Here is a 121,896-nt window from a genome sequence, read left to right as displayed (position 1 = left end):
ACTCAGGAGCATATAAGGCTTACCTGAGAAACAGTTGAGTCTTCGTCCGTTATATTAATGTGAAACTGCACGCATGTGGCCATTTGGACTTAAAAAGGGGAAATTTCTGTAACTCAGCGATGGGATCTTTAGGTATACATTCATCCCCAGTGAGTGCCTTAGACTGTGATGCCTAGATGTGTGTGGGAGGGGGTGGCCCTTCCCCAGGACAAGCCCATTGCCACGAGCATCCAGGGGGCTGGCTCCTGCCGGCTGGGGTTTACCAGGCTTCCTGGGGTCTGTAGCCCTTCCAGCTGGGGTTTACCAGGCTTCCTGGGGTCTGTAGCCCTTGGGCAGGGCCTTGGGGGTGGGAAGGAGCCCCGTGGCCCTGGTGAGAAGGGCTGTTCCTGGCACAGCCTCTAGCACAGGGCCGGGAGCTGTGGTTTCTATCTATCTGATGGTCAGGAGCAGGCAAGCTGAAATGTGTCCCCCTTCAGAGCACAGACTGGGAAAGGCACGCAGGGTCAGTGGGGGTCGATAGTCTATAATACTTTCTTTCCCACGACTGAAGAATCCTTCTAATGACTTTCCAGAGTCACTCAGGACATCTTGGTCACATGGTAAAGGAGGACAAGAGGACATAAGATAGGTGTCTTGGGGGGTGACCATCCTGATGAGTTTGAGCAGGTGATACAGACCAAGACCAGAGACCGTTGACTTCACCTGGGGAGAAGCAGCCTGCCTCCAGGAGAGTGTTATTTGAGGGTCTTAGGGTAGAGATGGAATGACAAGGACAGGATTTGTGTTCCTAGTCCGGTCCCATCAGAAAGGGCTCCTGGAGAGAGCAGCAGAGCCGTCTGCCTCTGAGAGGTCAGGGCACCAGCCTGGCTCAGGGGACAACGTGGGACCAGAAGAGGACCTGGTCCTCTCCCTCTGCTGCTGGAGGGGTGGCAGCCCAGGGTCCCCCTTGTGAACTGGAGGGAGCTGCCGGGAGCACTAGGGAGGCACCTGGTGGTGGGCGCCAGCAGCCCTGCCGGGGGAGGGGCTCTCACGGGTCCGGGGCTGGGGGCTTGGCAGGAGGACCTGGTGGGCTCTTGGTGGAAGCAGGGGCCACGGGGCTGGACTTTGAGCTGGGCGATTCCCCCTCAGCAAATCCCACACCAGGCTGGACACCTGGGGCTTCTCTGTGGTGCCCGGGGAGGAGGTGGTATGACGCCTCTTCGGGCAACACCTCCTCCTGGTCGGGCACAGCCCCTGGACGGTGCGAGTGTCTCCTAAGTGTTACCATGGCGGGCGCGTGCAAGGTCCCAGTGGCCGGGGCCCCACACCCGGCCTGGGGAGACTCCGGGACAAGAGGATGAGAGATGGGCACGCCACATCGAGCTTCGGCCAGGACAGTCGTTCTTTATTGTCACCGAGGGAGGGGAGGTGCCCTGGGAAGGGGGGGCTCGCCAGTGAGGCGGTTATTTTTGGGTGGGATTCACCACCTTTCCCACAAAGAGGAGGGCCTGGGTGTCTTTATCGTACATGACTAAGACGAAGGGCCTGTCAAACTTGACAGTTGGGGGGATGGACATCGGAATGGCTTCCAGGAAGGTGGCCCCCGAGGCTTCTGTCCCTTTCTCGTCCATCGTCAGCACGGCCTTGTGCACGGCCTGGCGGGGAGAGAGCGCAGAGAGCGGTTCTGAGCGGGCACAGGCTGCCTGTCCCACGCAGGCCTGGGAGCAAGGCCCGATGGTGACAGAGCCCCCCAAGGAGGGGCTCTCTGGGGCCTGTCTCCATCAGCTGTCCTTCCCCATCCAGGTCCCCCTCCCTGCCCGCCGGGGGACACACAGGCCTCCATCCACCTTCTCAAGGCCTTTGCCTGACTGCGTCTGTGCACCCTCACTTCTTCCTGACCAACCTGCTCGGCCTCCCTGGGAACAGCCCACAACCTCAGGACGGAGAAAATGTACTCGGACTTTCTGTCTCCCTCGGCAGGTCTCTTGTTTCTCGTATCTGAATGTAGCTCCTTGGGGACCGGGACTTTGCTGGGGGCCTTCAGAGCGGCTAGTTCAAGGCTGTAGCCAGTATTGAAAATGCTGTTGATTCTTCTGAGTAAATGGTATCTTTTGCCAGAATCACTCATTAGCTCAGACTCGGTGATTCACCAACTATATCACACAGGCTGCGGGGGCCCAAAGTCCTTGAAATCCCTGACCCTCAGCCTCTGTAAATATGGGTCTACTGATTCTCAAAGAAGGTAAGGCCCTGACCAAAGACGAGACAGAGGGTCAGTGACACCACCTCAGAGGACGTCCCTAAAGTGCCAGAAATGCCTCCTTCACTCATCGCCTGACCACGTCCCAGTCTTGGTGCGACCAATGGCATTCCTCAGAGACCTCGGTCGGTGTGTGTGTTTGTGTCCCTTTGTCCCCTCACACATTCTGACCCGTGGAGACCAGGGACAAGCTCACCTGGGACAGCTTCAGGGGTGTTTCCTCACTGATGCCCGAGAGGTCAGCCCCGTGGCTGAAGACCTTGGTGATGCCCATTTTGCCCAGGACCTTTACCAGATCGTAGGTGCCAGAGATGGACAGTTTGGGCAAATGTAAACTGGCAGACCTGTTAAGATGGTTAGAAAACAAAGGAATTTCACAGCATTGAAAGTGTTTCCTTACCTGGTCATTTCCCCCACTTAGCGCCCTGTCTCTCTGCCCACAGGAGGATGGAGGTCGGCGTTGGACTACTGCATTTTTGGATCCTCTACGCCTGTGCCAGAGAATGTTAGCATGCAGCGGGTCCTCTTGTCCTGCAAAGCGTCTCAAATGCCACTTCCTCTGAGAAGCCCTCCGGGCAGATCCAGGGTGTCCTCTGGAAACACTTTGCACACTGCCCTGCAGGGTTTGGTCACCCCCAGACTGGAACTTAGGGGCTGGAATCCCAGGGGAATGTGGGACGGGGTGTCAGGTGCTGAGTGACATTTGCTCAGTGAATGATGAGCCACGTGAGAGGACGAAGTGTGGCCCCGAGAGGCGTCTGCTGGAGCTTAGGCTCTCTTCGGCCCCTGCTGTCACCCCTCCTTGTCCCCTTTTCTCACCCTGCGGTGTGAGGAGCACAGAACAGGGGTTGGGCGGGTAGAGGTATTAACATGTCTCTTTTCCTTTGAATCTCATTCTGTTTTGTATTTTCATATTAATGTATATACGCTCATAACCTATTCTTTTAAGTATTATTTATTTTATCCATTTCTTTTACATTTTGATTTGATTATCTATCTATGTGTATATTGCACATCTATAGGTATTTATATTTTTATAATGTGCATGGTAAGATATTCATGAGGACAAGAGTTTGTGAGTACAGAGATACCTGTACTGGCTTGGTGTGCGGCCTCAAGCATTACTTCACTCGGAGGGACCCTACGGAACCACACCACCGCAATGGTTAGTGACAGAGGACTAGGGACCCTCCCGCTCATCCCTGCGCCTGTGCTGTTCCAGCCCCTCCTAGCCGCTTCTGCCCTGTGCCGTGTGCCGCCATGGCCATGGACCTCCTGTCTCTTCACTCCACACGCAGCTGCCGCCTCTGCCCCCAAAGCCCTGCTTCCTTCCTGTGCCCCAGGCCTCTGTTGGTGCTGCTCCCGTGCAGCTCCTGCCGGCACCAGGAGGGGGCAGTGTCCGCGCCGGGAGAAGTCCACAAGGACAGGAATTTGTCTCCTCAGCGGTAGGCACTGCCCCTCTCAAGGCGGCGCTCCTGCACTGACGCTGGCCTCTGTCTGGAAGCACATGGCCGCGCATGGTCGCTTGGCCGGTGGGATGTGGGCCCACTTGCACCCCCACCCCCCTGCCCCCCGGCCAGGCCTGAGGAGGCAAGCCAGCCTCCGGTTCGGGGGTGTCACCTTCGGTGTCTCTTATTCAGGAACTTGGTGAGGACTTCCTTGGTGAGCATGGTCTCCACGTGCGGCAGTTTCCCGTCATCGGGCAGGATGAAGAAGGCGGTGGCGTTGCCCACGTAGTCCATGAGCAGCACCCAGCCGGACAGCTTGTCACAGTAGTACAGGTCAAACATGCCCAGGCGATGCATCATGGGCACCCTGACCGTGGTGTCCTGGTCCACGTGGAAGTCCTCCTCAGTGGTCTGGTCAGCCTCAAAGGGCTTCTCCCATTTGCCTGTGGAGAGAAGATGCCTGTTAGCCAGAGGTGGAAAAGATTTAGGTGCCGGCGGTGGAATGAAGGAGGCCGGAGCCTCCTCGACAAGCTGGCTCTCTCTGAACCTCAGTTTCGCCATCTGTAAAATGGAGCTGAAACGCACACCAGTCCCCTGAAAGGACTTTTGTGAGGATGATGCCAGACTGCAGTAGGGTCCAGCCTTTCTACATCGCGGAGGCTGAGGGATGCCCATCTGGTGGGGCGCAGGGAGCACTTTAACTTGTGTTTCATGCTTATCTGGTGAGGGTCTCTGGGAAGATTCTAAGTGAAAGTTATTGGTATCAGCCACACTTGGTACCTCCTTGTCTGAGTATCCTGGCCGGTCTCTTGTTAATCGGTGGTTCTCATCATTCAGGGAAATCACCCTTGTTCTTACTCATGGCCTTCTCCTGGAGCAGTGGTTCTCAACCTTTCTAATGCCGTGACCCCGCAATACAGTTCCTCATGTTGCGGTGACCCCAAACCAAAAAATAATTTTGGTGGCTACTTCATAACTGTAATTTTGCTACAGTTATGATTCAGAATGTAAATACCTGATATGCATTATGTATTTTCCAATGGCTTTAGGTGACCCCACTGGGGTCGCGACCCACAGGTTGAGAACCGCTGTCCTGGAGCAACATGTAAAATGTGGGTGTCTGGGCATCTCCCTTCTGCTGTACCAAGAGACTGTCACCTTCCTGGCAAGTCAGAGGTGCATAGTCGTATTGCCTGCACTGCCAAAGAAAGTTAAGAACTGAGTGTTTGAGAATATTTTTGGATGTTTCCATGGGAACAAGGTCAGGCTGGTTGTGCAATCTTACCTTTAAAGAAGATGTAATTCACCAGAGCAAAGACTGTGTCTGGGTTAACTTCTTTGACCAGATCCACAATTTTCCCTTGGGTTCCCTTCTCTACATAGTCGTTGATTAGCTTCTTGGCTTCTTCAGAGTCTTGGAAGTTGATGGAGAAGGCGTCTGAGTGATACAGTTTCTTGGCATCTTCCAAAAACTTAGCCGCTAACTTCGCACTCTCATTGATGAACAGGCCGTTGCCGGTGGTCAGCTGCAGCTGGTTGTCTGGCTGGTTGAGGGTGTGGAGAAGAGTCTGGAAGCCTTTGTGGATATCAGCTTCTGCTCTCTCAGTGAGGTTGAAATCTAGACCCTCCAGGATCTGGGTGTGAGTGTCCCCCTTGGCCCCCAGGGAGAGCAACGCAAAGGCGGTAGCCACGCTCACTGGGGAGAAGAAGATGTTGGTGGTGTTGGACTCCTGGGCCACCTGGCGGTACAGACTGAAAGCAAAGTCAGCCAGGTTTGGGGCGATCTTGTGGCTGGCTGAGTCATGATCATGCTCAGATGCGTCCTGGGCAGCGTCTCCCTGGAGTCCCCCAGCCAAGGAGGCAGGGACCAGGCAGCACAGGCCGGCCAGCAGGAGGAGGCCCCACGTGATGGAGGATGGCATTGTCCTGCAAGAGAGAGAAGGGGCATCATGCCCAAGTCAGGCCACACCATGAGTCCCCCTGGCACCGATTAACACAAGGGGAAGCACCCAGAGTTTATTAAACGTCTGCTTTGAGCAGCCCTGTGCCGAGCACTGTCTACCTCATCCTCACGGAGAGACTCACTAGAATCACACCCCCAGATAGTCTGGGTACAGAGGCCATGTTCTTTTTTTATATTTTAATTTTATTTTTTGTATTTTTCTGAAGTTGGAAACGGGGAGGCAGTCAGACAGACTCTCGCATGCTCCCGACTGGGATCCACCCGGCACGCCCACCAGGGGGCGATGCTCTGCCCATCTGGGACGTCGCTCTGTTGCAACCAGAGCCACTCTAGCACCTGAGGCAGTGGCCACAGAACCATCCTCAGCACCTGGGCCAACTTTGCTCCAGTGGAGCCTCGGCTGCGGGAGGGGAAGAGAGAGACAGAGAGGAAGGAGAGGGGGAGGGGTGGAGAAGCAGATGGGCACTTCTCCTGTGTGCCCTGGCCGGGAATCGAACCCGGGACTCCTGCACGCCAGGCCGACGCTCTAACACTGAACCAACCGGCCAGGGCAACCAGAGACCATGTTCCTGATGGCTCCACTAATATCTGCAATGACCCTGACATGCTATTGCCAAAGCCCCTATTTTATAATTGGGGAAACTGAGGCATGGAATGCATAGTGTACACGCTGACAATTACCCAGAATGCAGGCCAGATCAGGCCCAGGGATGACTGGGTCCAGAATAGGCTGCCATGAACCTTCTTGCTTAATGCGCAGAGAAGCTGCTTCCCGGAGGGAAGGGTCTTGCCCAGGGACGTAGAGCCGGAACACAGCAGAGCTGTGCGGACACCCAGGGACACTCACAGGGACTCAGCCCCTAGTAGGTTTTCCTGAGTTGGAGGTCTGCCGTCCTATTGAGTGTGTGGTCTCAGCTCCACGAATGGGCTGCAGTCCCTGCAGTCTGTCAGTCTGTTCATGCTTGTGACCACCTGTGTCCCCGGATCTGGGCTCCACAGTGATGTGGGATCTCTCTGGTACAGGGGTGTGTGTGTGTGTGTGTGTGTGTGTGTGTGTATGTGTGTGTGTGTATGTGTGTGTATGTGTGTGTGTGTGTATGTGTGTGTGTATGTGTGTGTGTATGTGTGTGTGTGTATGTGTGTGTATGTGTGTGTGTATGTGTGTGTGTGTGTATGTGTGTGTGTGTGTGTGTGTGTGTGTGTGTGTGTAGGGGAGACATTAAGAAAGCATCTCTCTTCTCTTCAGACAGACCTGGGTTGTAGGTACAAGTCACTAAGTGTCTGTGGACCTCATTTTGCCTCATATAGGAAGTGAGGTTGCTGGAAGAATTCAGTGAAGTACATCTAGACACCAAATCTCAGACTGAGGGCATCTAAAAGAGCAGCTCTATGAGGGAGAGGCCAGTGGAGCTGCCAACTAGAAGCCTTCAGAGGACAGGCGGGGAGGGACATGTGCTCCGTGGTTGGGGGACAGAGGGAGTGGGGGAGACAGGAGGGAGGAGCGGACCCTACGGCTGAACCAGCAAGAGCAGATTCTCTCTCGTGATAGTCAGTGCCACTCACAGCAGCACGGAGCCCACCCTGCCCCCAGAGTCAGTGCCACTCACAGCAGCACGGAGCCCACCCTGCCCCCAGAGTCAGTGCCACTCACAGCAGCACGGAGCCCACCCTGCCCCCAGAGTCAGTGCCACTCACAGCAGCACGGAGCCCACCCTGCCCCCAGAGTCAGTGCCACTCACAGCAGCACAGAGCCCACCCTGCCCCCAGAGTCAGTGCCACTCGCAGCAGCACGGAGCCCACCCTGCCCCCAGAGTCAGTGCCACTCACAGCAGCACGGAGCCCACCCTGCCCCCACAGCCCCTCCATTCCTGCCCCCAGAGCCCCTCCATTCCGGATACACCCAGAGTCAGTGCCACTCACAGCAGCACGGAGCCCACCCTGCCCCCACAGCCCCTCCATTCTGGATACACCCAGAGTCAGTGCCACTCACAGCAGCACGGAGCCCACCCTGCCCCCACAGCCCCTCCATTCTGGATACACCCAGAGTCAGTGCCACTCACAGCAGCACGGAGCCCACCCTGCCCCCAGAGCCCCTCCATTCTGGATACACCCAGAGTCAGTGCCACTCACAGCAGCACGGAGCCCACCCTGCCCCCAGAGACCCTCCATTCCGGATACACCCAGCCTCGGGCTACCCGTTGGCAACCCCCCGAGGACGACCTGCTCTCTCACAGCTAGGGAAACTGAGGTCTGAGCTGACAGTGTGCCTGCAGCCACAAAGCTAGCTGTACCCCCATAGCTAAAAACATCTTTTTATTTAAGTACAACGACAAAGGAGTCCTTAAATTTGTAATGTGAAAATCCGAAAGAAAAGAGTCAGAAATATGAAATGCCAGGTTTCATCTACCTTTCCGGACTTTTAAGAGTTTCTTTGTAATCAGACAACAAAATGAAACACAAAAAGAGGCCTCTCCACCACTCTTCTTGGCCTTGAGGCTTGTGAAGGAACCAGAGAGCCCACACATTACGTAAGGCGTGTTTGTGTTTTTCTTGAACTAGCCTGTGGTTTCAGAGCTGGAGGTGCAGCTCAGGTTAGTTCTGTGTTTTCAGCCCCTCTGCTGCCTCTGGACTCCCCACTGGGTTTGGGCGCAGGCCTTCAGGGTTGATGGAAATTCCCCATCTTTGTGGGACTCACAAATCATGGGGGCTTTGGGCCTCGGCAGGGTGGGAACACTACTCTGCGGAAAGGCCTCAGGGCCAGAGGTGGTGGCTTCCAGCCCTGACAGGGCCCCTCTGGTTCCCTTGGCCTCAGGGCCAGAGGTGGTGGCTTCCAGCCCCGACAGGGCCCCTCAGGTTCCCTTGGCCTCAGGGCCAGAGGTGGTGGCTTCCAGCCCCGACAGGGCCCCTCTGGTTCCCTTGGCCTCGGGCAAGCATCCTGGGGCTTTGTGCTCCCCTCTTGGACAATAGAGGTGGGGGGTGGCCACAGTGAGGTCCCTGGGTATGCATTCTTTTTTTTTTTTGTATTTTTCTGAAGCTGGAAACGGGGAGAGACAGTCAGACAGACTCCCGCATGCGCCCGACCAGGATCCACCCGGCATGCCCACCAGGGGCCACGCTCTGCCCACCAGGGGCGATGCTCTGCCTCTCCGGGGTGTCGCTCTGACGCGACCAGAGCCACTCCAGCACCTGGGGCAGAGGCCAAGGAGCCATCCCCAGCGCCCGGGCCATCTTTGCTCCAATGGAGCCTCGGCTGCAGGAGGGGAAGAGAGAGACAGAGAGGAAGGAGAGGGAGGTGGTGGAGAAGCAGATGGGGGCTTCTCCTGTGTGCCCTGGCCGGGAATCAAACCCGGGACTTCTGCATGCCAGGTCGACACTCTACCACTGACAACTGGCCAGGGCCGTGGGTATGCATTCTTAATTGCAGGGCTGTCTGTGTTTGGGACAACAAAATGTACTCCCCATGGGGAGGGTGGGGCGAGGCGCCCTCCCACTCAGAGGGCTGCTGGCCTCTGAGAAGGTGGCAAGGCTGGCGTGGGCCTGAGGGGGGCGGGGCTACAGCTGGGGTGAACGCTTGTTGCTTGTCGTCCCCAGTCCCTGAGGCCCAGAGAGTGCTGGGGCTTTGTCACGGCCACACAGCGGGTCAATGACAAAACCGTCGACAGGCCTTGGTTTTCCCACGGCTGGAATGTCAGACTGAGACGGCTGTGTCCTCAGGTCTCAGACTCCGTGAATGTTAGAATTAGGCCTGGGGGGGCCCTGACATTGGCTTTGAGCCTCCTGTTGGCTTCATTTTGCCTTCTGATCTGTTCCTTCCAACTTCGGGGGTCCTAGACTTCTGCCCTTTCCCCCTCTTCTATCCAAGGCAGCTGTGTGCAGCCCCCAAAGCCTAGTGCTGGGGAAGCCTCCCGCAGTGAGAAGGTCGATGGTGAAGTACCCAGGGGTGTATGGGGCAAGCCTTAAAGTGAAAATAAGGAGATGGCATGGTGACATTTCCAGAGCCCAGGGCGTGTGGGAGCAGTCTTGTCCAGGTAGGGGACGGAGAAGGGAGCTGGCCCTTTGGCCTAATTGCATACCATGTCTACCCAGGAGCATAACATGAGACTGACTGAGAGTCACCCAGAGGGGCCCAGGGAAGCAACTACACCGTAGGTCACAACCTGCTAAAATTTGGTACTGAGTAAATAAGCCCAGGCGTGACCCCGTGTGGCCTCTCTGGGCAAGTGGCCTGGGGCAAGCGACTTCACTCCTTGGAACCTGGCTTTCTGTCTGTAAAGTGGAGTTCAGAAGCTCTGGCAGGCAGAGGGGAGGAACAGATCAGGTGGTGGGACAGTGGGCCCCGGAGGACTCCCACACCTGCACACAGCTGGGGGGTCACGTAAAGACGGGGCACACTGCCCCCTGGCAGGTTGTCACATTGCCCAGGACCAGAGAAGGGGCCCCTGCTCAGCACTGAATCACCTCCGAGTTTGGAAAATTTTAAATTCAACTCTCCAAATATTTATTTATTGCCCAGGAGCTGCCCAACCCTGTTCCCAGTCAACGCCAGTGTTCCTGTAGTCCTCATCACACTTAGTGAGCGCTGGCTGTTTCACACGCTTGGTCTCAGCTAATCTTTCCTCACAGCTGGCCCTTTGAGGTGGGCATTGTTATAGCTCCATTTTATAGATGGGGAAGTTGAGGCCTACGGAGGGTAAGTAACTTACTAAAAACCACAGAGCTCAGCTAATTGCTTACGGAGTTGGGATTGAACCCTAGGCATTCTGATTCCAAAAGCTGGCTGTTGGTCAAATAAATTTGTAAATATGATGTATATGTTTGCTCGCTTATAGTTTGCATTGGATGTGGGGAGACAGGCTGTAAGCTGGCAAAGTCCTTATAGCCTAAGGCTTAGTTTTAAGACTAAGCCTTTCCCACCTTTTTAATACTAAGATCTTTTCAACATCCTTCTAATACTAAGATCTCAAAACTAAGCTTTTCCCCACATCCTTGACTGTTGCATGATGGGGGTTGGTGCTCTCTTATGAGGAATCCCATTTATGCCTCAGATAAGTGACTTTGTATCAGAGACTTCCTTATTTGTATATTGGCTGAAAGGCTGTAATTTTTTACACTATAAAATAAATCAGACCAGGGGCTCTCACTCTCTCGGTTCCTGCCATCAGCATTGCAGAGGAGAGGCAGCCAAGACGGTGGAGTGCTGAAGGAGAAGCCAGCGTTTGCAGAGTTAGTGTAGAGAGAAGATGGGGAACAGAGGTGAATAAGGCTGGTGAGGTAGAAACCTTTGATTCTAGGAAAAATTGGATAAGTCAGTAGGCTTTGGGAACCCTGAATAGAAAAGGAAGTGTTTTCCTGCTGTGTGTATTTACTCGCTTGCTGGTTGCGAGCTGGGATTAAAGGTAATGGCCCACCAGTTCTTGGCTTCATTGTTTCATTACCATCTGCCCCAATCCAATGCGAACCTGCATGGGACAGGCAGCTCTGATGGTGGCCACGGCTACTACTGGCCTTAGACTGGCATTTAGCCCTGCTCTGTGTATAAAGCTGAAGACAGAGGCCTTAAACAGAAAACAGCACAGGTGCCCTGCCAAGTGATAGGGCAGCATCGCTTCATGGCTAAGCTCAGAGGCTATGGGGCCAGAATGCCCGAGTCCCATTCACTATCAGCTGTGTGGCCTTGGACAGGTTACTTAACCTCTCTGAACATCAATTTTCTGGAAATGATGAGGGTGCACTTCCTCATAGAGCCATTGTGCAATTAACCACATGTCAAGTGCCAAGATGTGCCTGGTGCACAATCAGCTCTTGGGAAGTATCAGTTGTCACTGATTGTGTTGTGGGTCTTTCAGAGCACCGTGTGGGAGTCTGGTGGCCTTGGCCTTGGTTGTCTTTGTAGCCCCATTTCCAAAATTCAATAACAGAAAAATTATGTCCTTCTAACACTCCAGAGATTAAGGCTAGTGGAGGTGCGGTGAGAAGAAAGAGGGCAAAGTTTATCAACATTTTGCCCAAGAGAACAGAGAGGTTGAATAACTGTCCAGGGTCACCCAGCATCACTGAGGCCGGGAGGCCAGCCCAGACTTCCCATATCTGGTACCTGAAACCCGAGAGAATAATGTCGACAGTAAGAATGGGGTCAGGAACATGGGTTCTGGAACTAGGTAGGCAAGGTTTGAATCTTGGATGATGTGTAATTTGGAGCAGTTATGAACTCTGACCTCAATTTCCACATCTGTAAAATGGGAATAACCATGGCAACCACCTCAGAAGATTGCTGTGAGGCTTAAATGCAGGACTGCATGTAAGGAGCTTAGAAGCCGCCTGGCCGGAACAAGGGCTCAGGAACACAGCTTGAAGCGCTGTGTTCCCATCCTGCACTATGCGTGGCTCTCAGAGGCCCACCGCGCACAGCGAGGCCCATTTTGATACCTCTAGGCTCAGGGCTGGCACAATTCTCTCCTGGGCATTTTTTTCAAAGGATGGAGGCCCAGTGAGTGGTTGAAATTCTGGGCTCGTAGTCTGGCCCGGATGCCCCACCAGGACCCTGCATTAGCATGGGCTCCTCACTGGCCCTCTCTGGGCCCTCATTTTCTCATCTGGAGAAGGGGAAGAGGCTAAGCATCCCAGAAGCGGGTGTGTGTGTGTGTGTGTGTGTGTGTGTGTGTGTGTGAAGCCTTCAGGAGAAACAGATAGGAAAGAGACAGGGGCTGTGCCAACAGAACCATGCTCCCTCCCGAGTGCCCGGACACCAGAGCCAGACACCCCCTTCCACTGCTGTGTGGAGAGGGCCAGCTAATTCTCCAGTAAGTACTGGGGAGGCCCTGGGCAAGCTGAGGGAGCAGGAAAGGACCTCAAGGGATGTTGTTACTATGACGACAGGCGGCCCCACCCCTACCACGCTCCATCTTTCCTGCTTCCCTGGGGGGCTGCCTGGACAGCGCAGGGCCTCCCGAAGCCCCTCCAGAGCCTCCCCTCCCCCCAGAGGAAAGCATACTTACGAGTGACTGTCCCAGGCTGGGGCTGGTGACCAAGGCTGAGGAGAGAGAACCCTGTTCTCGTCCGTATTTAAGCAGTAGACTCAGAGGGCGATGCGGGAGGCTGCTGGTGAATATTAACCAAGGTCAACTCAGTTATCAGAGGAGCAAACAGGGACTAAGTCCATCTCCCGGTCCTGCACCGCCCACTCGCGCTGCCTGAATGTGTCCTGCCCGGGCAGTGCAAGCCCTGTGCTCCACAGACTCAAGGGAGTCAGTGTACCCGGCTCATAAACTGCAGCGTCCTGCGTCCCGGGCGGGGCGGCATGACTCAGGGACTTGGGGACAACACCACTTCCCCGGCCCCACACTCCTGCTGGGGCGCTCTCAGCGGCTGCCTTGTTGGTAGCGAGAGCTGCCATCTCCTGGGCCACCTCGGAATACCTGCTGCTGGACACACTGATGCCCTGGGGGTACGGGGGGCACAGTGGGTGCTGCACCCATTTGGTAGACAGGGAAACTGAAGCCCAGAGCCGAGAGGCTGCTCATTGAGAATCACTAAGCCAGCCTCAAACACAAAAGTCTCTCAATGTCTGGAGGAGAAAGTGGGGCCAGACTGATGGGGATGCAGCCACTTGAGGCTGATACGGGTGGCCCGGGCCACGTCCATGTCAGGGGGCAGAGAGTCATTGTTGCCGTCGGCACGCTGCTTCGCCCTGCTGGGCCGGGAGGTGCTCTCGGCTGCACTGCCGGGGTTTGGAAGTCCCACTTCCTAGCGAGGTTGTTGGGGACATGCAGAAGGACTTATGTCTAGCCCCTGGCCACAGCAGGCTCTTCACTTGGGTCTGCACGGCCCTCAGTCTGGCCCTGTCCTCCAGGGTCCTCTGCAGTCGAGGAGGCTCCGTTCCTGGGCCACCTCCGGCCTGTTGCTGTGTTTACTGGGTGCGGCTCCGGCAGCCCAGTGCGACCCCCACACTGGCTGGCGTTTTCCTGGGGGAGGTGGTCTGCTCTGGGGCTGTTGCCGGCCCTTAGGGGCCCTGGTGGAGGTGGGGTGCAGGGCTGACTTGACCGGGATCCCTTTCAGCACCTAAGGCGGACCACGTCACACTCTGCAACACCCGGGCCTGTTAGGCAACATCCTTCACAGATACTTGTTGGGTGAGTGAGTGCCTGAGTGCATTATTGTCCCTTCTGGCACTGGTCGGGTCACAGTGTGGCAACGATCTTCAGGTTCCGCTAGCACCCAGGTTCAGACCAGGGAACCCGGCCCCGCCCTTCGCTGGCTGTGAGGCCTCAGGCAAGCTTTCCCCGCCCTGTGGCTCAGTTTCCCCATTTGTAAAATGAGCTGCTGCTAGGATCCCATGCAGCAAGCAGCTCACTGTGACCTCAGAACCCAGTGCCGGTGCGTGAGGTCAGCCCTTATGATGCTGCCCGCCACCCCCTCCCCTCCCTGGTGTCATTCATGGTGGGCGAGGGGGCATTCTAGAAGCTTCTCTCCAGGCTTCTCTTATGAGGCGCTCTCAGTAACCCCGTGAGGGGAGCAGGCAGCATGCCCCATGCAGGAGCAGAACTGAGCTCAGAGAGGGAGGACTCCGCGCCTCCACACCCTCCTGACTCCCCAGGTCCCCAGTCTGGCTGCAGGGTCCGACTCATTCCCTGAGCTGGCTGAATGGGCAACCCGGGCTCTAGGTCCACTGGCCGCTTTGACAGCTAGGCTGTGGCTGAGACAAGCCCACCCTCCATACCTTCTGGGCATTTCTTCCCCTTCCCGTGCCTCAGTTTCTCTATCTGTATGGCAGAACTCCAGTCCCAGCTGCCCCTGCCAACTCTTGCACTGGATGGACTGTGGCGAACACCCTACCTTCCAGACAACGTCCTATCTCGGTCCCCTCAGTCCGGTAGTCTGGGGGTTGGTGGGAGGACGCTGCTCCCCTCTATGTCCAATTCCAGGTACTCTGTTGGTGGCCCCCTGTCCTGTGGCGGCCCAGCCTCCCACTCCTCCTACTCCTCGGGGGCTCCGGGGTGCTGAGGACCACAGCACACAGGCCACGTGCCCCCTGAGCACAGCGCCCAGCCTCTCCCGCCGGGGAGGAAGGAGGCTCTGGGAGGCTGGTGGAGGCAGCCCGTCCGGGAGGGGCCGGGAAGTGGGGCAGGAAGTCTCCTTGCACAAAGCTGCCATTAGCCAGGAGGACGTCAGATGACCCTTCCCAGACCGGGCGGTCCTGCATGGAACCTGCTCTTCCTGCTGTGCCTGTGAGGCCCAGGACGAGTCACCCAGCTCTGAGCCTCTGTAAGAGGGATGGTGGCACCCAGGCTGCGAGGATTAAGGGAGGTGACAGGTGTCACCCTCCAGCAGCTTGGCAGGTTTCTGGGCCAGCTGTAGAGGGACGAGGACTGAGCCACCTGTGAATTGCCCAGCGGGAACATTTCACGGTGGTTGGGAAGGGTCTGTGTGTGCCCCCGACCCTGGCTGGGTGCAGAGGGCAGCAGATCATCACAGGGGAAGAGAAAGCACAGGCAGGGGGAGCTGGAGGCAGTGAAGGGCCCCATGCTCAGCCCTTCCTCATCCCCATCCTCCCCCTCCCCCACTCCCCAGGCCCCTAGGATCTCATGCTGCCGATGGGTCCCCTGGACACACAACCTGGGAAGAAGAGGGATGGATGTTCTGGGAAAATGAGCAAGGACAGAATCCCAGCAGCCATACTTAAAGGCACCGTGTCCCACCACCACCAAGCCCTGGGGGCAGTCTTGTGTGCGTGGTTACTGGTGTAATTGTTGGCTGCAGTGTCCAGGCTGGTTCCCTGGGAGTGGATCCCTCACGGTGAGGGCCCGTGGGCTGGTTGTAAATAAGGGGCGTCTAGGGGGAGACCTTGCCCCTCCATGGGCTATGCCTAGAGTTGGGAGTGAGATGGAGAGGCATGGGGTCTGCAGCAGGAAGGAAGAGCGGGGGGCGGCATGCGAGGGGCCCTGGGCCACGTAGATCAAGGATGAAAGGCCCAGACTGATCAGAAGAGCAATGGTGGACTTGTGGGGTGCTGCACCCGTGGGCAGAGTTACCCCGGGAGCGTGAGAACCAGCCTATGCTGACTGGCCCATGTACACACACACACACACACACACACACACACACACACACACAGAGGAATCACCCCCCATTCTGTCCTCACTGTGGGATCCTCCGTCCAGGCACCGGCTTCCTTCAGAGAGACGTATGAGTCAGGCACAGGCCTGGGAGCTAAGCGTCTGAGTTTAACCCTTAACTCCACCACTGCCTTTTTGTGAGATCTTAGCCGCTTTCCCTCTCTGTGCCTCGGTTTCCTCATCTGTGAGATGGGGGGTAAGAATGGTCATTTCTACCAGGGTTGTGCAAAGGCAGTGAGAAAAAAAAAAATGAACTATTTGAGGCCATCTCAGGCACCTATGAACTCTAAGTTGATGCCAACCAGGCTATGATTTTTGGACATGTTCCTGGTCCAGCGAAACCTTTCAAATGGGTCCCAAGGGGCTGAGCAAGCGGAGGATTTGGGGAATAGCACTGTTTGCCCAGGGACAAAGAGCTCATTTTGCTTCTTGAAGGGTCAAGGCCAGGGACAATCAGCATCTTTCTGAGCACCGCTGAGAGGCAGAGGGCCCAGTTGGGCGTGGGGTCATTGGAGCCAGACCGACTTGGATTCAGTGGAGGACATTATTTCACCTCTCTGAGCCTCAGTTTCCTCACCTGTAAAATGGGGTTAATACAAGTCTCTTTCTTTTAATAGAGTTGTTTTGAGGCTTAAGTGAGGAGATGCTTGTGAAGTGTCTCACAGCAGGCCCGCCCCGTGAGCATAACTGACCTGTCTCCTTATGACCTGTCTCCTTATGTCCTGTCTCCATGGGTGGGCCAGCTTCCTGTCGGATGTTCTGCGCTTCCTGTCCCAGGTTGAGCTGACCTTGCACCATGGACCTGGCCCATCTTGGCACCTTGTGCCTCTACCCACTTGCAACACCGTGGTGGCTCGCTTCCTCTTTCCTCTGGGGCTCCCCGCGTGCCAACCCGCCCCTGCTTTTTCTGGAACTGTGTGGCTAACTCCCAACTTCTTGTCTTTGCTCCTCAACCTTCCTCAGGGAAGAAGGCAAAGCTATACATCTTAAGTGACCATACATCTAACAGAAGAAATGAAGCACCACCTCTAGCTTCATCCTCCTCCTTGTTAAAATGTAAAACAAAACAAAAACACCCTAATGTTTTTATTAAAAATAACCTTTTCTACATTTTAACTTTAGCTTTATGAACTGAGGGGCTCTTGTGGCCATTATGGACTTTGGGCTTGTATTAGGACACTCTGCTTATCCTATTTAACTGTTTCTGTGTGTGCGTTTGGATGGTCAGGTCGTCACCTTCCGGCCAGCGGGAGCCCCTGTGCGTTCGCCCCTCCCCCCCTTCGGTGGGCCTTGCTGACATGTCACAAGGAACAGGCTTGCTTCCCAGCGCTGGCTCCCTGTCCGGGGCCCACCCGCATGTTCTTCTTCCCCGAGCAGGTGTCAGGGACCTTCGGAGGGCCGTGGGAGAGGCCCCAGGACCTTCGGAGGGCCGTGGGAGAGCCCCCAGGACTTTGGGACTTGTTTGTCAGCAACACAAGCCCTGCGTGGGTGGCTGGACTAACAGCGAGCAATAGGGCTTGTCGGTCTTGCTTCACTCAGACCTTGGGCCGAAACAGTTCGATGCACCTTGCTGTCACCTTTCCTGTTGACCTGAAGCATTTCTGTTTGCTTGGTGTTAGCCAGCCTCTCACTGCCTTCATGTTGCAATACAAAGCCCCACACTGCCCTCACTGTGTGGCCTGCCACCACACATCCTGTTTGCCAGGGTCTGTTTTAATGCCATGCCATGGGTGCCATTAGCATCCTCTGAGGACAGGTGGGGGAACTGAGGCGCAGACAGTAACAGTGATGTCTGTTTTTGTATGGCCAGCAAGCTCAGAATGGTTTCTATGTTTTTTAAGTGGCTAAGGGGGGGGGGGGATCAAAAAGTGCATAGTATTTTGTGACACAGGAAATGACATGAAATTCAGTTTTCAGTGCCCACTTACGAGGTTTTGCGGGAGCACGGCCTCACGCGTGTGTTTATTGCCTGCCCTCTTTTATGCCAGGGTGACTGAGCTCAGTAGCTGTGACAGAAGCCCTGTGGCCTGCAGAATGGACAGTATTTGCTCTCTGGCCTTTTCAGAGAAAACACACTAGTTCCCGCCTGGGAGGACGGTCACGTGCGTCACTTCCATTGTCTGTCGCTTCCCAGATGGCCAGAGTCTGTGCAGACTTCTCTCTGCTCCCAAAGGAAAACAGCTTTCCCATCCTCTTCACGTGGCTGACTCAGGGACACCCCCCCACATCCCAGCCCGGGACTAATTCATCAATAAGCCTTCCTGACCGACCTCCCCATTCCCACAGCCTGGGTCAGGTCTCCATCCGGGGGCTTCGCAGCACGCCGTGTGCGTCCCTTCAGAGACACCGCAGCAGCGGACCAGAATGAAGCACCCAGCGGTGCCAGATGACATTGTGAGCACGTTAGAGACATTCATTCCTTTCATCCTCACGATATGCCTATGAGGTGGATGATTTCGTTACCACACTTGGCCAGATGAAGAGACGGAGGCCTGTGGAAGTCAAGCAGCTAGCCCTAGGTCAACGAGCTGGAGAGTGGCAGGGAGGAGATTTGAGCCAGGCTGTGCGACTGCAGGGCAAGGGGCGGCTCTAACCCGGGCCACAGGTACCTGAGGGCAAGGCTGGCTTTTTTCAACTCTCTGTGCTGAGCACGAAACAGCCGTTCAAAGGACGCTTGATGAACTGTTTTAAAACATGTGACATTGAGTAGAAATGGGGCATTTCTTTAATCGGGTGCTTAAGGTGTTCGCCATGGTGGAAAGTGTGAAAACCTCCGGAATGCTAAAACTCTGCACAGGGCGTGTAACTTCTTAGAGCAGCAAAGCAACAACCGTTTTGTCCATCTGAGCCGGAAGCCATCATGTGAGATTGCCCGGCACAGCCAGGACCGAGAGCCTGCTTTCCTGCGTGCCCGGCCTGGGCTCCCACCAGCACCCAAAGCTGCTCCTGCCACCTGCCTCCTCAGCCGGCCTTCGAGAATGGGGGGACGGTTCGCGGGAGAAGGACAGAGCGGGGGCTGAGCTGCAATGCTGGCATGCCTCCGAGAGGGAGGGGATCGGATCACGCCCACTGTCCCTGCCTTCCCTTTTCCCGGAGGCTCAGGGTGGTGGGCGCCCGGGTCTCTCTTCTTGGCCCCGCTGCCCAGGAGCTGCCCTGCCTTCTCCCCACCCCACACCATCATCCCAGCAAAGGTGACCCACTCTCTGCTGGCCTGCTGGGTGCCGGGCGGGCGCTCATCTTACCAACGGTTTCACCGAGAAGGTTCTACTCTCTCCACCCTGAGGGCGAGGTTCAGAGAGAACACACAGGGGGACCCTGGGCAGCCTGCCTGACCCCTCCCGTCACTCCGCCTGTCCACGCTGCCACCCCCGTGGGTGCCACCATCGCTCCCCAGTCTTGACTCTCTCATGACTCTGTTTTCACTGAGGTGTTAGTTACACGCAGTAAAACCCTCAGTCCAATGCACAGGAGTGTTTGCTTTCACATCTGTGCACGTCTGTGTTGCCATCCCTCTGATCGAGACCTAGAGAGCAGATCTGTCCAGCCCGTCTCCCGATCTCGCCTGAAGGTGACCTCTCTTCGGACTTCCATCTCCATGGATTAGTTTCGCTCCTTCTAGAAGGGCTACACACTGTGTGTGTGTGTGTCTGGCGTCTTTGGTTCAACATCATGTTTCTGAAATTCGCCGCAGCTGTTGCCCTACGCCCTTGGCTCATGTGTCTCACTGAGAGCAGGTCCGCTGTGTGGATGGACAGCAGTGTGTCTGCTGAGAGGTGTCTGGGTGGTCGCCAGTTCCGACCGTTGTGAATGTAGCTTCTGTGAACATTTGTGTGAACACACTCTGTTTCTCCGGGTGGGACGGCCGTTCTGGGGTAGCGTGTGCTGGGCTTCCTAAGGTGCTGCTCTCCCTTCTCCATCCCCTGACATGGATAAAGCCCCCCAGGACTGGAGTGGAGAAGCCCTTCAAATCCCAGACCTGGAGCCAGACTCCCTCAACTGTGTGGAAAGGCGACGGTTGTCTTGACACCAAGGGGCCCCATTGCGGATGACAGGGGACGTGGGCCACGAAAGCAAGGCTTATAACCATTATCCCCTTCTCCTTCATCCACAGGCTGTGTGACTGTTGTTTTCCCAGAAGGCAAATGGAAATTAAACGATTCAGTGAAACAGCTGGGAACAAAAACAAAATTCCTCTAGGAATTCAGTGAGAAATCAATGATTTCCATTCTGCATAAGCAGGGTGGGGGCTGGGGGCTAGCATTCAGCGTTCCCCTTGCAGAGCATTGGGCAAGCAAGGCAAACATAGCTCCGTCAACACTGCCTTCTGGGAAGGTCCGAGCCCAGCAAACAGCTGGCAGCCTCCCTCTGCACCCTGCCCTCCCGCCCCCGGCCTCCTGAGGCTGGAAGGGAAGCAGGCAGGAAGGGCTCTGCTAAGCTGCCTGCTCAGGCACTTGGGATGGTGGGATGGGGTCAGAGGAGAAGTGCCCTCCTTCCTCCTGGGGGGTGGAGCCCCAGGCTCACCAGGGAAGGCGGGGCCATTCAGGGGCTTGAAGGCAAAGGCTGGAAAACTCATACACAAACATGGTCTTGTGCACCTCCTGGGACCGTGTGGACTTTGAGAAGAACGTGGGATTTGGGGCCAGTCACAGCAGCCTCAGTTTACTGTGGACGAGTTCCTTACCCTTCAGGGGTTATCTGTAGATGGGGGTTAGAGTTCTAAAGGTCTTGGGGTGGCTATCAGGGTAAAATAAAGGAATACAGAGATGGAGCAGACACTCAAATGTTTCCCTCTTCTCTCTTGGTCTTTTGGTTTAGCCTAAACACGAAGAAGTAAAAGAACGAACCAGTTCACAATATACTATATAGCGCGAGAAACCAAAGCATGTGCATAGAAAGTTCTGGAAAGAGATAAATCAGTGCTACCAGCTGGAGTGACTTTTACTTTCTTCTGTATAGTCTATGTGTTTTATATTTTCACAAGAAAGGGTTGCTTCTATGAAAAAGCCCTTTTAAAAAAATACCTTTTAACTTTGTAACCAAACAGGAGGAAGCTGTATTTACATATGTGACACTTTCTGCTAGTGTCTTTCAAAAAGGTGGCTTCTCTAGAATTTCTCTGTTCCGCCTTTGGCTCTCCTCCAGCCACCCTCCCCCCCGGAACCCGGAACCCATGGCTGCCAGCCTGAAGGGGTGGGGAAGCTCTCCTGGGGAGGTCAGCGTAGCGGGAGCTTAAATCCCAGCCAGCTGCTTGCTCGCTGGGGGACTGCAGGAAAATCACCCAATCTCTCTGCAAGCCCAACAACAGAACAGAGGTTGCATCTACTTTAGAGAGTTTGGGGGAGGGCCGAATGAGACGACAGACAGTACATGGCTCAGACATATAGAAACTTCTGAGCAAATGGAAAGACAGTTCCTCCCTCCCATGTGTGAGATCACAGTCTCTGTGGACACGGCCTCTGGCAGCCTCCCAACAAGCCTGGGCAGTAGTTGCCACCAGTTATTAGCTCGCTCTGCGGTGAGCGGCCGGAACTCAGAATTGGTGTGACTTGTCCAGTTTTGCCCTGGGAAAGCAGGAGCGTTCCTTCCTCCCTGTCTGTGCAGCCCATACCATGAGCACCATGCACCCTATGGTTGTGTGACGGCTTGGCTTTGCCCCTGGTGCCTGGAGAGGTTGAAGGTCCCTGCTGGTCCTTGACCCCTCCTCTAGCGATTTGCATCACATACGGAGACTGTGGGCTCCCTGAGAATGGGAGTCCCCGTAGCTAGATTTCAAGATTATCCTGTTTGCCTCATTAACGAGGAAAATCCAAAGACTTGTTAAAAGACTTAGGGCAACCCAATATTTCTGCCCATATAGAACATCTTCTAGATACAAAATTGGCACCACCAAGGCCCTTGTTCAGACACTTTGCCTTAATACAATAGTTACTTGTGCTGGGCATCTGATCGACCAGAGCAGGCTGGAGCTGTTCTCCTGAACTAGGGCAGCCATGACTCACAACTACACGTGTGACCAAGGCTTCAATCAGCTTAATAGGCTGATGCATCTCGATTAATAAAATAAAATAAAATAAAATAAATAGTACCTTCAATATGTTTCTTCATTCATTTATAAATCATATACGTGTGCCACCTCCCTGATGCATCATTGGTTTTAATAAAACAAAAGTCAACCTTTTAGAAAGGAGGAGATAACAATGTTAATAGAATCTCACAATACTTTTTTCTGCACTCCGATAGACCCCCGGGCCCCGCTGGGCACCGCCGGGTTAGGCAGGGACAGCAGTGTAAGGCTGCAGCCGTCTGGAGTCGGGCGTCAACGAGCCGGTGACATTCCCAGAAACCCAGACGGATGTGAACATGAGCAGTGCAGAATGTGGGTGCTCACGTACTTGCGTGTGAGTTCAGCCCCTGACATTCTGAGTTTCTGGGGAACCACATCTACTCTGCCTGCTTCACAGTAGCAGGCTCACCAGCTCCCTTTCCCTGTGAGGGGCCTCCCGTTTCCCAGGAAACGGTAGCCAGGAAAGGCCAGAGACAGAAACTGCTCACAACCTTTCAGCTATGGATCCTGTGTTCCAATGGGTGGTGCTGTGTGGAGCTCGCCACCCCTCCCATCACCCCACAGAGGGAACAGAGAGTCCCCTTGTCTCACGGCACAAATGACAGGATCGGTATAGTTGGGAAAAGGGTGACATCTGGGACCTGTTTATTCATTTTTGCGTATCCCGGGGCACCTGCCACGGTGTTTGGCAGGGGTTCGCTCGTTAGCAGAGGGCGATGAGCACGCGGAGAGGAAACAGTTGGGAGTTCAGGGGCGAAGGAGAGGCCGCGGGGCACTGTGCCCGAGTCGTGAGGGAGGAGGGGCCATGCAGCACCGAGTCGGCATTGGCTGGGAGCGTGGGTGCGGCAGGAGAATTAAGGGCGTCTTTGCAGGAATGTGAAAGAATGTTGAGCTGGAATCTTGTAGATGTCTACTTGTGATTGTTTACTTCTGTTTTCTCCTTGCAGCACAAGATAAAGCCCTCAGCTGAGAAAAGGAACAGAGAGGAGGTTTTGGATGTGTTAGGAGAGGGGAGAAAGTCTGAACTAGGTATAGAAAAATGGGACCAAATTAACTGGGGAAACGTAGTATGACTTCTGAGTAGCAGTAAGGGTGACCTGTGATTGTAGTGATCATCAAGTTAAAGCAGAACGAGTCGCCATGGCCACGTGCTTTGGCCCCATCTTCTCCAGTTGGACAGCTGCCCAGTGGACAGATGCAGGGCAGGGTTTAGCTGGGGCGTGGCTTTGCCAGTGTGACACAGAGGGAATGGAGCGTACTAGCTGAGTGGTTAGAATGACAGGTCACACGGTCAATGGCAGTTATGTGATGAAGAGTGTCCCCACAGCAGTGAGTGTCTTAAGCAGAGTAGAGGGCACTTCCCTGGAGGGAAGGGGAAGGTCCAAAGCCTGGGAAGTTCTGTTTATGCAGACAATGAAACTGCCAAGAATTAAGAAAAGAGAAGAGTGGGAGAGACTGACAGTGACGACAGCTCAAAATCTTCAAGAAAGATAAATGCTATGTGATGAAGGAAACGAATAAAGGGCTGAGATGGACAATAAGGCTGTGTAGGGTGATCAGGAACATGATCTGTGAAGAAGTCAAGTCTCTACCTATGCGACACAGACTGAGGGTAGAAACATGCCAAGCAAAGGAAACAATAGCAAATGCAAAGGTCCTGAGGCAGGAAAGAGCTCAGTCAAGTACCTAGAGGGAAATTCATGTGGCTGGAGCATAAAAGCAAATGGGAAAATGAAGGGAGATATTTGTTAGGAAGAAGAAAAGCAGAGAAGAACAGTACGTATTGTAAACCACAAATCTCAATATGGATTTCTTTAAACTCACCAAAAATGCCTAACAAGCAATGGACAGCCTTTTTTTGTGGTAGGTGGTTCGGGATACTGTTACTTGTCTTTCACCTTGGAGAAGATACTGGCATGGCCCAGACCGCTGAGTCCCCAGAAACCCCAGTGAGGCGACAGGCCTCTGAATACCCTGTGTAAGCACATGTATCACTAAGGCAGCTAAACTATATACTGTGCCTGCCCTTTCCTGCTCCTCAGCCTCCGTGAACATAATGTCATCAATGTAGTGGACCAGTGTGACTACGTTTGCAATAGTTCGAGCGTCATTCTCCAGCATCCATTTGACTTTTGCTCAGGCCGAAGAGGTGAAGGTCTGGGCCTGGAGTCAGACGACAAGTGTCCCAGTTCTGCTGGGACACTAGTTTCATGAGTAAGTAACCTCAAGCAGGTGCGTCTTCACGTTGGACCTCCGGGTAGAATAGGGTGTGTCTTTAGGGATTACCTCCGATTTTGCCTACGTGGAAGAGCACCCCCTGCTGGACGGGTGTGGGAAACAGAAAGTAAATATCAGACGGGACGGGGGCAAAGACCAAGTCATCAGCATTCTAATAAGACAAAAAAAAAAAAAAAGAAAAGGTGGCTGGACTATGTCCTGCCTCCACCACTGGTCACCCTTTTCTGAATTCTATTTTTTACCAGGTGGGTTCCCTTTCCCAGTTCTGCCCCTTTATCCCAAGCCCCCTGTAGGCCTCCAGGATTCTCTGCCTTCTCATATCGTGAGCCTGTTCTCAGGAGGATGTCAGACCGTGTGACACATAGAGGGCCAGGCTGGGGATGAACCCCACTGTTCCCAGTCCTGCTCCCTGGGGGGGCTGGAATGTCGGGCATCACTAACAAGCCACGGGAGGCTTTGAGATTTCTTCTCAGAGACTTTAACTCCCACCAAACACTGCTGATTCCTCTTCGGCATTCGCCCCTCCCTCTGGTGTCTGCGGAGGCAGTCTGGGACCCCTGAGGAAATCTAATGGACAGTAGGCTCCTCTGCCCAGACCAGCACCTGTACAAAGTGTGCCTGAGGGACCCAGGTGCCCGCGGGGGCGTTTCTGCCCCTTGAGAGCTGGGAACAGCTGTTAAAATGAAGGTGCTAATTTTGTGAGATTAGCTCACACCTGCAGCAGTTTGTATGCCTGCTTAGTCCTCTGGGTTCTTGGCTTCTTATTCTTTTGTCCTAGTGCTTAATTATGCTCTGTCACCTCTTTGATATTTTAAAACTCAGATCCAGATTTTCTAGGTGCTGTCGGCAGCGGGGCTGATTCCAATAAACAAGCAGCCCATTACCTAGAAGCAGGCACTCATTACTATTGGTTGCCTTTTCATCGGGGGCTGCCTGGGTTTTCACTTAGATACCAGTGACGAGAGAGCAGAAACCTTGTATGTCTCAGTCCCAGCCAAGCAGCAATGAAAGGCCCTCCTACGAAAGCTCTCTCTCTCTGGTGGTCTTGAGACAGAACCTGCCCGTAAATGTGTATGTGTGTGAGTGTGAATGTGTGTGTGAGTGTGTGCATTGCTGCTTGCAGTTTTTTTCAAATAAACTGTTAATTTTTGAGGAAATTTAAATTTACAGAGAAGTTACCAAGATTGAGTGTCCAAACACCACTCAGTTTCTCCCACAGTACATTTGTCAAACTAAAAAAACAACAACATGGCTATATTGCTGTTAACTAAACTCCAGGCTTTATTCAAATTTTGACACATCTAAAAACATTAGTTGCCATTATTTAAATATCAAGAGAGGTCTCATTTTTTGCTTAGAGAATGAGAAGATCTGGCAACATTGGTGTATTCTCACCTGGCAACAACTCGCTGGAGCCAAATACCAACAATAATAATGTGATACGTAGAGTTAGTATTTATTGAGCGCTTATTATGTGCCATGCACTGTTCTGAGTTATTTACATGTGTCAGTGCATGTCATCCTCATTACAAGTCTTTACGTAGTTACTACTGTCATCCCTGCTTTACAGACAAGGAAACTGAGGCCGTGAGAGGGCAGGTGACATGCCCAAGGTCACCCGATGGGACATGGGTGAGCAGGGGGCCAGTACATGCAGCTGGTGCTCCCCGCCACCCAAGGTATTGCCTCCCCAACTCATTTAGCCCGTTGTCCTTTGTCTGACCCTGTTACTCATTTGCATTTCTTTCCAGGGCCCTGCAGACATTTGATTCTAAAACCCAAGCTTTTTGGCAATTTCCCCAGGCAGCCCTTCACAGTCTATAAACTCAGCCCTTCACAGTTTATAATGCATACTTACATCCCTGACATCGTCCACTCCCCAGCAGTGAGGCTAACTCTGTCCCTGAAGGGCTCCCCCATGGCCCAGGTGCAGGAGAGCAGGGCAGAGATGCTGGAACGATTGCAGTCATAATTCATGGGATGCTCCAAGCCTCCCACCCCCCTACCCTCTTGGAGACTTCTGATCACTTCTCTGCTGCAGATCAGCAAACCCCTGAGCCGGGAGAACAGCCAGCAGCACCCCGGCCTCTTCCCAGAGCCCCCTGAGTCCCAGGTAGTAGTCGCTCCCACTGGGAAGGACCAGGTCTGTGGGTGCGGGGAGCACAGCCTCGTTCCACATGAGCTCTGTTCTGCACGAATGAGTGACTGCATCAGACACAAGGACCTTGCCCCCTGGAGGGAGACAGGTCTGGCCCTCTTGCTCCTGTCTTGCTGGAGCCACACAAGTCACTGGGCAATGCTGACCCCAGCTCTGGGAGAGCCACACCAGCCCTGGTTCCCTGCTTGGGCTCCCCATGACTCCTGCACACTGGACGTGATTTCAGACCTTAGTGGCTCAAGACGGGGTAAGGAAAAAAGAGAATGTTCCAGTTGATCTATTTGGATTCTTATTAATCTCCCTTCAAGCAAGTGCAATGCAGAGGAAACAGACGTATCAGAGAGCAAAGTGGACACTTTGGGGTGAATTTAAAATGCGTCATGTGCTATGTATGGATTCCAGTTTTTCTGTTCTTGCTGAGTCCCTTTGTTATAAAGAGAACTGCAAACAGGCTCTTTATTTATGACCCTCTTGTGAAGCGGCCAGAAGGGGCCAGTAAATAACCTAATTTTCCCACAGAGGATGCAGAGGTCCCCTTGTGTGGTCAGTCAGTCAGTGGTCACTCAGTCAGTGGTTTGGCTGAAAGGGAGGCTTGGTATTGAGACCGGTAGGCACATCCTCCTGGCGAAGCTGTGGGCTTTATCTTACACCCTTGAGGCTTGTTTTTGGTCTTCTTCAAAGCAGCTCTGTAGGATTTCAAGTGCTTTCTGCAGTCAGTCTGTTCTGTGGAGAATGTGCTTGTTTACGAGTTCCGTGTGGGCTCTGTCCTATCTAGGTTATTGGGAAGAATAGGCATTAGAATTGGAAGTAGAGAATTGAACAGGTCTGAAGACAAGAAGAGAAACTGTGCCAAGGACCGGGAGGGACGGGCCAGCCCACTGGTCATACAGAGTTACCGGGTGTGGAGCGAGTCCAAGACTGTCACAGCCCAACGGTCAGCCAAGGGTCAGGGAGGAAACGCAACAGCGTGGGCATTAAATGGCAGACATGCTACTGCTTGGCTCCACTGGCTCGTGAAATGTAGAGTGAAGATAACCACTAAATAAGGAAGGTAACTGTGAACAAAGGCAGAGCAAGCCACTATCTCTGTCATGTTGATAAGCTTGGCTCCGGTGACAACGTCCCTTGAGTGGTAATGGTTCAGGGTTGAACTGTTTTTGTTTTGGTTTTGGTTTTGGGTTTTTTTTGTATTTTTCTGAAGCTAGAAACGGGGATAGACAGTCAGACAGACTCCCGTATGCGCCCGACTGGGATCCACCCGGCACGCCCACCAGGGGGCGACGCTCTGCCCACCAGGGGGCGATGCTCTGCACCTCCGGGGCGTCACTCTGCTGCAACCAGAGCCACTCTAGCGCCTGGGGCAGAGGCCAAGGAGCCATCCCCAGCGCCCGGGCCATCTTTGCTCCAATGGAGCCTCGGCTGCGGGAGGGGAAGAGAGAGACAGAGAGGAAGGAGAGGGGGAGGGGTGGAGAAGCAGATGGGTGCTTCTCCTGTGTGCCCTGCCCGGGAATTGAACCCGGGACTCCTGCACGCCAGGCCAACGCTCTACCACTGAACCAACCGGCCAGGGCCTGAACTGTTTAAAAGGTCTTTAATTTCTCACTAGGAATGTGGGATGACCTGGAATTGTGCCTGCCAACCTGGTCAGATTTGGCGTCTGTACCTTGATGCTTTAAGGTGGTAAAATCTTTGGCAAAAAGATGTCAGTGAGGGTCCACTGAAAACTAATGACATGGGGTTGCTATGGATTGTTCTAGCTCAAAAAAAAAAAAAAAAAAGAAGAAAAGAAGGGAGGGAGGGAAGGAGGGAAGAAAGAAGGGAGAGATTGAGGGAGGAAAGAAAGAAAGAAGGAAGGAAGGAAAGAAGGAAAGAAGGAAGGAAGGAAGGAAGAAAAGGAGGAAGGGAGGAAGGGAGGAAGGAAGGAATAAAGAAAGAAAAGAGCAAGCGAGCGAAGTTACTCTGCCCCCTGCCTCATCAGCAGCAGACCAGCCATGGAGTCTGTCCCAGTATCAGTGAGATCCTCCTGGAACATTTTCTTTCCATGGTTGCTGAGCTGGATATCACAATATCACAGAGAGCTACATGGACCAGTGCTCTTCAGACTCGGTCATCAAAGTCCCCCAAACTACAGAGGAGAGGAAATGTATTTCCCTGTGGAGAAGGGTGGGGTTTTATATTTCTTGATATCTAACTTTTTATCTTTTGTCCATGATTTTCGTAAGCCTTCTTTTAGTCCCATTGTGCCCCTGAATACTGTCCACAGTGTGTGGTCCCAGGCTGAGTGACAGTCACAGTGCGTATGGTTCACAACTTTCTTTCAAAACTGTATTCACAGCAGCCCAATCATTTTTTCAGAATATGTGCCTTAACCCAAACCAGATTTATGTTAAAGGTCCTTTCCCTGGCTGGGTAGCTCAGTTGGTTAGAGCGTTGTCCCGATGCACCAAGGTTGCGGGTAAGATCCAGGGTCAGGATTATTTTTATCTTCAGAAACTTAGTTGGCTTAGAGCTTGCGTTGGGTAGTTCCAGACTTTTTTTTTTCCTTGCCTGTTATTTATGCTTATTTTTGTTTATGTTGCCTCGTCTCTTCATATTCCAGATCAGTTATCTTTGATTGTGTGCTAGGCATTTTATTTGAAAACACATTTGCAGAAATAATTTCAGATCCAGGATAATGGTCTCTCCTTCCAGACGTTTTTATTAGTTTCTTCCAGGCGTTGGGGAGCTCCAGCCGTCTGGGCTCCCCTTAATGCAACTTGAAATTACACCCAGGTGCCGTCCTTCAGGACCCCTCACCGGGCCCCGCAGGTGTGCCGTGCCTCTGCCCTGAGCACCGTCTGGACTTCACCTCGTGTCCACCTACCTTGCTGAGGTCACCACAGCTGCTTAGAGCCTTTCCTCAGCCTCCTCTGACTCAGCAGTCTCGTCCAGGTCAGCAGACATCTCCTTGTTAATGGTGGCCTCAGCTTACCTTTCTGGGTTTTCATCCTTTCCTGAAACTTAGCTCAATAATACTTATTAGTCTAATAGCTTTTTTTTTTTTTTTTTTTTTTTTTTGATGCCTCAAGGAAGATTTTTGGAAAATGTTTAATCCAGATATTTTCATTGTCTTTAGTCAGATGGTTGGTTCATACTACATTTTCCCATCATTATCAGAAAGGGAAGAAGGTTTTTTGTGGTGTTTTTTTTTACCTATTTATTGATTTTTAACCAAATTGTTAACGCTGTTTGTTCCCGGAAGGTGGGATTATAAGAGAGTTTTGCTCCTTATAGTATAAGCCATTTGTAAAATAATTAAAATTTATAATTCAAAAAAAGTCAAGAGAAAACATACTGCTTGCAAAAATTAGGGGATGTTTCAAAATGAATTTGAAGCTATAAAATAGCCCCTAATTTTTGTGAGCAGTGTACATGCTCGGGGCTAGCACGATGTGGGCACATTATCCTCGTTCTCAATGTGGCCTCTTTGTGGCTTCCTCTTTTCCTGTCTGTCATCTCCCCACTACCTCCAGGAGAACGCTCCGTCTTTGTCCTGCCCACCTGGAGCAGTGACCTCCCCCTCCGTCACAGGAAGCCACCCTCCTGCCCTCGTCCCTCGCTGCAGAGACCCCGTCTGCAGGCGTGCGCGGCCGAGATCGCCTCCTCGCCAGGGACAGAAGCAATCTGTATGTCCCTGAGAAAAGCTGGCATGACCTGGTGATGCTGACACCCACGAGGGTGCCCGACCCCCTCACTGCGGGAGAGGTCCTGTCCCTACAGGGAGTCGGCACTCGGGCACCTAGTGGCCACGCAGCTGAACAGATCTGGAATAAATCACACCAAAGACTTAACTGACTGTCGTGACTCTGTGAACCTAAAAATGAAAAAAGGCCTTTAAAAAGGAAAAGCCAGGAAAGAAAGGAAGGGCTGTTGGGGAAACATTGATTCGGGCAGAGGGCCAAATGCTGTTGCAATCAGGAGACCAAAGCAATGGATGTTTGTGAGAAGAGGAAGGGAACGACCACGTCAGTAAGAGGAAGGCATTTATATTGGTGCAGATGACATGACGTAATGGCGCTAATTATAAACAGTGTTTTTAATTTTCAGTCATCGGTCCAGTAGTCATAATAACTGCTTTCTTGTTATCTTTACAGACAGTTCTTTCACAAGCTGCAAGGTTGCTCGTGCCCAGGGTAAAGGGCATTTTGCCCTGTTCACCCTCCCAAAGCCGTGAGAGGAAGATGTGCCAGCCAGTTCCCTGGCATGGCAGCTGACGCTCCGCTGTAAAATGGCCCCATTGATGTGTCTCACAGCTCTCTGCCACGTTCTCCTGGAGTAAGACTTCCAGAACACCACCCAGGTTTGTAAGGTCCCTATACCGAGGATGGGGGCACACATCTGGCAGCTTTTATTTCTGAAAGGCGGCTCATAGGAACGGACTCAAGCACGAGCCTCTGTCCACAGAGGGGTCCGGGGGCTTCTCCCAGTCTTTCCTGTCCAACCTGCCGCCGGCGCCCTTGCTGGGACCTGCGTGTGTCCTTTGTTGGTACGTCACCTCATCTGAGTTTTGTGACTCAGCTTTCATTTCATTTCAAGTTTTATCCTCGGTGATATTTGCTTTCATATCAAAACTATCCGGGAGCGAAACTATCCTGCATCGCAGAGGAGGGCACACGGGTGCTTTTGCCAACCTGCTCTACCAAGGTGACCGCTGGGTCACTTTTTAGAGAAGGGTAGCCCTCGGGCAGTGCCCTCACTCAACACAGCGAGGATTTACTCGTATTTAAACAGCACATGGCACTTGCTGCGTGTAGGAACTTGAACTACGTAATTGTCTCCTCTGGCTGAAAGCAAAATAGAGTGGATGCAGGATGCTTCGCAGTCACGGTGCTGACTTGGGGGCCCAGGGGAGCAGGCCACGTGGCCGGTGCCTCTGCCGCGGCTGCTCGACGCTGACCTACGGGGGGAACTGGCGTGACTTGGGTCGGCCATGCTTGCATGTCTGGATTCTGGGCGAGGTCCTAGGAACGGGACTGTTGGAGCCAAAAAGAACCTCCGGCCCAGCTCAGGGGCCAGGTCATGCTATCCCAGGGTCCGAGGGCCAGGGGAAGCAGAGAGTGCTGATTGGGGGTTGGACTCCTTATGTGAAAACCCAGTTTCAGGTGCAGACCAGCAGGACCAAAGCTATTTTGGATGGGAGCATTATTTCAGAACCTCTTTTTTTCAGAAATTTTGTGAGCCAAAATAGCATTCGACTACATAGATTTTTATATATATATATATAAATATACATTTTTAAAAATAAATGTAAGGCCTGGTATCTAAGAATAGACCATACTATTCAAATAAAAGAAATATAATGTATATGCAGTATCGAACTCTATAAATTTCAAATAATTAATTTCATTTTGAGAGTTTTAAGTCAATGTGCAATGTTCTCTCTCTCTCCTGAGCTTGATAAGGATCAATGTGTTGTCTCTCCTCCAAATTTGCTCGTCAATACACTCTCTGTGATAATGGACAAGTTTCCTTTAAGCATTTTTTCCCTTCACGGTAAGCATGTTAAGCTTTCTCAGTAGGGGGCGCTAGAGAGGCATTGCAGGGGGAAGCTGGTTTCCACTGCAGCTCCCAGCAGCTGCTCAGGCAGATGGTGGTTGATGTTGGTGGGAGGACCTTGGTGTGGGTGTGAGGACGTCCAAGACATGCCAGAAATGTACAGTCCCTAGGCCACCTGGCCCAGCACGGTGACCACTACTCCCCAGCTCCCTCCACACTGAGTTCATGAGCCTCAGGCCTCCTGTCCACACTGCTGCTCCCACTCCCCCTGCTTACCTTCCCTTTTGGACTTTTTTGTCCTGTGGGCCTCCCAACCCCGACGCCACGTGTCCTCCTGTCCTCACCAGAGGCCGCACTCCGCCCGCATGTCTGCACCGCCAGCCTCTGACTGTGGCCTGGGCCTCGGATGGTGGCTGCATCACGGTTGCCCGAGACTGCAGACCAGCTCTGCCCGGGCCAACCGGGGATACCAGCGGGCTGAAGCAGCAGCTCTCCGGGGAGAACGGAACCCCGAGGAGGCAGCCCCCTTCCTTGCACTCCCTGTAAGCCCTGGAGTATCCCAGAGTTCTAGATTTTAATTCTCTATTATGAAGCTGTGATGAAATAAAAAGCCACTACGTATAAAGATGGAGTAAGTCTTTACAAAGTGCCTGACACATATGTAGTCCTCAAAGGAGTGTGTTATTAAGGGTAAACAGAGACATTATTACTCCCATTTAACACACGAGCACACTGAGGCTCCAAAAGTTTGAGTAACTCCCCAAGACCACACAGCAGAGTGGAGCGAGGCTTCAAGTGTGTGCGCACGCAGTTCTCTTCTGCTACCCCTGCATGCTGTTCTTTGGACTAACCAGAATAGTTTCGGTAGAAGTTTGGGTTAGAACAAAACGTCTCTAGAGGAGGTTGGGAAGGGCAGGTACGAGCTTGTCTTCAAGGCTCATGGGAACTACGTGACCATCGGCCTCAAAGAGGGACAGGGAGGTGCAGGGGTGCAATCGATCTTCCGTGGGGAGCGGACTCCAGAACGACAGAGCCCTGGGGTTCAAGAAGACGCCCGAACCATTGTCTGGGACATAAAGTGAAAAGCCAAATGAGTAAGAAGTCCTGGCTGTAGAACTGGGAACCAACAGGAAACAGCTGACGACAAGGAGACTGTATTTAAAGGGGCAGTAGAGCCAGTTGCATCCAGTTGCTGTCCCTAAGACACTGTGGGCTGAGATCTCACCATTGATTGATTGGTCTGGGGCTGGGCAAGACCCCACAGGGGGTCAGGGAAAGCCTCTTGTCTCTTACTGCTGCCTGCTTTGTCTGAGACCCCACAGACCACATAAGGGAAGAAGGGAAGGCTTCAAATTGCCTGTGCACATGGTGGGAACACAGCTCTCCTGGGACGCACGATAGGGACAGGAGAGGCTTGCAGCACAGTGGAGGACTGGTGGGCATCCTCCATCTGGAAGAGAAGGGGGCTCTCCCAGGGTGGGTCCTGGGGGGCTCAGAGGCTACAGAGCTCATGGGATGGGGAATAAAAAAGAATTTAACCCGGAGCTGTTTTTTGTCTACAGGTGCAGATGAGTCACAACCTCTTTAGCTAGAGAACTGGAGGCATTGGGCTAGGAGGGTACAGATCCAGTTTTAGAAATTTCCACTTGAGGCTAGCATTTGCTGAGAATCACTGCTCACCTGCACACATCCCCACCCTGCTCACAAGTTTAAATGTCCAGGTTCTCCCTTCCATCTCTGGCCCTGAGTGGACTAAATCATTCTGAGGAAACACAATAATCGTTACACACAGATGACCTATGTGACAGCCAGAGGAGGAAACTGAGAAGTTATTAGACGCAGTGAAGATGCTCAACGTGGGCGCTCAGGTGGGCAGTTAAGACTCAGGTCTGTAGATTTCCTGTACATGGTAGAGAAGCCAGTCTGTAGATTTCCTGTACATGGTAGAGAAGCCAGCCAGCAAGTGGAAGAAAAGATTTATGCACAGAAGCCACCAAATGTATAGTATGCCCATACATGAAATTAACGAGAAGTATGCAAGAGCTGTAGGAAAAAAGGAAACTTTGTTGGGACCACATGCAGATGCGAATAAGAGAAGAGATTGGGATGGGATCAAAGAAGGGAAAGAGGTTGGTGAAGTTATATACACATAACACAGCGTTATAGAGAGCAGAAAAGCAAATCCTGGAGGGAAGGGGGAAGGGCTTTGGGGGGAGGGGGCAAGGGAGATGTTGAGGGGAACATGGGGGTGGGGGGATGTATTCCGTGAGACACTTGAATCTATGTAAACACAATAAATTAAAATCAATTAAAAAATAAAGAGAAAAGATTGGGCTTGCTCTCAGATGGGAAGATTCTACGTGTTCTTTAAATTGACTTACATGGCCAGTGTACTGTATTTACCCCCACGTATAAGACTCACCCTTTTAAGAAAAATTTGGTGTCTGAAAACTGGGTGCATCTTATACAATGGTTGTAGTTTTTTTTTTTTAACCTGCATTTCCTGCTTTTTTGCGTGGATGAGGAGCTATATGAATTATATGAATAAAACTTGAGCTCAATAACTTTATGCAATACATTTTTTTTTTTAAATTTCGGGCCTCAAAATGAAGGTGTGACTTATCCATGGAGCGTCTTCTACATAGGCAAATACGGTAATTCCCAGCAACATCCCAGTATCTGTTCTCTTGGACCTTGACAAGAGGATTCTAACATTTTATCTAGAAGAATTATTTTATTAAAACATCCTGGAAAAAAGGTCATTGAGCTAAAGCCTGCCAGACTTACATGCCACTGCTGTGAGGAAACAGGGACACTGGAAGGTAGGCTTCCCCCTCGCTCCTCTAAGGGAGGGTTCAGTCTCTTCCAGCACTGCTCCAGCCACCTATGACTTAACCTTGCCCAGAAAGCTGGGGTTTGCCACTGAAGGCTGAAGGTGCCCAGGGCCGTCGGCCCCATCTACAACACTGTGGATGAGCCTAGGGTATTTCTTCCAAGAAGCCGGTAAACTGATCTCATTTGCACAAGGCCACTTAACTATGTCTTGCCTGAATAGTCAGGTTTTTTATTCTTCCAAGATCTTTGTTGTGGGTGTTGACAGTCCTATTTTCTGCTGCTTTGTTTAATATATAGTGTTTCTTTTATTCCTCCTACCTCAATGCCCCACTCATATCTCAGGCTGGGACCTAACTCCTAATTTAGAGCTCTTTTTCCCCCTTTTGCCAACTTCTATTATGAATCTACCTTTGCCACCCAGCTTAGTGTATTCCAAGATTCTCTTTACCATGCCACAGTCGCAGAGCTCCAGGGAAAAGTAACCTGGTCTCATCTCTCCAGGCAGAGGAGAACAGAAGCTCCATCTCCACACATGCTGCAGATGGCTTTTCCAGTCTACCTGAATCATTACCAGCTAGAAGCAGCGGTCATTGGGACTTGGACATGAGCTGCAAAGTATAGAATTGTGACAACAATTCCAATGCCATGTGGACTTTTCCTGGATATGGACTTTTTCTGGACCCCTGTTCCTTATGACAGCTCCTAACAGACTGAACTGGGGTTGGGTTGCATTTTTCAGGGATTTGGCATGGTGATGGTGCCAACTTGGACTTGGTGAACATGTTAAGGACACTACTCTTTTATGGATTCTTGCTGTATTGGCCAAGAGTTTGCTTAAAGGCTTTAATCACTGTAAAAAAAAAATAGAAGACTAGATAAAGAAGATGTGGCACATATACACCATGGTATATACTATTCAGCCATAAGAAATGATGACATCAGATCATTTACAACAAAATGGTGGGTCTTGATAACATTATATGGAGTGAAATAAGTAAATCAGAAAAAAACAAGAACTGCAGGATTCCATACATACATTGGTGGGACATAAAAACAAGACTAAGAGACATGGACAAGAGTGTGGTGGTTACGGTGGGCGGGGGGAGGGAAGGAGGGAGAGGAGGAGGGGGAGGGGCACAAAGAAAATTAGATAAAAGGTGACGGAGGACAATCTGACTTTGGGTAATGAGTATGCAGCATAATTAAATGACAAGATAACCTGGACATGTTTTCTTTGAATATATGTACCCTGATTTATTGATGTCACCCCATTAAAATTAATAAAAATTTATTTATAAGAAAACCCCCAAAAACCCAAAACATCCTGGAAAATCTGTTTTTAAAGTACGGATAATATGGAGGACTCGTTCTCTATCCTAAAACTATGGTATTAACACCTGCAGTACCAGGTACGAAACTATATACGGCTCCCTCTAGTGAGTGAGGATGAAGAAATAGATCTGTGTGTATATAAGAACTTCGTTGACAAGTGATCACAGCTCAAATAAAGTCTGGGCTACCCCATTGCTTGGATACAACTGTTAGAGAAGATTATCTGGAAAAGAAAAATGCTTCGATATCCTATAATCTGCATATACTTGGAGTGAGCAATTTTATGCCACAGATACATTACGGAGATGTGCATCTTGGTGTTTTTAAAATTAAGAAACAATGGCAATGTCTATTGAAAAATAATTTCAAACTAAAAAACTTACATATGGCACACTTAAAAGTGGAATAATAGGCCCTGGCCGGTTGGCTCAGCGGTAGAGCGTCGGCCTAGTGTGCGGAGGACCCGGGTTCGATTCCCGGCCAGGGCACACAGGAGAAGCGCCCATTTGCTTCTCCACTCCTCTGCCGCGCTTTCCCTCTCTGTCTCTCTTCCCCTCCCGCAGCCGAGGCTCCATTGGAGCAAAGATGGCCCGGGCGCTGGGGATGGCTCTGTGGCCTCTGCCCCAGGCACTGGAGTGGCTCTGGTCGCAACATGGTGACGCCCAGGATGGGCAGAGCATCGCCCCCTGGTGGGCAGAGCCTCGCCCCTGGTGGGCGTGCCGGGTGGATCCCGGTCGGGCGCATGCGGGAGTCTGTCTGACTGTCTCTCCCTATTTCCAGCTTCAGAAAAATGAAAAAAAAAAAAAAAAAAGTGGAATAATATCTAGTCATTATGTTATTGTGTCCAAAAAAAAAAAAGTTTAAAAAGCAGTATGTAGATTAAGATCCCAGTTTGGTAAGTGTGAGTATGTATGTATGCATGTGTGTGTGTGTGTGTGTGTGTCTATTTTAGCAATGTATGTATTTATATAAGAAAAACATATAGCAAAAGGCTAATGGGACTCAGTCTGGGTGCTGGGTGTTTGAGTGACTATGTTATTTTCCATATTAGTTTCATGGGTTTTATGAAGTACAAATAGTGATCATGTAGGACTCATGTAATAAAATGTTACTAAAGGCAGCTTTCGCAACGGGGCTGGAGGTCCTCGTTGGTAGAGCAGTTCTGTCTTAGTTGCTGAGTCATACAATTGGTGACACCCACAAGTGTCTTTCCCATTTCTCACTTAGCCACGGGACACGCCCATCCTCAGGAGAGCTCTCTCAGGGGGGAGTGCCTTGGCAGGCAGTGACAATCCAAACCCCAGTTTAGTTTCCTTCTTGTCTTGCTTCCCTGAAAGCTGAGCTCCAAACCGAAGCCCCATTGTTCCATTGTTCCGCTCCGCTTATCTAGCTCGGCTCTGTCAGACACCCTGGTATATCCCTGACCTTTTTAGAGCCATTGCAGGTGTCAGTCACTTGAACAATAATACTTTTGTGCCTTTTAAAATCAGGGCAGGAAGAATTGTGCTAAGATAAAGGCCCCCTGGAGGTGAATTCCTAAAAGGAACAAAGAAAAACGTTTCATCTACGCTCTTTCTTGTTACTAAAAGCTGAGTAGCTCATATATATATATATATATATATATATATATATATATATATATATATATTATTTGCTTCAAAAGCAAAGAGCTTATAACTGAATCTAGTGCACTCATATGGACAATATAAATGATTGGCATATCTATTTCTGCATTTTTCATACTCTCTGAAATGACCTTTCTTGTATTTAAAAAAAATCTTCAGTTATTTCCTTTCATATTTTGTGGTTATGTAAAAGCCTCAATCCTTTTGGGAGAAAAGTTAGATTCTGATCGCCTTTCCGGAAAGGCTTTGAGGGTGGAGGAACTGCGGCGTTTGGGGATTTCAGTGTTGTCAGCCCGGGCTGTATGGAGGCTCAGCGGTGGTTGCCGGGCCAGGCTGGCAGGCCAGGCTCAGCCCTGTGGGTGTAGTGTGTGTAAGGGGTGCAGGGTGCTCCTCGTGTGACGGCAGGTGCGGCACATCTGTCTGGTCTGCTCTCGCTCACTAGACCAGAGCAGGGAGCCTTCCCGAGGTCTCCCAGCACCAGCGACTGAAGCCGCAGCTTCTGGGGCTTGAACCTTTGCCTGCGGCAAAGGCGTCGGAGCCAAGGATGGTGTCTCCCCCGGCACCTGGAGACTGCAGGCTGGTGGCTCCAAGGGCTCTGATCCTTCATCAGTGCCCCGAGACTCGCCCTGCCTGTCTGCCAGTTCACCCAGCCTGCTCTGGCTCAGGGCTGGGCAACCCTGCGGGCAACCTCTGGTTTCTGGTGCAGGTAGTCAGCAGGCGGCCTGGCGCTCGGCTCCCAGGGAAGAGCCTCACTTGCTCACTCTTTGGTTTTTTTTCTTCTCTCTCACCCGGAGGGCTCAGCTCCGGCTTGCCTCTCAACCCCGTGAACTCTCCCACCTGCACCTTTCACTTCTCGGCTGCCATGGCTGCTGTTCTTGTTTTATATACGATATTTTCCCCTGTATGTAGCATAAACGTTCCTAATACTGCCGACAGTCCGTGCTAGGAGGACCCCGGGTCTCAGTCCAGCTTTGCTCCTGGGCGCTGGGTGACCTGAGGGGGGGGGGCAACTACCTCTTCAGACCCCAGGCGCTTCTTTAAAAAGAGCCACAAAAGAAAGGACCCTACCTAGATCAGGTAATGCAGACAACAGAGCGCTGTTACTTAAACTGGGTGGCAGGAACACTAAAGCTATGGGATGTTAGTTATGAAAAAGAAATATTTCTGTGATCTGCTGACCTTGATAAACACGGGATTAAACACCGCGTGGGAGTCTCCTCCCTGCCGGACTCTCTGTGGTCGTGGTGTGGGGGTGACCTCACAGGCAGCTGTGCAGGAAGCTGGATATTATTGACCTTGGCGACGGGGGGTGTCGCCACTGAGCCATGCGTCTCCTGCCCCTCCACAAGCTGCCTGGGGTCTGCCCACAGCAGACGCAGGGGCCTGAGCCGGCTCCTTCTCACCCTCATTTAACCAGACTCGCGGCCCCTTCTGCCCTGAGGCTCAGACCAGCCAGCCCTTTAGCTTGATGGTCTTTTCTTCTCACCCCTCACCTGTGTCGACCATCTACTCTTCCCTGGGTTGCCAGATTTAGCAAGTAACAATGCAGTACACTTTGTTAATTTGAATATTATATAGACAACGACAAAAGTTTTTGGTATAAGTGTGTCCCAAATATTGCACGGGCTATACTTACACTAAAAGGTCATTTGTTGAAATTTAGGTTTAACTGGGCATCTTGGTTTTTTTTAATCTGGCAACCCACCCCTCCCACACTTTTTCCTCAACCCAGCCTCCAGGGAGAAGAGATGCTGATCTGCTTCTAGGATGTGTCAGTGACCCTCTGTAACCAGCAGGGGGCAGCACTAGCCTTTGGGGCAGTGGTTGTGGATGGGGACGAAACATCTCTTCCTCTGAGAACTTCTCTGTGTAAGTGGTGGGGGATAAGACGTAGGCTCAGGGTACCCATTATCCGAGGGATCCTCATGACTTTGTCAGACATTTCCCTCTCAAACACAGAGTTGATCAAGGCATCTCCAGAGACTCATATGATACCGTGTCGTCCCATTCATCTTACTCAGTTTGGTGCTGGAGTGAATGGACTTCCCTGCCCAGGCCATCCTGCTATTATTTAAACGTTTAGTGGCCTGAGCATTTTGTAGGTAGCGCAAACTAGTGGCCCACAAACTGAATTTGACCCTTGGACTTGGAAACTCTGCCCATGGATGCAGACCCTGTGGGTTAACACTTCAGTCAGGGAACAAGCTCTCATCTCTGGTTCTTTCTCCAGCCAGGAGACCCGGCTCTCTGAGTCGCCTCCTGACAGCCGCAGATCCCTGCCGCGGTGAGTTGGTCCAGACCTGAGCCCTGCAGCCGGGCTGAGTCAGCCTGCCCTCCATCTCTGTGGAGGGCTGTCTCTCTCACATGAGCAGCCAGGGGAAAACAACCCCACCAGACACATAGCATGGGGCGTGGGGCGTGGGGCAGACGTGTTCCCTCTCGGTCTGCTCGCTGGGTGCACGTCAGCCCCGGACTCCCTGGTCCCCTCACCTGCCACTGGCTTTCTGTCTTAAAAAATCTTAATAGCAATCAATATTCCAGATTTGGGTTTGGGCAAAACCGGCCCTGGGGGTCTGAGGCTGTGTCAGCGGGCCCCGCCCAGCTGACGGGGGTTCGGTGATGACACCGGCTCATAGCCACAGGCAACAATGCAGAACCATGGATTTCCGTTTGCTCTGGCACCATGTTCAGACATAATCATCAGGAAACTTGTGGGTGTTTCTAGATCCTTGCCCTGTTTACAACCTCAGTAGCACACTGGCTTCTAACACATCAGTGAACAAACGCAAAATATAACCTTATTCTACAATATCGAGAGATCCAGAGAAGAGATAACAGCATTTCTTACCCCCAAGGGTCTTCTCGAGCAATGGAGTGGCCATTAAGGATTGCAGATGAGTGTGGTGGGGCTCACCCAAGAAACAGAGCTGACAGGAGATGATATCTAAATCAATACCTATGTCTGTGTCTCCATCCGTCTTCATATCTGTATCATCTATGTCTCTACCTAATGAATGATATGGAACAGGCTCAAATAAGTATGGAGGCTGGCGAGTCCACAATATGCAGAGCTGACACCCCAGTTTGAAGACCATCAGGCAAGAGAACTCCCCCTGACTCAGTGGAGGGCCAGCCTTTTGTTCTATTCAGGACTTCAACTGATTGGATTAAGGCCACCCAGCATTACGGAGGGCAATCTGATTTTACTTAGTCTACTGGTTTCCCATCCAAGTACTAACCAGGCCCGACCCTGCTTAGCTTCCGAGATCAGACGAGATCGGATGTGTTCAGGGTGGTATGGCCGTAGACAGTCTACTGGTTTCCATGTTAATCTCATCCAAACACCTTCACAGAACACACTCAGAAAAGTGTCTGGGCACCTCAGGGCCCAGTCAGGTTAACACATAAAATGAACTGTCACTTGGGGTTGTCACAGCTGGCATGAGCATCATAGCTTGGGGTCCTCTGTGCTCTATTAAGAATATATTTGGATTCTGACTATGATGGAGAGGGCAGTATCAGGCTAAGTCTTCCTCAAGAAAGCTGAAAAAGCCGGATAAAATATGCAGTACAGATTGCTGAAGGTCCCGGAGTGCAGTGAGGGAAGCAGCGTTAAGGATGAAGAGCAGATTCCGGAGAGCAGAGAAATGTGCTGAGGCAAGACTGACGTTTGCTGTTGCCTCTTTCCCCGGGACCTGTGCTGATCCGCAGTCCGGGGCGTAGAGGTGGGCACTCAGCTCTGGCCCTGGAGCCTATCACAGTGCCCCTGGGCTGGGGAAGAAAGATTCAAGTTCAGAGCCAGCACACAGTTAGGACTTGAGCAACTTAGAACCCAGAGGTAAGCCCAAAGTTGTGAATCCAAGGCGCTGCGTACAATTTCTCACCACGGAATCTCCTTTCTCCTAAGTGGTGCGTGTGTGGGATGAGATGCTGAGTAGCCATGCAGAAGTCATCTACTAGAAGAACAGATTTGAGCCGGCTCTCAAAACTCCAGAGACAGAAATTGCTGCCCAGATGTGTGAAGGGCGCGGGGCCCGAGAAGACAGCCCAGGCTTTCAAGAAAGACCTAACGGCCACATCACAGGGGCGAGGCCAAGCAAACCAGGCCTCGGAGGACCGAGACCCCACCACGCCTGGATCGTGGGGGTCTTTCTCTACTCCACCTGCCCGAGAGAGGAAAGTCAAATCTTTTGAGGAAGGTAATCTCCAAAGCTACCTAATCTTTCATACACATTGTCTGGCATTCAATAAAAAATGACCGGACATTTTGAATTACAGGAAACATAACTGAAAACTAAGAGAAAAAAAATATTAGATAAACACAAGAATTCAGAGATTGGAGTTACCAAATACAGATTTTTAAATAACCACGCTTATTTTGTATAGTGAAAGAAATGAAAAGGTAGGAAAAAAAACCCCACAGAGACTTCATTTTAAAAAGAATCAAATTCAAACCCTAGCACTAAAAGTGAAGAACTGGAAGCTAACTGAAATTCAGAATTCAGTGGGTTCACTTAACAGAGTATCAAACACAGCAAAAGAGAGTTGGAAACAGAGAAGAGGCAAGTAGAGACGCCCAGCGGAAGCCTCGGGAGCAAGCTGCGTGGGAACGCAGGAGCGCGCAGCAGAGACGAGACGCGCAGCGCGTGCCGGGAACACCTAACACTCGTGTCCCCGCGGTTCCAGAAAAAGCAGAGAGAATGGGAATAGAAGCAGTTTTTAAAGAGATGGTGTCTAGGAATTTTCCAAAGCAGACATCAAATCACATATTCAAGAAGTGATATGAACCCTGAGCTGAAAAAATACGGGAAAAAGTGCACTTCGGGACGTCATTTTAAAATGATTGAAAGATAAAAACAAACAAAAAAATAAAACACAGAGAAAAATTTTAAAGCAGCCAGAAGGGAGAAGAACGTCATTCCCTTCAAAGGATAATATTAGGACTTATAGACAACTCTTCAAACCAAACAGTGAAAGTCAAAACATAACAGAACGACATCTTTAGGCCACTGAGAGGAAACATCTGCCAACCCCAGATTCTAAAGCTGATGAAAACATCCTACAAGAATACAGTCCAAATAAAATAAATAAATAAATTTAAAAAGGCCTGTTTCAATGACTCTGATTTCTTGATCATGAAAACAGCGACACTGCAAGTCTTTTCCATAATTAAATATTTTTAGGGTGTTTAGAAATGTAATTTAGGTGTCGGGGCTGCCGCGGGGATGGGAGGAGGGGGCCGCGGAGGTCTGGGGGGCTGCAGCTGGAGGGCAGAGTCCCAGCTACCTCTCCCGCATCTGCTGGTGGGACCGCATGACAGACACACATTAAAGGCAAACAAAGCAAAACAGGCAAACAGCTACCTCTGAAAAACAGAGCTGGAGGATTTGATTCAATATTGAGACGCATTGTGAAGCTGCATTAATTTAGGCGATGTGGTGTCGACGCAGGAAAAAGACAAACAGTTCGACGGGATGGTCACCAAACAGTCCAGAAGCAGACCCACTCCTGCACGGTCAGCTGTGAACCTCTGGCCCGGCTCTTGGCTGGAATGAAGGGAGTAGACATTTTATGGCCATTTTCATGGGCTCTGTGGGACCCATGGAACCTTGAGGTGGGGTGACAGACACCCGTGGCCCCAGTGATGTTTTCAGCACGGGATCCTATGTGTTCATGTATGTTGTACCCAGACAGGGGCTTAGTCCCAATCTTCAAAACCTAAGTTACCTGCCATCCAGCGACAAAACAAGTATGTCTGAGACCCCACAGCATTCCAAAGAGGGTTCAAACCCCACTGAACAGGGCATCAAAAGATCGTTAAAAATAGAAATTTTAGGTAGCTGTTGACTTACTGTGAAAGGGTCAGGTTCTTCCAGATGGTTAAAAGGTCCGTTTGGAATCTCCAGTTGGGAGAACTCTTACTCAAGTCCCTGGTGACTGGAGTCCCCGGTGACTGGCAGGGCAGCCAAAGGCGGGAGGGAGAAGCCGCTCAGTGAATGAGGGATCACCAACAAGGCGCTTTTGTGGAGCAGAGCCCCAGGGCGTCACCCATGCTGCCTCCGCAGTTCCAGCCCTGGGCCCTGGCCCAGAGCCTTCCTGTCAGTGTGGCTGTGTCATAGTGAATGTCCCTGCCACCAGAACGGGCTCGCCCTGCAAACTAAGCCTTTCCTGCCCAGGCACAGTGCCTGACGCCTCTCCATCCGCACCTGTGGGTTTGGGGGAAGTGCTACCTACATGGTTTCGCTGGGAGGGGTCACATTTGACACCTGTTCCAGTGGCCACTTGGGATCTGGACATGCCCCAGAGCTGAGCTGTGCTCTGCAGGAATGAAGGACAGCCCTGGTGGCTGGGGCAGCCGGACTGATGGGCCAGGAGGGAGAAAAATGTTCGCTGCGCACCTACGACGTTTCTGGCATTTAATGTGTCACACTCGGGGCTTCGTTTGATCTTCACAGCCGTTCTGTCAAGTGGGTTTTATACTTTCCATTTTGCAGGGGAAACGGAGGCACAGAGGGATCAAGCAACGCGTGCAAGGTTGCCCGACCAGCGGGAGGTTGTCAGAATCCGCCAGAGTCGGAACTCTGCGTCCATCCACTGGTTTCCCAAGGAGAGAGGAAGGAGGAGTAGAGAGAGCCCATGCTGTGTGCACAGGGTGGACGAGGTCAGGGTCCCTCCCGCGAAACCGTCACACACAGGTGCGCCTTTATACCCCGTCCTTCCCCGAGCCGTTTCCTTCCCCGAGCCGTTTCCTTCCCCGCCTGGGTCTTTGTCTCAGGACCCCACCCTGTGACAGAGCTCCCTGCTGTGGTGGAGGTGGGGTGTAGATAGGGCCAGAACAGAGCATGTGGTCAGAGTGGACCTCACAATGTAGTACCTTCCTGCCGGCCCCCACCCGGGCTTCACCCCGCTCGGCCTTACCTGTGCCTGGCTGTTGGAAGGCTCTCCCAGTCACCACTGTGTCCTCATCCACACCTGCCCACGAGCCTACAGGTAACCCTGCTGTCCACAGGGGGAGGTTCAGAGCCTTTACCCTGGCATCGAAGCTTCCAACCTTTCACCTCCGCGTCACCTTCCACGGTGACCGTGACCTGAACTCGCTGTTGCTACAGAACTGGTTTCCTCTTGCTTTACCAGAACGGCTTTTCCCTTCCTTTCCCAGGGGGCTTTGCTGTAGCGTGTCTTCCTCACCCTCCCGGATGACCTGATTTTCAGATCCAGCTCAGGGCTCACCTGCTTGGGATGCATGTTGGGGGTGGTGGGGTTCTACCACTGAGGTTTGGGGGTTATGACTGCTTCCTAGACATGCCCCACCTACAGCCACCCTCTAGGTTTGGGCACCGACTTCATTGTGGGATGGGTATTGTCACACTCGGTATATAGAGGGTGGGGCAAAAGACACTTACTGTGGTCTATATAGGAAATAATACAATAATTAATAAATAATAATACAAGAACAGTGTTTTGCATACTCTCCACTGGCACATGCGTTTGCCCCACCGTGCGTGCAGCTCAGCTGACATCCCTTTGCGCTTCCCCACTAGGGTCAGGCAGACGCCCCTGTAAGGCTGCGGGGGGCGCAGTGCGGGCGTGGGACTTCTGACTTCTGAGGGATGCTCACTGCAATCAAACACGCCCCAGTTCACCCCACTGACTGAGTAGCTATCTGGTCTACACGCATTGCCACGCGGCATGAGAACCTTCCCACTTCCTCTGATCTCCGGGTTGCCCTCGGACATGTGATTTGGCGCGTTGGACACGCCCATATGTGCGCTGGTCCATCCTTGCACCCTTTCTCTTAATGGAGTTCCTGCCCTGGCTCTGTCTCTGTCCCCTCGCAAGCTGATCTGGACCCCGGCGTCTGGGCATTGACAGTCCAGGACGCTCTCACTTGGCTGTACAGTCAACACCGGCCACTGCGGAGGAGACTTCGATGTCCTCTGTGCCTTCTCCTGGGACCCTCACCCGGAGGACAGTCAGGAAAGACCCGTGGGACGGCGGTGGTAGTGTACGCCTCGCAGGAAGCCACAGCAGGAAGCTGTTCTGAGCTCCAGCTCTCTGGCCCCAGCTGGCACCAGGCTCAAGGAGACTGTAGAACAGCTGGGACAATGAGGTCAGCCCCCCTGTCAGCACTGCTCCTCAGTGTTCACAAAGCCCCAGGTCACCTTTATTAGGATGTCTGCACCCCGACGAACTGGCCCTCACATCACCCGGGGTGCAGGCCAGTGCTGGCCCGCCTGCTTGTTCGGCAACGGAGACACAAGACCCCCTGGCCTCCCGCCACGTCACCCTGCAGCCGGGTTGACGACTTTTCCCAGGAAGAGTAGGCTCTGGGTGGTCACTTCCCAGAGGAACAGCAGGAAAGGCCTGTTGAAGTGGGCGTGCGGGGCCGACGTCACATTCAGAGACCGGGGCTGGGAGAGGAGGCCCGAGGCAGCCGCCGCCCGGGTTCCCCGCTCGCTCATGTCCACGACCGCTTTGTGTGACACCTAGAAGGAGGACAGAGGGAAGAGGCGTCTCAGGACCCCTCAAGGGGACAGATTCCACCCTGTGAGCCACTCAGAGGAGGGAGGAGGAGACTCCTCTCATTCAGTCCTTACAAGCCCCGCCTTCCAAGAGAGCAAGACCAGCCCTTGTTTCATCTTTCCCTCTCCCCGCCTCTCCCCCTCTCTCCTGTTTTAGGGACTTGCCCCGAGGGTGTGTTTGCTCCTTGAGAACACAGATAAGGTTGAGCCTGGCTGAGGGCTGCCTGAGCATGAGCCAGGCTGCAAAACCCAACAGCAACCTGTAGGAACACTCCTCAAGCACCCGGGGGCACGGGGCAAAGACCCGAGTGTCGCTTTCCACCCCGGCCTGCAGTGCCTCTCCAGGCCTCAGTTTCCCCGTCTCTCAAATGGCTTGCCCCGCCTCAGCACCTCAGGCAGTGGTTATGAGCTCAGTGTAAGTGGGTTGCCTGTTGTGCCAGGCTCTCTACTCTCCACAGCGATGACGAGGGCAGAGGGAGGTCCACTGCCCATCCTCGGAGAAATAGAAGGAGTAAACACAGAGCTCATCCCACCCCGAGGGCAGTAAGACTTCGTGGAGGACCCCGCCATGTGTCTGTTGAGCACTCTATGTCCTTGCTCTGAAGAATATGGAGAGAGAGGTGGGAAGGGTGCTGCCCAGGAGAAGGAGCCTTCGGGATTGGGGCTCTAAAGAGCCAGAATAGGAAAAAGAAAGGCAAACCTGACTTTGAACTATACCCCTCATGGCCAAGCGGAAAGGCGCGTGCTCGCTCCCACCCCCACGCCCACCCCCACCAGCTTACCCTGGAGATGGTTTTGTTGAGCTGTCCAGTGATTCCTGACCAGTCAGCTTCGGAGTTGAAGATGTTGGAGAGACCAATGTGGGGAAGGATTCCCTCCAGGTTGTATGTCCCAGAAATGGAAAACCGTGGCAGATGCAAGTCCAGCAGGCTGAGAGAGAACCAGACAGGGAGGGGTGCTGTCTCGTTGCCGGTGCTGCTCTTGCCCGAGACGCTGGGCAGTCGAGCTTCGGGAGGGGAAGCGTTTCCCAGAGTGAAGGGAACCAGCCTTCCCATGGTGCTCCCTGCTATGCCAGAACATCCCACAGCCCCAACATGCCCAAACCCCCTCCTCTTCAGATGTTATAGACCTCCTGTGATCTCTTCACAGACCCTGTCAGGCTTCTTGTGTCTGGATCTGAGCAGACCCCTGGCACCGCCGTCCGTCTTTATCTTGGGCACACTGCGGGAGAGCTTTCTAGGTGCCCAGCACCGGGCGTGTTTTTCTAAAGCGTGACTGATCGAACGCACATCATAGCCATGTAAGGCGCATATTGTTAACATTCTCCTACCTCCACGTCGGATTCGCCAGCAGGGTCTGTCGGCCTAGCTTTGGAACTATATCTTTAATCCATCCACAGGCAACCCTCCAACGCAAGCCACCACCGCCTCTCCCCTGCCCGAGTTCCAGGGGTCTGATGAGAGAAGGTGGCTGTAGAGTGTGGGTACAGATCGCGGGATGACTCTCTCTGTCCCTGACGTGCCTAGACATCATCACATCACCATGTTCCCTGGGTTCAACTTGCAAGTTGCTTTGGACGCAGAGCAAATCTGTCCTTTTTCTTTTGGGGGATTATTCTTCTTCCTTATTGTTTGAAGGTTACTAGGGCACCTGCAAGCTTGGCAGGTTGATAATAACCAGCGTGGAAACGTCTGCCTCTAATGAATTCAGCTTAGAGACCCTAATTCCGGTTGGGGAACTGTGACCAGCTTAACTCCTGGGGGCAGTGTGAGGGTCCAGATGCCCAGGTGAAGTGTGGGCGGCCGGCAGTTGGGGGTTAAACTGTGAAAAGGAGGAAATGGGGGTGGAGAACGGGCAGAACTTGGAGGGCAGGCCCCGCCCTTGAGGGGGTTTGGGGCAGAGTCCAGCAGAAGGGTCAGGGGACAGCCCAGCACACAGTCGATGTCCGACCAGTGTGAATGAAGAGGAGCCCTTTCCAGGAAGCGTGAGCTCCCTAGGCTAGTGACCTTCCTCGCAGCCGGGTGTGTGTGTGGGGGGACCCGGCGGTTTGAAGGTGTCATGTCTGAAAGCCCATGAAAATGCTGCTCTACTGTTATAACTCTGGCAAAAGAACATCCGAGATTTATTAGAAAAGCAACTTGGACTGGTTTTGCTTCTTGAAGGTCAAAGTAAGAGGTCAAAACGGATCCTTCCTGGGGGAAAATCTATTGCTCCAGAAGACTCTATGATACTTCCTCGTGAGAGGGGGGAGGCTCACGACAAGGGAGCATGAGACTGCGGTGTTGGAATCAGGAACTGATCAGAGCTGGGTAGACTCATAGACAACAGGGACAGCTCCTTAGACCCTGGCCTCTGTCCTTGACCTGTGTTCTTTTCTTTGGTACTTGAATCTCTGCCCAACACAAAACACCCTTTTCTATGCCTGGTACGGCAGTGTGGTTGGGACACTGAGAGAAGGCTGGTGGTTGGGAGAGAAATCTGGGTGGACTCTGACTGCTCTGACCAAGAGGATGTGGCAGAAGTGACATTTCCAAGCCGAGGTCTTAGGAGAGCAGGAGCTCCCACTCCTGGTCTGTCGGAACACTGCGGGCCCGGCGCTGCCCTGTAGCAACATCACTGATGCCGAGCCGCTGTGCGGAGGACCAGGCTGGCTTCGTGGAGACGCCGCATGGCGACCGAGGGATGCCTGCTCAGCCCTTCGCTGTGATAGCCGCCCGGCCCAGCACCAGACATCCGAGCGGGCGTCCTCAGGCCCCAGTCCCCGCCATCGTCTCCCTCCAGCGCAGGAGAGACCCCGAGTCGGAACTGCCTAGTGAGCCTGGTCCACTCACAGAATCAAGAGAAATAATAGATGTTTTTTCCCCACCATTCCACTTTGGGCTGGTTTGTTATACAGTAAGAGGTAATTAGAACTCAGGGCCAGATTTCAGCCCAGAGCTCCCTGTAAAGAGACGCCCCAGGAAGGAGGTGGCTCGTGAAGGCGCGGCCTTGGCCAGCTGAAGAGGCGGACACTGCTGTGAGCAGAGCACGGACCGGAAAGCAGGGGCGAGGGGCGGGGCTGCGACCCGCTGAGCTGGCACCTGGATTCAACAGTGCTCTTCACAGTGTTTACTCTCTTTCAGAAATGCTTTAATTGAAAAAAAGATGCACTTTTAAGAAATACACACTGTTCTGTGGGAGTCATAGTTATTCTTAATTATTGTTCTTGATATAGTTTTTTTTTTGGGTTGTTTTTTTTTGCCACATTTAACCACCTTCTGGTGGTGTTATTCTTTGGAAAAGGGAGAAGCAAGAGGAAAGGGGGCTGGGCAGAAGGACGCAGGATGGGCAGAAGGACGCGGGAGGGGGTAAAGACTCATGCCCGGGGAGCACCTCTCCTGTTCCGGGAGCACTCAGGGCTCCGTGTGTATTAACTCAGCGGATTCTCCGAACATCCCATCGTGGTGGTTACTATAGCCTCAGTTTACAAAGGAGGAAATCTGAGGCCCAAAAGGCAAGAAAAGCGCCCGAGAGGTTAGGTTGTTCAGCCTAACCTGGAGGCTGGACTCTTGCCATCGGAGTCCATAAAGAACAGCTCGGGGTTTTGGACCGGGTCAGCCGGATCCACGTCCTTCTGGTTTGTCACTTACCTGGGCAGGAGCCGCTGGCTCCATTTCCTCAGGGTCTCGGGCTGCAGCGAGGCCTCCACCTGCTCCATCTCCCCCGGGTCGGGGAGGACCAGCAGGGCCACGGCGTTCCCGCTGAACTCTATCTGCAGCACGGTGCAGGCCATGGCTGGGTCGTAGAGGAACCTGTGCATCGCCTTCTGCTGCATCATGGGGGTGCGGGGAGAGGCCCGCTCCTGCTTCTGGCTCTGGTAGTGATGGAAAGGGCGCTTCCACTTGGCTTAGGACACAGAACCCATACAGCCGTGAGCACACCCTCCGAGAGAGCGCTCTGGGCAGATGCGCTCTGAGCCACGCTGGTTTGGTGACTTTCTCCTGGGGGTGAACGTCTCAGGCACACAAGTGATCAGGAGGCCAGAACGTAGGTCTGGTTCAGCCACCAGAACAAGTCCCCAGAATCTGAGCTCTAAGGGCGTATGATTCTATTCCATTTCAGAGCGACTTAGCATTCAAGAGGGGGAAAGTATTTCCATCGATCTACTAAGCACCTTCCATGTGTCAGGCATTATCTCTTTAGAGCTCCATCAAAACTAATAGTAAGCACCTGACCAGGCGGTGGCGCAGTGGATAGAGTGTTGGACTGGGATGCGGAAGACCCGGTTCAAGACCCTGAGGTTGCCAGCTTGAGTGTGGGCTCATCTGCTTTGAGCAAAGCTCACCAGCTTGGACGCAAGCTTGCTGGCTTGAGCAAGGGGTTACTCGGTCTGCTGAAGGCCCGCGGTCAAGGCACATATGAGAAAGCAATCAATGAACAACTAAGGTGTCGCAACGAAAAACTGATGATTGATGCTTCTCATCTCTCTCTGTTCCTGTCTGTCTGTCCCTATCTATCCCTCTCTCTGACTCTCTCTCTATCTCTGCAAAAACAAACAAACAAAAAACTAATAGTAAGCAAGTTTTGTAATTTCTGTGTCAGAGAGGCAAAGTCGAGTCTCTCTGTGCATTTATGAGACATTCTCAACTTGCAGACCCATCGGCAGTAGAGCAGGGGTTGGGGCCCGACTCCGCCTCCCCAGCTCGTGTTCGTGGCAAACACTGAGTGACTCCATCTAACCACCCGCCTCTAGACAACCACAACCTTCAACACAGAAGTTGGAGGGCCACCCTCTACGTCCCAAGTCCCTAATATTCAAACTGAGAAAAAGAAAGAATTTAGTTAACAAGATGGAATATGTAATGCAAGCAAGCGCCAGGAAGGTCTGCGTAGAAAGGCGGGGGTGGCCGAGGTGGCCCTGGGCCTCCCGGGCGGCGCTCACCTTTGAAGAAGATGTAGTTGAGGAGGACCATGAGGGTGTCGTCGCTGAGCTCCTGGAGGCAGCCCGCCACCTGCCCGTACGTCTGCTTTCTCACGTAGTCGTTGATCTGCCGCCCCGTGGTGGCGGGATCCGTGAAGTTAGCGGAAAGAGCAGAAGCCCCGTACAGCTCCCGGACGTCGTCCAGAAACTGCTGCCGGGGCTGCAGCTGCTTGTCCAGGAAGAGCGAGCTGCCCACTTTCAGTTCAAGTTTGGGGCTGGGCAGGTCAAGGGTGCGGACGAGGCTCTGGAAGCCCCGGTGGATGTCGGCTGGCGGGGTCTCCGTGAGGTTGAAGCCCAGGCCCTCCAGGATCTGAGTGGAGGTGTCGGTCTGGGCCCCGAGAGAGAGCAGGGCCAGGGCGGTGGAGATGCTCACTGGAGAGAAGAAGATGTTTCCTGAGGTCTCCACTGCCAGCCGCTTATACAGACGCAGAGCAAAGTTGGTAATGGTGGGTGTGATTTTGTGGTAGGTGGGCACGGGCTCTGACAGCTGACCAGCGGGGGCTGGAGGCATCCCTGGACTCTTATCTCCATGGGCAGGAGAGGGCTGGTAGTGGGCGGAGGCCAGGATCCCTGCTCCCAGTAGCCACAGCCACGCTGGCCCCATCCTCTGAAAGCAAGACCTTGAACACATCACTCTCTATAAACGACATCCCAGCTCCCCATTGCTCACACAACAAACCTCACACCCAAGCTGTACCCCACAGGCGTCCCAAGGGGCCCTGCAGAGGAGGGGTTGGGGGACGGCAGGCGGGGCTCTGGACACGTCCCCCCGAGGCTCCAGTTAGCACAGCGGCTCTTTATCTGCTTCACACACCGGTGTGTCTCTACGATGTTCGGAATGGGACTCTGGGCTATAAAACAACTTCCGTGGCCTATTTTCCTTCCTTCCTTCCTCCTTTCTTCCTTCCCTCTCTCCCTCCCTTCCTGTCTTCTTTCCAGCCATTCTTTCAATCATGTGTTAAGTTTCAAGGATTGGGACGATGCCCAAAACTCTGGAGCAAATGTTCGGGACACTGTGACAGTGAGTGTGGCCCGGCCTCCCTTGCATCTCGGTGTGGCCGTTAACTATAATGTTGCCAGTTAGAGGGGAAAGGATGTTGTGGGCAACTCCTGGGACAGGTCCGCCCCGAGAGAGGAGCGCCCTCTACCCTGTGACCTTCCATGGCCTGCTTGTGGATAGCATGACCTTGGGGACCTTGTGGGCAGAGCCCTACCCACAGCCCTAGAGCAGGCAGCAAAGGTGGACGGTGGGTGGGGCCTGGGGGCAGACAGGAGAGACAGATCAACTCAGCTCCGCCTCCATCAAACTTGTCACACGCAGTGCTTCAACTACATCAGGGGTCCCCAAACTACGACCCGCGGGCCACATGCGGCCCCCTGAGGCCATTTATCCTGCCTCCGCTGCACTTCCGGAAGGGGCACCTCTTTCATTGGTGGTCAATGAAAGGAGCACATTGAGCATCTCATTAGCCAAAAGCAGGCCCATAGTTCCCATTGAAATACTGGTCAGTTTCTTGATTTAAATTTACTTGTTTTTTATTTTAAATATTGTATTTGTTCCCGTTTTGTTTTTTTTACTTTAAAATAAGATATGTGCAGTGTGCATAGGGATTTGTTCATAGTTTTTTTTTATAGTCCGGCCCTCCAACGGTCTGAGGGACAGTGAACTGGCCCCCTGTGTAAAAAGTTTGGGGACCCCTGAACTACATCTTAATTGATCCAGAGGTTTGGGAGAGATTTCTGTTATGAGTTGAACTGCGCATCCCTGCACCCCAAATTCATATGCTGAGGTCTTAATCCCCAGTATCTCAGAGTGTGATCTTGTTTGGAAACTGGGTCACGGAGAGGTCATTAGTTAAGGTGAACTCAGTGGATGGGCCCCTAGTTCAGTGTGACTGGTGTCCTTACAGAAAGGGAGACTTTGGACATAGACACGCTCAGGAGAACGTCATGTGAGATGAAGGCCGAGAGCTACAAGCCAAGGCCTGCCCAAGACCCCAGCAAACCGCCAAAGGTCAGGGTGAGGCCCACGACAGCCCTCCCTCCGCCTCAGAAGGAACCAGCGCTGCCCACACCTTGATCTTGGAATTCTGGCCACCAGAACCAGAGACAGACAACACGTTTCTGCTGTGGAAGCCGCCTCGTCTGTGATCCTCTGTTATGACAGCCCAGGAGGCTAACACAGGACCTCTTGTGCTTTATTACAGAGAGGATGTGGGAGCAGGCCAGCCCTGCTTCAGGCTGGAGTGCAGCTCAGCTGGAGGGGAAGCTGCAGTGTGGACAGGGCCTGCCTGCTCACTCTGCCTCCGTGTACTGCCCCCTCCGTCTCAGTGCCTCCCACACATCCCCACGTGTGCACAGAGCACACGGGGCCACAGTGCTCACTCTACCTCTGTGTACTGCCCCCCTCCATCTCAGTGTCTCCTGCACATCCCCACGTGTGCACAGAGCACACGGGGCCACGGTGCTCACTCTGACTCCGTGCACTGCCCCCTTCCGTCTCAGTGCCTCCCACACATCCCCACGTGTGCACAGAGCACACGGGGCCACAGTGTTCACTCTACCTCCGTGTACTGCCCCCCTCCATCTCAGTGTCTCCTGCACATCCCCACGTGTGCACAGAGCACACGGGGCCACGGTGCTCACTCTGCCTCCGTGTACTGCCCCCCTCCCCTCTCAGTGTCTCCCGCACATCCCCACACGTGTGCACAGAGCACACGGGGCCACGGTGCTCACTCTGACTCCCCGCACCTCGACGTCCCCCGTAGGGAGGGCATCTTCCCCCTGCTCTCTTCAAAACAGACACTTCCCCTGGCCCGTTCCGCAGGGGCTGTTCACTGCTGACCAGCCGGTTCTTGTTGTGTGTTTGTCCTGATAACGTCTGTGCCTTAATCAGCACCTTGAGTGCCGTTGGCCCAAACCAGCGGCCCCTGGATCAGTCACAGACTCCGACTGTGTGGGAAAGAGCGTATTTTTGCAGGAGGATTGTGTTGCCTGCTGCCCCGACCGCTCCGCTGAGCCTGAAGGCCGGTCGTCCGGAGGGATGGATGTAACCTCATATGTAACCCCGTCGTCGGTTATGTTGAAACTGGTCAAAGTGCTGTGGGCAGTCTCCCAAGGCCACGTCCTGCCTGCCTGCTCCCTGCCTAACGGCAGTTTCCATTCCCAATGTGGGTTTCCTTTCGACGGGTGATTTGGAAGAAGCAGAACTGGTCTGCCCCTGGGGAAGATAAGAAATACGACTACCACGGGACTATTTCGGGCTTATCCTTTTTGTCCCGTTGAGGTCACTACAGTTTTCAACCTCCTGCGTGCCAAGCGCTCCCAGGCTTGCCGAAGGACGCAGCTCCCGATGAGGACCAAGTTATGAGGATAGGGGCCTGGGTCTGACTCACAGCTCAGGAGTCCCTCACTGTCTGGTTCTGTGCAAAGGAACCTCTCTCTCTCTGAACTGCTGTCCCTGTTCGCAAAACGCAAATGATAATGTCTACCTTCTGGGGGTGGGGGTCCCTTGAGGATTACAAGACTCAGTGCATGAAGCACCTGGCACAGGGAACGTACACAGTGTTCATTTTCACCCCTTTCTACTGAGTCTGGGTGTAATTATAGCCCATGTCCTTCTTTCCTTTCTTTTCCGGAAAGATCCCAGAGGAAAATTAGGAACTCCACTAATTCATTATAATATTCCTGTCTATTGTTCATTTTCTGTTTTGGGGATGTTAGCTAGATTGTAGCTGGTGGCGTCCCCAGACAGAGATGTTCTATAGTGCAGGGGAGGGTCGAGCACGAAGAGGGGGTTTGGGACCATCTCAAAGACTGGAGAGGGAGTGGCGCGGGCGGGAGCAAGCTCGGAAAGGCTAGGGCAGTGGGCAGTCCCGCCTGATGAGCGCGGTCCCGCCCCAACGCCGCCGGCTGGGAAACACTTGCTCCGTGTCCTTCCATTCAACCCTACGAGACCCTTAAGACACGGATGTTGTGATCCCCGTTGTACACGTGGAGAAATCGAGACTCGAGGTCAAGACGGACACCTGTTAAGTGGCGGGGGCGTGACTCCAAGTTCAGACCAGGGCTCTGAAGAATGACCCTTTTCATGTGACCGAGCTTCTAGTCAGTTTGCTACAGCATTCTAGTCACTTTGCTTTGGGTTGTGTTCTTCTGTTTTCTGGTCTATCAGCCAGGAATACCGGGAGTTCCTCTCTCAAAATTTTTGAAGACTAATTTATTTTTCATAAAAGGCCATTTAAAACCTGACGCTCCAACCTCAAACCTTAGAAGCAGAACATCATGGCATATTTTCTTCAAGGGACTCAGTTCTCCCATCCTTGCTGTGAAAGCCAGAGAGAGAGAGAGAGAGAGAGAGGGGCAGTGCCCGCCCCGGCCCGCCACCCCACTTTCATTCCCAGCGCAAGCACGGTACTCACAGCAGGGACCCTGCGCTGGCCCGGGTCCTCACCGCGTCGCCCGCGCCCCACAGGGGAATGGTGTTTGGCGATCACAGCAGCCAGTCAATATTTGTCCAGTCAGTTCCTGGAACCAGAATGAAGACAGTGCGCAGCAAACAGGCAGGGACCTGTTTGTCAGAGGCCCCGTCCTGCCTGCCTGTCCTACAAAGAGTGGGCTGGGATTCCGGGCCCCACGGGCGGGCATGAGGAGAGTCCGAGACCAGGGCTGACAGCAGGGACCTGTTTGTCAGAGGCCCCGTCCCGCCTGCCTGTCCTACGAACAGTGGGCTGGGGTTCTGGGCCCCACGGGCAGGCGGGCGTGAGGAGAGTCCGAGACCAGGGCTGACAGCAGGGCGTCGAGGCACCAGTCGTTGTTGACCTTTGATGAGTACTTTGTGCATTCCAGCGGTGTCCTTGAAGGGTCACTCTCGCAATAAAAATGCAAGATCTTAGCTAACCGTGTAGTGGCCACCACTGCATAGTACGTGCAACTGAAACCATCAGGCTGTGCTCCTTGAACTTACACGGTGATGCATGTCGATTATTTATGAATAAAACTGTGGAAAAAGAATGTGAGAGAGGCACTATCTTCACTGCTTTACCGATGGGAAACTGAGGCTCTAGCTCATCACCCAGGGGGTGGGTCTGCGCTCAGAGACATGCCTGCCTCCCCAGGCAAAGCCTTTACCACCACTCCACACCATTCAGGACTTTCCTGATACTTTAAATAAATATAGTCCACATACAGAAAAAAAAAAGGACTGGAAGGAAACCCAGAAAATAGAACAGAATCTTCTCCCCTGCTCTATTGAAAACCCCATAAAATGGACATTGACCTTCATTTACCCAAGTATCACCCAAGACCTGGAGCAAAGCCTAGAATGAAATAAATTTTTTTTTTTTAATTTTTCTGAAGTTGGAAACGGGGAAAGACAGTCAGACAGACTCCCGCATGCGCCCGACCGGGATCCACCCGGCATGCCCACCAGGGGCGACGCTCTACCCACCAGGGGAGATGCTCTGCCCCTCTGGGGCGTCGCTCTGCCACGACCAGAGCTACTCTAGCACCTGGGGCAGAGGCCAAGGAGCCATCCCCAGTGCCCGGGCCATCTTTGCTCCAATGGAGCCTTGGCTGTGGGAGGGGAAGAGAGAGACAGAGAGGAAGGAGGGGGGATGGAGAAGCAAATGGGCGCTTCTCCTGTGTGCCCTGGCCGGGAATCGAACCCGGGTCCCCCACACGCCAGGCCGACGCTCTACCGCTGAGCCAACCGGCCAGGGCCTGAAATGAATATTTTTTATGAGTGAGTCTTCAGGTGATAAAATTGAGGTGACTTGTATGTTCTTCTTTGTGGATTTTTGCATTCTCTTAATTTCTCACAAAGAACACGTATCTCATTTATAATAAAATAAATAAATAAAGCACTGTTAAGGGGGATTAGTTAATCAGGCCCATAAACCTTTTGCTTTAAAGGCAAGCTCGTCCAGGTTGGCACAGTGGTTGCAATCAGCAGGCACATTTAAAACATGAGGGCTCCCAGAGACTGGGTCTGACTCTGCAGGGCGGCGGGGTGTGCCTCTGGCCTGTCTGGTGTGTGAGGCCCGAGAAAGTCCCGGGTGGAGGGCCTCAAACTGTGTGTGCTGGACAGGTGAAGGCCACGCCCCTGTGGGCCAGGCACTGATTGGGTCAGCTACCCCGACCAACGTTTAAGAGCCTGCCTGTGGGTCCAAAACAGTGCTGAGAATCCTCTGGGAGATTTATAAAGACACACTTGCAGTATGAATACACAAGAGAGTTGGAGTCCATGGCCAGAGTTCCTTTCTCACCGAAGGGGAACCAGTTGACTCTTGGCTTGCACCTCGATTATCTGGCTCTTTAACCTTTCATACGGCAGGGAAAGAAGAAGCAACTCTGGATGTGTGTGTTTTGGATTCCATTCCAGACCCTACAGTAGAGCCCACCTCTCAGGGTTGTGGTGGGAGCTAAATGTGATCGTACACAGGCAGTGTCTACGCAGTGCCTGGCCCAGGGCAAGCAGAGAGAGGCGACTGACAGGTTTATGGGATTGGTTCTCATGTGTGGAGGATGGAGACGCAGGAAGAGAGGGTGCTTCAAGTCTTCATGCCATCTGCTGGCAGAATTCCCTCTTGTTCCAAGGAGGCTGGTCTGTGTTCTGTTAAGAACTTCAATTGAACCCTAGCTGGTTGGCTCAGCGGTAGAGAGTTGGCCTTGTGTGTGGAAGTCCCGGGTTCGATTCCTGGCAAAGGCACACAGGAGTAAGCGCCCATCTGCTTCTCCACCCTCCCCCTCTCCTTTCTTTCTATCGCTCCCTTCCCTTCCTACAGCCAAGGCTCCATTAGAACAAAGTTGGCCCAGGCACTGAGAATGGCTCAATGGCCTCCACCTCAGGTGTTAGAATGTCTCCAGCCACAACGGAGCAACACTCCAGATGGGCAGAGCATCACCCCCTGGTGGGCATGCCTGGTGGATTCTGGTCAGGCACATGCCGGTGTCTGTCTCTCTGCTTCCCTGCTTCTAACTTCAGAAAAATACAAAAAAAAAAAAAAAATCAACTGTACCACCAATTTAAATGTTAATCTCCTCCGAAAACACCCTCACAGAAACATGCAGAATAATATTGGACTGCATATGTGGGTATCATGGCCCAGCCAAATAGACACATAAAATTATGTCATCGTTGGTAGGGAAGGGATGGAGCACCACTTCTTCGGGGTGCTGGGCTCCGTGTTTACGTGAGCATCTTTCTAATCTCAGTGTCAAAAGGCATAAAACATGTTCTTACATACTTCTTGTGAATGTTGACTCATCTCACTTTTAAATTTTTTTCTTTTTTGCATTTTTCCAAAGCTGGAAACGGGGAGGCAGTCAGACAGACTCCTGCATGCACCCGACCGGGATCCACCCGGCATGCCCACCAGGGGGTGATGCTCTGCCCCTCTGGGGCATCGCTCTGTTGCATCCAGAGCCATTCTAGTGCCTGAGGCAGAGGCCACAGAGCCATCCTCAGCGCCTGGGCCATCTTTGCTCCAATGGAGCCTCGGCTGCTGGAGGGGAAGAGAGAGACAGAGAGGAAGGAGAGGGGGAGGGGTGGAGAAGCAGATGGGCGCTTCTCCTGTGTGCCCTGGCCGGGAATCGAACCGGGGACTCCTGCACGCCAGGCCGACGCTCTACTACTGAGCCAACCGCCCAGGGCCTCATCTCACTTTTAACTGTACCTTGGAATCATGCCAGTCATCGCTAGAGTCAGGAGAAAGCCTACCTGGGCCCCATGGAGGACTGGGTGTGTGGGAGGACAGCTCACCATGGCTGCTTGGGCCATGGCCTGTGTTGCGCCCACAGAACGGAGCCGGGTGCCTGTGCTTCTCGGTGTTCTTACATGTGCCAGTGGTCTTGTTTGACGGAATGCTGCCCACCTCCCTGGAGCGTGTAGGACAGCAGGCCCCTCACGTCCTCGACGAACGCTGAGTGTAGTTCACTAGGACAACACTATGTGAGCACGTTTTAGTGTGAGGGACACTAGACCCTCCTCGCCCTCCAGGAACACCCTCCACTATGTGGGGCGCGAGGGCCCCCACCATCGTCCACGAGCCCCTCCCCTCTCTGCTTTCGCCACGGATCTGCCTGGATGTGACGCGCGCCAGCATGGCTCTCAGGCCTTCCTCCGTCTAGTGGTGCCGCTGAAACCACTGCCTCCACATTTCTAGAATGATCCACCATACCCTCTCTCACCTTAGCTCCTGCGGCCCAGTCCTGGGTCTCTCTCCCCTCTCTGGGAGCCTGCATGTTAAGTGGTGATGCAAATAGCAGGCCCTTTCCTTGGGCATTTGAGCATTCTTTTTTTTTTTTTTTTTTTATAATGTTATTTTTTTAATGGAGTGACATCAATAAATCAGGATACATATATTCAAAGATAACAAGTCCAGGTTATCTTGTCGTTCAATTATGTTGCATACCCACCACCCAAAGTCAGATTGTCCTCTGTCACCTTCTATCTTGTTTTCTTTGTGCCCCTCCCCACCCCCTATCCCTCTCCCATTCCCCCCTCCCCCCGTAACCACCACACTCTTATCAATGTCTCTTAGTTTCACTATTATGTTCCACCTATGTATGGAATAATACAGTTCCTGTTTTTTTCTGATTTACTTATTTCGCTTCGTATCATGTTATCAAGATCCCACCATTTTGCTGTAAATGTTCCGATGTCATCATTTCTTATGGCTGAGTAGTATTCCATAGTATATATGTGCCACATCTTCTTTATCCAGTCATCTATTGATGGGCTTTTTGGTTGTTTCCATGTCCTGGCCACTGTGAACAATGCTGCAATAAACATGGGGCTGCATGTGTCTTTACGTATCAATGTTTCTGAGTTTTTGGGATATATACCCAGTAGAGGGATTGCTGGGTCATAAGGTAGTTCTATTTTCAGTTTTTGAGGAACCACCATACTTTCTTCCATAATGGTTGTACTACTTTACATTCCCACCAACAGTGTATGAGGGTTCCTTTTTCTCCACAGCCTCTCCAACATTTGCTATTACCTGACTTGCTAATAACAGCTAATCGAACAGGTGTGAGGTGGTATCTCATTGCCGTTTTGATTTGCATTTCTCTAATAGCTAAAGAAGATGAGCATCTTTTCATATATCTGTTGGCCATTTGTATCTCTTCCTGGGAGAAGTGTCTATTCATATCCTCTTCCCATTTTTTTATTGGATTGTTTGTTTGTTTGTTATTGAGTTTTATGAGTTCTTTGTATATTTTGGATATTAGGCCCTTATCTGAGCTGTTGTTTGAAAATATCATTTCCCATTTAGTTGGCTTTCTGTTTATTTTGTTATCAGTTTCTCTTGCTGAGCAAAAACTTCTTAGTCTGATGTAGTCCCATTCATTAATTTTTGCCTTCACTTCTCTTGCCATTGGAGTCAAATTCATAAAATGCTCTTTAAAACCCAGGTCCATGAGTTGAGTACCTATGTCTTCTTCTATGTACTTAATTGTTTCAGGTCTTATGTTTAGATCTTTGATCCATTTTGAGTTAATTTTTGTACAGGGGGAGAGACTGTAGTCCAGTTTCATTCTTTTGCATGTGGCTTTCCAGTTTTCTCAGCACCATTTATTGAAGAGGCTTTCTTTTCTCCATTGTGTGTTGTTGGCCCCTTTATCAAAAATTATTTGACTATATATATGTGGTTTTATTTCTGGGCTTTCTATTCTGTTCCATTGGTCTGAGTGTCTATTTTTCTGCCAGTACCATGCTGTTTTGATTGTCGTGGCCCTATAATAGAGTTTGAAGTCAGGTATTGTTATGCCCCCAGCTTCATTCTTTTTCTTTAGGATTGCTTTGGCTATTCGGGGTTTTTTATAGTTCCATATAAATCTGATGATTTTTTGCTCTATTTCTTTAAAAAATGTCATTGGAAGTTTGATGGGAATTGCATTAAATTTGTATATTGCTTTGGGTAATATAGCCATCTTGATTATATTTATTTTTCCTAGCCAAGAACAAGGTATATTCTTCCATCTCATTATATCTTTTTCGATTTCCCTTAACAATGGTTTATAGTTTTCATTATATAAGTCCTTTACATTCTTTGTTATGTTTATTCCTAAGTATTTTATTTTTTTTTGTTGCAATCGTGAAGGGGATTATTCTTTTGAGTTCCTTCTCAGTTGTTTCATTGTTGGCATATAGAAAGGCTATTGACTTCTGTATGTTAATTTTGTATCCTGCGACCTTACTGTATTGGCTTATTGTTTCTAGTAGTCTTTTTGTGGATTCTTTGGGGTTTTCGATGTATAGGATCATATCATCTGCAAAAAGTGATACCTTTACTTCTTCTTTTCCGATATGGATGCCTTTTATTTCTTTGTCTTGTCTGATTGCTCTGGCTAGAACCTCTAGTACCACATTAAATAAGAGTGGAGAGAGTGGACAACCCTGTCTTGTTCCTGATTTAAGGGGGAAAGCCTTCAGTTTAGTGCCATTTAATATGATGTTAGCTGATGGTTTATCATATATGGCCTTTATCATGTTGAGATATTTTCCTTCTATACCCATTTTGTTGAGAGTTTTAAACATAAAATTGTGTTGTATTTTATCGAAAGCCTTTTCAGCGTCTATTGATAAGATCATGTGGTTTTTGTTCTTTGTTTTGTTGATATGGTGTATTACATTAACCGTTTTACGTATGTTGAACCATCCTTGAGATTCTGGGATGAATCCCACTTGATCATGATGTATTATTTTTTTAATATGTTGTTGTATTCGATTTGCTAGTATTTTGTTTAGTATTTTAGCATCTGTATTCATTAGAGATATTGGTCTGTAGTTTTCTTTTTTTGTGCCATCCTTGCCTGGTTTTGGTATGAGGGTTATGTTGGCCTCATAAAATGTGTTTGGAAGTATTGCTTCTTCTTCAATTTTTTGGAAGACTTTCAGTAGAATAGGAACCAAGTCTTCTTTGAATGTTTGATAAAATTCGCTGGTATAGCCGCCAGGGCCTGGACTTTTATTTTTGGGGAGGTTTTTAATGGTTTTTTCTATTTCTTCTCTACTGATAGGTCTGTTTAGGCTTTCTGCTTCTTCTTGACTCAGTCTAGGAAGGTTGTATTTTTCTAGGAATTTATCCATTTCTTCTAGGTTGTTGAATTTAGTGGTATAAAGTTTTTCATAGTATTCTACAATAATTCTTTGTATATCTACAGTGTCCGTGGTGATTTCTCCTCTTTCATTATGGATTTTGTTTATATGAGTTCTTTCTCTTTTTTCCTTGGTAAGTCTTGCCAAGGGTTTGTCAATTTTGTTGATCTTTTCAAAGAACCAGCTCCTTGTTCTATTAATTTTTTCTATAGTTTTTCTGTTCTCTAATTCATTTATTTCTGCTCTGATTTTTATTATCTCCTTTCTTCGGCTGGTTTTGGGTTGTCTTTGTTCTTCTTTTTCTAGTTCCTTGAGGTGGGAAGTTAAGTGGTTCACTTGGGCTCTCTCTTGTTTGTTCATATATGCCTGAAGCGATATGAACTTCCCTCTTATCACTGCTTTTGCTGCATCCCATAGATTCTGATATGTCGTATTGTCATTTTCATTAGTCTGTATATATCTTTTGATCTCTGCACTTATTTCTTCTTTGATCCATTCATTTTTTAAAAGTATGTTGTTTAGTTTCCACATTTTTGTGGGATTTTTTTCCTCTTTTTTGCAGTTGAATTCTAGTTTCAAGGCTTTATGATCAGAAAATATGCTTGGTACAACTTCAGTTTTTCTGAATTTGCTGATGTTGTTTTTGTGGCCCAACATATGGTCAATTCTTGAGAATGATCCATGTACACTGGAGAAAAATGTATACTCAGTCACTTTGGGATGAAATGTCCTGTAGATGTCTATCATATCCAGGTGCTCTAGTGTTTTGTTTAAGGCCACTATGTCTTTGTTGATTCTCTGTTTGGATGACCGATCTAGAGCCGTCAGCGGTGTATTGAGGTCTCCAAGTATGATTGTATTTTTGTCAGTTTTTGTTTTAAGATCAATAAGTAGCTGTCTTATATATTTTGGTGCTCCTTGGTTTGGTGCATATATATTAAGAATTGTTATGTCTTCTTGATTCAGTGTCCCCTTAGCCATTATGAAATGGCCATTTTTGTCTCTGAGTACTTTTCCTGTCTTGTAGTCAGCATTATCCGATATGAGTATTGCTACACCTGCTTTTTTTTGGATGTTATTTGCTTGGAGTATTGTTTTCCAGCCTTTCACTTTGAATTTGCTTTTATCCTTGTTACTTAGATGAGTTTCCTGTAGGCAGCATACAGTTGGATTTTCTTTTTTAATCCATTCTGCTACTCTGTGTCTTTTTATTGGTGAGTTTAATCCGTTTACATTTAGTGTAATTATTGATACTTGTGAGTTCCCTATTGCCATTTTATATCTTGCTTTCTGTTAGTTTTGTGTCTTGTTTTATCCTTCTCTTTCATTTTTCTATCTTTTGTTTTTATTTGGTTATATTCCATACATCTTTCCTCTGTTGCTATCTTTTTTATCTCATGTGCTTCTGTGGTGGTTTTTTCAATGGTGGTTACCTTTGAGTAATGAAAAGGGTCCCTACCCTGTTCATTGTAGTGAACTATTTTGTGAGTACTTTTGCACTCCATCGTCCTTTGCTACTGTTAATCTCCATCTTCTCCCCCTCTTTCTTTTTGTTGTTGTCACAGTTTAAATTTGGTTTTATTGTGTTCTTCTTGGAGCTTTTACTTGTGGCTCTGTTTTTTTTTTGTTCTTTGTATCTGATTGGAGAACCCCCTTTAGTAATTCCTGGAGTGGGGGTTTTCTGATGATAAATTCCCTCATCTTTTCTGTATCTGTGAATGTTTTTATTTCCCCTTCGTATTTGAAGGATAGCTTTGATGGGTATAGTATTCGTGGCTGAAAGTTCCTCTCTTTCAGGACTTTAAATATTGGGGTCCACTCTCTTCTAGCTTGTAGAGTTTCTGCTGAGAAATCTGATGATAATCTAATGGGCCTTCCTTTATATGTTGTATTCTTCTTTTCCCTGGCTGCCTTGAGAATTTTTTCTTTGCTGTTGGTTTGTGTCAATTTCATTATGATATGCCTTGGATTAGGTTTGTTGGGGTTAAGAAAACTTGGAGTTCTGTTTGCTTCTGGAACTTGAGGCTTTAGTTCTTTCCACAGGCTTGGGAAGTTCTCATCTATTATTTGTTTGAGTATGTTCTCCATTCCATTTTCTCTCTCTTCTCCCTCTGATATACCTATTATTCTTATGTTATTCTTTTTGATGGAGTCAGATAATTCTTGTAGGGATATCTCATTTTTTTTAATTTTTGAGTCTCTTTCTTCTTCTCTCTGTTGTGCCTCAAGTTGTTTGTCTTCTATTTCACTAATCCTCTCTTCTATCTGACCTGTTCTATTAGCTAAGCTTGTTACTTCGTTTTTCAGCTCGTGAATTGAGTTTTTCATCTCTGTTTGATTTGTTTTTATAGTTTCAATTTCCTTGGACATATATTCTTTGTGTTCATGGAGTTGTTTTCTGAGCTCCCTATATTGCCTTTCTGTGTTTTCTTGTATATCTCGGAGGATTTTTAGTATTTCTATCTTGAATTCTCTGTCATTTAGCTCCAAGCTTTCCAATATATTAAATTTTTTCTCCATAGATTTTTCCTCATCTAGCTGTGTTACCTCTCTTTCTTTTGTATCCATGATATTCGATTTTCTCTTCCTTAATGGCATCTGAAGGTGGTTTTGTTGATAGTATTAATGAGATTTAATAAAGAATAAAAAGTTAAAAAAAATAAAAAAATAAAAAATCGAAAAGTTGTTTTTTTAAAAAAAATTAATAATGAAATAAAGAAAAATAAAATAAAATAAAAATTAAAAAAAAAGGAAATTATTCCCCCCCTCCTTTTTTCCTCTCCTCTCCTCTCCCCTCTTTCTTGAGAAAATCTTGTGGTGGACTGTGAGTTATAACAAACAATGCCTGTGATGGAGGGCCTGAATTGGGGAAAAGTAATAAAGGGGCAAAAAAGAGAAAAAAAAAAAAAAGAAAAAGAAAAAAGAAAAAAAAAGAGCATATGGACCCACAAAAAGCAAATAAGGAAAAAATTTGGGTCAAGAATAAAATGATTTGCTTTTAGGTGTTGGTTGTCTAAGAGTTATGATGAGAGGAATAAGAGGAAAACGGAAAAATGGGGGGACAAATTAAAAACTTACTATTGTATTTAGTGGAACAAGAACTAGATAATATGGAGAGCCAGGGATGGGAGCACTGCTAGTGAGTTAAAAAGGTGAAGTAAAAACCCCCCAAAATGCCACAAACATAGGTTTGAGTCCCAGATAAGATAATTTGTTTGTTATTGAGGTTTGAATGAGAGGAGATGTAAAGGAGAAAGGAAGAAACTAATATAGAGGGAGAAAAGAAAGAGAGAGAGAAAAAAAAAGAGGGAACCACTAAAAGAAGAAAAAAGAAAGGAGAGAGAGAGAGAGAGAGTTAAGGATTTTGGAGTGCAACCCTCATAGAGAGAAAGGAAGAGAAGAGAAAAGATAATGGGAGATGTAACACTTATGGGTAGTGTAGTTCAAGGAGAGGAGAGAGTAAGACCGGTAGAGAGTTAATCGGCCAAATTGGAGGAGGAAAAAAAAGTATCAAGAATGAAGATAAGAGAAACAAACGAACAAATATAATAAAATGGGATAGGTTATAAAGTCTGCAGATTATTCTTGATTTTGAGAGGTTATCTTCTTGCTTTTTCTTTTCTCTCCCTCTTCCTGGTCGGTGACTCTGTACCCCGGGTTCTGCCCCTTTGGCACGCTCAGGTAGAGGTTTGCAGTTGATAAGTCTCTATGGCAATGTCATGTATTGTGCTTTAGTCTCGTTGGGAGTCGAGGCTCATTAGCATTTATAGGCTCCGACAGTGAGAGAGTCCGTGTTCCTGGAGCCTTTCTCCTAGTCTTTCCTTCCTCAATTAGTAGCCTGATAATCCAGCTATGGGGTTGCTGCTGCCTCTGCCTGGATAGTAAGAGGCTCAAAGAGCTGGCAACTCCCCACTCTATTTCCACTCAGCACAGGGCTCTGGGTAAGGCTCAGTCAGTCAGAGCTGCTAGCATAATCAGGCGGGCTTTCCGCCCACTCAAAGACCTCTGGCTCTGCCACTCTGTCCGGTAACACAAGCGGGCGCCCACTTCCGGGGCGCTTGGAGGAAACTCTCACTCACTGTCTGCAACCAGGATATCCGGCCAGCAGTCTCACGCTCTGAGTGAAACCCCCAACCGCAGGGAAAAGTTGCAGCGTTGGAACCGAGTCTCGCTCCGTCCCCGTGCGCGGCCCCCGCAAGGCGCTGGGGTGGCCCGAGACTCCGCCCCGGCCCACACAAAGGCCCCCGACTCTGCCCCTCTGCGCGACAACACGGGCACGCACCGCCGAGGCACTCGGAGGAATTGCCCACTCCCTATCTGCGAGCGCAAACCAGGATATGAGGCCGGCCGCGGTTCCCTCTGAGTGAAACACCCTCCAGCACGGAAAATCTCCACCATTGGAACTAGTTCTCACTCCCTCCCGTGCGTGGCTCTCCCAGGGCGCTGGGGCTGCCCAGAGACTCCGCCCTCGGCCCACAGAAAGGCCCCCGACCCTGCCTCTCCGTGGGGCAACACGGGCACCCACCTCCGGGGCTCAGGAAGAAATCTCTCGCCCACCAACTGCGCGCACGCCGACCAGGAGACCAGGTAAAATGGCCGCTCCGCTTGTCTTTCTTTGTTTGGGTTTGGCGGGAGTGTTAGCTTGTATTGCCCGGGTTGCCACAGGATCAGATTTTCCTCGGCTTGGATATCCGTGCCACAGCCTGGTTCGGCCGCTTGTGCCGCGGCGGCCTGGATCTATTCACCCCCTTTGCCCGCCTCAGTTTCTATATTCACAGTTACCAGAGAAAGCCGCCCTGTTTAGGTTAGTGAGGAAGGCGGAACATTTCTTACTCCCTATTTCCTTCGGGGTTTGGTTATATATTTAGCCAATTTTTCACTCAATCATACCTTTGGGTGTATTGCGAAGCATCTGGAAGCTCCAAGTATAGGTTTTTCTGTTTCTGGTTGAAGATCTTGTTGAGTTTTGGGGGAGATTTATCGGTATCGCTTCCTACCCTGCCATTACTCTCTGAGCATTCTTGATAAATAAATAAAATATTAAGCTCTGCATTGACTCCTCTGGGGATAAATGGGGTTCCTTCAGGTTCACGTTGTCCCCAGAAAAGAAAACACTCGTGTTCTGCCCTAAACCTCGCCACCGTTGGACTTCGGTGGATTTTTTGGCCCTGTTCTCTGTCACCCAGCTCCTGGCTGTTAGCACAGGTGGCCCTGGTCGTGTCATCACGTGGCTCAGCCGACTCTGTGCCCCGTCTTTGGCCGCCAGCCTCACTCCCAGCCTCGTGTTTTCAGCACCGAGCCTTGGCTCTCTACCAGAATAGCATCATTTCACCCTCTGGCTTACTCTGCTGTGGGTCACTGCGCTGGCTTAGCCTACCCAGGCAAGGTCCAGCCTCTTGGGTGTCGTTCATGGGTCAGCCTGTTTGGCCAATATCTTCGCCAGCCATGCCTATGGCCGCTGGCTGTGACCTCTCTTGTCAAATGACCTGATGCTATCAGACCTCATGATCTCAAGTATCCAAGGCAATTCATGGCCAGCCAGCTTGTAACCAAGTCCCAGTCCCTCCTACACACACACACACACACACTCACACACTCATACACACTCACACACACACTCACACTCACACACACACACACACAGTTCTGCTCACAATAATTCTGTCCCTTCCCTCCTTAGGATACCCATTTATTTACTCATTTCTCGAGCATGTATCACAACCACAAGGTGGTTGATTTGCTTCGTGACCCTCTCTGTATCGCAAACGACAACCACATGGCCTCCGTCTCCAGTCTCTCGATCTTCCCGTGTTACCGACAAGGAGAGTGCCCCATGCTTCAGCCGCACCTTCCTGTCGGCTGTGTCAGCACTGGGGGACTCTGGAAGTCTCAGTGCCCGTCTCACTGGCTGACTTCTTTGAGGTCAAATCCCAGGCCCTAGAGGAGGTCGGTGGGCACAGGGTGAGCATGGCCCAGGTGGGGAGGAGCTCACAGGGGAGCCAATGAGATTCTTTCTGGGATACTCAATTAACAGTTTCCTGAACATTTTGTGGGCAAAACCCTGACAACTCTTTTCTGTGTTGCCCACCTTCTGGGGAGAGTGGACTTCTCAGTGGCGAGGCTCGGTGAATATTCCCGGTGGAGTGTGTGGCATTTCACAGAAGACGCCGCTGAAAAGGCCGCAGAGGCTGAGGCTGCTGAACCAGCGTCTGCTCTGGACGGCAGGTTCGTAGCCCTCGAAGTCCCTGCATTGAAGCCTGAACCCCAAATGCAATTGGACTTGGTGGGAGGACCTTCGGGAACTAATGAGGGTAAGATGAGGACATGAGGGCCCCAGATATGTGGCCACAAATCAGTACCCCAAAAGAATAGACATCAGAGCGCTGGCTTGCCCCACCCCTGCCCTGCGTGTGCACCCACAAGGGGAGGGCATGTGAGGATGCAGCAAGGAGGCCGCCATCTGCAAGCCAGGAGGAGGGCTCTCACCCACACGCGGCCACGCGGCCACCTCATCGCAGACCTCCAGCCTCCAGAGCCGTGAGAAAACCAATGCCTGTTGCCGAAGCCCCGGGTCCCTGATATTCTGTTTGGGCCACCTGCGCTGACTGAGATGGAATCGTTCATTCTCAGCCTTGTCCCCACCGACCCTTTCAGCCATTCTGTAGCCAGAGTGGGCTCCCCAAAGGGTAAGCCACCATTTCCCCTTTCTGGCTCCCCATAAGCATCATAAAGATAGAGCCCAAATGCTTGAGGAGGCGGAGAAGTCCCATCACCCTCAGCCCCATGGCCCTGGGCAGCCCGCCCCACACCCTCGCGGACTCCTCACCGCCCCTCAGGGCCCCACCTCCCGCTGTCCCGTCCCATTGTTCCCTCAGCCCCCACCCTTCACTCCTCCTCCTCTGTGCACCTCTTCAGGAGGGGAAGGGCAGTGAGGCTGGAGGGCATCGTGGTGGAGGTAGGCAGTGAGTGGGAGGGGCTTGGGGGAGGGAAGATTCCAGAAAACAAGCACACATACTTATTACACTGGATCTTTCATCATCTTCCCTAAGGCAGATACAAGCTGAAACACGGCCAAAAAGCAAACAATAAGACACCTGCTGCTATGGAACCGCACTGTCCCCAAGAGGAGAAAGGTGACTTACTTTCCAGCAGAAGTCGGCCGCTGCAGAGGTCTCTGCACCCGTCGGTGACTTATTCGTACCGCCGCTGGTGTGGCCACGTGGGTAACCCTGCCTTGCGGGTCACTTGGCCAACAGATCATGTTCAAGTAGCCCCTCCCCCAATAATAACAATCATTTTCCCCCTCACGTGTCAGTCCCCAGTGAAACAACAAGCAAGTCAGTGAATTGTGCTGCTGCTTGAGCTCCTGTTCATTAACTGACTGGTGCGTCGTTACGACAAGCACCTGATCTGTGTAGCCCAGGCTCTGGGCGAGGTACTGGGTGAACAAGGGGCTGAAGGCCTGGCCTCCACCCTGGAAGAGAACCCCTGACCCCCAGGAGCTCTCAGTTTAGAGGGAGAAGCGAACGTGTAAAAAGGCAGCTGGGTGCATTTTGAAGGTTCAGGAAGAGCACCCATGAGCAGTGAGGGACTGAGCAGGTACAGGGAAGGGCACAGATAGTGACCTGGGACAATCAGAGAGGCTGAGGAAACTTTCCTCTCGGTCTTTAAAAAACCAGTAGGAATCTACACCCCCTCAGGGAAGCCTGAGAAGGAGATTCAGGGTGCTGGGGTGGGGAAGGGACTCCGGGGAGGGGGTCAGGGCTGGGTGTGCAGGGTTATTTCAAGTGCACGAGGAATTCTCTGTGAACAGGGCGAAGCCACTGACGTCTCTCCACAATAGCGATGAAAGAGTTTGACAGAACTGTCCAAACAACCATTCCAGTTCCCTGGAAATCCACCGAAGGCCGGCAACAGACAGAGAGGCGTTCTTACGGGAAGGGGGGGGCGCGGGGGTGGTGGTGGTGGTGGTACTGAATGAACTCCGGCTGAGATGGAAGAGTCTGTGGCATTCTTGTCTGGGGCTGCTCCCACTCCCTTCCAGCTCTGCCGGTGGGTGGTCTCCCCACAGCGGGGCTGCGGCTGCTGGAGCAGACAGACCCATGTGGCTTGGGGCCTGTGTTGGTTAAAGAGATGATCTCCAGAGTAAAGTGTAGGGGTGGAGGGCGGACAGAGCCCTGGTTTTGCTAACCTGCTATTTATCAAGAGTCACGACCTCAGCATCCTTTCTTAAGTAACTTGTATCAATATTTCTTAAGTGCCTGGCACAGAGAGAGTTTTCTTTTGGGCTTCAACTAATAAATTTGTCCCACAGTGTTCCATTTGAAAGCTGGGCCTCGAAACACACATCTTGTGTGGGATCTGGGGGGCTGGTGGGGAGAGACGTGGATTGGTACCCGAGGTCGGCAGGGAGCAAAGAGGGAGCCTCGACTGCACGTGATTCTCCAGCTCCCAGTGGGGAAGAGGATGTTGGCCACACAGTGTGAAGGGTGCTTCAGGGATGCACCAGTTCCTGCCTTTCTCCTCAACTCCTGGCTGGGAAGAGAGCTAGAAGGATCACCTTTGTTTTAAACCGTTTCTCGTATAAATGACAATAAGGGAAAGGACATTAACCCGGTGGCATTCCCTGCATACCAGCGATTTTGCAAGGCACTGTCCTGAGGGCTTTCTCTGTATTCGCTCAGGTGAGAGCCCAGAGACACAGGCACTGAAGAGCTGTTAGAGGCATGTGAAGCTGAGAGAGCCGCTGAACCGCGCTGAAATCCACATGGATACATGGTGGGGCAGCTGGGTTTCCAGCTGGGACCAGGAGCTGGAACTGGATGCGTTCTGAAGTCCTCTCTCCTGAGCTCTGTCCCTTTTGCCTCTTGTCTCCACACTGTGTGACTGTCCTGCATACGAGGTCCCTGCTGCCACACCCCCAGCAGCGGCTTCTGCCTGCCTTGGCACGTGGGTGACCATCATTCCCCAAGGGGCTGTGACACCAGCTGGGGTGACTGCACTCCCTCAGGGGGACATTGTCAGCGCTGGAGCCCAAGTGAATGCTTTTGATCCACATCAGTAGCTTCAGGTTCTTGTCCTGAAATTTAGTGACGGGCTGAAGGGCCACAAGGAATCACCACACTTGTAATATCTTCCCCTCTTCCTCTCTGATGATCAATTCCACGGCGCAGGATCGCTGAGGCTATGGCGCCCTAGTCTCAGCACAGTGTCTGATCCGTGGTATGTGCTCAGCTTACCGAAATGCCGACTCAAGCATTTACTGGGCAAGTAACGAGCCAGGTAGGGAAGGAACACAGACCTAGAGAATGGAGATGCCCGGGTGTCCTGGGTGATCTGTCTATGATGCACTTTAAAATACTTCAGCACGGACATGACTGGGGTGGTAATTATCCTTATTTACATCCCAGGGTCAGTTAGCGAACAGCCGAGGAATCTGATTAGTAATAGACGCTGCAGGGGGGAAGGTAGTTAGTTAGCATCGGAAAGGTTCTAGTCAGAGGCCCATACTGCAGGGGCAGCTGCTACAAGATCCGGCTGGCTAGAATCAACCCTGGGTCGGACTAGAACACTAGATCAAGAATCCAAGCTAGTAAGCCTAAGGGCTGGTTAAAAAATTGATTTTGCAGTGATGAAATGACTGGTGCGTAAGAAGTGTGGGTTGGATAGAGACACTGTACGGGTAACTCCGTCCTCGTGCGGCCAATCTGAGCCGGGGATGCCGGGCTCATCCGTCCTCGTGCGGCCAACCTGAGCCGGGGATGCCGGGCTCATCCGTCCTCGTGTGGCCAACCTGAGCCGGGGATGCCGGGCTCATCCATCCTCGTGCGGCCAACCTGAGCCGGGGATGCCGGGCTCATCCGTCCTCGTGTGGCCAACCTGAGCCGGGGATGCCGGGCTCATCCGTCCTCGTGTGGCCAACCTGAGCCGGGGATGCCGGGCTCATCCGTCCTCGTGTGGCCAACCTGAGCCGGGGATGCCGGGCTCATCCGTCCTCGTGTGGCCAACCTGAGCCGGGGATGCTGGGCTCAGCACGCTGAGCCTGTCCTTGTTTTATTTAAATGCTCTCTGGAGGGTTTGTCACCTGGCTCCAATTAGGAAGTTAACCGAGTCTGCCTTCAGAATCCTGTCACCTCTGCCCTGAGTAAAATGGTCACACAATTCTGTGGCAACCGTTCTTGATGTTCTGAGATTGCTCATTTGGCTCTCTTGAAACCGTGGGTCAAACTAACAAGCAAAGCTATTTACACCTACACCATGGCTATATTTTCATGGGCCCGCAACCATCATATTACAGACCCTCCGAGCACAAGCCTCACCCTGTGTGTGGCGTGTTGCTTCCTGCCCCGTAGGGGACTTGCCCACCACTTAGTAATAAAGGCTCCCTCCCATCCCTTCCCTCAGTCCACCTGCCTCCTAACCCACCCTGGTGCTTCCTCATGGGGCCCTGTGTGGTGTGACATGCTCTCCTCTTGGAAACTGTCAGTAATAAAGGCAGTTCCTTCGAAAGCAGCTGTCTCTGTGCCTGGCATCTTACCAGATCTGATCAAACAATATCTTGAGCACCTTTCAAAACAAGAGCAAAAGAGATGCAACGATCTAAAAGAAGGGAGTGGTGCGACCTCGCCACGCTGACAGAATGTGTTATACTACATTCTGTGCCCGATGCGGACACGGGTCTGAGTGGGCGCCCGGAGGCCTTCGGGGCTGGCTTGCATTGGAATGTGCCCCTCAGGAGCCAGGCTGTGGGGCAGACAGCTAACAGCCCTCACTCACCCCTGACGATGGGGGACTCCTAGGAGCTACGAGGAGGATCCAATAGTGTGCGTGACAGGTGGAGGCTGGGCCAGTGCCTCGCACCTGCTGCTTCCTGTGTGTTTCCCTTGCATGCTTTGCCCTGAGGCACGCTCCGAGTTCAGGCAGCTGGCTCTGACCCAGTGTGCTGCTGAGGGGGAAGGACGGCTGCTCTCTGCATGGGGATTATTAAATAAATGTATTGATTTATTTTTAAGCAATAGTAGGCATACAATAGTGTCAGGGGTACAGCATAATGATTCGACATTTACATACCTTACGAAGGCGTCCTCTCAGGAAGTCTGGTACCCGTACGTAACTGCAGTATTAGTGACGGTGTTCCCTAGGCCATACATCCACCTCGTGACTGATAATTTAATAGCAGGCAGCTTGTACTTCTTAGTACTCTTCACCTTCTTGCCCATCCCCCACCCCCTCCCATCTGGCAACCATGAAGGATAAAAATGATACGATCCTGTCAACAGAGACGCGGTGATCTATAGGGCGAGTCTGAGGGCACAGCGCCCTTAGGTCTGGTCCAAGCAGCTGTAGACGGCTATTCGAGTCGGCGTTGCAACCCCTCCCCCGGCTTCCGGCCTGGTTCCCATGCCGCCCTCCGTTAGCTGTTCTCGCTCTTGGCGTCTCTGCTTTGTTTGTGAGCAGAGTGGGAATGTAGGGACCCGTGGAAGCTTCCCCAGCTCTCTAGCCTAGGTCCCTTCTCTTTTCTTTCTTTCTGTGTGAAAGAGTCTGGAAAAGTCAAGGTGAGGCCCTCGGCACATCAAGGTGGCCTGGGGCATTGGCCCCCGAGAAGGAGTCTGGGCCCGTGGGAGTGGGAGGCTGCAGGAGTTGCCGGGGTGACGAAAGGGGAAGGGGGGAGCCCGGGCAGCCCATTGGGCACAGGGGGAGGGATGGCAGAGGAGTCTCTGCTTGGAGCCCCTGGAGCCCGCTGCACCACACGTGCCTCGAAAGGGTCAGAATAAGGGGCCAAGCCATTGTCCCTCCAAACCAGTAGGAGGAGGCTGGGCATCCAGAGGGCCATGTGTGCGTATGTGACAGTGTGACAGTGTCACAGCCAAGGCAGTCATCCTTGACCAGTCTGGATGGAAAACCAATGCATGCACCCAGAATGGCCTTCACTTCACAACCCATTCATCAACTCTCTCTTCCTGTTTGAGAAACTCATCGGCTTTAATGGCACCTCCCATCACACCCTCCTTGACCAACACCTTAATGATCTGACCTTGGTTCTATGGTTCTACCATCACATCTACAATAGTCTCTTTCTGTCCCTCCAACATGCCTGCTTGTTCCTGATCCGGCTTCTGCGCTTACAGAAACACCCTCTCGCCATCTGTCACCCTCCTGCCAATCACCCTATTCAATGCCTTCACAGAATTACCATGACCCATTAAAATCATGTTTATTTCTAGGTTTGGTTTTATTGTTGTAGTGGTGGTTATCACCTCGTCTAGGTACAAAAACCAGGGACTTTGATTTATCCCTAGCACATATTAGGTACTAAATATGTTTTTGCTGAATGAATGATTGAATTTGTGTAGCCACAGAAACTTCACACAATGACAACCTGGCTTCCCTGAGTTAAGCAGTGAACGGGCCATTTTCCAGTTAGGACCCTGGAGGCCTGTGTGAGCACCGTTGCTGGCCAGATTCACATTTTAAGTTTGCAGAGTTTATTACTGTAGTTCTGCAATCAAGGTGACTGACCTGTATGTCACCGTTCTCAGGGGTGCTCAGGAATGGAACCGTGCCAACCCAGAAACATCCCATGAGGCCGTTTCCTGGGAGACGAGCAGGAAGGGGCCTGACTGGGGTTCATGGGCTTGGGTTTGTGACCCGGATCTCTGCTGATTTTTGATGACTAAGCCTCCAGCGTGGCAGCTGGGCAGCGAATGTAGCTCTGCAGGGGTCAGGTGGACCCTCAGAACAAGTGGGCATGCCCTCACGTCACACTGGGATCTTTAGGCAACGTGGTTTATTTCCTGTGCATCGTGAACGTGCCGTCAGTCAACAGGCCTTTTCCCGCCTAGACCTTGCTGGGGTTTTCGACTTTGCCTAGGAAGAGCATGGTCTGTGTGGCTCGGTCCACAATCAGGAGCAGGAAGGACCTGTTGAAGCAGACGGAGAGAGGGGAGCCGTCGTTGGACCGGATTGTGAGCTTGGCGGCGGTAGCCGCTGCGGCCTCAGTACCTTCCTCGCTGACATCCAGCACGGCCTTGTGGGCTGCCTGCCAAGGGGAAAACAAACATCAACACATTTTAAAGCCGAGGTTTGGTGTTTTTGCCTGGGAAGGGGGACACTCCCCCGACCCTGAGAGGAGTCAAGATTACACTATACGCCAAACGCCTGGCATGAGATTTGCTACTGGTCTGTTGGCACTCAAGCATGGAGTAGGTTACAAATACAGCCCAGAAAGACCTAGGTTTGAGTCCCAGTACTGCCACTTATTGTTGCAAAAGTTATTTAGATACTATCTTCCTCACTTTCTAAACTGATTTGAGTCCCAGTTCTGCCACTTACTGTTGCAAAAGTTATTTAGATACTATCTTCTTCACTTTCTAAACTGATAGAGGAGTGCTAATGGTTGCATGTATCCACAGGGTTATGTGATGGATTAAAGATGATACAAAGCATGTGTACCGGAGTAACAGCTACAGTTGCTGCCTCGGAGATGCGAGTTAGATAGTATTGAATATCGGGCCCCTACTTGTTCTTCCAGAAGAGAGACTTCACTGGGGTTCACGTCCTGCTAAACTTCAGGGGCCTGGGAGCTCTCGACAGTCACAACCACTATTTTTCATATGTGCATGAGCACAAAATGGAAAAAGGCCATTATATTTTCATATTCTTGTGGGATTTCTCTGCATTCCTGAACACAAAGCTTCCCTTCGGTGGTCCGGGACCACTTCTGACCATTACAGTTTGTTATCAAAATAAATTTTAGGTCAGGGATCAGAAACCCATATGCGGACAGGGGTGAAACAGGTAACCCCAATGAGACGAGAAGACCTGTTGTAAGAGCATGGGGTCCACGGAGAACCTGGAGGGTCCCCTCTGCCTGAAAGGGGTGCTCACGGCTTAGCTCCAGCCAACGGCCACTGTGTAAAGGTTTGGACTCACTATGTGGGAATTGGGCTTGAGGGTTTATTTTAAAGAAATCAGAAATCTAAACATTTGGGTCTAATAGCTTACATTTTAGAAGTCAGCTCTCTCTTTTCCTATATATATATATATATTTTTTAAATATTGCAGGCCAAACACAACAGGATACTATTGGATCATGGGCAGCCACATTATGCCCTCATTGTGAGGACCTGGGCCCAGGGAGGTGAACTCGAATGCCAGGTGGGCACCTGCTTGTCTGCAGCAGGTGTGTGTAGGGGGGGGGGGGATGCCTGATTCTCAAAGAACTGTAGTTGAACCATAGCAACACCTGTCTGAGGAAGGATAAAGGGCGTCCGTGTATCAGAGGTACAATGGCCATAAAGCATCGGGCCTGGCAGCCGTGAGATTCGGCCTATTTCTCCACAGAGAAGTCGCTTCGCCTCCTGGGACTGTTTCCTTAGATGGGAGGAGAGTCCTCGATTAGTCAGTCTCTATAGGCCTTCCCAACTCAGGCTTTCATGCAAATGTTCTCATCGACAAACTCACTTTGGAAACTTGCAGGAAGTCTCTCTTTGTGATTCCAGAAAAATCGGCATTTTTGTCAAAGGCGTTCCGGATGCCCATCTTCGGGAGGACGGTTTCCAGGTCATAGGAGGTAGACATGGAAAATTTTGGAATGAACACCTCTATCCACCTATAGAGAAAGGGAGAGGGAGAGGTGAGGTCACAGGCCTGGGGTCCCCATCTCTGTTTCTAGGTGGCATTTTGGGACACTCTTCTCCCACTAGGCACTGTGGGTCGCTGCTGAAGGGTCCACACAGCCCAGACAACCAGCCTCGGCTGCTCTGGAAAGAAGCCTCCAGGATGAGGAAGTCCAGCCCTGAAGATGTATGAGGTGAGAAATGGCCCCCTAGTGAAGCAGGGAACAGAGGACAGAGGGGCTCATGAGGGAGCCTATGGCAGGGACCAGTGAGAGGCAGTGGACCAGGACGGAAGTGAGCCCACCGCCGCTAGACCGAGTGCCACCCACCACCTTTCCTGAGACAAACCCTGCTAACCTCCAAGAGCAGCAAATTCCAGTAGAACTCTCTACAAAGCTGAAAATATTTTATATCTGTGATGTCCAATACGATAGCCATCCGCACATGTGGTTATTGGGCAACTTCAGTGTGGCGTGTGCTAAGAAGGAACTAGAATTTCCGGCCCTGACTGCAACCTCAGAAGAGAAGCCACCTGGGAAACATTCTGCAGTGTCCCTTGATTCCCAAACTGACATCTTCGCTGTGCTCTTTCCTTCACCAGACATGCCTGTCCAGGCCTCTGTGTCCTTCCTATCCACGCTTGTGTTCCAGCCAGTGGACCCGTAGCTCATGTGCACCGCCTCCTGAAGGCTTCCGTCAGTCCCAGCTGAGAGTGACCTCTCTGCTCAGAAGCGTCTCAGCACTCTTCCTGCCCTCCCCTGGGCATTGATCTTTGTCCTTCTTGAATTACAGTCATCCCTGATGCTGTCTTTTCTCTCCTCTTAGACAATGAGAACCTGGGAACGATGCCCACAGTGCCAAGAAAATATTGCTAAGAGATCATACATAAAACCTGGACGCTCTCATTTTATCTTATGGTTAACATCTGTTTAATACTCTCCACGATAATTACAGAACTAATAATATTACTTTTTTTTTTTTATTAGGTGAGAGGACGGGAGGCAGAGACAGACTCTCGCATGTACCCTCACTGGGATCCACCTGGCAAACCCCTTATGGGGTGATGCTCTGCCCATCTGGGGTGTTGCTTCATTGCTTAGCAACTGAACTATTCTTAGCACCTGATGCAGAGGCCATGGAGCCATCCTCAGCACTGAGGCCAACTCACTCTAATCAAGCCATGGCTTCAGGAAGAGAGAGAGAGAGAAAGAAGGGGGGAAGGGAGTGCGGTGGAGAAGCAGATGGTCACCTTTCCTGTGTGCCCTGACTGGGAATTGAACCTAGGACTTCCACATGCTGTGCTGACGCTCTACCACTGAGCCAACTGGTCAGGGCCTAATAATATTGCTAATAGCTAATGTTTACTGAACACTTATTATCTCCCCGGCATTCTCCTAAGCCCTTCATAAGTAGTAACTTACGCTATCTCTTTAGCAACTTACGAGTTCAGTGATACCATTATGATCACGTTGTAGGTGAGCACCAGTGCTTTTTTTACTCACTTATTTTTATGGAATCATGCATGGAGTTAAATGTCACATTGGCTGAAAGAGTAAGCTCTGCTAGTGCAGAATAGCTACAGTGACAGAATAGTCCCATAGGGACAAGCTAGCCACAGGGCCTTGGGTAATTCACTTCCCCTGTGGAGCCTCTGTTTCCTTATCTTTGAATAGAGGTGTTAACACTCCTCCCCAGTCAGGTGACTGTGAGGTTCAAGGGAGAACACAGGGCACAGCACCCAGCGCCCTGCCCAGCGGGCAGCTGGTGCTCACTGCAGGAGTGATTGTTCAGCAGCTGCTGGGAGGGTCTTCCCCTCACCCCTGCATGCATGCCACTGCCTACCTCCAGCCCCAGCAAACTGACCCAGCTGCCCACCTCTTCTGCAGCGAGTGGCTCCACTTCTTCAGGGTCCGGGATGACAAGGCCTGCTCCAGCTGCCCCAGCCTGCCCTTGCTGGGGAGGACAAAGAAGGCCGTGGTGTCTCCGCGGTAGTCCATCTGCAGCACGGAGCAGTTCAGGTCCGGATCCACCCCAAAAGCAAACTGCTCCTCCTGGTGCATCATTGGGACCTTCACGGTGGCCTTGCCCACCGAGAATGGGTATCTTCTGCTCGTGTACTGGGGGTTAAAGGGCTTCTCCCACTTGGCTAGCATGAAGAGAGAAGAGAGGTCTGTATGTCACAGTGCGGTTAGCAAAGAAGACAGAAAACACAATCAAGTCAGGACCCCTGAAAACTCTCTCCACCGTAAAAACAATGGGAAGACTTCCAACAATGGTTAAAATGAACCCTTTTAGAACTCTGGAAATGAAAAGATGCTTTCAGCAAACTGGGAAACAAGTTGTTAAAGAAAAATAGCTCAATTCTGGTCAGAGCATCGGATCTGTGGTATTTTAAGGTGCCCTAGTTCTACTCCTCATGCCCCAGCTCTGCAGTAGCTTTGAAAAATAACAGCATGAGTTTGCAGTGAAACCCAGCCACCCCACGGCCACTGAAGGAAGAAAAATGGGGCTGGAATCTTTTCAAAGCCTCATTCCCAAAGACGTGTCAGATTTGTGCTGTCGTGTGTTTCCTTGGACGGCATCACTTACAAAGTGATCTATTTCATCTGATTGGGAGCTCAACCAATGCAAAAAGCCATATCCTTAGGGAAAATTAGTCAAGAGTAGTTACAAGCAGTGATAAATTTTGCAGCTGCCTGGGGCACTGGATAACAGTTGGGGGCAAATAATCGACTAATGAAAAAGTTTAACAGAACAGCCTGGGGGTGAGGGTGGGGTGGCATCTGCAAAAATGACAGTGTAGGACCTCTGCATATTAACCCTGTCATAAAGACAAGAAAAACTGGCAGGAATAGAAACAGAATTTTCAGAGGTCGCCAGCTTGAGCACAGGCTTACCAGCTTGAGCGCGAGATCATAGACATGACCCATGGTTGCTGGCTTGAGCCCAAAGGTCACTGGCTTGAAGCCCAAGGTCACTGACTTGAGCCCAGGGTTGCTGGCTTGAGCAAAGGGGTCATTCGCTCTGCTATAGCATCCCCTCCCTGTCAGGGCACATATGAGAAAGCAATCAATGAACAACTAAGATGCCGTAATAAAGAATTGATCCTGTCCCTATCTCTGCTAAAAACAAACAAACAAAACTCTGGAAATCAACCAAAGGCTGGCAGCAACCTGGGGAGAGTCTACTCAAGAAAAATGAATGAATCTCAATGAGAACCGTCAACTTGGTAGCATTTTAACTTGTGTTAGCCTTGTTCTCCTCTCTCTAGCTCAGCAGTAGCCTTGGAAAATAGCAGACATCAGGGGTAGAAAAACAGATCTGAAGGAATTTCAAAGCCTCCTTACCAAAGAATTATAATTATTGGACCTGTCTGGTCGTTTCCTGGAAGACCTTACTTACAATGTTGATTGGAACTCACTTAGCGCTAAAAGTATTTCTCCCCAGGGTCAGGTGGTATTTGTTAGGAACATTTATAGGCAAGTGCTTTAGCTTCATGGTTGCCAGGATGAGGATAACAGATGGGATGAACAATAGACTAATCAAAGAAATTTAAAAGGAAAAGCTGAGGAAAAAGATGTCCATAGAGACTTGGGGAAGTTTCAGTATACCCTGGGCATTTAGATGCTGCGTGCATGTGTAATGCTACATGCATATTTGAAAAAAATAATACGAGAAGGCTGTAAGTTCTTACCTCTGGCTGACCTTGAAAGTCTGTACAAAAAAGAAACTAAATGTTGAATCAGAGTTATAAACTGTCTTGATGAGTGTTGATGGCATGCCCCACACAAAGACCCTCTGCAAAGACTGGGAGGTTTATTTGTTCCAGGCATTTCAGAAATCTCTGCCCAATCATAGTTGAACATTTAAATAATAAGAGACTTCAGTGGGCACTAATAAGTGATCACAGCAAGGTTTCAGGATATAATGTTAATGTGCATAAGTCAATCACTTTCATAGAGACCAGCAATGGACAAGTGGAATTTGAAATTAAAAACATAATACCATTTAGCATCCCCTAAAATGAAATATTTAGGTATAAATCTAACAAAATATGTATAAGATCTATAAGAAGAAAACTATAAAGCTCTAGTTAATAAAACCAAATAAGTAAATAAATGGAAAAAATATTTTATGTTATGGATAGAAAAACTCAATATTGTTAAGATGTTAATTCTGCCCAACTTGATTTATAGATTTAATGAAATCCCAATCAAAATCCTAGCAAGTTATAGCATACATATCAACAAATTGATTCTAAAGTTCGTATCATGATGTAAAAGACCCAAAATGGGCAGCACAATATTGAAGAACAAAGTTGGAAGACTGACCCAAGATTTACTATAAAGCTGAAGTAATCAAGGCAGTGTGGTGTGGGTGAAAAGAATAGAAAAGTAGACCAATGAAACAGAATAGAGAGCCCAGAAATAGACCTAGATAAATATAGTCAACTGATCTCTGACAAAGGAGCAAGGGCGATACAAAGAGGCGAAGACAGCCTTTTCCACAAGCGGTGCTGGAATCACCGACATCTGTAGACAAAATAACGAGTCTAGAGACACAAACCTATGTTCTTCACAAAAACTAACTCAAAATGGTTCATGGACCTCAATGTAAAACACAAAGCTATAAAATACTTACAGGACAACACAGGAGAAACCTAGATGACCTGAGCCAGGGCAATCACTATTTAGATATAGCACCAAAGGCACAACACATAAAAGAAATAACTGATAAGCTGGACTTCATTAAAATTCAAAACTTCTGCTCTAGAAAGACAATGCTGAGAGACAACCAAAAAAATATTTGTAAAAGATACATCTAATCAGGAACTGCTAGCCAATGCATACAAACAGCTCTTACAACTTAGCAATAGAAAACAAGCAACTGAATTTAAAAAAAAAATAGAAAGGTCTTGACAGACACCTCATCAAAGGAGATACACATATAAACATATGAAAAGATCTTCTGCCTCATATGTCATCAGGGAAATGTGAACTAAAACAACAATGAGATACCAGTACACGCCTATTCAGATGGTGAAAACCTGGCATACTGACAACACCAAACACTGACAAGGATGTGAAGCAACAGGAACTCTCACACACTGTTCCCAGAAAAACAAGATGGTACAGGCACTTGGGTACAGGCACTTGGGAAGACAGTTTGGAGCTTTCTTTCAGAACCAAACATATCCTTGACACACAACCTCACAATCATGCACCTTGGTATAAGGCATTAAAAACGGTTTACAGAAAGATCTACACATATTATATGGTCTGTTTATATGAATTGTCCAGAATAGACAAATCAGTAGAGACAGGAAGTCGATGACTTGTTGCTAGGGAAAGAGCCGGAGCAAGGTGTGACTGCTAATGGATCGCAGGGGTTTTTTGAGATGATAAAAATGATTTGAAATTACATAGTAGAGGTATTCACACAGTCTTGTGGATGTAAAATCAAGTAACCAAAACCAAAAATCCAAACCCATTGAACTGTATACCTTAAAATGATGAATTTTATGATTTATGCATTATATTTTGATGAAATCAAGTTGAATGGAACAACATATACTAAGTGCAGGAAACTTAGTAGGAACTTAAAACATATTATTTTTCCCTCTCTTCTCACTTTGCAGAATGAGTGGATGAGTGCATGAAAGAAGGGAGAAAGGAAGGGAAAGAGAGAGAGGGGAGGAGGGGGATGTTGCAGTAGAGTCCATGATAACCCTGTCTGGAGAGTCCAGGCACCCCGACCACAAGCACGACCCTATGAAGCTGCTACCATTCAGTGGTGGTCAACCTGGTCCCTACCGCCCATTAGGGGGCGTTCCAGCTTTCATGGTGGGCAGTAGCGGGGCAACCAAAGTATAAATAAAAAGATAGATTTAACTATGGTAAGTTGTTTTATAAAGATTTATTCTGCCAAAGTTAGCGAAAATCCAACATAAAGTACTTGGTAAGTAATTATTATTATATGTTTTAACTTGCTGTCACTCTGCTTTATAAATTTTATAAAGTAAAGTGACTTCCCTACTTTATAAATCACCATGACTGTGGAACCAGTGGGCAGTTAGAAAATGTTACTACTAACAGAGATACCGGTGGACGGTAGGTATAAGAAGGTTGACCACCCCTGTGCTACATCATCCATCCAGTTAGCCTGGAGACGGGCTCCCAGCGGCACTCAATACTTGGCCGTTCTTCTACAGCAATGCAGAGCACGTCGCTCCACGCAGCCTGCGGTCACGGAGCAAGTAAGGGTATAAGGGCAGAGGTGGAATTCAAAGCCAGGGCTGCCCAACTTTGAAGCTCAAGCACGCAGTGTCCTTGTAAACTGTGAAGCTCCGGACCGATGTACAGGGGATGAGAATGACAGTTATTCTGTCTGCACTTCCACACCTACGAAAGTGTTCTCACCTTTGCATTTGCCTCTTTAAAAAAAGTTAAGTACGCTTTACATTCATTATTATCCTGTATTAGTTTAGGGTGCACAGCATAGTGCTTAGACAATCGTGTATTTTACAGAGTGGTCCCTGGTATTTCCAGTGCCCACCTGGCGGCATCACAGTTATTACAACGTTATTGACCGTATTCCCCTGCTGTACTTTGCATCTCTGTGACCACCAATGTGTACTCTTGACCCCTGCCCCCCAGCCCCCCAGCCCCCCACTGCCCTTCCCCTCTGGGAGTCGTCAGTCTGTTTCTTAACCTGGGCTGGCAGAGAGCTCTTTACCCTTCTTAAAACCTTCAGGGGGCAGTGGGGCACCTACTGCTGGGTCCTCTCTCTTACGCTAATTTCTAGGAAAATTTATTTTTTCGTGGGCTGCCCACCAAGCCCAGTATTAGCCCCTCAGAACACATAATCAGGCTCTACCAAGACATACCTGGATGAGCCCCTGTTGTTACTGACAAGCTGAAGCTAAGACGGGACACTCAAGAGAGCCAAGGGCATGATCCCGGCTGGTGGCAAAGCCAGTGGGGACTGGGCCTCCCCACCGCCCCACCCTGCTGCCCAGGGCCTGCCTAGTTTGCTTATGTGTCTAGGCGCCGAGCGGAACAGAATGTTAACATCAACATCAACCTCTCAGAGCCTTACCTTTAAAGAAAATGTAGTTCACTAGGACCATGGCTGTCTGAGGTTCAAGCTCTTGAATTAAGTCTGCAACCTTCCCTTGGGTCTCCTTCTCCACGTAGCTGTTGATCCTCCTCCGGGCCGCGGAGGAGTTGGAGAAATCCGTAGGGAAGACTTCCGACTCATACAGCCTCTTGACCTCGCTCAAGAACTCCGTCTGCAGCGGCAGCTCCTTTCTGATGAAGAGGACGCTCCCCATCCTCAAGCACAGGTCTCTGCTGGGGACGCTGAGGGCGTGGACCAGATGCCGGAAGCCCTGCTGAATGGCGGACTCTGGCGTGCCTGTGAGGTTGAAGCCCATGCTCCGGAGGATCTGGCTCTTGGTGGCCGAGCGGGCCCCGAGGGAAAGCACGACCAGGGACGTAGACACGCTCACGGGAGAGAAGAAGATGTTCTGGCCCGGGGTCTTCAGAACCAGCCTCCGGTACAGGTGGAAGGCAAAGTTGGTGTTGCTGGAAGACACCTGGGAAGCAGGGGTGCTCTCTGTGGAGAATGGGTGAGGGGATCCTTTGCTGGGGGCACTGGGTGGGGACCCACAGACGATTGGAGCACAGAGGCTAACGACGAAGACCGCTTGATAAAAGGAAGATGCCATTTTGGAACAAAGTAAATCTGCAAGAGAGGAAAGAGCCATTGAGAGGAGGTAAGCTGAGGGTGCAGCCCCTCAGTCAGGCACCTTGCAACCCTCCACACCATTAGCAATTGGATGGGGACAAGCAGGACAGTGAAAGGGGACCTGAGCCCCAGAGAGGCTGGAGGAAAAGGGGACAGGGAGTGGCGAGAGACAGGCTGCAGAATCAGGGGCCTGGGGCAGACATGGGCAAACTGGATTCCGGACCGCGGGACCCGCTGGAGAACTGACTCAGAGCTGTACCTCAGTCTGAATGGAATTTTCAGGGACTGTTCTGGGAGCTGCCTGTGTCCTTCATTGCTCTAGTCACCTCCGGCCCGTGCCGTGCACAGCAGAGGAGCTCACAGCGCTGGCGCACTGAGCAGACTTGGAGAGCATTTACACCAGTGTCTGAGCCAGGTGGAGGGGTGAAGGAGGGAGGAACGTGGCACTAAAATCCTGGGTTTCTCCTAGTTGCTGAGCTCTACGACAGGCTGGGGTCTGCAGGAAGCCATATGAAAATGTGGGGTCAGCAGGACACCTTGTGATGGGCTGGGGTCTGCAGGACGCTGTGATGGCCTGGGGTCTGCAGGACACATTGTGATGGCCTGGGGTCTGCAGGATCCTGTGATGGGCTGGGGTCTGCAGGATGCTGTGTTGGACTGGGGTCTGCAGGATGCTGTGATGGGCTGGGGTCTGCAGGACGCTGTGATGGGCTGGGGTCTGCAGGATGCTGTGATGGGCTGGGGTCAGCAGGACACCTTGTGATGGGCTGGGGTCTGCAGGACACACTGTGATGGGCTGGGGTCTGCAGGACACATTGTGATGGCCTGGGGTCTGCAGGATCCTGTGATGGGCTGGGGTCTGCAGGACGCTGTGTTGGACTGGGGTCTGCAGGATGCTGTGATGGGCTGGGGTCTGCAGGACACACTGTTATGGGCTGGGGTCTGCAGGACGCTGTGATGGGCTGGGGTCTGCAGGACACACTGTGATGGCCTGGGGTCTGCAGGATGCTGTGATGGGCTGGGGTCTGCAGAATGCTGTAATGGGCTGGGGTCTGCAGGATGCCCTGTGATGGGCTGGGGTCTGCAGGACGCTGTGATGGACTGGGGTCTGCAGGATGCTGTAATGGACTGGGGTCTGCAGGACACACTGTGATGGGCTGGGGTCTGCAGGATGTCCCTTGATGGGCTGGGGTCTGCAGGACGCTGTAATAGACTGGGGTCTGCAGGACGCACTGTGATGGGCTCGGGTCTGCAGGACGCCCCGTGATGGGCTGGGGTCTGCAGGACGCTGTAATGGAGTGGGGTCTGCAGGATGCACTGTGATGGGCTGGGGTCTGCAGGACGCACTGTGATGGGCTGGGGTCTGCAGGACGCTGTAATGGAGTGGGGTCTGCAGGATGCACTGTGATGGGCTGGGGTCTGCAGGACGCACTGTGATGGGCTGGGGTCTGCAGGACGCTGTAATGGAGTGGGGTCTGCAGGATGCACTGTGATGGGCTGGGGTCTGCAGGACGCACTGTGATGGGCTGGGGTCTGTAGGACGCACTGTGATGGGCTGGGGTCTGCAGGACGCCCCGTGATGGGCTGGGGTCTGCAGGACGCACTGTGATGGGCTGGGGTCTGTAGGACGCACTGTGATGGGCTGGGGTCTGCAGGACGCACTGTGATGGGCTGGGGTCTGCAGGACGCACTGTGATGGGCTGGGGTCTGCAGGACGCCCCGTGATGGGCTGGGGTCTGCAGGACGCTGTAATGGAGTGGGGTCTGCAGGATGCACTGTGATGGGCTGGGGTCTGCAGGACGCACTGTGATGGGCTGGGGTCTGCAGGACGCTGTAATGGAGTGGGGTCTGCAGGATGCACTGTGATGGGCTGGGGTCTGCAGGACGCACTGTGATGGGCTGGGGTCTGCAGGACGCTGTAATGGAGTGGGGTCTGCAGGATGCACTGTGATGGGCTGGGGTCTGCAGGACGCACTGTGATGGGCTGGGGTCTGTAGGACGCTGTAATGGAGTGGGGTCTGCAGGACACACTGTGATGGGCTGGGGTCTGCAGGACGCTGTGATGGGCTGGGGTCTGCTGTGCTAACATGGGTTGTAATGACTGATCACAGCACTTGATCTTGACAACCACCGGAAGTCGGAATGTAAGTGAGACGGTTTGTTTCCTCACAGTCTCAGAGTAATAAATCACGTTTAAAGAACGCAGTCTTGTGCAACCAGTTCTGCATTGTGTCGCCCCTTGAGTCTCACTTTCCCTGTCTGTGGAGGACAGCGTGTCTGAGGAAAAGGTTTGATGGACTGTCTAATGCCCAGCCTGGCGTCTGGCTCCCATCAGGCATGGGAAGAGCAGGAAGGGACAGGCGTGTCCCTGTGTGTTCATACCTGTGAGAAGGGATGAAGCTGAAGGAGGAGAAGGTCAGCCATGCCCTGGGGGAGAGGAGCCACTGCAGGCGCAGGGAGGGGGCACATCACGGAGTGCCAGGTCGTCCCCTGTCCGGGGAAGTGTGGGCATGGGCGGGGGCTCCCAGGGGCACCTGCTAACACAAGCTCTGCCTCTCCGGGGTTCCACCCGCCTGTCAGCAGACGTGACTGGACCGTGCTAGAGAACGTCTGAGTCCATACTCCAAATCCTGCTAAGTGGGGGGTCTGGGCCGGGCAAGGGAGACCTGCCTGAACCAGTTGCCGCTTAGAGTGTCATCCAGAAAATGTCCTGGTCCTGTCATGGCCTGGCCTCCATGTGGTCTTAGGCAAGTTGCTGATTCTCTCTGGGCCTCAGGGAGGTGTCCTTAGATGGCTTCCCTCCCTCACAGTCTATGACAGGGGCCTCAGGGGGCAGGCCATTACACTCTTAAGGCAAAGCTCTAAAAAACTCAGTCGGCTCTCAGACTGAGCCTCCTTCCCATAAGCTGGTCTCTCCCATCCCAACGCCTGGGCTCCATGGCTGCCTCTTCTTTCTCCACCATTCTCCCTCAGTCCTACAAAGGCCCTGTCTGCTATGGCATGACTGTGGTCTGAGGGTGTGCAAGAGTCCTGCCACTGGGCTCTGCCCATCAGAGGGACAGGGACATTTTGTCTTCCCTGTGCCTGCCCCTGTCTGGGCCCCTCTCCCAGCGGCCTCTGCCTTCACCGACCTTCTCTTGTCTCCCCTCAGTCCCCCACTCATCCAGCCACTCGTCCCCCCTGCACACAGGGGGAGCTTTCCAGATGTCGATCTCGTGTGCCTCTCCCCTGCCCAGACGCCCCAGTGGCTCTGCACTGACCCCGGGAGGACCACCCGTCCCCCCTGCACACAGGGGGAGCTTTCCAGGTGCAGATCCCCTGCCCAGACGCCCCAGTGGCTCCGCACTGACCCCGGGAGGACCACCCGTCCCCCCTGCACACAGGGGGAGCTTTCCAGGTGCAGGTCTCGGGTGCCACTCCCCTGCCCAGACGCCCCAGAGGCTCCGCACTGACCCCGGGAGGACCACCCGAGCCCCCTGCCTGTCTCTGTTGGGCCCCAGCTCGAGTCCCGGCTTCTTCCTCAGACACCCGCCGTCCCAGCGACCTGGGAGCCTTGCTTTCCCTCGGCCACCCTCCCTCCCCTGTCTTCATTTGTCTTCTTACCCAGCCTGAGTGTCAATGGCTCCGTTTCATTCCAAACCCCTACACTCCCTGGGCTTTGGCCTCCGCGACAACATTTTCAGCAGCGCCCCTTAGGCAGGGAGTCTGGGCCTGCAGATGCCCAGTCGGCGATCTCGGTTTGCCTCCCACCACAGCATCGACCAGCTCACTGCCCCGCGGGCTGCCGGGAATATGTCAACGTTTTCCATTTCCTTACGATGGGCTCCTCACCCTGCCATACGTGCGTGCACACGTGCACGTAATGTGCACATGCACACAACACACTCCCACACACATGCACCCATGTGCACACCCCCACGCACGCACCTGTGTACATGCACACATGTGCACACACATGACATAATGCACACACATATGCACACATGCACACAGCAGATGACCTTGCTACTTAACTCCTATTAAAGAGAGTCCGTCCCTACATGGCAACTTCAGAATGCATGGAAGAAGAGACAAGATGGAGCTGGAGTAGGCGGACGTACCAGCATCTACCTCCCAGAACCAAAGTGGATTACAAACTAATTTTATGAACTATCAGCTGGAAAAACCAACTTTGGACTAAACTAAAAGGACTCTTCAACCAAGGAACGCTGAAGAAGCCACACAGAGACTGGTAGGAAAAGCGGAAACGCGGAGAGGGCTGCCAGCTTCTCGGAGCGAACGGCAGCAGGGAGAGACTCGCGTGGCGGGAAGTGAGTTTAGCAGAGGGGAAAGGGCCCTGAGCCCCAGGAACAAAGCCCCAGCCTGCAGCCCCAGAGCCCAGAAGAAGCGTAAGGACAGTATTTAGCTGGAAACAAGTCAGGATACTATTAGTGAGAGAGTCTGATTTCTCAGACCCAGGATCCTTCTTTTTTTTTTTTTTTTTTTTAGCAATCTTTTTTTTAATCTTTATTCATTTTTAGAGAGGAGAGAGAGAGAGAGACAGAGAGAGAGAAGGGGGAGGAGCTGGAAGCATCAACTCCCATATGTGCCTTGACCAGGCAAGCCCAGGGTTTCGAACCGGCGACCTCAGCATTTCCAGGTCCACGCATTATCCACTGCGCCACCACAGGTCAGGCCCCAGGATCATTCTTAAAGGGACCACGCAGAACATCTCTCTCACAAACACTCACTCGGGGCTCCTGGGGACGGAGGGAAAGGGGAGAGAACCACAGTAACAGGAAGAGAGTGCAATCTAGGAGGCATAGGGAGAAACATTTTGGGAGATAGCCACCCTAACCCCTGGGACGAGTCACTCCCCAAAGCTGAAGTGAATATTTCCCCCGGAAACAGCAATACCAGCAAAGGGAAGCAGGAGAGCAGCCAAACAAGCTCCCCCGCAGCATTCAGAGCAGAGTCGCATAGAAGGAGGGAGCTTTCCGGTCTACAGTAGTGAGTCTTAGGGTCCGAGCTGCAACGCCCCCACCCACGCGGCTGAGGGCGCACTGGAGGGCGGGCGGCAGCGGGAGACAAAAGCGCGGTTCTGCTGGCAGGGGTGGAAGCCGGCTGGCCACCACTGGGCTCAGGTGTGAGCTCAATCTTGCCCAGCTGGGGAGAAGGGGGCGTGCAAAAGCGGTCAAGCTCAGCTGCCGGCAGCCTGTAATCCAGCCTGCGGGGGGGGGGGGGAGGCGGGAACCCCAGAAAGGATGGAGACCAGCCCCTGAGCAAGGGCAGAGGAGCACACCCCTGCCCCGCCCATGCAACTCAGGCTTGTGGTCTGACTTGGTAGCCGGCTCCTCCCGCGGGGGTGGAGCCAAAAGCCCAGAAGAGGTGGAGTTCCACTAGGGAGCTGAGCTTGGGCACGTAGCCCTGCCTGGCGGTAAAGCCAAGGCTAGCAGCTGTTCCTTGAGTGGGATCATCCTGCAAAGGAAGGGTGAAACTCGGAAACAGGCGGAGACCCTCAGCTGAGCAAAGGTGCTCGCCAGTGCCCTCAGGACCGAGCATAACGTCACACATGGGGGCGGGGCAAAGGCCAAGGCCACCAACCCTTGTGCACCCGAGCACATGATCACAGCCACTCCCATGAAGACAAAATGCAGAGGCAGAGAAATACAACACAAATAAACCAAGAGAAATCCCCAGAAAAGGACCTAAGTGAATCAGATATAACCAAATTACCAGATGCAGAGTTTAAAATAACGATTGTTAGGATGCTCAAAGATATTAGAACCACCATAGATGGCCATTACGAAAACCTAAATAAAGAGATAACAAATATAAAAAAGGACATTGAAATAATAAAAAAGAATCAGACAGAAATGACAAATACAATATCTGAAATAAAGAATACAATGGAAGGAATTAAAAGCAGGATGGATGAAGCAGAGAATCGAATCAGTGAGTTAGAGGACACAATAAATAAAGGCACGGAAGCAGAGCAGAAAAAAGAAAAGAGACTCAAAAAGTCTGAGGAAACTCTAAGAGAGCTCTGTGACAACATGAAGAGAAATAACATCCACATTATAGGGGTTCCTGAAGAAGAAGAGAAAGAACAAGGGATAGAGACTTTGTTCAAACATATTATAGCGGAAAACTTCCCCCAATTAAGGCAGGAAAACATTTCACATGTTCAGGAAGAACAGAGAACTCCATTAAGGAGAAACCCAAAGAAACCAACACCAAGACACATCATAATTAAATTACCAAAGCTAAATGATAAAGAGAAAATATTAAAAGCTGCTAGAGAAAAAAAGACTATCACCTACAAAGGAGCCCCCATAAGGATGACTTCTGACTTCTCAACAGAAACACTTGAGGCCAGAAGGGAATGGCAAGAAATATTCAAAGTAATGCAGAACAAGAACCTACAACCAAGACTACTTTATCCAGCAAGGCTATCATTTAAAATTGAAGGAGAAATAAAAAGCTTTACAGACAAAAAAAAAACCTCAAGGATTTCACTGCAACCAAATCAAGGCTGCAAGAAATGCTAAGGGACCTGTTGTAAACAGATCAAAGGAAAAAAAAGAATATAGCAAAAGAGAAAAACAGTTTTAAAGAAAAAAAATGGCAATAAACAATTACATATCAGTAATAACCTTAAATGTTAATGGATTAAATGATCCGATCAAGAGACATAGGGTAGCTGCGTGGATAAGAGAACAGGACCCATACATATGCTGTCTACAAGAGACACACCTTAAATCAAAACATGCACACAGACTGAAGATAAAAGGATGGAAAAAAATATTTCACGCAAATGGAAATGAAAAAAAAGCTGGGGTAGCAATACTTATATCAGACAAAATGGACTTTAGAACAAAGACCATAGTTAGAGATAAAGAAGGTCACTACATAATGATAAAGGGAGCAATCCAAAAGGAAGATATAACCATTATAAATATCTACGCACCTAACATAGGAGCACCTAAATATATAAAGCAGACTTTGATAGACTTAAAGGGCAAGATCAACAGCAATACTATAATAGTAGGAGATTTCAATACCCCATTAACATCATTAGATAGGTCCTCAAGAAAGAAAATTAACAAAGAAACAGCAGACTTAAAGGACATATTAGATCAACTCAATATAATAGATATCTTCAGAACCTTTCACCCTAAAACAGCAGAATATACATTCTTTTCAAGCGCTCATGGTACATTCTCTAGAATAGACCACATGTTAGGGCACAAAAGCGGGCTCAACAAATTTAAGAAGATTGAAATCATATCGAGCACTTTCTCTGATCACAATGGCATTAAACTAGAAATCAACCACAATAGAAAAATTGAAAAACATTCAAACACTTGGAAACTAAATAGCACGTTATTAAACAATGAATGGGTTAACATTGAGATCAAAGAAGAAATTTAAAAAATCCTAGAAACAAACGATAATGAGCATACATCAACTCAAAATTTATGGGACACAGCAAAAGCAGTCCTGAGAGGGAAATTTATAGCATTACAGGCATACCTTAAGAAGCTAGAAAAAGCTCAAATAAACAACTTAACCCTGCATCTAAAAGAACTAGAAAAAGAACAGCAAGTAAAGCCCAGAGCTAGTAGAAGGAAGGAAATAATAAAGATCAGAGCAGAAATAAATGACATAGAGGCTAAAGAAACAATACAGAGGATCAATGAAACCAGGAGCTGGTTCTTTGAAAAGGTAAACAAGATTGATGAACCTTTAACAAGACTCACCAAGAAAAAAAGAGAGAGGACTCAAATAAATAAAATTAGAAACGAGAGTGGAGAAATAACAACTGACACAACAGAAATACAAAATATTGTAAGAAAATACTATGAAGAACTGTACGCCAAAAAACTAGACAACCTAGATGAAATGGACAAAGTCCTTGAATCATATAATCTTCCAAAAATCAATCTGGAAGAATCAGAAAACCTAAACAGACCAATTACAACAAATGAGATTGAAACAGCTATCAAAAAACTCCCCAAAAAGAAAAGTCCTGGGCCTGATGGCTTCACAAGTGAATTCTACCAAATATTCAAAGAAGAACTAACTCCTATCCTTCTCAAGCTATTTCAAAAAATTCAAGAGGAAGGAAGACTTCCAAACTCCTTTTATGAGGCGAGCATAATTCTGATTCCAAAACCAGGCAAAGACAACACAAAAAAATAAAATTATAGGCCAATATCCCTGATAAACTTAGATGCAAAAATCCTCAATAAAATATTAGCAAACCGGATCCAGCAATATATGGAAAAAATCATACACCATGATCAAGTGGGATTTATTCTTGGGAGGCAAAGCTGGTACAATATTTGCAAATCAATCAATGTGATTCATCACATAAACAAAAGAAAGGAGAAAAACCACATGATAATTTCAATAGATGCAGAAAAAGCATTTGATAAAGTCCAGCACCCATTCATGATCAAAACTCTCAGCAAAGTGGGAATACAAGGAACATACCTCAACATGATAAAGGCCATCTATGACAAACCCACAGCCAACATCATACTCAATAGGCAAAAATTAAAAGCAATCCCCTTAAGATCAGGAACAAGGCAGGGGTGCCCCCTTTCACCACTCTTATTCAACATAGTTCTGGAAGTCTTCGCCACAGCAATCAGACAAGAAAAAGAAATAAAAGGCATCCAAATTGGAAAAGAAGAAGTAAAACTATCATTATTTGCAGATGACATGATATTGTTTACAGAAAACCCTAAAGTCTCAGTCAAAAAACTACTAGACCTGATAAAAGAATTTGGCAAGGTGGCAGGATATAAAATCAATACTCAGAAATCAGAGGCATTTTTATACACTAATAATGAACTGTCAGAAAGAGAAATCAGGGAATCAATCCTCTTTACCATTGCAACCAAAAAAATAAAGTACCTAGGAATAAATCTAACCAAGGAGATTAAAGACTTGTACTCGGAAAATTATAAAACATTGATAAAAGAAATCAGGGAAGATGCGAATAAGTGGAGGCATATACCCTGCTCATGGTTAGGAAGAATAAACATCATTAAAATATCTATATTACCCAAAGCAATTTATAAATTCAATGCAATACCAATGAAAATACCAATGACTTACTTCAAAGACATAGAACACATATTCCAAAAATTTATATGGAACCAAAAAAGAACACGAATAGCCTCAGCAATCCTGAAAAGGAAGAAAAAAGCGGGAGGTATCACACTTCCAGATATCAAGCTATATTATAAGGCCATTGTACTCAAAACAGCATGGTACTGGCATAAGAACAGGCACATAGATCAATGGAACAGAACAGAGAGAACTCAGAAATAAACCCACAGCTCTATGGACAACTGATATTTGACAAAGGAGGTAAGACAATACAATGGAGTAAAGACAGCCTCTTCAACAAATGGTGTTGGGAAAACTAGACAGCTACCTGCAAAAAAATGAAACTAGACCACCAACTTACACCACTCACAAAAATAAACTCAAAATGGATAAAAGACTTGAATGTAAGCCGTGAAACCATAAGCATCTTAGAAGAAAACATAGGCAGTAAGCTCTCTGACATCTCTCGCAGCAATATATTTGCTGATTTGTCTCCACAGGCAAGTGAAATAAAAGACAGGATAAACAAATGGGACTTTATCAAACTAAAAAGCTTCTGCACAGCTAAAGACAATAAGAACAGAATAAAAAGACAAACTACACAATGGGAGAATATATTTGACATAGCATCTGATAAGGGGTTAATAACCAAAATTTATAAAGAACTTGTAAAACTTAATACCAGGAAGACAAACAATCCAATGCAAAAATGGGCAAAAGAAATGAATAGACACTTCTCCAAAGAGGACATACAGATGGCCAATAGGCATATGAAAAAATGTTCAACATCACTAATGATTAGAGAAATGCAAATTAAAACCACAATGAGATATCACCTCACACCAGTCAGAATGGCACTCATCAATAAAACAACACAGAATAAGTGCTGGCGAGGATGTGGAGAAAAGGGAACCCTCCTGCACTGCTGGTGGGAATGCAGACTGGTGCAGCCACTGTGGAAAACAGTATGGAGATTCCTCAAGAAATTAAAAATCGAACTGCCTTTTGACCCAGCTATACCACTGTTAGGAATATACCCCAAGAACACCATAGCACTGTTTGAAAAGAAGAAATGCAACCCCATGTTTATGGCAGCATTGTTCACAATAGCAAAGGTATGGAAACAGCCCAAGTGTCCATCAGAGGACGAGTGGATTAAAAAGCTTTGGTATATATATACTATGGAATACTACTCAGCCATAAGAAATGATGACATAGGATCTTTTACAACAACATGGATGGGCCTTGATAACATTATACTGAGTGAAAGAAGTAAATCAGAAAAAACTAAGAACTATATGATTCCATACATAGGTGGGACATAAAGACGAGACTCAGAGACATGAACAACAGTGTTGGGGTTACAGGGTGGGGGGAGGAGGGGGAGGGGGTTGGGGGAGGGGGGCACAAAGATCATGGCTTTTCAGTATTTGCCATATTCCCCCCTTAATCTATAGACAGACAGCAAATATTTACGTATGGTGTTCCCACTATAAAGACTGCTGTCTTAGGGACAAATGCTGATAAACTATTTCAGCAGTTCCTCCTTCTTCAAAGACTTATATGTAAACATAGAGCTCCATGTTTCATAGGACATACTCAAGCTCACTCCATGCTCCCTGGAGCTTTAGCACAAGGGAATGCCCCCCCCTTTTAAATTTTTTTTTTATTATTTATTTATTTTTTTAGTATTTTTTCTTTTATTTATTTATTTTTTGTATATTTCTGAGGATGGGGACGGGGAGGCAGTCAGACAGACTCCTGCATGCGCCTGACTGGGATCCACTTGGCATGTCTACCAGGGGGAATGCTCTGCCCATCTGGGATGTTGCTCTGTTACAACCGGAGCCATTCTAGCAACTGGGGCAGAGGCCATGGGGCCATCCTTAGTGCCCAGGGTGGATTTGCTCTGGTGGAGCCTTGGCTGCGGGCGGGGGGAGAGAGACAAAGAGGAAGGAGAGGGGGAGGAGTGGAGAGGTAGATGGGCGCTTCTCCTGTGTGCTCTGGCCAGGAGTCGAACCCGGGAATCCTGCACACCAGGCCAATTACTCCGACGGGTCTACCATATCATGCTTTTTACTTAAAAAAAAAAAAAATTACATTTCTTTTGAATGCTGATGAACAGGAGACATCAAATCTTTTTTGCCTGCAAACTACTACCTTCTTTATTAGATCTAGCTAATAACACTGTTCTGTCTTTTTTCCAAATAGCTCCAGATATATGGAAAAGATTTATATAGGTGGATAGGGATCCTCAAACCCCTCAGCGAGATCTTCTGAGAATGGCTTTTAAGATACCTAGAGGCAGAAAAAGCCCAATAGAGATCAGGGGAACTACCAGCTTTTAGGATACACCCTTAAAGGCTCCAACACCCCAAAGGGGTCTCATAGGATGCCATCTGGGTCCTGCTTCAATAGTGGAAAGGAAGGTCATTGAGCTAAAGCCTGCCAGGCTTACACGCCTCTGCTGTGAGGAAACAGGGACACTGGAAGGTGGGCTTCCCCCTCGCTCCTCTAAGGGAGGGTTCAGTCTCTTCCAGCCTTGCTCCAGCCACCTATGACCTAACCTTGCCCAGAAAGCTGGGGTTTGCCACTGAAGGCTGAAGGTGCCCAGGGCCGTCAGCCCCATCTACGACACTGTGGACGAGCCTAGGGTGTTTCTTCCAAGAAGCAGGTAAACTGATCTCATTCACACAAGGGCCACTTAACTATGTTTTGCCTGAATAGTCAGGTTTTTTATTCTTCCCTCAAAGATCTCTGTTGTGGGTGTTGATAGTCCTATTTTCTGCTGCTTTGCTTAATATATAGTGTTTCCTTTATCCCTCCTACCTCAATGCCCCACTCATATTTCAGGCTGGGACCTATTCCTAATTTAGAGCTCTCTTTCCTCCTTTTGCCAACTTGTATTATGAATGTACCTTTGCCAACCAGCTTAGTGTATCCCAAGGTTCTCTTTACCAGGCCACAGTCACAGAGCTCCAGGGAAAAGCAACCTGGTCTCAACTCTCCAGGCAGAGGAGAACAGAAGCTCAATATCCACGCATGCTGCAAATGGCTTTTTCCAGGCTACCTGAATCATTACCAGCTAGAAGCAGCTGTCATTGGGACTTGGACATGAGCTGCAAAGTATAGAATGATGACAACAATTCCAGTGCCATGCGGACTTTTCCTGTGGGGAACTTTCCTGGACTCCTGCTCCCTGTGACAGCTCCTAATAGACTGAACTGTGGCTGGGTTGCATTTTTCAGGGATTTGGCATGGTGATGGTGCCAACTTGGACTTGGTGAACATGTTAAGGACACTACTCTTTTATGGATTCTTGCTGTATAGGCCAAGAGTTTGCTTAAAGGCTTTTAATCACTGTAAAAAAAATAGAGGACTGGATGAAGAAGATGGGGCACATATACACCATGGTATATTATTCAGCTAGGAGAAATGGTGACATCGGATCACTTATAGCGGAATGGTGGAGTCTTGGTAGCATTGGGCGGGGTGAAATAAGCGAATCAGAAAAAAACAGGAACTGCAGGATTCCATACATTGGTGGGACATAAAAGCGAGACTAAGAGGCATGGACAGGAGTGTGGTGGTTATGGGGGGTGGGGGGAGGGAAGGAGGGAGGGGGGAGGGGGAGGGGTACAGAGAGAACTGGATGGAGGGTGGCGGAGGATGATCTCTCTTCGGGTGATGGGTATGCAATAGAACTAAATGACAAGATAACCTGGAAATGTTTTCTTTGAATGTATGTACCCTGATTTATTGATGTCACCCCATTAAAATAAAAATTTATTTATAAAAAAAAAAGAGAGTCCCTGAGAAAAGGAACTTCCTCAACCTCCTCCACCAAAGACATAGCCCTACTTTCCCCAGCACCCCGCCCTCCCCCTCCTCCACCAAAGACATAGCCCTACTTTCCCCAGCACCCCGCCCCTCCCCCTCCTCCACCAAAGACATAGCCCTACTTTCCCCAGCACCCCGCCCCTCCCCCTCCTCCACCAAAGACATAGCCCTACTTTCCCCAGCACCCCGCCCCTCCCCCTCCTCCACCAAAGACATAGCCCTACTTTCCCCAGCACCCCGCCCCTCCCCCTCCTCCACCAAAGACATAGCCCTACTTTCCCCAGCACCCCGCCCCTCCCCCTCCTCCACCAAAGACATAGCCCTACTTTCCCCAGCACCCCGCCCCTCCCCCTCCTCCACCAAAGACATAGCCCTACTTTCCCCAGCACCCCGCCCCTCCCCCTCCTCCACTCTACCCTCCTTCTAAGGTCATCCTCCTCTGGGGCTTTAGGAAGCTTCCTTTAGCTCTATCTCAGGACCCTTCAGCTCTCTCTTCTGTGTTTAAATGCTCCTTCCCATCTGGATCCTTGGTTTTTATAAAGACATTCAAGTCTTGCCCATCAAGACAGACAAACCACCAATGACACAACAGAAGTCTCAATCTCCTCCAGCTGCTTCCCCACCTCCACCCTCCCATCACAGGCCAGATCTTTACGAGCTGCATATTCATGACTTCGTGGTCTCCCACACACTCCCCGCCCACTCTGGTCCGGGTTCTGGGTCCACAGAAATGGGACCAGCCCGTGAACATGACTAGGCTCTCATTTTATCTGACATGGTACTAGGGGCCCCACTCAGCTTCTTATCCAGCCCCCCACCCCCAGGCTCTGTGACACCACGCTCTCCGGGACTTCTCCTATCTCTCTGTTTGTTCCTCCTCCTTCGTCACCTTTTCTGGTTTCTCTTCTCCAGCCTGTCCCCATGGACCTCGGCACCCGGCTCTCGTCCCTGTGGGCCTCGGTACCTGGCCCTTGCCCCCTGAGCCTCGGCACCCAGTCCTTGTCCCCGTGGGCCTTGGCACCCAGTTCTCAGTAGCGCTGTCCTCACTTCAACCTCTCCTCTTTCAACAGCTGATCTCACCACTCACCACTCACCACCCACTGCTCTACTGCTAAGAAATGCTAATCACTTAGGAATCTCCAGCCCAGGCCTTTCCTCTGAACTCCGCTTATCTACCCATCTACTTGATAGTGCCTCACCATGTTGCAAATACATCTTAAGCTCAGAATCACCCCAGCTGAACTCAGACTTTTACCCAAACATCATCTCCCAACAAAAGTTACAGCTGAATAGCAACACCGCTCACCTAGCTGTTCAAACCCAGGACTCTGGGTTGTACCCTTGCACCTCCTTCTTCCTTCCTTCTTTCCCAACCTGTGTCAGCACGCACCTATTACCCAGGGTCCCCATAGCCTGTCATTCCTTAGAGTGGGCAGTGAAATCTCTAACCGAACTTACCTTGTCTGGTCTCTGTTGGCCCCTCTGACTTTATCACACAACTCAAAGGCCTTTGCTCTGGACTATGATGTCCAGCCATTCTGCCCTCACGTGTGACATTTGCATGACCCTCACACATGATATTTTCTGTTCCCTTCGCTTATAGAGTGTTCCTTCCACTGCCCTCATCAAACTTTCCCCCTAGCTGATTTTTATTTATCGTTTAGAGCCTACCTCATGTCACTTCCTCAAGGAATCTCTCTTTGACCACCCACATAAGAAAAATTCCTTCTATTAAATGTTTTTTAGCATCATTAATCTCTTAGTGAAACACTTAATCACTGTCATAATCTTACATTTATTTGTATATCTGAAAATTTAAGGAATCAAGGGAGTTGCCTTTCTTGTTCTACCTGTACACCACTGTATGGCCAATCCTAAGGGTTCAGTAAGTGAATGAATGTGTTTATTAATACATGGACAGATGAGTGAATGAATGTGTTTATTAATACATAGACAGATGAACCAGCAATTTACCTCTAAGGGTTGATACTGACTGGAAATGAACAGGGTCTTTTAGGCTTCATTAAGGTGACAGTTACACTGGTGTGTGTGTGTGTGTGTGCGTGTGTGTGTGTGTGTGTGTATATAAAAATGTGGGTTGACTGATACTTCTGGCCAAGACAAAATAATGGATGTTGGACTTCTAAAAGGTTAGAAAAATTTATAAAAAAATCGAGACACTGAAAAAATAGATGAAACAATTCAGATATTGGACAACAGGCAGAGAGGGAAACAGTGAGGTAAAACCCTAGGATTATCCCAATCTTCTGCCTAACGTCACCTTCCGGGAAGGAAACCCCATGAGAGCATGGCAAGCTTGCTGAGCTCAGTAGACTGAGATCATTGTTTGAGAGAGCTGAGGAAGTTGCAGTTGTGCAGCAAAAGTGTTCTCTGTCTGCATAAAGTGAAATTCTACAAGGCTGGTCCAAAAAAACCCAAACCAACCAAACAAACCAACAACAACCCCAATAACTCCAAGACAAATTCCCAGAATTTTCATAGCATGGGAAGATATTTAGGTTATGATCAGAGTGAAGAGACCTCACTGAACAGCTGGGCCATTCAGGAGAGACCCTACTTGTTGCATCTCGACATTAGGACTAAAGCAGGGGTCCCCAGACTATGGCCCGTGGGCCGCATGCGGCCCCCTGAGGCCATTTATCCGGCCCCCGCTGCAGTTCCGGAAGGGGCACCTCTTTCATTGGTGGTCAGTGAGAGGAGCACATTGACCATCTCATTAGCCAAAAGCAGGCCCATAGTTCCCATTGAAATACTGGTCAGTTTGTTGATTTAAATTTACTTGTTCTTTATTTTAAATATTGTATTTGTTCCCATTTTGTTTTTTTACTTTAAAATAAGATATGTGCAGTGTGCTTAGGGATTTGTTCATAGTTTTTTTTTATAGTCCGGCCCTCCAACGGTCTGAGGGACAGTGAACTGGCCCCCTGTGTAAAAAATTTGGGGACCCCTGGACTAAGCTGACTTTGACTGAATGTTACTCTAGGTACTCTCACGAGGTTTGAAAACATGCCTTGCCAGGCTAAGCAGTTCTGAAACTAACTTAGCAGCCTGTCAAAACAGATGTCAACACGCTGTAAAGGAAGATAACAAAATCCAGACAAAAAGAAATTGTGATGTCACAATGACCAGCATCCTATCAAAATATGCTAGACACGCTAAGAAATAGGAAAATGGGACCCATGACCAGATGGAAGAATCTGTCAACAGAAACAGATCCAGACATAACCAGAATTATAAAGTTAACAATCAAGAATGTTAAAACAGCTACTTAAAATCTGCTTAAAGAAAGAAAATTTTAATGTAATGTGAGAAAAATCAAAACTGTTAAAAAGATAAAAAGGATCCAATCAAACTTTCAGAGGTGAAAAACTCAGTATCCAAAATGAAACACTCACCGGGTGGGCTTAAGAGAAAGGTTCTAGAAGAATAGCTCAGTCAGCTTAAAAAAAGCGGGAAGTATCTAAACCAGGGGTCCCCAAACTATGCCCCGCGGGCCACATGTGGCCCCCTGAGGCCATTTATCCGGCCCCGCCGCACTTCCAGAAGGGGCACCACCATCTCATTAGCCAAAAGCAGGCCCATAGTTCCCACTGAAATACTGGTCAGTCTGTTGAATTTACTTGTTCTTTATTTTAAATATTGTATTTGTTCTCATTTTGTTTTTTTACTTTAAAATAAGATATGTGCAGTGTGCATAGGGATTTGTTCAGTTTTTTTTTATAGTCTGGCCCTCCAACGGTCTGAGGGACAGTGAACTGGCCCCCTGTGTAAAAAGTTTGGGGACCCCTGATCTAAACTAAGACAGCAAACTGGAAAAAAGAAAACCCCCCAGCAGATCCCCAGCGACCTGTGGGACAATAACCAAGAAATCTAACATAGGTGCAACTGTGGAACTCCAGGCAAAAGGGAGTCAGGAGGAACAGGAGAACTTCTGAAGAAACAAGGGCCGGAAATATCTGTTAACTCACTCTATGCAAACTATTAATATATCCAAGTGAACAAGACTAAATACAGTGAATGAAAGGAATGCAGCCTGCCTTCTCTTTGCCCGTGCTGTTTGACCGCGCACGATTCTTTCTGCCCAGACGGCGCTCCACGCCACCCCGCCTGACAAACTTCATCCTTCCCGCTCCACTTCCAAACCGCCTGGTCCAGAGACTTCCTCAATCCCACAGAAAGTCTGCCCCTCCCGGGAGCGGGCCACGCCTGGAGCATATCACTGCAGTTTACCTTCTTACGTGTCTGTCTCCCTGATTAGATAGTCTGGACCTTGTGTGGCTTCCTCCCGGGCAGGGACTATGGTCTGGTCCGGGAGTGATGGGACAGAGCGAGAAGCACCGAGGGGAATATAAAGAGGTGGGAGGGAGTGTGAGGGATGATTGGCACCCCGAGGGCCAGTCTCGGTTGACTCACCCACCCCCGGGGACTTTGAAGCAGGTTGGCAGTCTGAATGAGTATGGGGTTTCCCAAGCTTGGTTAATTATTGGGTGAAACTGGGGTTTCATTAAAATGCGGATTCCCAGGCCCCACCAAGAACTACTGAGTCAGACTTTTCAAAGAAAGACCAGAAGACTTGGGAGTGAGGGGACCTGGATTTTCCTTTGTCCCGGCCCCAGAGAGAAGCTCTTCAACCTTACCTCCAGCTCTGAGCGCCGGGGACCTCAGTGCCTCCTGGAAAACAAAGGCCTGTTTCCCTCCAAATGTGTGAGCCCAATCCTGCCGGGACAGCAACAAAGCAGGAGCAGGTGGGGGCCTTGTCTGAGGGCATGTTTCTCCATGGCGCTCCCCCCCCCTGGTCATGGCGCCCCCCCCATCATGGCACCCCTCCTGCCATGGCACCCCTCCTGCCATGGCCCTCCCCCGTCATGGCACCCCTCCTGCCATGGCACCCCTCCTGCCATGGCCCTCCCCCGTCATGGCACCCCTCCTGCCATGGCCCTCCCCCGTCATGGCACCCCTCCTGCCATGGCACCCCCCTATCATGGCACCCCTCCTGCCATGGCACCCCCCACCATCATGGCATCCCCCTGTCATGGCACCCCCCTGTCATGGCGCCCCCCCTGTCATGGCACCCCTCCCCCCATCATGGCACCCCCCCGTCATGGCACCCCCCCCGTCATGGCCCTCCCCCGTCATGGCACCCCTCCTGCCATGGCCCTCCCCCGTCATGGCACCCCTCCTGCCATGGCCCTCCCCCGTCATGGCACCCCCCCGTCATGGCCACCCCCCCCGTCATGGCACCCCCCCCATCATGGCACCCCTCCTGCCATGGCCACCCCCCCTTCATGCCATCCCCCCGTCATGGCACCCCCCCCCCGTCATGGCACCCCCCCCGTCATGGCACCCCTCCTGCCATGGCCACCCCCCCATCATGGCGCCCCCCCTGTCATGGCACTCCCCCCCCCCCGTCTTGGCACCCCCCCCCATCATGGCCGCCCTCCTGGCTCCTCCCCTCCGGACTGTAGAATCTCTTGTCCACCTCACATATCTTTACGCCTTTGTCCTGTTGAGGGTCTACGGAGATCTTCATAGCACTGTTTAAATCTGGCTACATCTTTACACATTTCTTTTTAATTATTTAAAAATTTAACCTGTATTTGCTGTTAACTGTGGAGCAGATGTGGGGCCTCGAGGCTGGACTTGTGACGTCACTTTAACCGGAAGCTCCGTCAGGGACCCAGCAATCCCTGCTGGGACACGCACGCACGCCTGTCCCCTGGGGAAGGTGCTCCCCGAGCTCCCTGCTATCTCCTCTGCGGAGCCAGGGCTCAGTGCTCAGCCTGCTGGGAGGGGCAGATGGGGGGCAGGGGCCCTGAGGGCTCCTGTCTGACCATTTGTTTTCAGTTGGTTTTGGCAAGGGTCACTATTTCAGCACTTTAGGACGGTTGTGTTTCCTGCTTCAGAGGGGCTCTTCTTCCCGGAGGGTCCCTTTACCCACCCGGGTCCAGGAATCTGCGGTTGCTTTGTGCACACCCCACGGAGAGAAGCGCCCGCCCGAGGTTACCCGTGCTGGGAGAACAAGCAGTTCTCACAGGAGCTCGGCTGGTAGACATCCCTCCCCCACCCTGGGGGACTTTCACAGGCACCACGAATACGGATGGATGCCCACCCCTTGCAAAGTAGGTCCACACGCATGACATCACTTAATCCCCCCAATACCGCGAGAGACGGGTATGATGACCCCCAGTTCACAGAGAGGAACAGCTAAGGATTGGGGGTGCTGAAGGGCTTTGCCTCACGTCACAACCCAGATGCACGGCAGAGCTGAGAGGTGACCTTCAGCAGGTCTGACTCCAAGGCCTCCCTCCGACCTCCAGCCTCCTGAAGCCCGGGCCAAAGTCCTCACGGTGACAGGCCACTAGATGCAACATGGGATCGTGCGCTTGAGCCTGGAACAGCAGAAGCATGTTAGTGAGAAAAACTGTTGAACCCTGGCCGGTTGGCTCAGCGGTAGAGCGTCGGCCTGGCGTGCGGGGGACCCGGGTTCGATTCCCGGCCAGGGCACATAGGAGAGGTGCCCATTTGCTTCTCCACCCCCCCCTTTCCTCTCTGTCTCTCTCTTCCCCTCCCACAGCCAAGGCTCCATTGGAGCAAAGATGGAGCATCCCCGGGTGCTGGGGATGGCTCCTTGGCCTCTGCCCCAGGCGCTAGAGTGGCTCTGGTCGCGGCAGAGCGACGCCCCGGAGGGGCAGAGCGTCACCCCCTGGTGGGCGTGCCGGGTGGATCCCAGTCGGGCGCATGCGGGAGTCTGTCTGACTGTCTCTCCCCGTTTCCAGCTTCAGAAAAAAAAAAAAAAAAAAAAAAACTGTTGAAATCAGCTAATAGCCACGTACGGAGGTCCATTAGTTCCTCGGTGGTGACAAATGTCTCATGGTTATGTGACCTGTTCACACTGGAGACGCTGGCGGGGAGGCTGCAGAAACCCTGTGCTGCAGATGGAAGGGTATTTCAACGTTTCGAGTTCATTTAAAAGCAAACGGAGGAGGAGGAAAGGGAGGAGAAAGAGAGGCTCGCGGCCGGGCCCACCAAGCACGTGCACATTCCCGCCGTGACCTGAGACCCTGGGGTGGGGTGGGGACTTCGGTGAGCTCACGGGCTAAGCAGCCTCTGCCCACGATCGGGGGCCATGCCCTGCGTGACACGCCCAGCCTCTCCCGTTCTTCCCTGAGCTCAAGAATGTCTCAGCTTGGGGCCAGCAGTCATGACAGCCCTCGTCTACCTGCTAAGTCTCCTTTTATGGGGAGGGGGAGCGGTATTTGGATCAAATTTGATTGTATTTTTGAACCCCAACACACCACCTCATCTTCACACATATTTAGCCAAACTCCTGGAAACGACAAGAACAAGAGAGACGATGGATGGGCCTCTCAGACGTCTTTTTAACACCTCTCAACGAAAGGGGGGAAGGAGACGGCAAAAACTCGCCCGTCCTCAGAAGGAAGGTGATTTCCTCCTCCAACAAATTTCATGTTTAAAAATACGTAGTATCGCCCTGGGTGACTGAGGATACAAAATTCAAGTCACAGAATGAAGGGGAGAGAGAGAAAAGTCTTCCCCCTCGACCCCTGGCTCCCAGACGCTTAGCTTGCAGGCCCCGGGGGCTCCCACTGCAGCCAGTTCCTTATTTATCTTCCCGGACCTCTTCTGCATGCGTGTGACCAGGTCTGGGTGCCACCCCACCTCCTTGACTTTTCCACGATGGTATACGCAGCCTGCTCCAACGGTGCCATCACAGCGCGGTTCGGCTTTTAGATCTCTGCCAATTTAATAGTCGCTGACACACGTGATCTCGTTGTAGTTTTATTTATTTTTTTAATTTCTATTTATTTTTCAATTACAGTTGACATTCACGTTAACAAAGTAGAGCAGACCACAGTCCCCGGTGGGACTTCCTCCCCGGGCTGGTGCTGTTGTGTGTATTTTTACCGTTAACTTACTATGTGTAGCAAGCTTTCTGGGTTTTGATATTAATTTTTCTGCTGAAGCCAATCTTTTTTTTTTTTTTGTTTCCCTGAAGTTGATTTAAAGATCAGCCTTGAGCAAATAATAGTGCAAACCTGGTGAGGATTCCGCCGCGATCCTGGAAGCAGTTCAGGAAGGAGTGAAGTTTGGGAAATCGAGCAACAAGGGAGAGAGAGTGTTTCCCAAAGAGAGTGGGTGCCTTGTCCTCACACTCCTGGTGCCACAGCGGAGCACTGGCATGGGGACTCAGCAGGGCGGGAAACGCTCTCTTGGCTGGGCCTGAATGGGAGGAAGCCAGCCCTGTGACCCTGAGCTCTCCCTGAGTGTTCCATGCCTGGCACACGCCACCCGGCCCATAGTAGATGCTTAAGAAACACCTGTCCACTAAAGGAATGCATGGGAAAATGAATACGTAGACGAAACTTCAGAAACAGTTCTGTCATTTCTAACAGGAGCATCGAAGTATTGTCCGGGAGAGAAGGTCAGCCCCCTCACTGGATACACGGGAAACGGAAGCCCAGGAAGGAGATGGCATTCGCCCAACCGGCATAGTCAGTGCCTGGGAAAAGCAGGCCGGGAACTAGGACAGCCCAGCCTGGGACTACCCTTGCCAGCACAGCGGCCTGTCACTTCTGGTGTGTGCCCACATGAATGCCTCGCCCGGACAAACAGGAAATCAGCTTCCTGGAACCCTGCATGGGTTCAGAGAGCCACCCGCTCGGACGCTGCCTGGAGGCTTTCCCCATTTCATGGACAGTCAAGCTCAATCCCGTCCAATGGGCCTTCAAACCCTGGGTTTCATTCTTGGTTGGGGCTAACCCCTCTCCCATCACCAAAAACATCCCTGCGTGGGCATCTCCTGGGGCAGAAGGCTCTGGAGGCCAATTATGCGACAGAGACCACGAAGAACAGAGTCACAAAATCTCTCGTCTCAGCGAGTGTCATTGTCCCCGGCGAGGAGTACCACCTCCCAGTGTGGATGGCCTGACCGCCCAGTACCACCAGTACTTCCGACCATCCAGACCTGCTCTACGCAACGGTCTTATTTATTTATTACCCCTATTGTTTATTGTCCCCAGGAACAAGGAGCTTTGTTGTATATTTTGTTCACGGCTGTGTCTCAACCCCTGAGAATACTCCCTGGCACAGAGTGGATTCTCAGCACATATTTGCAGCATGAATGGACAATTGTCCCAAAGAGGGCCAGCTCTGTGGCTTCCTGGCAGCGAGACTGCAGGAACATCATGTGGTCTTCTTAATCCTCAGTGTTCTCATTGGTCAAGTGGAATGGCCACGTGAACTTAAAGGATTGGTGGGTCCCAGGGTTGGAGAAGGAGCCTCTACAGTGCTCGGCTTTGCAAGGCGTTCAGTAAGCTAGTTACATCAAAACCCGTTCCTTTGTTCACCCGGTCAGTCAGTCCACAAACATGTGGCCCGGGAGGGCTTTAGAAGGGGAAGGGTGAGTAACACCTGAGAGGAACCGGTGGGCGTGGGAGAGAAGGGGGAACAATCAGAGCGTCGGGCAGGGTGGGTGGCGGTGATGGCGTGAGCAGGTGCAGGGTGGTGGCGATGCAGAGGGTGTGTTCTGCAGACTCTCGTGAAGAAGCAGGCACCTAGCCTTTCCTCCCTAAGGACAAGAGCCTTCCGGAGGGGCTGGCCATGTCGGGAACACGGACGACTGCTGTGGCAGTCTTCCTTTCAGCAAACACACACTGAGCACGTTCTCCATGACATGCACTCGCCTCGGCAATGGGGACACAGGGAAACCCCGTCTGCAGCCAGAGGGACACTTACAACAAATAAGTTTGCTGGGATCACTCTCTAACTCAACACCTGCAACAGCCCTTCAGTTAAAGACCAGCAGTCTCCATGCAGCCGGTGAGGCCCCAACCTACTTCTCCAGCCTCCCCACCCCCCTCCTCCTGCCTTATTTTGTTGCTCTGGCAAGACTAATATCATTTCAGTTCACTGTCCATGTCACCTTCCCACTCCAGGGCCTTTGCATGTGCTGTTTCTTCTACTTAGCAGTCTCCCTCTGCTCTCCACTTCAACTTTTTCCTCCTTCCACCCCCCCCCCCAGCATTTATTTCTGTAGCAAAGAATGAAAATACTGCTGTGAGGTGGGAAATCAAAAGAAAAATATGTGAGAAATGCAGCAGTTATTTTTAGAATAAAGTTACTTAAAACGAAGATAAATAAACGACTAAGGAAGATTTAAAAAAATGACTAGAGCTCAGACTCAATTTCTATTTGAAAGATCAACCAGTATTTTAGATATTATGATCCACACTGGGAAAAACACATGTATGTGCAGTTTTAATTAATATCTATAGTTCGAAGATGGGGAAGCTCCCAGCACTGAGAGCTCCCCCCAGTGATCACATCCTGAAGCCTTGCCTGAACGCCCAGGCTGGGTCAGACTCGTTGGTTACAGCTCTCAAAGCACACGCCATCCTCTTTCATCATGCTCACAGGAGCTCCCTGTCACAGGTTACAGGTGTGGTTACTCTGTTCAGGGCTGTTTCTCCCTCTGGACATTAACCATGAAAACAGGGGCCAGGTCTGTATGTATCAGCAGCTAGTCCAGGGATTGTTGCCCCCCAGTGACTATGTGATACAGGAGTAATTGCAGCCCCCGTGGGCGCAGAGGCAGAGATCAGACCCAGGAGCCATCACAGTACCTGAGATGAGTGCTTTACTGAAGCGCTGCTTGGAAGAGGCCAAAAAGCCAGAGAAAAGTTCATTAAGAGGTCACAATGGACTGGGTGTTAAAGGATGAGTAGGAGTTCGTTAGGCAGGAGGCAAGCATTTATTCCTGGTAACAGCAAAAGCAAATGCCTGGAGCGCAGCCTTTAGCAAACAGCTGGTGGTCTCAGGGTGGTCGCAGATCATGGCAGGAGCTCTGATGAATGCCTACTGTGTGCCAGGCATGGCCTTGATGCCATCTTGTGTAACCCTCAGAGCCCCTCGGCCTTAGTAGATAGATATTATTACCCCCTTTCAGTAAACGAAGGAGAAGCTGAGGCTCAGAGGGTTAAATGACATGCTCCAGTCACCCAGCTACCAAGTAGGTGGCTTGCCTGACTGTCCCAGGTCCCCAGTTGCATATGTTGCAGGCCTGAGACAGCTACTGAGGGAGTCCGTGTTCTTCTGGTGTCTTCCCACCCTACCCTCTCAGGCTGGCGCAGTGGGAGTGGTCAGCAGAGCACTGCGGGGACTCCCAGGCTTTCGTCCCACCCCTGTGTCCCCAGTGTGGAGTCTCAACCTTCTTCCACTTCCTGCCTCCTCAAAGAGGAGGGCTTCCCGTGGGGCTTCCTGGTCTTAGCACTAGCCGCCGCCATCAGCTCAGCCCCTCCTGCGGCTGCCTGCCCCACCAGCCTGTGCGGGGCTGGGTCTCCAGGGCCCTGCGGGTGCCCAGGAGGGAGGAGGAGGCGCTGGCTGAATACACATGTGCCAATGTGAGCTGGGCAGCAGTCAGCCGTGGCAAGGAGTGGAGGAGAAATGACAAGCCAGGCACCCCAGTCCACTCTTCCTGCCCCAAACCTGAAGACACAGGCATTCGCAGCCGGTGGCTAACCACGAGGCCACCAGAAAGTCACTTCACCTCTCTGAGCCTCAGTTGCCACATCTGTGCTGGTATTGAGAGCTCCCCAAGCTCAGGATGTAAGTAGCCCCATGCGCATTGATGCCCACTAATGGCCAAAGGCCAGCGCTGCAGGGCCATGCTTTCTGGGGCAGGTGCGTGGATCCATTGTGGAGCTTGGCAACAGAGTCAAACGCCAAGCTCTGCTTTTTGTGCTCTGGAATCAGACAAAGCTGGCATTGAATCCTAGTTGCTGCCACTCCAGGTTGCATCCTTCTAATGCGAGACCAGCAGGTCCCGCCTGGATGCCTGGCTGAGCCCGGAGGTCCTATGTGAATCCTCGGCGGGGAAAGGCCCCGAGGCCCAGGGGCCAAGAAGGTGAACTGACTTTCTAAAGCAGTGTGTGAGTGGCCTTACAGAGCCCCAGAGAGCAGTGTCGTTTCCTTACCCCGGAAACCCAGAATTAGAGGCTCAGACGCGGCTCCCGAAGAACCTTGGTTACTAAGATTTGAACCCAGGTCTTTCTCATGCTGAAGGCAGGATACTCGCCTTGGCTCACAGCTTCCTCAAATTATCCACCAACAGTTAGCATCCCTGTGAGGTTGTTTATTAAATCACAAAACTCTGCCTGCCTGCGGGGCACAGGGGATGAGGGGGTGGGAGGGCGGAACCACTGCCAGCCAAGTGGTGGGGGGTGGGGCCTCAGCCCCCACAACTGAACAGGCAGGGAGGGGGCTAAGCCCAGGAGCCCCGAGCTCCAGCTTGGAGGCCTCAGGAACTCAGGGTGGTGCGGGAGTGAATTAGAAGGTCCCTGTGGCCTCCATCCCAGGGAGACAGACGGGTCAGCCCCAAGCCAGGGCTGGGGTCTGCAGCAAACCGGGATTCCTCCTTATGCGCCGGCAGGATTAGTAATTTTCCCCATGAAGAGCACGGTGGGTATGATGTTCTCTGTGATCATCAGAAGAAAGGGTCTGTTCAGCTTGAAGACTAACGGCCTCTCCATGGGCAGCGTCTGGATTCCAGAGCCCGCGGCCCCCTCCGTGCCCTTCTCGTCAATCTTCAGCTTCGCCTTGTGCACAGCCTGGGGGAACCAGGAGCGAGGTCAGGGCTCGCCAAGCCACTCAGAGGCCATGGGTGAGCCAAGGATAGTGAGGGGCTCAGAGAGGGAGAGGCCACAACCAAAGATGCCCAGCACGGCACTGGGAGCTGGTCCCAGCTTCCCCGGGGCTTCTCCTGTCACCTGTCATCACGAGAGGACACTCAGCGAGCAGAGGCAGCCTGAAGGAAAGTAGGATGCAGGGGGAACAGCAGCTACGGGGGTGGGGTGGGGGTCTGGCGGAAGGAGCGGAGTTCGCTGTCCTTCCTGGGAATTACAGGGAGGCGCCAATAGTTACCATGGCAGTGTCGAGCTTTAGCTAGATGGGAGGGAGGCGGTGGTCCCGCCCTGGGGGCCTCCAGCCCCCTGCCCGTTCCTCTACCCGCCTGGAAGAGGTGGGTGGGTGGGTGAAGGGGAGGCAGGTTCCAGGCACTTATTGGGGATGACTGGGACCCCAGATCCACCCGGATACCATCAACCTCTGGGACCAGGCGGTCGGCACTGGGGGACTGACTGGTGGGCTTCCATGAAATGCTGACACATGTCACTCCAGTCTACAAAGTCCTAACGCTTTTCTAGCAGACCTATAGCTGTTGTTTACAGAGAGAATCACAGCCCCCTGCACACCTCGCTGAGGAAGGAGACAAGCCATCACACCCAGGAGGGTCCGCAGGAAGCGGGGAGCTGGCCTTGCACCTGCATAAGACGTCTGTGGCAGGAAAACTTAGGTTTCCTCTTAAAAGCGAGAATATTATGTACCTCTTTTTCTTCCTCTTGCAAACTGAAAAATAAGTCCGAATCAGTGCCAACCGTCAGCCCAGCCTGGCACCGTGAGTCCCTCCCAGACTGGCCTGGCCATCACACCTGGCTCCAGATCGTGCCCACCACCCACCAGCCTCCACCATGCGGCTCCCCCTACTGGAGGACCCTCCCCACCCCCAATTCTGCTCGTGGAAATCTCTCCGCCCTCAATTCCCTTTTCACCTAAAAGGCTGCTAGATAAAACACAGGATGTCCAGTTAAATTTTATTTTCAGATAAATGATGAATTATTTTTTATTGTAAGTATATCCCATGCAATATTTGGGACATACTTACACTTAAAAAATGGGTCATTTCTTTGAATTTAATGAGGTGCCCTGTATTCTAGCTGCTAAATCTGGGGACCCTACCCCAAGTGTTCCTCTCTGCTTGCCCCCAACAAGACAGATGATCAACCTTGCTGGGGACCACAGGTCCTTTGCTTGTTCACCTCCTAATTGTGTATATCTCTTAAATGTTTACGACTTACTCCTAACGAGCCTCTGATGCCGTTGAGTGAAGGTCCAGGTCGGACCGAGACCCGTTCTGGGCCCTGATAAGTGCTCTGGACCCCGATCAATTGTTTGTTGCACTGAATCAACTTCCAAAACAGCACCAGGAGTTTCATTCTAATTTCGAAGGCTGACAGCATGAGGCTCGGGGGAGGCCCACGAGTTCCCCAGCATCACAGGCTGGTAGGGGCAGCTCTGGGTTTGCGTTGGCCTGACCGGTGGGTGGAACCCCAGCTGCTCAGCTGCGGGGACAGTGGCTCTGGGGGGTGGGGGGGACAGGGGCTGTGTGAAGGCTTCCCGTGCTGGAGGAGGGAAGGGGGCAGTGCCCACTGGGCAGGCTTACCTCGCCCACTTTCAGGTTCTGATTAGGGACTATCTTGTTGAGATCACCATTTGGCTCGAAGACCTTCATGATGCCCAAGTAGGAGAGAGTCTTCTTGAGGTTGTAGGTGCCCGTGATGGCGAACCTGGGCAGGGACACGTCCACTACCCTGGGGAGCGGGATGTGACAAAGGCGAGCAGTGAGGGTCCACCCTCTTCCAGGGCCGGCCCCCGGACAGGAGAGAGAGGTGGCGAATGAGACGGTTGTCCTCCCAGCCCTGAGGTCTCAGACTGCCCCGTCTACAGAACGCGGCGGGTTCCTAAGCCCTTCCCAACACCCATGCTCTCTGGACTTCCTGTCAGACCTGCTCCCGAGCTTTCATCCACAGAAATGTCTGGGGACCAGGAGTGACTGGGGTGGCAGGGCCCGGCCTCGGCGGCAGGAACCCTGTTCTCCATGCCCTCCCGGCAGGGAGGCCTGGCTTCGAGCATGGGGACGCTGGGAGAAGTCCTAATGCGGTCGGGAGACGGGCCAGGCGTAGGTGGGAGGGCATTCTGGACAGACCTCAGGAGCAGCCTGCACCTGGGCTCCGTGGGACGCTCGTCCTGTGCACTGGGAGCATCCCCGGCCCTGAGGGACCTTGCGTCCTGCTGCCCCCGAGCCTCCGGTGAGGCCCGTGCTGACCTGCAGGCAAGCTCTCAGGGCCCACCCCATACTCAAGTGGAGGAGCAGAGGGAGGGGTGTGGACCCCCTCCTGAGACCAGAGAGATGACGACAGTTCCCAGAAACATTTGTGTGTGGTTAGTGGTGCCCTTGAGGTGACCTCAGCTCCAGGGGCTGGCTGCAGAGGGGCTTGGCCATGGGGACATGAAACACCATCGTGGGCACTGGAGCTGCAGTCCCGCGGGAGAGTGTCAGAAATACCTTGGAGCTGGGGCGGGGGAAGGCGCCCGGTCACGCTGGGATAGAAGAAATAAAGAGAGGGAAAGGGGAAAGTGAGGAAGAAGGAAGAAGTTGCGTACACCAGACGCGCTCTGTACCTGCGCGTGATTAACTTCTTCCATCTGTCAAAAGTGGCCAGCGTCAAGGCCTCCTCCACGTGCTTCATGTCGCCCTCATCGGGGAGAACGAAGGTGGCCGTGATGTTGTTGAAGTAGGGCATTTCCAGGACGGTGCAGGAGAGCTGCTCATCGCGGCCAACGCCGTACATGCCCCCGTGGAACATCATGGGCACCTTCACCGGCTTGTTTCCATCCAGAAAGAAGTCCTCCTCTTTGGTTGTTTTTGGATCGAACTCTTGTTGCCACCTGGCTTAAGATGGGAGAAGGACAAAGTGACATGAGTGTCCCCCAAAAGAAGGGACTGGATCCATCTAAGCGCTGGTCTCTGTCCATGTGCATTCAGGGAACAGGGTTAGAGACTCTGGGATATCAGGACAGATCTCCGGGCTCCCTGTTCTCATCACATACCCTAAAGACTTCTGGTGAGGTGGGCTGGGACTTGACTACCAGTTTCCAAAGAAGCTGGGCCCGGGGCCACGGGGCCAAGAGGAGAGTTTCTGACAGCCCTAAGCCCAGGTATTCCCGAGGGTGACCAAGTCTGGAGGCTGTGTTTCAGCAAAGAGGCTTGATTCTACCTGGTGGAGGCTATTTGGGTCTAATGTGAGTAGAAATGTTTAGCTTTATTCTAAGCCAGTCCTAGAGGAGCTGCCCTCACACGGGACTAAGAAAAATGATGGAACCGTCTGCCCCTGGGAGCTGGCTGAAGAGCGGGGAACTCCCAAAGCGGGGTGTCTGGATCCTCCCTCTTCTATCCTGAGGATTCTTTGATGCTGTTGGGCATAAAGTCACACCAGGGTCTTTTTATACTCAGAGCCCCCAGAGTTCAAATTCTAGCTGAAGAAGCTTGGACAGGTGTCTTAATCTCCCTGGGCTTCTGGGTCCTTATCTTCAGAATGGGGTACTGATAGGCACCTCATAGGACTGCCGTGAGACTGGGGCAAAGGCAACCACAACTTAGTGACTGTGTATAGTGAGTATTGCATGTGTGCTAGTCATCATCAGCATCACCGCCACCACTGTTCTTGTCAAATTTCCAGATTCTCCTTCCTCCCTCTGCTTTGGGAAGACTGAGATTGTAGTCTATTGTGATCACTCATTTATTTTTTCTTCTATTGACATCCTGTCAATCTGGGGAGAACTGAAGTTCCATATTCAGAAACATGTTGCTGACAACCCAGCAATGATCTTGGCTGGCCTGAGGGCTGCTGGCTTCTGATTCTTACCTATGTTGACCAACTTTTGTGTGTGCATGCAGGAGTGTATGGTGGGGGTGGGGGAAGGCTGATGCTTGGACTTGGGAATATTCTTCCACCTTCTTTTTCAGTCTCTCACCCTCAGACTTGGGAATCTATAAGTTTTGGTAGGAGACCTAGGCATTCATCAAAGCAATCATCATCACTGTCATCAACAACATCATCACTATCCTGAGTGTCCACTTGGAATAATAAAGAATGCACAGCGGTTGGGCTGAGAAAAGTGGGTTTTAGTCCTTACTTTTATTGCCTGGCTTTGTAACTGGGTAAGTCAATTAATACCTCTCTGAATTTCACGTTCCTTTTCTAAGAAATGAGAAAAAGAATGTCACTGCAACTTCTAGAACCAACGTTGTGTTTGGATAATCAGTAATAATGAAGATGCACACAGAGAGAAGAATTTAGACTTCACAAAGTTAATTTCGCATACACTTCCACTTTGAATAGCAGCGACAGCCCTATGAGCTGTGTAGCAAGGTGCTCATTTCCAAGGATAAGAAAAGTGAGTCTCTGAGAGATTAATCATTTATGAATTCAATGTCACAGAGCAAGCAAGTGGCCAACCCTGGTGTTCAATTCGAGTCTACTGGTCATGTTATCTTTCCCAAGCCAAGCTGTCCCGAGCCTTACCTCGGAAGAAAAGAGTGTTGACAAGAAGCAGCGCAATGTTAGAATCCATACTCTTGATCAGGTCGTTGATTTTACCGTGGGTTTTCTGACTCAGATAGTCATTGATCTGCTTCCGAGCGTGGTCCAAGTTCTGGAAGTTGGTGGGGACGCTGTCTGCATTGTACAGGTTCTTGGCATCTGTCATAAACTTCTTCTCTGGCCGCAGCCTTTGGTCAATGAACAAGGTGTTCTGAAGGCTCATCTGGAGGTCCTGGGTCTCCTGGTTCAGCCTGTGGATAAGGTAACGGAAACCGCCGTGAATGTCTTTCTCCTGAATGTTCCTGAAGTTCAGGCCCTGCTTGATCTCGGCCAGCGTGGCGTTCTGGGAGCCCAGACACAGCATGGAGAAGGCTGTGGAGATGCTCACGGGGGAGAAGAAGATGTTCTGGCTGGGGCCAGTGGAGGCCAGCTTCTTGTACAGCTGGAAGCCGAATTGCATGGTCCGTCTTGCAAGCTCCTGGGCCTCCCTCCTTCCCCTCTGCTCTGGAGCCCGGCCCACAGCTTCATGACTCTTTGAAGAGAAGTTGGGCTTCAGGAGACCTTCCACGGTGAGGAGGAGGCCAGCCAGGAGCAGGCCCAGGCCCAGCGTGGGCTTCATTTTTCTTGGAGACTGTCCTGTTGAATGGTAGACCTCAGGTTAGCAGATACAAGAACAAAAGAGCCGCTTGGTCCCTATCTTACTCACAAGGAAACCGGGAGAAAGGGAGTAACCCAGTGACCAGCACGTGTTCTATGTTCTACGCAGAGGTGTCTAAGTGCTTTGATATCCATTATAGCACCTAACCTATACAATCACCCTGGGGACAAGAAACGACTGTCTCTTAGGAGGAGCCCTTGGGCGTGAGCTCAGGAAAGGGAAGGACCCGGAAAGGATGTGGCTGGCTCCAGGTGTGCTCCAGCCTCGACCTGATCAGCAGGGGCCAGGCCCGGGAGCAGGGAGCGCGTGGAGCCATTGAGCCGTGAGGAAAGGGTTCCCGCTTTCCAGAGGGCATCAATCAGTGGCCATGGTCTGCCTCCAGGATGCAAAGTCCGGGCTGTAGCTTCCCGGTCAGTTAGCACCTGTCAGACAAGGGCAGTTTCTGGAGTGGGGAGGGCGACGATGAGCACTCAGCAGCAAACCGCCCCAGCACCACCAGCCAAGGGAACTGGGCCCAGCACCACCGGCCCGGGGGAACTGGGCCCAGCACCACCAGCCAGGGGAACTAGGCCCAGCACCACCGGCCCGGGGGAACTGGGCCCAGCACCACCGGCCCGGGGGAACTGGAGCCAGCACTACCAGCCAGGGGAACTGGGCCCAGCACCACCAGCCAGGGGAACTGGGCCCAGCACCACCGGCCCGGGGGAACTGGGCCCAGCATCACCAGCCAGGGGAACTAGGCCCAGCACCACCGGCCCGGGGAAACTGGGCCCAGCACCACCGGCCGGGGGGAACTGGAGCCAGCACTACCAGCCAGGGGAACTAGGCCCAGCACCACCGGCCCGGGGGAACTGGAGCCAGCACTACCAGCTCAGGGGAACTGGGCCCAGCACTACCAGCTCAGGGGAACTGGGCCCAGCACTACCGGCCCGGGGGAACTGGGCCCAGCACTACCAGCTCAGGGGAACTGGGCCCAGCACTACCGGCCCGGGGGAACTGGGCCCAGCACTACCAGCTCAGGGGAACTGGGCCCAGCACCACCGGCCTGGGGGAACTGGGCCCAGCACTACCGGCCTGGGGGAACTGGGCCCAGCACTACCAGCTCAGGGGAACTGGGCCCAGCACCACCGGCCTGGGGGAACTGGGCCCAGCACTACCAGCCCGGGGGAATTGGAGCCAGCACCACCGGCCCGGGGGAACTGGGCCCAGCACCATTGGCCCGGGGGAACTGGAGCCAGCACCCACAGGCCTGGGAAAACTGAAGCCAGCACCCACAGGCCTGGGAAAACTGAAGCCAGCACCACTGGCCCGGGGGAACTGGAGCCAGCACCACCGGCCTGGAGGAACTAGAGCCAGCACCACCGGCCCGGGGGAACTGGGCCCAGCACCACTGGCCTGGGAAAACTGAACCCAGCACCCACAGGCCCACTGAGGCCGACTGGACGAGGCTCTTTCTGGTTGACTGAATGGGGGAATGAATGAACACCAGCACAGGGACTGCACCCAAGAGCACTCCAAGTCCCCAAGTTCATGCTGCCCCAGACCTTCTGTGCCGGGCACTGTGGGCACAGCCATCATCAGAGCAAAGTGAGTCTTTGAGGAGCTTGTGGTCTAGAGTATAAAATTTTTAGCGCCTGTTACTCATTGTCTCCCACACTCCCCTCCATCTTTTTATCAAAACTTCATGCTTTTTCCCAGGTAGCCTCTCCTCCCGTGTGTGGCCTGTGTGCCCCAAGGACAGAGGACCCGTTCCCAGCACCAGTGGGGGCTCTGACTGGGGCAGAGAGCCTCAGCTCCCCGGTTAGTGGCTGGGTCGGGGCCGGGCCGAACCCAGTCCATGTACGGTGCGCTCCGCCCCGATAGGGGTTCAGGAAGGAGCAGGCGGCATAAGCAATCCAGGGAGACGGCTTTCGGGCTCTTTGCTGGGATCTGGGGGGTGCTGCCCTTTCGCATCCTCTGAATGCCCTGGGCAGGAAGCATAAGCACCAGGGACTTCCGCAGCCATTTCCCCAGGAGGAAAGTGACTCTAAGGACAAAGCCAGAATGTAAAGCAGGTGTGAACAAGGGCTTTGCAGAGAAACTGAGGCTGGGGCCCCAGATTAAGCCCACTCGGAGACCACCCTATAGACTTCCAGTGATGCTAGTGTGAGTGACGTGGTCAGTTATTTGAAGCCAAAACCACCCTAACAAATACAAGTCCATATATATATATATATATATATTTTTTTTTTTTTTAAGCTGGGGCTACCAAGAAGTCAGGCACCCTGGCTCTGCCCTTTCTCCTTATTGCTATGTGACCCTGTGGAAAGGACTTCCCCTCTCTGAGCCTAGGTGATTACTAAAGCACCTTCCACTCCTAATAACGCTTTTTTTTTAAAGTAAAAATTAAAAATAGCTGGTGTTGAACAAGGGCTCTAGAGCCTGTCTGAAAATAGCTATAGAAGAGAAGATTAGCAAAGTCCGCAGGGATGTTTCAGGGAAGGGAAGAAAATGGGAAACAGGACGGGCTGTTTCTCAAGCGCGTGGGCTGGACAGCGCGCAAAGCCTGTCTGGATGGGTAACAGAAGCTCCTGGTATCAGGCGTAGACGCTGCCTCCGTGTGCGCGTTTCCCAAGGCCTGGGAGCCGAGACACTCAGACACAACCGGTTACGGCGCTCAGTGAACATGCTTTAACAGTAGGTTTACCAGCCGGGTGAGCTCCAAAGCCGCTGAGCAGCCTGCCAGGGCAGCACGGGGCCAGAACCCAGAGCAGGGGCGGGGACTGCGAGAGGCTCCCTGCCCCAGAAACATCCCCTGGCACAGACGGGGATGACGCCGTCAGTACCCGAAAGTCTTGCCTACCGCCCAAGTTTCGGGAACAAGACAGATTGTGGAAGTAGCAGTCTAGATATTGGTCTTCTCTTGCTTATGTGTTTCTTAGGTGGCATGCAACAAGCCTTTTTATCCTTCAATATCTTCATCTTTTAAGTGGGGGCGGGATCACACTTTGGCCTCCTCCCCACTAGATGCTGCTAATCAGCTCGCAGCTCTCACCCCCTGGGACACAGTCTACACCCTGCCAGGTCTCAGCTTCCCCCCACCTCACTGAGCCTGGGTCCCAGTGGTCCCCACGGGGCTCCTGCCTAGTCTCACGAGTGCCCACCGTCTGGCCTTTCTTCCCCCACACAGCCCACTACAGAGCCGTTTCTGGGTCTTTCCGTCCCTCATCACGGGCCTCACACTGACCCAGACTTGTCAGATGGGCACCAGCCCCAGGTGCCTGAGTGGCTCATTTAGATTTATTCCATTAATTAAAATAGCTGAGCAGCTGGTTATTTCCCAATAAATCAGCATCGCCCAAGTTGAGCAACTCGCTTGGTTTTTATTTTGGAGTGCACGCGTGTGTGAGTGTGGTGGGGTGGGGAGGTGGGGATTGGCACTCTGGCTGAAATAAGTAAAGCAAATAAAGAAGAAAAAGAACAAGACAGAAACAGCCCTGTGGGTACACCTGGGCAGACAAAGCTATCATCAGTATTTCAGTTCTTCTGGGGCTCTCCTGGTCCCACATTGCCCATTAGTCTGGGGAAATGATTTCCTTCTCTTATGAAAAGATAAAATAGGGCGGACTCAGGAGTCGTTCATCCTGAAGACAGACCCAGACCAGGTGTATAACAGGAACAAACCGGGAGCCCGGTGGACAAGCCCTGGGGGGCCTTAGGTCTGTGCAGGAAGGGGCTTGCCCAGGGGAGGGCTGTCCTGCAGGCAGCCAATCCCACTTTCGCTTCCCACACCATGCTAAGATTAGCAGTTGAGGTCAGCCAATCAAAACAATAAAGGGGAGGGGACAGTGAGGTGTGCGAACACTTCTAACAATAGCAATATCTAGAATGTTAGGAAACACTTTCACACTTGTTACCAGCAACAGTTTGGGAAGGCCATACTCTAACAGACAGAATGTACACAGGACACAGAAGAAATGCTCAAGGCAGAGCAGTTTGGAATCATTTACTCCAGGGGACAGAGCCTTCCCCAACGCACCCCAGGTCACCTTTCTTGGGACAGTTTACTCTGCTATCTCTTCCCTATGATGAAACTCACTGGAAGGAAAAATTTATGTAGTTTCCATCCACGCAAGCCAATGAGATGAAAAAGTTTAGGATGTTATGGACAAGTTCCCCTCCCCAGTGAGCCCCAATAAGCCAACATCAACCAGTTGGGGTGCCCTACTCACTGAGGGACCTCTTCCTACCGGCGGGACACAGGCCTCCTGCCCCGAGGAACCCCAGGCGCTCTGAGGCCTGAGCTCTCCTCCAGCCCTCCCCGGAGTTCCCCACGGAGCGTACACTATGCGGATAAACCCAGTGCCTCCCTTGGCGAGTGATGTGAGGGGTTCTCCACGGAATGTGCTCCAGCCTCCCAAAAGACCAGCGCGGAAGCCCTGGGCTTGAGGAGACAGCCTAGGCATGCCACGTGGTCCACCTATTTTAAGAGATTGACATTGTTTTAAGAGGAGATCACTCTAGATGTATTAGAAACTAACTTACGATTTTTAAAAGCATGTTACAACTAAGCGATGGTTTCTTTCTCTGTTGGAAGTGAGAGAGAGGAACTGTGAAATAAACCCAAGGACCACTGGGGTATCGTTTTTATCCTCCTATCCTCCTTCCTGGGAAACGCATCATGTCATCACTGAACTGGCCATGAAGACTTCCGCTTTCATTTTTTTGAGAAATATTTTGAGCCCTCAGTGCGTGCCAGGTACTGGGGCTGTGAGCCACGCCTGAGGGGTGGTCCGTGCCAATGCCGCTGACAGACCCGAGCCTCGGGAGCCGGGACACGGAGCCCCCTCCTGAGATGTAGTGCCCACACCCAGCCCCAGATCTCCAAATCCTCAGGAACATTCCAGCTCTTTGCCTGGCCTGTCCCTTCTGCCTTCAGGACTTTGTTCTGAGATGAGGGAATCTGTGGGTTGGAAAGGTTCAGCAACCATCAACTTCAGGGCCACTAGTGCTACAGAGAGGAAACTGAGTCCCAGAGAGGACAAAGGAGCTACCTGAGGTCATGATGAACATTTTGATAGATCAGATTGGAATCCAGTGCATGAAGGCAATTCTGTCCGGGCTCATGAAGCAAAGTGATGGCCACAGCCTCTGCCCTCAGGGAGAGAACCAGGCGCGGGAAAAGCTCACCAGCGAGGCTGACTGTGTGCAGTGTGGTAGCCAGGGGCTGTCAGAGTCGGAGGGACCCCCTTGTCTCCCAAGATGACTTCTCCCCCCACACCCACAAAGGCGCCTCCTCCAGGAATGCCCTAGAGGTAAACATTCATGAGAATTAGACATCCATGAGAATTAGGCACCCATGAGAATGAATCAGGACTCTCTCTTCCGGAGTTCCCAGATTTGGAACTCCTCCAGAATTCTCTTCAGGGACCCCCCTCCTGGGACCCGTCTAGACCTCCTTGCAATCTGAAGCCACCTCCACCTGACAGAGACAGGAAACCCACGACCTTTGCAAAGGGAGACGTCATACTCACCGCCCATTCGGAAGAGCCTCACAGAAGGGATCTGTCCCTCTTGCTTCCCTATCTGCACTTCATGGCCACTCAGGAAAGCAGACTGAGGCCTATAGAGTTAGCTGGCCTGGGTGGGCAGGGGACGGAGGCCTGGGAGCGACGGCCATGCCGCCTCCTCGGGGACTGCTCCTCACTGCCCAGGCGGCAGAGTGGTATTTAGACCACACCCGTGGGCAGTGCCTTCACTAATCAAGTCTATTCATACTTTCTGCAGCAACTCTATTTCCCAATCATTGCAGTTCTGGCACCTGGAAATTTTTCAGGTAGACGATCTGGTAGTCCCGATGTTAAATATTCAACCCAGACATCACCATTTGTCATTCACGGGGACAGGTTCAGAGCTGGGTTTCTTGGGGTCGTTCCCTTTATCCCCACTTCTCTCTCTCTCTCTCTCTCTCTCTCTCCTTACTACTTTTCAAACACTCTACAGTTGTCAGTTCTGTCACCTTAACTCACCTGGAGTGTTTTTGGGAAAGAGAACCCAAAAGAGATGAATGGACAATTAAATACATAGTTTCTTTTAGGGGTGATGAGAGTCAAACATTCACCTCAATGTTTGCAACTTGTTTTCTGATTGCATACTTTTTGTTCTGGAGTAATGAAGCCACCGCCCCCCCCCCCATCCCTTCTTTTAAAAATTTTAAAATTGGATTTATTGGGGTGACATTGGTTAAAAAATTATATAGGTTTCAGGTGTGCAATTCTGTAATACAACATCAACACCCCCCCCCTTTACTTTCCTGTATTTTCTGGGCTGTCTTAAAGGAACAGGTATTATTTTAGAACTCATTTTTGAAAGATTAAAAAATAAAACAAACTTAACTCCAAGTTTGTCAGAGGAGCGGTGAGGAGGTTGAGGACCTTTAAAACCCTCTGACTCTGGGGCGGGGCAGCAGTGAATACAAGGTGCCCACTCTCAGCTCTGCCTTCTCTGCAGAACGAGCGGGAAAACCACAAACTGTCCCTTCCTAGTTAGCAATGCTC

General features: G+C 51.1%; 4 protein-coding genes and 1 long non-coding RNA gene across 10 annotated transcripts in view; 1 reads left to right on the top strand and 4 right to left on the bottom strand.

The window, feature by feature from the left end:
- Positions 1 to 1,363: 1,363 nt before the first annotated feature.
- Positions 1,364 to 43,544, bottom strand: SERPINA1 (serpin family A member 1). 2 transcript variants are annotated; one of them, XM_066277624.1, is made up of 6 exons: positions 43,402 to 43,544; positions 12,646 to 12,748; positions 4,973 to 5,613; positions 3,860 to 4,130; positions 2,436 to 2,583; positions 1,364 to 1,634 (listed from the first exon to the last, which is right to left on the bottom strand). In XM_066277624.1, the coding sequence occupies exons 3-6, from the start codon at positions 5,607 to 5,609 to the stop codon at positions 1,443 to 1,445; spliced, it is 1,248 nt and encodes a 415-aa protein (XP_066133721.1). In that variant the 5' UTR covers positions 5,610 to 5,613; positions 12,646 to 12,748; positions 43,402 to 43,544; the 3' UTR covers positions 1,364 to 1,442. The 2 variants fall into 2 exon arrangements, with proteins under 2 accessions (XP_066133721.1, XP_066133722.1); XM_066277625.1 differs by lacking the exon at positions 43,402 to 43,544 and adding an exon at positions 14,483 to 14,498.
- LOC136336166 (uncharacterized) lies at positions 26,332 to 35,652 on the top strand. 2 transcript variants are annotated; one of them, XR_010731388.1, is made up of 4 exons: positions 26,332 to 26,469; positions 28,995 to 29,153; positions 29,735 to 30,561; positions 35,094 to 35,652. It is a non-coding gene; the product is annotated as an uncharacterized lncRNA (long non-coding RNA). The 2 variants fall into 2 exon arrangements; XR_010731387.1 differs by lacking the exon at positions 35,094 to 35,652 and having other exon boundaries at positions 29,735 to 31,420.
- A 2,078-nt stretch (positions 43,545 to 45,622) lies between the features above and the next one.
- Positions 45,623 to 55,728, bottom strand: SERPINA11 (serpin family A member 11). The gene is made up of 5 exons (XM_066277623.1): positions 55,453 to 55,728; positions 50,993 to 51,638; positions 49,701 to 49,956; positions 46,854 to 47,001; positions 45,623 to 46,035 (listed from the first exon to the last, which is right to left on the bottom strand). The coding sequence occupies exons 2-5, from the start codon at positions 51,633 to 51,635 to the stop codon at positions 45,832 to 45,834; spliced, it is 1,251 nt and encodes a 416-aa protein (XP_066133720.1). The 5' UTR covers positions 51,636 to 51,638; positions 55,453 to 55,728; the 3' UTR covers positions 45,623 to 45,831.
- Positions 55,729 to 74,936: 19,208 nt separating this feature from the next.
- On the bottom strand, positions 74,937 to 84,491 carry SERPINA9 (serpin family A member 9). Of its 2 annotated transcripts, XM_066276389.1 has the most exons (5): positions 84,256 to 84,491; positions 83,852 to 83,961; positions 78,629 to 78,899; positions 76,595 to 76,746; positions 74,937 to 75,170 (listed from the first exon to the last, which is right to left on the bottom strand). In XM_066276389.1, exons 1-5 carry the CDS (start codon positions 84,480 to 84,482, stop codon positions 74,974 to 74,976), a joined length of 957 nt encoding a protein of 318 aa, XP_066132486.1. In that variant the 5' UTR covers positions 84,483 to 84,491; the 3' UTR covers positions 74,937 to 74,973. The 2 variants fall into 2 exon arrangements, with proteins under 2 accessions (XP_066132486.1, XP_066132485.1); XM_066276388.1 differs by having other exon boundaries at positions 83,852 to 84,491.
- A 25,119-nt stretch (positions 84,492 to 109,610) lies between these two features.
- SERPINA12 (serpin family A member 12) overlaps positions 109,611 to 121,896 on the bottom strand; it is a 12,699-nt gene continuing 413 nt past the window's right edge. Inside the window, exons 1-5 of one of the 3 annotated variants that reach the window (XM_066274838.1) lie at positions 120,874 to 121,031; positions 114,685 to 115,338; positions 112,781 to 113,051; positions 111,762 to 111,909; positions 109,611 to 110,091 (exon numbers count right to left, since the gene is read on the bottom strand). In XM_066274838.1, coding sequence (XP_066130935.1) covers positions 109,900 to 110,091; positions 111,762 to 111,909; positions 112,781 to 113,051; positions 114,685 to 115,338; positions 120,874 to 120,880 — 1,272 coding nt within the window. In that variant the 5' untranslated portion in view covers positions 120,881 to 121,031 and the 3' untranslated portion in view covers positions 109,611 to 109,899. Of the gene's footprint in view, positions 110,092 to 111,761; positions 111,910 to 112,780; positions 113,052 to 114,684; positions 115,339 to 120,873; positions 121,032 to 121,896 lie in introns of those variants that run through there. The other 2 variants (XM_066274839.1, XM_066274840.1) reach the window with 2 other exon arrangements.

The sequence above is a fragment of the Saccopteryx bilineata genome, chromosome 4 (assembly GCF_036850765.1).
Source record: "Saccopteryx bilineata isolate mSacBil1 chromosome 4, mSacBil1_pri_phased_curated, whole genome shotgun sequence".
NCBI classification, from domain to species: Eukaryota; Metazoa; Chordata; class Mammalia; order Chiroptera; family Emballonuridae; genus Saccopteryx; species Saccopteryx bilineata.
Note: the sequence above shows the minus strand (reverse complement) of the source record. Positions and strands in the feature narration are given on the sequence as shown.

Bases quoted from the DNA above. Each gene is read 5' to 3' on its own strand.
- SERPINA1 (XM_066277624.1), bottom strand. From the start codon at position 5,609: ATGCCATCCTCCATCACGTGGGGCCTCCTCCTGCTGGCCGGCCTGTGC. The intron at 4,131-4,972 runs GTAAGATTGCAC...TTCTCTCCACAG, and splicing joins GAATTACATCTTCTTTAAAG to GCAAATGGGAGAAGCCCTTT. The intron at 1,635-2,435 runs GTGAGCTTGTCC...TCTCCCCGCCAG, and splicing joins CACCCCTGAAGCTGTCCCAG to GCCGTGCACAAGGCCGTGCT.
- SERPINA11 (XM_066277623.1), bottom strand. From the start codon at position 51,635: ATGGGGCCAGCGTGGCTGTGGCTACTGGGAGCAGGGATCCTGGCCTCC. The intron at 49,957-50,992 runs GTGAGCGCCGCC...CTGTGTCCTAAG, and splicing joins CAACTACATCTTCTTCAAAG to CCAAGTGGAAGCGCCCTTTC. The intron at 47,002-49,700 runs GTAAGTGACAAA...GTTCTCTCTCAG, and splicing joins AGCCAGCGGCTCCTGCCCAG to CCTGCTGGACTTGCATCTGC.
- SERPINA9 (XM_066276388.1), bottom strand. From the start codon at position 84,482: ATGGCATCTTCCTTTTATCAAGCGGTCTTCGTCGTTAGCCTCTGTGCT. The intron at 78,900-83,851 runs GTAAGGCTCTGA...TCTTCATGCTAG, and splicing joins GAACTACATTTTCTTTAAAG to CCAAGTGGGAGAAGCCCTTT. The intron at 76,747-78,628 runs GTGGGCAGCTGG...CTTTCTCTATAG, and splicing joins AGCCACTCGCTGCAGAAGAG to GTGGATAGAGGTGTTCATTC.